General features: G+C 37.1%; 4 protein-coding genes and 1 long non-coding RNA gene across 5 annotated transcripts in view; 3 read left to right on the forward strand and 2 right to left on the reverse strand.

Annotated features, from left to right (window-relative positions):
- Nucleotides 1-26,936: 26,936 nt before the first annotated feature.
- antxr2a (ANTXR cell adhesion molecule 2a) lies at nucleotides 26,937-71,571 on the reverse strand. Its single transcript, XM_084113924.1, has 17 exons — nucleotides 71,068-71,571; nucleotides 69,384-69,455; nucleotides 67,350-67,421; nucleotides 67,034-67,115; nucleotides 66,576-66,680; nucleotides 66,425-66,493; nucleotides 66,074-66,154; nucleotides 62,298-62,358; nucleotides 62,071-62,166; nucleotides 60,850-60,919; nucleotides 56,990-57,068; nucleotides 56,739-56,834; nucleotides 53,693-53,743; nucleotides 52,317-52,412; nucleotides 50,811-50,984; nucleotides 50,596-50,676; nucleotides 26,937-27,344 (listed from the first exon to the last, which is right to left on the reverse strand). The coding sequence occupies exons 1-17, from the start codon at nucleotides 71,193-71,195 to the stop codon at nucleotides 27,285-27,287; spliced, it is 1,473 nt and encodes a 490-aa protein (XP_083970050.1). The 5' UTR covers nucleotides 71,196-71,571; the 3' UTR covers nucleotides 26,937-27,284.
- A 13,441-nt stretch (nucleotides 71,572-85,012) lies between these two features.
- LOC311083587 lies at nucleotides 85,013-92,873 on the reverse strand. Its single transcript, XR_014606324.1, has 2 exons — nucleotides 92,565-92,873; nucleotides 85,013-85,327 (listed from the first exon to the last, which is right to left on the reverse strand). It is a non-coding gene; the product is annotated as an uncharacterized lncRNA (long non-coding RNA).
- A 1,168-nt stretch (nucleotides 92,874-94,041) lies between these two features.
- On the forward strand, nucleotides 94,042-99,018 carry prdm8b (PR domain containing 8b). The gene is made up of 4 exons (XM_084114267.1): nucleotides 94,042-94,227; nucleotides 96,180-96,404; nucleotides 96,640-96,871; nucleotides 97,146-99,018. Exons 1-4 carry the CDS (start codon nucleotides 94,225-94,227, stop codon nucleotides 98,396-98,398), a joined length of 1,713 nt encoding a protein of 570 aa, XP_083970393.1. The 5' UTR covers nucleotides 94,042-94,224; the 3' UTR covers nucleotides 98,399-99,018.
- An 11,253-nt stretch (nucleotides 99,019-110,271) lies between these two features.
- Nucleotides 110,272-120,210, forward strand: fgf5 (fibroblast growth factor 5; the record flags this gene model as incomplete). The annotated part of the gene is made up of 3 exons (XM_084115705.1): nucleotides 110,272-110,488; nucleotides 112,219-112,322; nucleotides 119,725-120,210. 3 exons carry the CDS (start codon nucleotides 110,272-110,274, stop codon nucleotides 120,085-120,087), a joined length of 684 nt encoding a protein of 227 aa, XP_083971831.1. The 3' UTR covers nucleotides 120,088-120,210.
- A 2,280-nt stretch (nucleotides 120,211-122,490) lies between these two features.
- cfap299 (cilia and flagella associated protein 299) overlaps nucleotides 122,491-144,179 on the forward strand; it is a 71,550-nt gene continuing 49,861 nt past the window's right edge. The window contains exons 1-2 of the mRNA XM_084115199.1: nucleotides 122,491-122,608; nucleotides 126,932-127,056. Of these exons, the coding sequence (XP_083971325.1) occupies nucleotides 122,501-122,608; nucleotides 126,932-127,056 (233 nt within the window). The 5' untranslated portion in view covers nucleotides 122,491-122,500. The remainder of the gene's footprint in view (nucleotides 122,609-126,931; nucleotides 127,057-144,179) is intronic.

Here is a 144,179-nt window from a genome sequence, read left to right on the forward strand (position 1 = left end):
TGGTCCAGAGCAGGGGAACAGAGAGGAGACACAAAAGGAGGTCATCTTTGGCAGTGTTGGCAAGCAGCCTACACCCAAGCACCGTTACAGCGGCCATCGCTCCGGCCCATGATAAATTTTCCCCTTGAACATGATGTCAATATGTTGATGTGCCTGCCTTTATTAAGACACCATCCAACTGATAACAAGTCCTGCTGCGTGTTACCAACATAAATAATTAGTGCAGAGACCAAGGAACGGCAGGTGGCTTTTGGCACAAAGAAATAATCATACTTGATGTGGAAAATAAAGTAAAAGGAGCCATCTGTTCCCAGCAGGGGTACAGGGAGAAAAAAACACGTTAACATATTGTCTCTAACGTTATGAAATACACAGTTAATAATTCAGTCATGCTTCCGACTCTGGCCACTTGTTTAAAGAATATGAAATGAGTGAAGGTGCCCATCTTGATGCCTGAATTAACCTCAGTGTTCAGTGCTACTGGCTCTTCCGGCTATTTTATTACTTAGCTAAACAGATGTAGGGAGGTCATGCCTGGTAAATATTATGATGTAAACAGCAGATCTGATAGCAGCAGCATGTGAAAAAAAAAACATTGAAATGGACTAGGAAGTTAGTAGTAGTTCAGGCAATGGATGGGAAGTGACTCAGGTCATGTCACATGATGCAACCTGGGGTCAACTTTTATCACCTGCATGTGAAGAAGTTGCATCTGGATTGCGAACCATGTCTTTATTTGTTTGCTTGCAAATGAAAACTTTCTTACTCCACATGACAATGCAACAGTCAATATGGCGTTTTTGATTGAGGCATCCCTGGTTATTGCATTAGCTGGACCAATACTTTTTTTTGTGTGTGGTTTGTCATTTCTGAAACATAGTTTGTCAAACAGTACTTGCATCATGCATAAAGAATAGTGTTACCTAGTTGGCCATTACGTGAACTGACTTTTGTCTTCATACTGTATTGAGAAATAGTTAATAGAATTGAGTTTTGCTCACTAAATGAAGTGCTGACTTTACATTTCCATTGATGAAATGCAGCTATATGTTGTCAGACATTAAAATGTAGCTGCATTTTTCCTATAATTACTTAATTCCTTGTGACAAGTAATTCATTCAGCCCACATAATTAGCCCTATTTTTGAAGGCAGCAATCCATTCGACATCCTCCATTCACTCAAATGACAATCCAGTACTGTGTTTTACTGAAGTTCAAGACAGAATGGTTGATTTTGGTGCAGAAAACAGCAGGGACATCTTTCCTAACAATGCTGTGACATATCGCAGGTCCTCTGAGGCGTCTTGGAAACCAAAAGGAAACACTCCTTTGCCCAGGAGTAAAAAAGCCATTACAGCATGTAGTTGAAGATTTAATAGGTGTCATAATTTATCACGTAAATCCGAAAACTGTTTCTTAATTAAGTACGTGCGTTAATGAATTTTTTAATTTGCTCCCTGTAAGTACTTTGCTATGCTAATTGCAATATTATTCACATTAGTTATCGGCTGTTGCCCTTGGCTATTTGCTGTAGTAGGAGAGGGACCTTTTTCGTCCTCCTATCTAAAGTTCATTAACTCATCAAACCTGAACAATTTTAATTTCAGGACAACGGTCTCTTCTGGAATATTCTGCTCCTGAAGATTAAATTTCTTACAGTAGGATAAAGAACAGTACAGCTACATGCAGGATTCACTTTGGACCAGTCATTTTTATAGATTAAAATTGGACAAAGGTTGAATGTTTCAAATTGCAGTATGGGTGTTAGTGTGAATAACTATCATAATCCTCCAAGTAACCCATATTCAAGTCTTTAATGTAGTGACCGACTAATATCGCAACTGTGCTTCCGTGTCAAATCCTCCTAAAGTAACGTATTACAGTAAATAAGGCTTTGTCCTCAACATAGTGTGTTTCATCCACTGACACAGCTTGCACTGGAAAGCCCTATATGTTTTCTGTCATGGCTTCACACACAAGTGCATCACTCAGCGAGAAAACCTGCCCCACTAATGCTGATACCAAGATGCTCCAACCACATGGCAGTATTAGGAATGGAAAAAAAAATCTGTGAACATTACCCGATAATGTCGTAGAACCATCTGCAGAGAAATGTATTTAATATTCAGTGGGGATCCTACTCACTGACATTAGGAGACCCATAATCCCTTGTAGATTAAATTAAATGTAAGCTCTGAGTATTTATCTCAAGCTATTGTTTTCATCAGCACTAAAGATATTGTTCCCCGCCTCATAATACCGAACGAGTCTGTTGTCATCCACAGCCTCTCGCTGAAACGCAGTTTTATTCCAGCTTTAATCTCTCAACAACATGTTAGTATTATGATTTTTAACTACACTTCACTTAATGGTGGAAAATAATATGCATTTTTGGTATTAAAATAAAGCTTCTGTTACATTAATCTAAAAGCAGAAGGAACATTACACATAACACATAACAGCAATTTGTCAGCTCTCAGTATGATAATGGAATAACTTTTATTTATTACTATGACTAAGACTCTTGTGTTAAATTGCAGTTGCTTTTATTTAAAAGTAATGCCGTTGTTTTAATTTCACAAAATGCATTTCTGACATCTGCAAACATCACTCAGTGTGAGGAAGATAATAGTTGCCATTAGAATTTTTCATTCATCAAGATTATGCCTCTAACTATTAAGATGAAAGTAAACTTTTGGTTATGTTTTACTGATTAAATGTATTAATTCAGAACATGACCTTACTTGGCCCATAGTCTATTTCATATAATACAATGTATTGTACTATAAAACCTGCAAAAGTGTCATTCTATGAAAGTACAGTTCCAAGAACTTCTAAAATAAAATAAAAAAATAAAAATAAAAAAAACACCTAAATGTAACCCTGGACGTAGATAGCACAAGGGTTGAACAGCATAACTTTACATTATAAAAATCATCCACAGTGCTTGAAGTATCATTTGGTGTGTGTGTGTTTCATCACTGCTGCTCTATTGCTTCTCAAATCGTCTCTCAGTGAAGCCCAGTGTGGCTGATCAAGCCGTTCTAACAACTGGAAGACATCACAAGTTAAACACTCATTATTTTAATTTGATGCTAATCATGTGTTAATGAGACTAATCCTTGCAATGATTCAGGTAATTTGCTTAATGGCTGCCCAGAGTACAGATTACGGTAATCAGTCACGTTTGATAAGACGTCTGTTGCAGAGAGGGGAAATTCTCAGGTATGAATGTTATTCAACTGTGATAAGATATATTTCTTACTGAATTCAAACAGATATTGTAAATGACAGAAAACTTATTATGTTCCTTCTGTCAGTTGAAGCTTGACCATCACCATTGTCACTTCACTATGCAACCACAACTGTATGATGTCAACAAAATGAGACAATGATTTTGATAAATATAGTGCACATTTACATAGATAATGCCTCTTTGCATAGTTAAACAACCTTACAGAAAACTTACAATTCAAATGTACTGTGATTAATCAACCGTGGAGGAATGGTGATACCTATTCATTAATATGTACCTGTGGTGTCATCATGTAAGTGTCATATTTCCTTACCATTTGTTACCATTTACTATTTCAACTCTGATATAAGGTGTTAAGGATCAAACTTTAATTTCCAGATTTTTTTGAGACTTGGCGATTCATAAGGAGGCCAAAGACAAGTGCTTAAGCAGAATAGATGGTTGTTCATAATGGAGACCCTGTTGTAGTGAGCATTGCCTCTCTGGAGATCCCGAGGAGTAAACACCCCCGTGCTGACAAATGACAGCAGCATAATGACCCATAAGCACTAACAAATATAAATAGGTGCTGCTTACATTTAACTGTCATCAAAACAAATGCTTGTTAGGCGTTTATGACTTCCCATTTGAATGATAAATATCTTAATTATCTCATCACAGTTGCAAATCTGAATATTTTCCAGACTTCAGTTTTATCTATTTTGCAGGATTTTGTTTTCTTCGTTTTGATGACAAAACTGATACAGAACAGGAGAAATTAGTCTATTTTGTACAAAACTGATTAAACACATTTTACAAAATATGTATTTTATACATCTTCTAATTAATAACTGTTATATTATATAACGTAATGGATGATGCACATGACAATTTTAATTGCTCCCATTACAAGACATTTGTGAGAACAAGGGCATATGCAAATTTGTCCCCAAACAAACAAACATAGAAACAAAAGGGTTTTGTAATAGTATTTTAACCATCTACATAGAGCATACATAATACTTATAAAAGGTGACAATGAACAGCATTTGTCACATAAATTGAGGGATAACCTACATTTCCCTTTTTAATCCTGCCTCAAATGTGTAAATACCCATATAGGGTCTTAAGGATCCTCTTCAACCCGATATCTCACTGTAATGCTAGTCTATTGTGCCGGCCTGAGGCTTACACTTCTTAGCATGCTGAGTGACAATGGACTTATGTGGCATTCAGATCTGGCAAAGAAGCTTTGGTGTCACAGATTGCCACGCAGCTCTAATATCTCACTGTGGCCGATACGCTTTGAAGCCTTACATGCTTTCAGCGGCGCTCTAGCATGAACCGTGTCCAAGCTGCCCACTCTGATAATGGAAACAGCACCAATATCCTCTCATTGACTAACAGAGCAAACACTAACACTTGCTATTATGGAGATTACAAAAGTGAACCCTAAGCCTGTAGTTTTAATTCACATTATTGTTAGACAGCTAGATCTCTACTTAGAGGTGCATGTAGATTATAAAAGAGCTATATCCATTAAGTGGATCAGTACAATTTGTAATATTACACTCTAAAAAATGCTGGGTTAAAAACGACCATTGCAGGGTTATTTGGCAATTCAGTGATGCAGGGGTAAATATTAGACAGAACACATGCTGGGTTATTTGCATTTGCAACGCTATCTCACGACCAATTCGTATGTATTTTACGAGGTGGCTAATCCCGTACGAATTCCGATTTGTCTAAAAACCCCAGTGAAGGGTAGGTTTAGGGGCGGGGTCAGGCATAGGTCATCCGTATGAATTCCTACAAATTGGTCAACTCGTAAAATACGTAAGATTGTGCAAAAATCATTCGTAAGAGTGAGGTCATACGAATTAGCCACCTCATAAAATACGTACGTGAAATCGGGTTGCTTATTTTCACTGAACTTAATATTGGGTTGGGTTGTTTTTTGACATAGTGCTGGGTCAAACAACCTGATAGTGGTTATTAATTTAAATAATAATAATCAAAAACATTTAGAAATCGTTCTAGGAAGAGGCAATAGCCTCTGTGAATCTGTGGGAAGAAAACTTGTATCAGTAGGCTGTATGTCTGTTCCAGTTCATTAAATGACAATCTCATGAGTCATGCTTATGTTTTTATGCAATATTCAAGTTACATCAAAAACAGCTTTACTTTGTGTCATCTCGTAGCCTATAGGGGACATTTAGCCTAAATTTCACCTCATTAAATGAATAGCGCGACCGCAGCTGCGAGGTTACCATTTTCTCTGCAAAAGTAAAGTAGAAAATGTAAGTTATCTTTCCACTGATATTTGTAGCATTTGTAAATTTATTGAGGTTGTGTGGACATTTGAATAGGCTATGTGAAAATGTAAGTATGATTTACTGAAATAACAGTCTTGCCATTTGGTCCTTGTTGCTCCAGAGAAAATGAATAACTGAAATTGAGACTTGTGTTAGTGGGCAACAGCTTTAACTACACAGAGTGCACAAAATGAGATACATACACATAGTGTTACAGTATATCTAAGTCTTCCAGTATTCATAAGTTTATATTTATATGCAAATGCTGTGTTTTTCCAAGCTAAAACACATTTATATGTAAAATATGGATTTAGATGAAAGTTTAATGTATTTATATGAAAAATAAGGATTATATGCACGAAATGAAACATCTTTTGAGTGCATGCTGTGAGGAGGAACTTGAGTACATTGTTTTGGATGAAACATCTAGGAAATGAGAAATAACTCCATATAACGCATTAGCCATCCCCTGATGAACCTAAATGTGCATGTAAACATTTTAACAAGCAGAAAATCTGAGAACTGTGGGCTGAGAAAATGCTGAATAACAATGTGACATGCTAGTTAGTTTGTTTTCTGATGATTAAACGGCCACCATAACAATGCTAATCTGTGAGAGGGTTAAATTCAGATTTAAAGGTCCCGTATTATGCCCCTTTTCACAAGATGTGAAATAAGTCTCTGATGTCCCCAGAGTGTGTATGTGAAGTTTCAGCTCAAAATACCCAACAGATCATTTTTTACAGCATGTTTAAATTGTCATTTTTTGGGGCTCAGAAAAACGCGCTGTTTTAGTGTGTGCCCTTTAAATGCAAATAAGCTGCTGCTGGACGACCCAGGGGGCGGAGCTTCATGAGCTCACGCTCAGTCTCTCAGGACAATTTCATCTCACAGAATAATGATAATATCAGAAACTCTCAGTAACGATGTTCATTTCGAGTCGGACAATAATGCCTACAGAGTCAGAGTGCTGTATAGAGATGAAACAGGTATAGTTTAGTAGTTTAATTACGGTTATTATAACGTATTTGTCATCTGCTTGTATGTAGGCTATCCATTATTTATTAATAGCCTACAAGTCTGCTGTCTGAATGATGATCAAACATATACTGATGAGTTTAATAAAGTTTATTGTACATCACACAAAAGATGAAGCGTCAGTTTTACTTCAGAAAATCACCGTAAGAGCTGAGTAAACACAGTTATAAGAAGTGCGCAAGTACATAAACGAATTTCGGTAGAGTTGAGGGAGCATTCCTGTGGGCGGAGGTTAGTCAAAAAACTGTTTTACTGACGTCATTAAAGAAGGAAGTAGAGGGATGTAGTCCAAACGGGCAGTTCGATGTAGGCGACTTCTGTTAAATAAAATATCTCGCTTGGCATTGAACTTTGAGCTTTATAATTTTACAGATATTATTTATGCTCTAACAGCAACATTACACACTAACTAAAGTTTGAAACATGGGATCACGAAGAACGGGACCTTTAACAGAACATATTTGGGTTCTGTAAAATTATAGGTTAAGCTATGACATTAGCACAAGGCGACATTTAATTGTGTTTTCTGTCACAAACAAAACATATCATTTTTGTCAGTGTTTAGGCTAGGCTGTTTTAGCTATTGTGGTAAAGAAAAAAGAAACAGAATACAGCAAAGCATGTTAAATGTTGCTCTTTTGAATAACTTGAATTGATCTTGATATCTTGTAATGTCAGTGTCTTATCCTAGATTGACATTATGTCTACAAGGGAAATATTCAGCATGACAGAGAGTTTAGACTGTCAACAAAGGCAGTACATTTATCATATTCACTGTGCCAACTGTGTGAATGCATCCACGCCGGCCCTTCCATTGAATGACTCGCAGTGGTAGTGCCTCCCTCTCAGACTGCAGTAGTTTATGAAGCCATCTACTGAATGGAGTTGGTATTACACCAGCATTTTTTGTATCCATTTGACTCTGCCCTGTGTTGTTCTCTGCCCTGTGTAGTGCACTTGTATTAACAAGAGCTCTTGGAATAACATGCATCATATTAATCTGCAACATATTCCCTTCATAATCTAAAAAAAAAAAACACCTAAAGAGGATGAATATGAACCTCTTCTTTAAGCTGCTTTCATTCAGGCAGCTGAATGAAAATGGAACAATTACTATATTGAGGTCATGATGGTAAGAAGTGGATCATATTCCTTTGAGAGGCCTATCTTTAAATATAGGGACACAGGAAAATTGCGGACTTAATGTTTTGAATGATTATTAAAAAAATACTCTGAAAACCATTGCCGTGTTTAGAAGATGTGAGGCCAGTGGCATTTTAATACATTTAGAACATGTGTATGTTTCAAGAACTACTACTACTACTACTAAATATATAGTAACGATATATATATATATAGGCCTAATGATTATATTTATATAATTCTATATTTAATGAATAAAAAATGAACAATGAAATAAGCATTTAAAAAAAGTTTTCTTACATGTTAGACAGAAACAATTTGTAGTTAGGAGGACTGTAGTATTAGGAGTAACACAGGTAACTTGTACTTTTTCTTTCAAATAAAGGTTTAATAAAACATGGCAATCACAACACACAAACTGATTCTTTTTTTGAACATGTCAATTTCCTTCACAGCATTAATTTGAGAATTAAAATAATGTTCATTCTCAATCAACACGTTTTATGTAAACCTGTTATGAAATTTAGTTTTATAGGTAGGATTCATTAAAAGTAATAGTAAAATGTCTGCAAATGTGGTGCATCATCATGACTTTTCAAACAAATGCCACAGCAACTTGTGAATCTTATCCATCATCCTTGTACCCATAAAGATTCTAGCTCACGTAACTCAGAGTTGAATGGATGTCTTACTTTGTCCTGTATTGCGCAATCAGAGTTGAAACTCTATGGACTGCATGCTCTTAACAGGGCTTCAGTACTCCTCTGAGTCTGCTCAAGAAATATTGCTGTGCATCAGAGTAGTGAAGGCTGGAAGAGAAAAGCCTTGAGGGGAAACGGGAGTCTGTTTGTCAGAGAAAGTACCAGAGCCTCAACCTGCGTCACTTTGGATTCCTCCACACGCTACATGATCCTCCCCATTCCCCGCTAGCCTGGAGACAAAAATCCGGGTGGAGAGGCCCGCAACAACACATAGACGTGACAAATGATTGATTCCTTCCTAATTCTCTCAAATAAGATGTGTGGGGATGAGAAGAACGATAAAGGGCAGGGAGAAGCGGAGAACGGGCTGAAGTGGAGAGTGATTAGTAATGCCACCCTGTGTCAGGTAAACTCCCTGCTTGTAGCTAACTGGACATGTCAGGCAAGCTAAATGTTATGCTGTCAGCCTATGACAATGGGGTTAAAGATGTGGCCTAGAAATGTTGGGCTTGGATGGGATGAGGGGGAACAAGTCATTGTTCTGTGAAACATCATGCTAATTGTCGGAAGGGAAGATCCTAGTCGTGAACACGAGGAAGGATAGGCTAGAACTTTGAAACAAAGTAAGAAACAAGAGCACTGGCCCCTTGTTTTCCCACAATCTGAATTAGTGAAGGAGCTGAACTGGTTAGCAGCAAGAGCTAGTTTTTACTGTTACATTGGTATAGAATGTAATTTTAGGCACTATTTGTCAAATAAGAAGATTTAGCTAATCATATTAGGCCATAATCCCCATAATTATTTAACACTGATAATACGAGGATTTTAACTGAGTTGTTATCAAATATTACCTATCATTATCATACCTTTAGGCCTTAAAAAGAATTGCATCAGGACGTCAGCAAGCTACCCACAGTTGAGTGTGAATCCCAGGACGGGTTGCCTTATTCTGGTACGAAGTGCAAAATCGCTGATAACAGCCATCCCACACAACACTTGACCAGTCCAAACATGTCTGCTAAGATGCTTATTTAAGTGTTTTTTATAGAGTCTGACAAAGGAGTATACATTTCCCCAAGGGTTTTGAGCCATTGGGTCATTCAATTCAAATTTATATATGTTTTTAACAGATCAAATCATACCAAACGAGCTTCGGTGCTTTAAAATCCACAGCAAGCAAGTCAAAGGTGACAGTGGCAAAAAGAAGAAAAACTTCTTAACCAGAAGGCCGAGGTACACTACAGGCATTTATTATTTAAAATCATATTCGTAGTAGTCATATTAAAATATTCTTAATTACCTAGTTCTGGCATGAAACTCTAGATGGCGCAGGCTGATAGGTCTAACTCATTTGATAGCGATCCCGTCATTATGGCACAGCTGATTGGTTGTTGTTGCATCAGTTGCGGCTCAACATTCAAACAAACAACAATAGTGTTGTTGTTAGCAGTCTGCAGCGTGCTTTCAGAAACCCTGCACCTTCCCCAGCTCCACCTGTATAGATCTGCTATGAGGGTTATTTCATTTGTTACATGTGCAGCAGCAGCAGTATGTCTTACATGCTCACAGCAGCATGTCTGTGAATGTATTGACAGTAGCAAGTCTCAGTACTTGCTCTGCAGTAGCAGCAGATATGTTCCGCAAAGACCAAAACATTCACATTGCCATATCCATTACCATGCCAATCTATCTATATTACCATACCAATCTCCCGAGAGTTGTCATGACAGAACTGTAGTAGAATGCTTGCAATATTACGGAGCCCTAAAGGGACATGGTGGCAAAAATATGAGTTGGAAGGAAAAACAATAAGTCACAAATGTTTTGCGTTCCCCCGAGAAACTTTGCGTTCGCTCACAAAATGTTTGCAAGAAAACATTGACAAATAATTTTTCCTCCCATCTCATATTTTTTTCCTTCACCATGGCCCTTTTTAGGGGCTCCGTACAATATATAAATACAAATATATATATGTATACTTCTGCACTTTGTGGAAATATACTTTGTACAATACTGTATTTGATTTAGTCTGTTTAATCTGTAGACTGCTGTACTCCTTTTACTCTCCATCTTGAATAAGATGCACCTTATAATGGACAAAAAAACTTGAGACCTTTTTCATTATCTGTTTGCAGTGTCAGACATTGTTATGACATTATGTCAGACATTATGTTTGTGTTCACATTTTAAAGGGACTGACATATAAAACTAAAGCTTTGCCTGCTCAAAACTGAAACATCAGGTTTCCAGTCCTTTTTAACATATCCAGAGAGAGAGAGAGGGAAAGAAAGATGCATATATTACTTAATTACTTAATTGTATATTTTTAATGTTTGGTCCAGCTGTATTTCATAACAATGTCTAATTTGACAATACATTGATTGTAATCGTATAAGCTCACAAATAACTAATATAGTCAACTTGTATTCACTCCAGCTCTCACAGAAGCCACTTGGGTTCCAGTGTCTTCTTGGCTTATAATAGTGGTGTTAGGTAGGTCAGGTGTTTGAAAAACACAACAAAACATTACACTTTAATGGAATGTCGTTAAATCAAATAATCAAAAATGCATACTTTTCTTTGAAAATGCAACTTCAATATATATCTAAATTGTGAAGGCAGCGTGAGACCTAAAGCTTTTTAACCTTCACCTAACAAGTGTCTCCACTGGTAAACCACAGTCAGTGTTTACAAATTAACATAATTTAGGTGATGCCAAGTTCAATTCTTTGTTTGCGGCACTATTTCTGAATCGTTTAAATATCCAGTCATTCGAGCGAGCTGGAGAGAAGGAGTGAACTAATAGTTCATTTCTGGAGTCTTTTAGCGGCGGCCATTGGCTGGGCAAACAGCAGATGTGATGGACTGGTTTCAAATTGCAGATGATAGATGCAAATTGCTGCCTTTGACCACTTTCCAGTGTCCAATCTGACTGCGAGAGAGGTCTTGATTTCCTCTCTTAGCATTGGAAGGGCTCATACTGCACAGAATGCAACGACGTTGAAACTTTTCAACAAGTCACGTGATTGACCCTTCTGGTGATGAAGTTGTTGTTTGTGGGATACTTATGCAACATTTAGTGAAAAGATTGAAATTGCAAGATGACCTATCATGGGCATCTAGATTGAGGTTGATTTATTTGAAATGCTGTATACATTATCACAACGCATTCTCATCCCCAAATCGTCACTTTCCGTCACTTTCAGACATTCTTCAATATCCGACGCACAAAGCACCCTTTAGCGTCCATATGAGACGCTTCGGTTATGGGTAGGTTTAGGTCTGTGGTAGGGTTATGCGTCTCATATGGACGCTAAAGGGTGCTTTGTGCGTCAGATATTGAAGAAATTTTGAAAGCGTCAGTATATGACGACTTGGGATGAGAACGGGCTGATTATCATAGTTGATGCTCAATTATTTGAGGGTCCTTATAAACTGAATGTACTGATTTTTAACAACAAAACTCCTGGAACAAAAGAAGCAAGCAGGTCAAAGCCTGATTGAGGAAATTGTCAATCATAATATGTAAAGACTTATTAATATGTTCTGAAGGCTTTGTTAAATCCAGCTAGTAGCCACGAAAATAAAAGCTATTGTATGTGGTCTAACCGTCATTTGTTGGCGATCCCCTTCACTGAATCCCATTCTGATGAATCCCTCTATATCCATTTTAAGCCTGACTCCTCTGATTAAACTCCTTTACATGATGAGTGTGTGGGGGTGTGCAGGGGAGGTGATTTTATAAAATGGTGATAAGTGTAATTACTCCTGTTGCTAATTGTTCTTGTAAAATTGATGCACTCCCCATCATTAGCAAGTCGCTGCGCTACCGCTTCCGCTAGCCCCCACCTGATCAATTATTCAGGCCCATTTGCCTTTGAATCTGTCACTGACACTTTACATTGTGGGCGCTAGCTTGTAGCAGCACTTGGATACATGGTAGACAGGGGCGGCCCCCCTGAGAGAGCTACTTTCTAGAAGCCTATTTCCTGTACAGCGCTACTTTTGACATGTCACTTAAAATCAGGAGGAACCTCTTCAGCGAGTCCATGTTCCCTTGTCTTAAATAAATAAACGCATATCTGTTGAAATCATATTACACCCACAGGTCTTTTAAAATACAACTTTGTCTGACTGCAGGCGGCATGTGAAATACAAAAGCAGTTTGGAGACAGATTATATAGTGACACTCTATAGCTGAGACTCAATAGAAACAGAAAGTTCAATGTTTTTTAAGCATTCCATCTGACTACATTCGGGCAGTTTATATCTCTTTTTTTCTAAATAAAACCAGATCATGATATTTTTGGGTCATTAGCATAAAAAAGAAAAGCTCTGGTTTAATCACCATAAACTTAGAAACAGATCTGGACATTGGTCAAAGTGCTTCAATAATGTTTCTTGCCAATGCCTTTTCTGTACCTTCTGCAGTTTTATTTATTTTTGTGCCATAATGGGTTGAAAAGGAACTGGGTGAATATTTAAATGCTACTGATCCTGATCTGAATTCTGACTTGTGATGCAGCCTGAATCATAATCACACCGTGTTTGTTCTTTGGCCAGAGGAGAACTGCCCCCCCCCGACTGAGTTTGGTTTCTCCCAAGGTTTTTTTTTTCTCCATTCTGTCACCTGATGGAGTTTGAGTTTCTTGCAACTGTCGCCTCTGGCTAGGGGGACATTTAATATTCAACAGTGTTATTGATCTGACTGTACTGATGTTGTTGTATGATAACTGAACTGAGCTGGACGATGACATCAGTTTTTTGCAGAACTGCTTTATAGATGAAATGAACTAATTTAATAACGGATACAACGGAACTGAATCAACACTAAACTGACTTCAGCTGAACAACAGCCGAAATCCATCATTTCCTGTTATCACTGTAAAGCTGCTTAAAAACAATCTGTATTGTATAAAGCTATATAAAGGTGATGACTTATTCATTAAAACTAAAACCATAAAAAAATGTGTGACTTGAAATAAACATTAAGTGAAAAAATAAAACATAAAAAACTGAAAATATAAAAATCAAATCTAATTCAAAATATTAACAAAAACTATAAAAGTATATAAATGATACTAAAATATAACAAAGTGAAGATATGCCATAAAACATATCTCCACCGAATGCACTTTTATTATATGCCATCTCTCAGATTTAAACGCCATGCCGTCGTAGACCTTTCTGCAGAGTCAGAGGGTATTACCGGAACCTTCTAGACCTTTCAGTATTCTCGACTGTGACACTGACCTTTTCCAATTCAGCTTTCTAAGAGAGCTTGGTCCAGTGTGTGTGTTTGTGTCTGTTTGTGTATGCGTGTGTGTTTTCGATCTGCACTAACAGACAGTGCAAGCTGGCAGGACGGCAGTGGATCCATGGCAGCTGTTTTGTTCAATGTTTCATGCTCTCAGCCACAGCTGCTCCAAATGAGAGTTAATATTGCAGGGGGCCCTTCCACTCCGGACTGGCCTTGTCACATACACTGAGTGTCAGCCCCTCTCCCTATGACACTGGCTGAGAGGACACTTCTCTCCCTCTCTTTCCCTCCATCTCTGGGAGACAGTCAAGGAGTCTGTCTGTCCTCTCCGATCTGGTCTAGGAGACAGAGTGAGTGTGAACGTTGTCCTCCAGAGGAAGAAAAAGAATAGGCCCGGAAAATATGCAGACTGCTGACATAGGCTTCTTTGCATCTACTGGTCAGCTTCAGTGTTTGTGTGAAGTGAAAATATGCCTTCTGGCTGATGGGCCGCACAACAAACAGCTGTGCCGCAATGGTGCTTGGTAAAAGTACTGTATGCAGTAGACACTATTAGAGGCAGTTCTAGAGATCATTTTAATGTGTTTGCACGCAGTGAACCTTGCTGGTCTATTGGACAACAATTAAACCAGTTCTGATTGCACATGCTCATCGATATGAAAGCGAAACATACCATTTAAATGTTTAGAATTGACATTTTGGTATCTAAAAAAATTCCAAGCGTGCTCTCTTTTGTTTTACTTTACTTTACTTTACTTTACTTTACTTTACTTTACTTTACTTTACTTTACTTTACTTTACTTTACACACACACACACACACACACACACACACACACACACACACACACACACACACAGACACAGTCTAAATGGGTAAATACTATAGACTTAAATTGTTTTTATATACAGTTAATAATACTGTATAGATGGAGCAAACTGGTTATGCTCACCAAATGCAGTAAAAATATTTTGAAATAATATTATAATTTAAAATAGCCATTTTCTCTTTTTATATAAAATGTAATTTATTCCTGTAATGGCAAGGCTGAATTTTCAGCATCATCACTAGTTTCAGTGTCACAAGATCCTTCAGAAATCATCCTAATATGGTCCGATTTGGTGCTCAAGAAACATTTCTTATTATTATTAATAATGTTGAAAAGAGTTGTGCTGCTTAATATTTCTGTGGAAACAATGATACATTTATCTTTTCAGGATTCTTTGATGAATAGACAGTGCAAAAAAAACAAAACAAAAAACAGCATTTATTTGAAATATAATTTTTTGTAACAATATGTGAAGTTATTAACGTAAATTCCTGTGTAATAGGGGGCAATCGGAGCTTGAGTAGAATATCCTCTCTTAGCCCCTCTATAGCAGACAGCAAGGCAAATCCGTTTACTACTTGCGCTAAGATTATATGGGCACACAAACTCGTGAACAAAAGTCTATACGGTCAAGTTTGATCAATTTAATGCATCTTTACTCAATAAAAGCATTATTTAAAATAAAAATAAAAAACTAAATATTACTAACTCAGTTTTGGATGGTAGTGTATATTATATATATACAAAAAATTGTTTAATTTTATATTTCTATTTCTTCTTTTTATGTTTGATGTATTTTATGATGTTTAGTCTCACCACACAAACATACACACAGTGAGTGGGTGTGTATAAATGGAAGTGTTCCATCCACGTCGGTGCAGCTGCATAAGAAAAACAGATGCTGAACTCTCCCAAACACCCAGTGTGTCTCATGCTATCTATCAGGGGGAAAGAGAGTAGCCATCTCAGCCTGTAGAGTCACCACAGCAATGCTTTGACAAAGACATCTGTAAGATGGCACGGACACACAACGCCATCGCACACACACTGCTGTGGCCGTTGCCAGGCATCAGAAGCTGTTGTGTTTGTCGTTCAGATGTTGTGATGAGAAATACAGGATGTTTGTTTGTCAGGATAAATATTGCTTTGAATTTCTACAGATGTGTTATGATAAAAAAGAAGATAAAAGACTAAATTGACTAAATAAGGGACATTTTTATAGGGAATCTTGTCAATATTGTTACAAATAATACTCACCTCTCACTCCTTGCAACTCATATTCTATATGACCACCTAAAACACTCACAAATCAATGTATATCATCTCAGTCTCTAAAAGTCCAAACCAAATGTCATGGAACATTCATTTGAAGCAATGATTTTCTACCACTAACACAATGGATTTCTATTAAAGAGGACTTCAAGCAGCTCATACAATGAGCTCTGTGGTTTCACCGTGCATAAATTATTGCTTTTCACTTTTTTTTTTTTTTTTTTTTTTGCAAAGCCAGACGGTCGTTGTGTTTCAGAGAACAATTTGTCTTGTGTGGGAATGTCTTCCCGCCGCATGCCCCATATGGCCAATCTCAAGGAGAAACATTTCTTTCACTGCTAGTTTCCTGTCCGGCAACGTCAAGCACTCATTTATTCTTCTTTCAGCAGCATGTCAAAAGTGTAAAAAAATTTAGGCAAAAGGCATTTTTAGAACCTAAAATAAATGTCAGCAGATCATATATATCTAATAATGTAAGGAGAAGCATTGTAAATGACAGCATAATTTTTTGGTTAATATTAGTTATTTTTTAATTAAGAAATCATTTGAACATGGTGCGTCAAAAAGAATTAAAAAAAATATTAATACTTGTCATTTAAGCAGATAGTATTAACGCAATATGTTTTCAGCAAAATATGAATGCGTTTAATCATACAGGTTTATTCTAAATTTTGTAATTTTGTAAAAAGTGATCAGTTGACTTAACTTAAAAAAGTTGAGGAAACCCGTTGCCTTAAAATAATAAGTAAATAAGCTTCATGCTTAATCGAAAAAAATAAGTAATGTGGAATTGTCAAGTTCACATAACTAAATTTTTTTCAATTAAGCATTACGTTTATTTACTTAACTTACAATTTTACAAGTTTACAATTTTTTTAAAGTAAGTGAACTGAACACTTTTTACAGTATTGAGTTTTGCAGATTCAGTTCAGCAATGTAAAATAATTTACTACACAATTTACAGCATTTTAGTAAGTAGTTTAAGTATTTAGTAGGATGATTCCTAAATATCTAAAAACATAATCCTGTCCTACAATCTTTTTTTTTTTATTCATTGCCTATATCATGTTTTGCTTATATAACAAATGAAAAAGCTTGTATGCAGATATAAGGACAGTACATAAAATCTGAGAAAAATATTTATTAGCGGTGTAAATTGTTGTGTGTATATTTTAACAGTAAAAAGATGTTTTTTTTTACAGTGTTTCTACAGTAGATGCTAATCAGGCATCTAATTATAGGTTGACTATTTAAAATGCAGCTAATGTAATCATATTTGTAATGAAAAAAAATAATTACAAAAAATATAAAAAGAAATACTGATTGATTTTAAATACTGAGATTGGTTAAGCTTACTGTATATACACATAAAACTATCTAAAAATATATCTTCAAATTTGTACATCGTAGAAGTGTATGGCGTGGAGATTTATAATACCCTTGATTCTACACATTTCACAAGTATGAATATATCTACTGAAGCCTTCTTTTGCAGTATATGTAAGCCCTGCATTTGTTTTTACTGCTAATTCTGAGCATCTGTTTGCAGAGATCCACGCTGCGCCTGCAGTGAGTCGTGACCCAACGCGGATCTGGTGGATGGATGCGTTTTATGGCCTGAGAGACACAAGGATGAAATATACATGCTGAGGCAGAAAAGAGCATATTCAAAATTATGACTCTAAATTATGCATCACATAGTGGTTGCCAATAAAACAATCATTGCCAGTAAACACTGAATTGGGCAGTCTGTGTTATGGGCAGTCTGTAAATATATGCCTTGTTATTTCGGAACTTGTAAAAGTGGATAATGTAAAATACAGCTGTTGATTTTTCTAAAACATGAACCTGTAACTTGTGTAGTTCTGTCTTCTAAAAGCAGGATAAATACTTGAAGTGTATCACACAATCTGGGGAGTTTCTGATATTGTTGGTCATCATGCAAATCATATGCAGCATATACACACCTAAAAACACAGTGTACGGTGCTGACATATGACTTCACTGGTGGCAGTAGTGAACAGTGATAGTGCTTCAGTCAATAACAGCGCTCTTGTTCTAAATGCAGTATGTAGACAGTTAATTAAGCAGCCTTTGGTTTTAGAGTTAATTAATTGTCACAGTGCATCAATTAGAATGTAATTAGGTTACATGCCTAGATCCTGAGGAGCAGTCACTGAAGAATAAAGATACCACTGTCCTCTTTAGTTTATGATGTACAGACCCTGCATGTTGCCCTCATTTATAGTTTACATTGGATGTTTGAGCATGCGACAGTGCTCAAATGCATGATGTTTGAGTTTGTTTATGTCATTTAGTTGAAAAAATGGGAAAAAGTTCACATTTCATTCCTTTTCATAAACACAATTTCTTTCCTTTTTTTTTAACGACTTGTAGAAAAAATATACAAAAATGATGATCAACACAATAATATTGGCATCATGTAATTCTCTTTTGGTTTCCTGACTGCTGTTTACTCCTCTTGACCATCAAATGGGGTCCAGCAGATTGGTTGGGACAGACTTTAACATGTCACTGGGTTTTCGTCGTATGAAAAAGGATGACCTTCAAATAATGAGATGTGCCTGCAGGGCCCTCTCGCCTGCCTGTAAAGCACTCCACAGCTGTGTGTCTCTCTTTCTCCCCTTTTCACTCTCTCTTTCTCTCCACCTCTCACCTGGTGTGCCCTGGGGTAGAGGGTGAGAGCGACCGTCAGTGATCTCTACCCCCAACCTCCAGGCTCCAGCCCCTGTCTATCTTCAACAGCAAACAACAGAGTGCATAAAAAACACAACATACTGGACACGGCCCTATATAAGAACAGACAGCTTGAAACTACAGGTATCAAGGGATTCTCTCTGCTTCATATAAAGTATGTAGGATATTATTGCTGATATAATCTCATTGTACATATCTGAGGATTTAAAAATATATATATTTTTCCTAATCTTGGCTTATGTTATGAGTGCAATCTCAGGATAATCAAAAAATGTAATATTACTTTACAGTATCTCTATCTATCTATCTATCTATCTATCTATCTATCTATCTATCTATCTATCTATCTATCTATCTATCTATCTATCTATATATCTATCTATCTATCTATCTATCTATCTATCTATCTATCTGATTGATTGTTTTTCATAATAAAATTTAGGGAAAATATAATTGTGGTTTAATTATGATTTGTTTGGTTTTACAGCTTTTGATTAATATTGAATCATAGAAGATAATATGGATAGGCTTAGACTAGATTAATAAATAACAGATTATTTGATTCTGACAAAAATAGGATCTAAATGCAAAACACAAAAGGATTTATTAAATGAATTATCACATGAGATGAAGGTGACATTGAAAACAACAGGTGTGCTTTATTTTTGAGAAGCTGACACTATAAACAGGTTTAGTAAAAATAAATGTAGTGGTCTAAAATGATATAGTGACAAATAGAGCTGCTAAAAGCGGTCTGTCCAGTTTTTAATTTAATTTTCCTGATGCAGCCGTAGATCAGCACATAGCTGGCTTTACTAATGAACTTTTAGAAGAGATGTGGTTCATAAAACTGAAATTCATGGCTTGATCACTTCTATTCAGGGCTTGGAGTCTGTGAACCTACAGTATGTAATATTGATTGATGAAGAAATCTATCACATTGATCGTGAACATTTTCCACAATGAAAATGATTGAATTACAGCGGTTCAGCCTTTAATGGATCTTTGGCTCGTAAAAGGTAAGACATAAAGTCTGCTTCAGACCTGCTCAATTAAAACTGGGAGGGTAGTGGTCAGCCTTCTGCCGCTTGGGACATGAGTTATGGATGCCAGTGCAGCTTTGTGGAGCTAAGGAGTTGAAGTAGTTCAGGAAACCAGATCAATGAAGGCAACAAGTTCTTTGAGCTTGTTACAAACATGTTACATAATAATAGTCATTATAACATATATCTAAATAATACTATATAGCCTATAGTGGAGTGCTGCTTTAACAAATTCAAGTTAGATAAAGAAAAACATACCAAAGAAGGAGATCTGTGATACTGTAGCTATATAGACCTTATGTAGCCCCGCCCCTTTTCAGCGCTGCGCTCGTTGTCTTTTGACTTCCGGTCTGTATTTTCACAGCAATTTTGCGTGTTTATTAATGAACGGCTCGTTTTAAAATCTTCCCGGTCGACTGACATTTGTTTAGTCATCTGCTTTAAACATTACAGTCCTCATGGTAACTTTCGTTAACTTTACATTAAGTAAATCCACTTCAAAAGCTAATTACTCCTGGACAGCAATGCCATAGAAATAGGTAGGCCTATACAGAGCGACCACAAAACGGAAGTTAAAATACAATAATATTCTAAAGATGGCGGCGCTCTCGTTTCTCTGGCGCATAAGGTCTATACTGTATACGTTGTACAGCAAGCTTATCTCGCCTAGTTTGGAGAAACACTGACCACCTGGGGTATGACTAATCCACACACACACACACACACACACACACACACACACACACACACACACACACACACACACACACACAAACAAACAAACAGTTTGCTGGTGCGGCTGCTTCAAAGGCTGTTTTTGTGAACATCATAATCACATAACACATTGCAGCTGTTGGCTGTTAAGGATTATGGCGAAGGTGACGTTAGCCGGGGGATTAGTGTATTTTCATTTCGCCAGCATTTTGTCATAATAAATGAAACAGATTTGTAGGGTAAATAAATGATTGTTAGGTTTTTACAGTTGTTCAGGATTTCTTCAGTAGTGCTTGTGACTAACAATAGATAAGGGTTAATGAATTACTTTTGAAAATATTTCTACAGTAGGCTAATGGGTCATTTCTTCATAGCCTACTGCTCTTTTACATACAATAAAAGTGAATGGTGACATGAGGCTGTCAAGCCCCAAAAAGGAACAAAAACACCATAAAATTTGTCCATATGACTCAGTCTTCTGAAGCAATTTGACAGCTTTGTTTAAAAAAAACTTGTATGCTTCAGAAACTGGAATACAGAGCAAGGCTGCATGTGTCATTGCTGTTACTGTACTTTCGGTTGCACTTACTTTTACAGTATGTGTACTTACAGTGTACTTAAGAAAATACTGGGTAATATAAGGTAACTAAAGGGGTTACGTTTAGCATTAGGTGTAGGTACATGGTCTTCTTACCAATTATTGTAATTACTGTAATAAGTACATAGTATGTAGAAATTATATACTTTCATAGTGCCTTTTGTCTTTTTTGGACATTCACATTCAAAAACTTGGGGTCTGTTAGATTTTTAAACGTTTGCTGGATGAATAGACATTTCAAAAGAATAGCATTTATTTAAAATCATTATTTTTTTTACTATTTAATGCACCCTTGATGAATAATCATAATTTCATACTATTAAGCATATATGCAGATCACGCCTATAGTGTAGGCCTATATTAAAATTTAATTACTGAAAAAAGAAATCATAATTCAGATTATTCTTTTATTTGTTTGTTTGTCCTAAAGCTTTGACATTGAACGAAGGTGATAAACATGTGATCACTGAACCGTTTGTTTGTTTTCATTTCTGCTGTTTTGAGGATTAACCAAAGTAAAGGTAGCAGGTTGATACTGCTATATCTTTGCTTTTTTCCGCCCGCTGCTCACTGACCCAATTCATTAGATAAGATGGCTCGCGTTCACCCCACCTTGTGCCTCTACCATTCACTGAGGATCAGGCATTTATAATCCCTGGATTTTATATCCACCAAAACAGCTTGGTCCCATCAGCAAATTGCGATGGCATATGGTATAGGTTTATGATTCATCTGGCACTTGCATAGCAATGAGGCCCCATCATCCGTCAAAAAAACACAGGGAAAATATCGTAATGTTAAATGATGCCAGCGACTGGGAGAGGTGCTGCTGGGAGCGTGGGCGGCCCGTGTTTGTGCTTGGAGAACTTGGAGCATCTGAGGTAGTAAAGCGCCTCCTCTCAGTGCATCTCTGTGGTGGGCAGGCTGGATTATGGGCGGTGTTGGCTGAGCTGGGCCCAACTAGAATGGTCTGCGTTCTTCCAACGGCCCTAATAAATGACAATTAGAGCATTGTCCGACATGTGTCGCTGACCGCTTTACAGCTGATTTGACAGCGAATCACCTTTTGATCCCTAACACACTGCTAATGTTTAGTAACATCCTGCAAATGGGAAATAAAAGGAAATCTTTAACTACTCTAGCATTTTTCTGTTGCAGCCTGAAATATTATTGCAAATTGCTCGAACATCTGCTGTAAAATTTGAAAAGCTGTTCTGGGCTTCAGATGACACAAAGGTTCTGAAAACAGCAGAAAAATCACCTCCGGTCATTGTTTCATTCCATGTCCATTAACTGAACTTTTCTGACCAGTGGCAAGGTGACTTCTGTTAGCTGCTGCAGGCTCCGCCCTCATTCGTTTGTTTCTCGTTTTGGATTGGGTAAAAGACATGCCAGTCATTTCTTGTAGCAAGCTGTGCAGAGAGCAATATTTTCGCTCTCATGCTGGAGTCAAAAGTGAAGTGACACTCGTATGTTGGTTTTTAGCATTAACAGACGGAGCGATTCGCCCACCCCTAACCCTCCCAGCACTGAGGTGAGTGTGCAGGCGTCAGTGTCAGCAAATGCCTCATGGTTGGTTTGCTTTGCTTTTTTGAGCTACGCTGCATAACATCATTTATAAGGGGGGGAAAAAATCACTAAAACTCCATGTAATTGTTTTAAGTATGTAATTTTTTTAACATTGAGTAAAATACCATAACACACTAATCCCCCACCTGCACTTTCCACATGTTGCATTGTGCAGTTCAACTCTTCACTGCATGAGCAGGATTTGGTTTTATTCCCTTTGAAATGCATTGCATAAAATCGAGTGTCAAGTCTAACAAGACTGTCTTAAAAGAAACCAGCTGATTCCAGCGGCCTCTCTTTGAAAGGTTAGTATTTCTGCAGGGTTTAATTACCGTAACCCACAATTCTTTGATAACTGTGAAAACTGGTATAACCTGTAAGCTCAGACCAGCTTAAACAGAGAACAGCTGCATTAATCTGCTCTTTTCCATGGGGAAAAAAATCGAGGAAGTGAGGATTCTGTTTTATGGCCATCGTTAGGTGAGAAAATGCTGATGTCTGATTTTGTTCACAAAGCACATCCTGCTTAGAATAGAACAATATAAACATTATATTTCTGTGTTTGACAACACAAACATTTTCCAGAAAATGTAATAATATAACAAGTTTTATAATATAACAAGAGTGCATAAAATAACCAAACACCAAATTATCTGGCCCAAAAAAAAAAAGATTCATACAATCCCTTTAAATGGTTAGTTCACCCAAAAATGTCATTTTGTCAACAACATGAAGGTAAATAATTAATGACAGAATTTTCATTTTGAACTATCCCTTTAATTCAAATTCCAACAAGTCGTTGAAGGAAGTTTGAAGTTACACTTCATCAAACTTGGAAGATGAATTAAAAAATGTATAATTCAGCATTTACAGCCCATAAAACATCTTTCAGACAGTGTGAACCTGTGATAATGAGCCATGCCACTCAACTCAAAGTGGAACATCTCCTTTTGAGACCTAATGTTGTGTTAAAGGCACAAGTTTGGACTCTTAAAGAAGTGGTTTTATGGTCATAACCAGGTGCATGAAACGTCTCTTACGACTCATTTCAAGGGGAAATTATGAGCAGCACTGAACACTATAAAGCTTTTGGTCACGCATTACTGGGGTATGAGGCACAGCTTGAGAGCAGGGTTAGGTGGGAATCCTGTAGGTTTAATGACGGTTGAGTGTATGCTACTAACACTTTCTCTACTATTCTATTCTGTTCTATAATAAAAATAAATAAAATAAATTTAACATTTACTGCGTTAAACTGAGAAGGGTCATAGCACTTGCATATTGTTGTCCTACTGTAAGTTTAACTGCTTCTATTGTTCTCATTTGTAAGTCGCTTTTGATAAAAGTGTCTGCTAAATGAATAAATGTAAATGTATGCTTAACAAGGGCCTTGTGCGACTAGCAGGATTGAGAACCATGAGTTAAAAGTGTAACCTATCACAGCCTAAAATTAAGATATAGACCTATATGAGAGCATGTGTAATGAACCAAACTAAGTAAACTGTGTATTCAAAATAATGTTAGCTACAGAAGAGATGTGTATTTAAAAGAGTTCAACACATCAAGTCAGTCCGCTAATAGTCAGATAAGACAGATAAGCAGATGTTTTGGTTTAGAGCAGTTTATCATATGAAAATATGGCTTTTAATAATTCACTATTACTGAGTGTAAGCTGTGCAGAATCATTTACAGTAATCTGCTTAAGTGTGATGCCTGATGAATCATTAAAGTGCTTAGAATGGACACAGGATCATTTAAAAACAACGTGCCATTTATTTGATACAAAAAGCAAATACAAAAATGTTTGAAACTTCAATAATGGCTGAATAAGGAAAATGAGAACATGAGATGTGCTAAATGCTTTCGTGTGTATGGTGTGTATTACTTCAGCGCAAGACAACAACTGCAGAAAAACAGATGACTAACATTGTGAACATGGTCTAATTGTTTATGGTGAATCTGAGTGTCTCCAGCTTTCTGCAATGGATCAAACTATTTTTAGTAGCATTTTATGTGGGGAAGAAACAAATCCACAAGTCAATGTGAATTTTGTTTAAAAAAAATATGTAAAATGCAGTGTGTAGAGTGTGCTGCCAATTGTGAGGGCAAATTTTCTGCCCACTTCTTTTCCTTGTCTGTTTCTTTTTATTTCTGTACATTTTACTCAAATTATTTCTGTACACTACTACTGTTTTAAAAGTAGTTTTTAACCAGTGCACTAGTGAAGTTTATATCTGCAGACCCATTGTTTTCAGGGAAAAAAGAAACATGAAATATTACATTGTCAAAAAAAAAAAAAAAGGATCTCAAACAAAACCACAATGATAATTAGCCTTGTGTATACTAGGGGAAAAAAATAGGTTACTATTGAAATTACATTCATTGGCCGGACTGCAGTGGGACATGAGGCACTATATTCACAAGGGCTGCAAGTACTAATATAAAAAAACCTGACCTGGTTTTCAGTTCAAATAAAAAATGATCATTACTAATACATTGTTTCTTTACAAAAAAAAAATAGTGCACAGTTGTCATCACTGAGTTGCTTAAAAACAATTTTTTTAAATCAATTAAAAAAAAAAAAAAACACCTAAAACAGGAGTAATTATCCTATTTTAAATTATTCCTATTTTTTAAGTTATTAATAATAATAATAATAATAATATATATATATATATATATATATATATATATATATATATATATATATATAATATTTTTTGCTGGAGCTTAATTCAACATTTAAAATAATAAATCCAATTTGCCACGCAAATACAAAAGGTTTACAATCAGTTTCTCTTTCCACAGGCATTAATGGGTCCCAAAATGTATATATATAATAAAAAAAATATAAAAAATACACACACAGGAACCACAATCAATATGAAAATATAAATATAACAATGTAAAATGCATAAAAGAAGACGTAAAAGTAAAAGGTAAATAAAACAAAAACAACAAATAAGAGAAAACAAAGCAGAAGCTCTGGTGAGGCTGAAGTGGAAAAATAGCATGTAAGGAGCCGGTAAACATATCAAGCCATGTTGCAACTAGTATGTAAATACCTAACCAAATTTTTGACATTGACATTCTGTGATCTGTGACATATAAAAAGAAATAAAAGCTGAATTACACTCACCTATCTATCCATGAAGTGCATTAGCTAAACTTGTACAGTAAGTGCCTCTGAGAATGATTCCAAATGTTTTCTGTATTTATTCTGCTGTTTCTTTTTTTTTTTTTTGGAGGGGGTGGAGGGGAACAATAATGAACGTCCCTACAATTATGACGATAGAAACAAAGAAATAATTAAACGAGGGCTTTTTCCCCCAATGGTCCTGCCATCTTGCACACTTGCATGCCCACCGAATGTGAGCGACTGCGCCCCATTCTGTTCCCCCCTCAAACTTGATGGTTGTTGAACTTATTTTTAGTGTCATTTGATAAGCTTCCCTGCTTGCACTGAGACATCCCACTGACCCAGCCACTGGTCATTGTCTATACCACTTCCCGTCAAAGCCGGCACGCTTTGTCAGATTTCGACTCGAATATCCATTTTGCATCTGAAGTAGCGTATCGAAAGTGACTGGATCGTTCGAGCCTTTTTCTTCAGCTGCCGCCCCCTTCCTCCCCCACAGTGTTTCCACTGACACTGACATCATTCACGATCGTCGTCATGACAGCGCGTTAAAGAAATCTAAAATAAATATATATTGCTCGCTTTTCTGTGTGCAAGTGGAGGGGGGAGTGCGACGTGGATAATTTCTGGAAATGAACAATACTTATCCGTCCGTCGCCCCTTTCGGTTTGATCTTCCGAGTATATTGGATAAGGGTGTCATGTTAGCACAGCTAAGGAACTCCTTAATTTTACAAAAAAAAAAAAAATCTAGAGTGGTCAGACCTCATACAAAAGATAAATCTCTAAAGTTGCCTATACATTAATCAAAGTTTGATATTCCTGTCCCAAGAGAACTTGAGCACAAATTTTTTGGAGATCGGATGGATGGACAGTTGTATTGATGCTTTAAACCCTTTAACTGAGGGGCATGTTTCTGAATTGTGACGGTCTATGCATTAGTGAGCACAGAACAGACTGCCAAATAAGTGGGGAGGAAGCACCAACCACCAGAGTTAAATCTGTCCCTCAAAACCTTGCCGGAGAGCTTTGGTCACAGGGTGTCTTGCGGTGCAATAACGCTCTATTAATTTCTCTGTGCTGTCCTCGCATTGATAGAAAGGTGTCTTCACAAACTAAAGGGCAAAGTCTTACTGCGTCCAATACCTTAGGGCATTCTGTCTACAATTTGTCATGCGTGTGCACTTCTCAGTGTTAAAATGACAAGATCTCCAGTCAAAGAAGCCCCGCTAGGCATCCGACGATAGTGGGCTTGGAGAGATTTTTGTGAAGAGACATTGCCAAGAGGCAAAGTACTTCTGCACTCCATGAGCCTACTGGGATTAGTTCTACTTCCCAGCCAACGGCAAAGAGCCTCATCTCATTCTGTTTTTTTTTTTTTTTTTTTTTTTTTTTGAAATAGCCTCCGTCTGTGTCCATAAGATTAGTTTTTTTCCTCAGAAGGCACAATATGGTCAGAACATGAAAAAGCCTTTGCTGTGCATTAAAGCTAACCAGATCGGCTGCAAAATCAGACACTTTTTTTGGGGTTAATCTATTTAGTCATCTGCTTGCCAGTAGCTTGAAAGATACCAGAATTATAAGTTTTTGAAAGCCAATACACAAGCATTGAACCAAGATACTCTAAAGTGGCCAAAGAAGCTATGTCATCTCGAGGAAATTATGCTTTTTTTCTGTTGTCTCATCTGATATACTTGGAAGTCAAAGTATTTCAGGGACTGGAGACTGTCGTCTGTTGATGCTGCATCCGATTGAAATTTATACAGCGTCCCTAGAAGAAAAAGAAAAGGTCAGGAGAAGATTTAATTAATTAATTTACTGATTAATTCATGTATTCACAATAATTGTTATTAACATATGTTTTTGTGCCTATTTAAGACATCATGTCAGGGTGGTAAAATTATAAATATAAAATATAAAATAAAATATATAATATAAAACATAAAATGTGAATATCTATCTATCTATCTATCTATCTATCTATCTATCTATCTATATAAATTCTTAATAAAATAACTGGATTCATGAGTGAGATCAGGGAATTGAGAAAGCTGGAACTTGGAAAGTATTCCAATTCCTTCTCAGGACCATCTTATACTATGGAATGAAAAGTTTCTTTATTACCCCCCAAATATAATATAACAATACATGTATTGTTACAACAATACATATATGTACAACAATATATAACAATATATACCCCCCAAAGTATAACACTATGTACAGCCATGAATCATCATGGCTTTTTTCTTCTTCTTTTTTTTCAAAATGGCCCTCATATTACTTTTCCATATATATATATATATGATTCCCTTAAAAAAAGTACTTTTTAATAACTGGAATATTTATCCAAGTTGTCAGCAGGCATTAGATTTTAGGTACTACTATAAACTAAACTACTAAACTACTATAATACATAAATAATAAAAAATGTAAATGTATATGTATATGTATATCATATTAAATTATTTAAATAATAACACATCAAGATTGGAAACAAAAATATAAAAATAATTTTCTTAATAAAATTACTAATGAATTTTTCCTTACAAATAACAAGTGAATCACACCCTGTACCCAGACACAAACAAATATAAAAACAACAGACTTCAGAATAAAAAGTTCTCTTTTTTTACTTTCCAAAAGTATACATCTTGAGTATTTCTGTTCAGTGATTAAATGTTGTGTGTTTGCTCCTGTTTTCACTATAGCACAAAGTGTCAGTGTATCTGCTCTATAGTTTGTGTTTCATCAGCTAGAGAAACTGGGTGCAATGGCACCAAGAGGGAGCTCTCGCATAGGGTATAACCACCATACACACTCCCAAGCACTCACTCCCACACACACACACAACTATGTGAGGTGCAGGATTTATTAATGCTCTACTCATACTGAACCCAGGCACTTTTATCATTGAGAGTTAATATATTTTCCCCATCATGTATGATTGATAACTAGTGTGTAACAACCAACAATGAAAAACTAACATCACAGTCGCCTGCCCTAGTTTCAAGTCGCAATTGGCATTAGATATTGGAAGAAACCCAGCGTCTTCATAGACTAACCACGAATAAAGGGCTTTACGTTGTCCCTGCATTGTAAGCCATGTGAGGCGCACCCTCTGCGATAGATCTCACTCCGTCAACAAATAAGGCGCATCAGATGCTGTTTTGGCCACAGCCGATTGTGTGGCTAAGTTTACTGGATTTTGCAGGCTTTGAAGCAGGAACTCTGAAAAGCTGTCCGCCTCCACCACAATAGCTGTGAAGGGGCTCTGCTGTAAGATTCGACCAGGTGCAGAGCAATACGGTCATATCCAAACCCACGGTCAGACCCATTTTAACTCCATCGCTCCCGGGCAAGAGCACTTGGGGTTGGATATACTGTATGTAAGCAATGCCACACTGAGACATACAGAGCCCACCTGTGCCATGAGAACAGAAGGACCATGGGCTAGATATTAAGGTGATATTATTGGATAGGGTGTTGTGGGTAAAAGAGTATGCTGAAGAGACATTTTTACGTGTTTTTCTCACTCGAGACATGCAAAATGTCATATTAAAATGTAACATTCCTCTTGTGTTTGATATTTTTATATTGTATAAATAATATTGTGTTTTATACAAATCACTGTGAATTTTGGTTTATCTTTACTAAATGATCCTGACTCCAAGCTTCCGAGTCTCCGTGTGTAGTCTTTGTGCTAAATTGGTCAATTATGCAGCTCAATTATCACGAATGATACCATGAAGAGACAAATATCAAACAAGTTCAGCTGAAAGTTGTTGAATGCATAAAAGCAGAAATAATTACACCACTCAGTGTTTATTAAAAACTGGAAAGACACTTGATTGGACTGATCAGAGATTTCTCATGGTTTCATGCCATCTTTAAGAGATCACACAAGGCTCAGTTCATCAAGAGCTTCACCTCTGTGACCCCACACATATGCTACACCTATACAGATCAGTCAAACACAGCCAGCCTGTTGGGGGGCCATCATTACCCCTCCATCTCTGCTCTTTGGAGCGCTCTCCGAGCCGCACCATTCTGACGGCCACCAGACTTTACAGAAAGATGTCTACTGCTCTGATTAGCCGTGTGCTTGGGCACCTGTCCAAAAGAGTCTGCATGTGTTTTTGCATCTCATCTTCTGCTAGCCACTGTCTGGAACAGCTTGATTCCCCCAACCCTGGAACTCCCAGAGGAGACGTCTTGCACTTTCTGTTCTTTGAAGGAGTGAGATCCAGGAATCGAGAAAGGTGGAACTTGGAAAGTAGCCCATGTCCTTCTCAGGACCGTACCATTTCATCCCATATTCCTCCCAAAAGCATAATACTACATACAGACGTGAATCATTGTGGCTGTTTGTCAAAATGGCCTTTTCGTTACTAGTTCACATAGCCGATTCCCTTAAAAAGTAAAAGCAAAATTATATTACAAAAAACGAATAAATATATATAATTTAAATAATGTACATACATACAGTACTGTATGAATGAACTGTTTTATTAAGCAAGAATGCGTTAATTAATCAAAGGTTACACTAAAACTTGTTAAATTATATATAATGCAAATGTATAATTTAAATAATATACATACATACTTTTATTAAGCAAGAATGCGTTAAATTAATCAAAGGTAACACTAAAACTTGTTAAAAATATATATTTCAAATAAATGCTGCTCTTTTGAACTTTCTATTCATCAAAGAATCCTGAAAAACTAAAATATTAAGCAGCACAACAGTTTTTTTCCGTTTTGTTGATAATAAAGAAAAAAAAGTTTCTTAAGCAGCAAATCAGTATATCAGAATATCTGAAGGATCATGTGACACTGAAGACTGGAGTAATGATGCTGAGAATTCAGCTTTGCCACCACAGGAGTAAATTACATTTGAAAATATATATTCAAATACAAAACAGTTCTTTTAAAATGTAATAATATTTCACAATATCACTGCATTTTAAAGGGTTTGCAAAAACATTTCTATTTTCTTTTTCAAATCTTTTTCTGTCAATTACGCCTTATTTGTAAAAATGACTGTGACATTACACAGATTAAGCTCTGTCTTCTAAACCCTATCTGCATATTGAAAATTTTAGAAGATCAAAATGGGACAGGAAGTGCAGCTGCAAACAGGCCTGGGAAATGCCAGAATGTGAGCAATCCTGCACTCTAGAGCTGGCCCCCACTATTTCCACACCCATGGTCCACATACGGCCCACATAGCACCGCCATCTGGTCTGGTGGAGATTCAGAACCAAGCCAAGAGAGCCTAAAATCTAATGCCTGCTGACAACTTGGATAAATATTCCAGTTATTAAAAAGTGATATAGGCACTGAAACAGTGAATACATTAAAAGCCAAAAAAAGTGATACAGAAAAAAGTGAAGAAGCTCTCAATTTTACGGTTCTGAAACTGTAGCTGTCATGGGTGAATCAAAACGGATCCTCTGACAAGCATTAAATTTAGAAAAAATCATGTCAGCATGACTCTCGTGAGGCTCTGGAGGGCCTAATAATGCTCTACCCGCAGCTTGCTTTGAAAGTGAGAGTTGACAGCATGATGGTGATCCCTGTAATTTAAGTCCACAGCCACAATGTCTTTTGGAAGCACACAGACACCATAAATTACAAGGGTATAAAATACCCTCTCCTGCTGACAATATTTACAGCAAGTCCTGCTGGCTCAGATCAAGTCTTCTGGGTAAATAAAGTGGCATATGATCAGCAATCAAGAGCTGATGACTACCGGATTGACCCACGAGACAGAAGGAGAATGATGGTTTTTAATCTCGAGACACCGGTAAAAAACCCAACACTGACATTAGGTGTCATGATGTTTACAAATTGGTCATTACTGGCTCACATTTTTAGCATAACATTAGAGGCAAAGTTGATGGTAAAAAATAAAACAAAAATATAAAAAAAAAATACCTCCAAGCCATTAACCTCTACTATCTACCTCAGGACAGTCTTTACATTTACAGTTCCAGAAAATCCTTGCAGGCTTTGAAATCCTTCAAGTCCTATATGGTTGTGAGGTGGAGCTGCAGTGGATCGGACTTGTTGGTTCAGCACATCCTACAGATGCTCAATCAGATTGAGAACTTGGAGGCCAGGGCAACACCGTGATCTCATGATCCTCAAACCATTTCTGAACAATGTTTGCAGTGTGGCAGGCCACTTCCACCAGGGAACACCATTGTCATGAAGGGTTGTACCTGGTCTTCAACAATGTTTAGGTAGGTAGCACCGTAGCACGTGTCAAATTTACGTCAACATGAATAGCCAGACCCAGGGTTTCCCAAGCAAGGGTATTGCCCAGAGCATCACACTCTCTCCACCAGCTTGTCGTCGTCCCATAGTGCATTCTGGTGCCATCACTTGCCCAGGTAAATGGCGCACACGTACACGGCCGTCCATGTGATGCCTTCATTGCTCTTGTGCATCGATGAGCCTTGGATACCCAACACCCTTTTGCCAGTTTGTGGTTTGTTCCTCCTGGACCACTGTTGGTAAATTCACACCAAGCCTGGCCTTTTCAGAGATACTCTGACCCAGGAGTCTGTAAAATTTTGCCCTTGTCAAAGTTGCTCAGACTTTAATTCCTGCCCATCTCTTCTGCATCCAACATGTTGATTATGAACACTGATTGTTTGTTTACCATGTAATCTACCCAGACCTTAATACATAGCCTTGTTAGGAGATGATCAACGATATTCGCTTCACCTGTGACTGGTCATTATGTTTTGGCTCATCAGTGTATACTGCTGTATAGTAGTATATAGTATATAGTATATTAAACATGGCTGAATCTAGTCATGTTTACTTATGTTCACTGTAGGCCTATTTACAGAGCTGGCTCTATACAATAACATTATAAAGACAAATGTTAGTAGAGTGTTTGCCTTTGTTGTCAGTCGCAAAATGGAACAACACAATAAAAATGCTAGCAAAAATTATTTATTAAAAAAAAAAATAGAAAAACAATCAGGGTGGCTAGAACAGTGGTTTTGTGCACCTAATCAGTTGACCCACAGACTACATTACATCCGTAGAGTGATACCTAAATAGGTCAGGACTTAGCAATCACTATTTAGTTGTTATTAAATATTGTTGATGGTTCAACCAAAAATAAAATTGTGTGCCACCCCTTGTGTTGTTGCAAACCTGAATTTCTTTCCTTCTTTTGCAGGACACAAAAGAATTTTGAGCACTGTCTTAGTGTTTTATTTTTTGTCTGTACAATAGAAGTCACCAAAATTTGTTGGTTTGATAGCCAACATTATTCAAAATCTGTTTTGTGTTCCACAAAAGAAAGTCATTCAGGTTTTAAATGAGACGGGCTGAGTAAATTTTTTTCTAACTATCCCTTTATGTGACACATAGAATCTAAATATTTACAGCAATTGTCTCATTCAGAGATGCAGACAAAATAAAAGACACACTATACAAGCAGGTGGATTGTATCTTTAATCTAGGGATGGGAAATCTAATGATTCAGTTTTGACTAATCAATTAGTTCAATAAATTCTGTCATCATTTACCCTAATTTTGTTCCAAACCTGTATGACTTTATTTCTTGTGTAGACCTCCAAAGATATTTAGAATTTTATTAAACAGCATTAATAAATGATGACAGAACTTTTCTAATAAAGAACAAATTTCTGTCAAATGTGCATCTTTCGAAAATTTGTTTTCGATTCACAAACCTACTTAAATCCAATGTAAATTCGGTACCAATGAAGACTTATTGCAAAGGTTGCTGATTATCTGATATCTGGTGATGACTTGCTCTGAGGAACCAGTGTGTTGGAAGAGCTCAAGTTTACAAAGCTTGGTTTAACTGCGTGGTCACCAGAAAAGTCTTTCCCTGTGAAAGTAGCTTAAGCAAAGCTGCACTACATGTGCAGATGTTTTCTGCTCCCCATCCTGTCTTTCTTTTCCCGGGTTTGTCAGAAAAAGTGCACATCATTGCCAGCTCGCAGCTCTGGGCACCATCCCCTGGTTGTTTGAGAGAAAATGCCAGTCATTTTGGCGGAGCGCAGGCGCTCACAGACGGCACAGGCGGGCACAGATGGCACTAATGGACAAGCAGAATCCAACAGAGGGAGCAGGAACGAGCCACCGAGGAGAGCTATTCCAAATAGCAGCAGTGAAAGCCAGGCCCTGATCAGCTTTAGCAAGGTTACCACTGCAGCGTTTCATCATAAAGAATTTAAAGTGATAAAATAATCATAAGGGTGCAGAAATCTGTTTGGCTGGATGCCAGTGGATCAGATGGGAGGAGATTGTTCCTAGTTAATTACATGTTCCAGTGTAGCAAAACTTGAGACAGCAGGTATATGCTTCAGCTTGCCAGTTGATGAGTAGGAATTGTTTTTTGTGAATGTTTTATGCTTCCAAGGTTGCACGCTTAAAATGATGTTCATTTTAGTGATTCATTTACTGTTCATGATCATTTTTTTTTAGGCAAGAATAAAGATGTTTACTGCATGGCATTAGAATCACTTTGCTTAGGAATTTCATTAAAAATAAAATAAAATATAAATAGGTTATATATTAGAAACTAAAACGCTTCCCTCTCTGTGAAAGTACTTTTTCCTCTAACAGTTGTTTTGAAAGTTTATGCCGCAAAGTACATTTTTTAACTGTATTTTACAAAAGAGACAGATGCAAATTGTGAGAGCTGTAATGCGCTTGTAGTTCTTGTGTTTAATCACTGAAACCCCTCAAGCCACTTAAAACTCCACTTTCTCACTTCCATGCTTGTATGCGACTATTTCCCTTCTTCCCCTCCTCAGAGAAATCTCACGACACTGCAAATGAGCATCCAAACAAAGCTGTTGGGCTCATCTGTACTTTTTCATTTCTGGCCTGTCTCTGCAGCTTCAACTGGCCTGCAGTCAGGCCCCTAGACACGATAAACATTCAGCTGCACAAAAACCATAAGCTTGCATACAAGCTCACAGTCCAAGAGAAAACACACTAACTACAATTTAAAAGTAGGGCTGTTAAAATTAGCATGTTAACGCATGCGATTAAATATGTGTTAAAAAGTGAATATGTTGAAAAATTCTGTTAATTCGTATCTTCAATCTGACACTATGACTTGCTTTTTGTTAACCATAAACTCAGCTTATATATAGGGGTGAATTGGGACTTTTGAGATGACTAGGAAAAAATGTCCCAAGTATCCTGAATTAACCCTACATTTATACAGTATATATAGGATAAAACTATATATATAGACTAAAACTAAATATAGGCTAAAATTACTTCTGTCAACAGAAACGGTAATATTACCAATATTCTGCAAATATAAATGTAAAAACAAAGCCTTATTAAAAAACATGGTTCTTTATAAACATTTAATCAATATTTTAGTTCACGTTACGCCTTTAAAAAATAAAAAAATGTTTTTGTTAAATCTACTAAATGTTAATGCATTAAATCTAAGTTAATGCATTAACTTCAAAAGATTTTAATGGATTTACAACCCTACCACAGAAAAAGAAAATAAACCCCACAGAGTAGTTGCTGAGAAGAGGAATGTGCAAAAAGCAGAAGTATCTGAGTGTATGTTTGTGTGAGCCTCCCTTTCCCCTTGGACTCCTCTGTCTCCCCTTTCGCTTCCACCAGCGTGGCAGCGGGCGGGGTCACATGCGATCTGGGCCAGAGAGAGATGGGAGGTATGCGACAGGAGTGGCGGTAATTGGAGGGAGCTGTCAGGATGGAGCAGTGTTGCGTCCATGTGAGATTCCTGCCATTTGGATAGGACCACACACACGTGCCAGGGCGCCTACCATCCCGTGGGGTGGCATGCATTAAAGCTAGTGATGAGGCTAATGTGTGTGGAATCGCTTTTGGCACCCAGCCCACAAAGGGGTCAATGGGTGACCTGTTAGAGAAACTGCAATGAAAAGGAACATATACAACAATTTAAAATACTACATTTTAAGGGGTCTTGGACTCTTACAATCTGGCTAACTCTAAATGCAGCTTGTTATTTTTTTATGTTTTTATTTTTTTTGTCTTGCCAGTGATAAAAAAGATCAATGACTATTTATATGTTTATAATAATCATATATCTCTATACACTATTCCTTTGAATAAGGAGAAAACATAACTAAACTGATAAACAGTTGTTGTTGTTGTTTTTTTAAAATACATCTATTTTAATTAAAATAGTCTTCAGATAGTCTTTCTACATCATGTGGGTTAAGATATGAAATTAAATCAATAATATTAAAATAAAATAAAAGTTTTCATATACAATTTTTTTTGTATACAGTTAATCATTTACTCAAAAAAGTTTCCAAAGAGTTGAGTCTGCACATATTCTCTTTTATCTTGATTTATGACCTCATGATGCTTTTACGAGCAAGTTCCCCTCATTATTTAACGCAAAAAATTCAGCTTTAAATTACAGTAGAGAAAAGGTTTATTTATGTGGTGCTATAAAGCACAGGAGTGTAAATACACACTGGATGCACACCCTGCTATATTCAGTAGTAACCCTGGTGATAAACCATCTTGTTATGTCTACTGGGGAAAATATGCTTATCAAGCCACATGGTAATGTAAGCAGTAAATAACTTGATCATTTCACAGCAACAGTGGAAATCTAACAGCATGAAGCAGCTTCAGGCCACACTACATTACTAAGGAGAGCTGAATGTGTGCGTGTTTTTTCCCTTCTAGACCATAACTGTGAGAACTAGGTTAATGTGACCTGAGTTGGTCAGACAACAACTGGTCAAGAGGAGAACACACACACACACACACACACACACACACACACACACACACACACACACACACACACACACACACACACACACACACTCACACACACACACTCACACACACACACACACACACACAAAAAAACACAACACTAGTACTTTAACAGAAGATAATTTTTCAATGTATACATACTATCTGAAAGATTCCACTTATCCAAAGACAAGACAATTGCAGTACAGGTGTAACACAATGATTCAAGCCAATAATCACAATGAATAGCTAGACTTAATCCCATTGCGTCAGCCTCTTGATCACTATTGTTCACGACTCCACACAAGACAACCCGTGACCTTTACTCTAGCGTCTGCCCCAGCCTCCCATGGAGACCAGACACCAATCACTACGTCACACCTTGCATTTACTTCACTTCAGACATTTTGTTCATCTCCTCTTCAGGTTCCATTAACTCACAGCTGCATTTCTATAGCAGATTCTTCAATTTCAATATAGTTTACTGTGATCAGCAGGGAATGGCCAATAAACACATCTTTTAAAAATGTACTAAACTGGCAAGAAAACAATCACCGCAAAATCTCTGATAATACTCACTGACCAATAAGCTCAAGAATTTTTGTTTTTAAATGTAATTATTTTGAATTCACTATTCAGTGACTATAACAAATCAGGCCCCTATGAATTGTGCACGCGCAGATTTCCAGCATTAATTACACTGTAATATGTTGAAACCTATTCCATAATTATTATATATATTTTTTTTAAAATCTGCAGATTTAAAAGGCCTGCCAATGGGATATTTTACAAAGGAAATGTTATGGAGTGCTGTGTAGTAACTGATTACATGTAATCTGGATTACATAATCAGATTCCAAAAAAATAAGTACTTGTAATAAAATTATATTACGTTTTAAAATACTTGTAATCAGACTATTGATCATTTTTATTGATTACATGCTATTCTCACAATGAGAGTTAGTAATTCATAATTCATTGAATCTAGTACGACTTTTTAAAGAGATCAATACTTTTATTTAGCAAGGATGCATTAAATTGATCAAAAGTGACAGTAAAGACAATTATGTAAAAAAAGATTTCTATTTAAAATAAATGCTGTTCTTTTGAAGTTTCTATTCATCAAAGAATACTATCCTTTTATCAATGTTGCAAACATCTCTAGCTCATCTTGTTTAAATTACTAAACAAAATTTCCCATGTTCTGTCATCTATTATTCAATTACTTTTCCTGCTGTTTCAAATTTTTGCTGTGGTATTGGTATCTGTATTGATATTTATTGTGGTACCAGGTCAGAGATATTTTAGTCGGGTATCGTATCAAAATCAAGATTGTTGTCTGTACAGATCCAAAATGGATCAGGTATCATGACAAATCATATCAATATCTTATCAAATCATAACCAACAAGTGAGATTCAGGAAGAAAAGGTCTTGTGCCCTGAGAGAAAGAGGCTGTACCACAGCTCTGTTCCCACTGTTTTAGGAGGAGTCTCTTTTCAACTATGCAGATGTCATGATAATGAGATGCATGCTCAGGCTGGACGTATTGTGACTGTATGCCTCTATCTGTGTGCAAGAGCATGTTTTTCTCCCACTAAAACCAAACATGTCTTGGGCAGTGGCGTCAGCCGGTTTCCCAGTCATTCTCTTTAAATGAAGTTTGTAAATACTATTGAATTGCCTAAAAGCAAAAGACAAGGGGTTGGGGGGAGTGTGTGCGCTCTTCACTTTGATGGTCCAACCAGTGACAGCATTTAAGGCTGAGTATGTGTGTTAGGCCCTGTGGATGAGTGTGGGTATATTTGGACGGGGGGGGGGGTGGGACTGGCTATTAAATGGAGGATGACAGGGAGTAATTATTCTAATGCGCTACTTTGCAGTGTGGCTGGGTTAAGGTGTCAGCTGCGAGTCATTAGGCCTGACATGCGCTGGATAGCGACGAGACAGCTGTCTCCCTCCCAGGTGGGCTGACCCACACCGCTGCCGCCGCGCTAACCGGCCACCATCAGGGTGCCTCTAGAACCGGTTAGTCAAGTCCTGGTAGCAGCCATGTTGTACCCTGGCTAATGAACACAACCTCTTCAATTGTACTGCCCTAACACTCGTTAACTTTCTGTCTCTTCAGAGGGGGAAAACATTAGTAGAAAGAATTTCAATTCCTAGCAGGTCAAAAAGATAAAGAGAAAAGTCTGTAAAATAAAATTATTATTCATTTTTGTTGTTTTGACAAATGAACCTGGAATAAGTCATCCCATATCCCAGAGCAGAACAAAACAGTTTTATGCTACATTGAAACCCCCCAAAATGTAAGTCAAAGAAAACTAATAAGGAAATTCACCAAAAATGATAGCAGCGTTCATTTGCACACGCTGTCTTTTACGGCTGTTTCAATCCGGTAGCGGTACAAATACACCCAAAAAAGCAATTTGCACAGTGCTTTTCCCCAGTTTGCAGACCAAGTACTAGGTTAAGGGGTAAGGACAGCATATCTGGATAGAAGTCTGATTATAACACTCTTCTCTGTCATTGGATCATATGATAAATCACTGCCATCATTTGACTTAATATAAATACTTAAAATGCAGTGCTATTTCAGTGCATTTAGCACTTGTTTAATATAATCTAATATAATGAGCGTTGCCTGCTCGCCACACCGGTCTCGAGTCCCACGGAGGAGTTTAGTAAGGATAAAAGGAGGAGTGACGACAGTGAAGGACGAGAGAGGACCAGGCCTGGACTTTATGTTGTGTTTATATGCAGCAGTCTTCCGTAAGGGGCTGCCGTTTTACTTTCATTTTGTTGTTTGTTTATTTTGTCATTAAAAGTTATGTTTAAATTTATGCTTAATGTTTTGCTGGAATAATATAATATAATGTAATTTTATTATAATATAATATGATTTTATTATAATATATTATAATTTGTAAAAATGGTATTTCAAAAAGGCAATAAAATGCTTTTTTTTTTTCAGTTATTGCTGTAAATGAGGCAATAAAAGCTGCCAGCATAATAATTTAAAAACACTGAATCAAAATGCTGTTTAAAATTGTTTTAGACATAGCATAGCATCTCACACCACAGGAAGTCAATTTTCCAAAAGTATTTCATGTCAACTATCTTACAGTAAGAAAAGATCAAATCTATCGTGGTCTCATATGAAACAATGTTAACAATGAAAAAATCAATACTCTTTTTTTTTTTTGTCTTCATTAAAATTTTTAAGCGAAAACCTAGGTATTAGACAAAATAAAGATCCAGTCTGTGACAACACACGTAACTCTGTGTACAGTATAAATATATATAAATATGATTTATTTGCATATGTTCTGATTCTGGAGAGTCAGTGCCCCCGAGCCAAGCCTTGGATGGCAAAGACAGAATTAGTGCTAATATATGCAACCATAACAAAGAGCAGAACTTTCCATATCCTTATGTTACAGAGGATCATATCAACCCATACCCGATGGCCTTACTTATGAAAAGTCATGAGTCTGTGCATATGTACCTTAGAGCAAAGTTCACAGAAAAGACCTACGAAGGCAAAACAGTGTTAAACTAACCAAAATGAGACCGCAACATCCCACCGACAGAGACGAAAACAGAAAATGAAATGTTCACAGAAAATGTTAATGCTTCTGCTCTTCTCCATATTCTTTAAATTTGAACTTATCAATGTAAAGCAACATGTTTATGAAAGAAGGATCTGCGTAGTATATTTTTGCATGATTTTTAACTGTTTTATTTTCAAACCATTTTGTGTTAGAAAAATCCTCAAAAATCTTTCACCTTAATCCTGAATTTCTGTTCTGTTTTCAGTTTTCAGAGTCAGATGCAGATCTTCTCAGCTGGTGGGTTGTGACCCAAAAAAAAGGCCACAGGCCAGCTCTAACAGAATTGTAGCAGGGAAAATCAATGCTAAAAGCAAATAATGAAATGCATACAATCATAACCATAATATAGTGCAAAGTTAGAATATCAAAATATTGGCCTATCAGGAGTGCAGATTCATTGTTGACATTGTTTTTTGTTTTATTTGTTGACGTCAAATCCTGTAACGCCAATCAATCTCTACAGGTCCCAACAAGAATACATTAAATGAAATGCAAATGCTTTATTTTAAGGATATTTTTGCTTACTTTTATACATTACACAAGTCTGCTTCTTGTTGGGTCACCACTTGTTTTGTCCAAAAAATCTGAATACTGAAGCAAAACCAGTTGAGAACCACTTCACATAAATTCACCAACAAATAATACTTAGATCAAACATAAAGTCAGACGTCCTGCATGAATCAGAGTTGTTTCACAATGTATTATTAAACATTACAGGAAAATCCCTCAGTCCTTAAATGTCGTAAGACAAATGTGTCAATATGAGACAATGACGTTATTACTCGCATGCAGTGGCGTAACTTTGTTTTAAAAAGTGGGTGGGACAGGTGGGGGGAGGGGGGGTAACTCAATGCTAAATCATAAAACAGATGTATGTACAATAACATTACATTACGATGTCCAGCAATCGATTTAAATAGTACAGTGATTGGGTTTAATTAGTCGTTTAATGAGGCCTATTATATGTTGATCCGACTATTTTAAGCGTGTAATTAAATGGTCCAGGGGTAGAATATTCGCCCAGCGTGTCAGAGGTTCTCGGTTCTAATCGCACTCATATAGTTTTTTTTTTTTTTTTTCTCGATTATGTTTTTCAGTGGTTGTATATCAGGCATGGACACGTTTGTGTGCATTTTGTTTTGTAATTTAACCGGAACGAATAGAGAGTCTCTCCACAACGGATTGAAGCGCGCGTCCGAGTGAAGACTGTGCGCGAGCCACAAACAAACACAGTATCCGCGCCACTGATCGCAGCGGCAACGAGCACTTTGATCACTTGATTTCAAAAACAACACATTTCAGCGCTAGATCGCCTCTTATTTGACAAACGAATGAAATTAATGCTCTGGTAGTTAACTGGAGATGTTTTGTTTATTTGTATTGGTACATTCGTGCCGCGAGATGTTTCAAAAGTGGTGGGGACAATATCGACCTTAGCAAAAAGTGGTGGGGACATGTCCCACCCGCCCCACCCGCAAATTACACCTATGCTCGCATGCATGCCAAAGTGAACATCCATTATACCAAAAAAATGCTCCATGAATGCCCCATGATTCCACTGGGTCCAAAACTAGAAACACACAAGACCTTCTGCTTCTAATCAGGATGACCAGTGGAGGCCAAACACACATGTCGGGTTTTCATGTTTTATGAGGACTTTTCATAGACATAATGATTTTTATACTGTACAAAATGCATATTCTATCACCTAATCCTAAATCTACCCCTAAACCTACCCATCACAGAAAACTTTCTGCCTTTTTACATTTTCAAAAAACATCACTTAGTATGATTCATAATCATAAGCTGTTTTCCTCATGGGGACCAAAATATTTACCCACACTGACAAGGATCTAGGATATTGCAACCCCCCATGTGTAGCCAAACATGTTTTGGCTGATTTATAAGCCTTTTTAACTTGTGAGCATCAATAAAATGTCCTCACTAGCTGGTTGTCATAATATTTCACAATACAAGTAAGGAAATTAGACCCTCACAAGCATAGCCAAATATGCACACACACACACACACACACACACACACACACACACACACACACACACACACACACACACACACACACACACACTTCATCCTGAATCCCTGCCTTTCATTAGATCTTCACATCAGACCTCTAGAGATCATCACATGTCATCAGTGGCATGATAGTTCCTGATAGTATAGAATATAAATATATGAAGAGTTCAGAAGCAAAAGCCAGTGCCATTTGAAGTTTTCTTCTAGAATGATCATTTTTATCAAGCTCATATATTTAAGTTCAGTAATTTCACTTAAATGGCAATGAAAATTACCTATTAATTGTCATTTAAGTGAAATTATTGAACTTAAATATACAAGCTTGATAAAAATTATCATTCTAGAAGAAAATTTCAGATGGCACTTAGAGGCTTTTGCATCTGAACTCTTCATATAGAATTAAGAATTGATATAAGTATATAAAATTGTATGCATTGGAACAAAATGAGCAGCATTCTGAGATTTATACTGTGTAAAGCATTCTTGTTGGATAGATGGGTAAAATATGCAAAACTTCTTGGGGTAGGAAATTTATGCGACTGCCACTTCGGAAGGGTTTGGGCCATCTGATGGGTTAAAACTATTAAGACCACAAGAGCAGTTCTGCATCTGTGCACACAAAAATCAGGATTCAGAACTACTTAAATGCATTTGTTTTGAGACCCACAGATACATATCCAGATTATTGTGATCAAAACAAAGTAAACAAGCCATTTCTCATAGATCTGCTCTCTTTATGTCAAAATCTCTCTGCTGCAACAAACCCAGAGACCTTCGTTTCTACTTGATTTGATGATATATGATGTATGGGACAGAATGACCTATAACTCATTAAGGTTGACATCATCATTAAAGTTACTATGTTAGATTATAAACTATTATGATGATCTATTATGGTGATGAATGTCATATGGATTGTGATTCACATTTCTTTAATTTTGATAAACCGTGAGATCGGCGAACAGAAGTTTTGGAGTGACTCTAGAGAACAGAAGCATGACTTTTTGATTTCCTTTATTGAGGGCACTAGCTTCCTCCTCTGAGAGAATGTTTGACTGACAGGACGGAACAAATACATAAATGAATAAACCAATTTTTTCAACAGCTGCACTATAATTGTCACATCTGTGTCCTTTCTTCCAATCAATAATGAACCACAAGTTCTAATTTATTTATGGACAATTCAGGCTCTAGTGATGAAATGTTAAAGACACTCCAAACACAAAGTGATATAGGGATGCCAAACTTGCCATCTTAAAAAATACATCTGCTCAAAATTACATGCTGCATTGCATCAGACCTGTAAGAAAGTGACTTTTTGCCCAAATTGAGGGACCATGAGTCTTATCTATAATATGATGTGATACAAGGTCTAGGGGGAGATCCCGGGGTGCTGTTTCACAGTGTCTAGCCAAACACTGAGTTTCAGTGGTAACAAAAATCAAGCCATAGCATTAAAAGTCCTGCGTTTTAACACTATTAAAGTCATGCTTTTATGAGCACAATTAATTACTGTCTAATAAAGATTAGAACTGCATTTAATATTGCTTGGGCCAACGGTTTAAAATAAAGAGGGCTCCCACATTTGCATATTAAAACTAATTAGCATAATCAAGCCGTTGAAATCCCATGCATGGTATTCAGAGAGCTGAAAATGTGCAGCACAAGCTTAAATGGTCCATTATGTATTACAAGCCTTAAATATACAGTTTATAAAATATACAGGATTGGTACTGCTGGTATACCTTTAAAATCTAAATATTTAATTTATTTCAATATTAAATTAAATGAATTTAAATTTGTGTAAACATTTTATAAGTGTCTCTTTTTCATTTTAATTAGTGGATATATTGAATTACACATTTGAATGCCACCGTTCTCAATTACTCTTCTATTATCATACCGTATTTTAATATGACCATAGTTGCAAAATGTGCATATTTAAAAACAAACCACTAAAACAAATGTCCACAAATTGCCTTTCAAACAGTCATGCACTGTATTCATCACTTTAAATATTCAAATTGATCAGACGAGGGAAGGAGTGAATTACAATACATTACCGATTCCCTGTATGATTTCCATAGGTCTGTCACACTTATGGAGAAAAATCAATGCGACAAAGCAGCCCAGGGAATGTCTGACACTAACAGTAATGCTGCTTAATTAAAGCCAAGATTCCAGCTCTCATTGCAACGAGGCTTTGATTTTAATAGACGATGAAGAAATGGGCCCCGCACATTGACGCGAGCACATTTGTAGCCAGTCTGGCCAAGGGAAAAAGAACACACACACACACACACACACACACACACAGACAAACGCGGCAGGACATCAGCTCGGATAGAATCGGGGTTAAGGGGAAGTACACAGAAGCTTGCGCCTGTGTTAAACAGTCTGCTAAAGGGGGCAGGTACCAGCCCACCCAGCTAATCAGCAGAATGTGCTCCGATACAGGAGGAAAGGGATTTCTGAGCACATGCCTCTGTCACATACATCACTAATATAAAAACCTCTGTAGGCTAAAACGCTTGACCTCAATATGGAAATAAATTACAATGCAAACAAAAAGGATGGAAAAAAAAATAAATTGTAATGGATTGCATTTTGTTTTACTCGGATCAAGCCTTCAATCCAGAAAGAAAGTTTTAAGTCAAATTAAGCCATGCTGATAAGATTATAAAAAAGGATTGAAAGCATATAGAGAAATCATAACAATGACAAAAAAAGGTTACATTTTTTGTTAAATGTTTTTTTTTTTTTTTTTTTTATTTAAACCATGTTAAAAAAACATTTTAATTTTGCATAAATTTACATTTTCCAGTTCAAACCGTTTTTTATTTTTTAGATATTTTGAAGTGAATGGAAATTTATTTGCACTGCTGAGGATTGAAAGATTACACTAATGGCAATTTAATAGTGCTTAATGTACTGGAGACAATGGCTAGAGGCTCATCAAAAAAGGAAAACGCTATTTATCTACATTTGTGGACATGTTAGTTCCTCTCCAAACCCATCTAGTGCATACACTACTCCAACCCAAACGCTCTGTCATGATTTTTGGCACTCCCCACCCCCACTTTCTAGTTCCCAGTGCCACCCTCCAAACCAGCTCATTGGGGTCCCCAATCTAATCCTGTTACCAGGAGGACTGGCTGTTTGAGGAGGCTCATAGATTAACACGGCAGACATTGTCGAATTTACAACCAGCCACGTGGACATCTGCCCTACTTTCTGCATTACACATACCCCCCCATCCAAAAAAAAAGAAAAAAAAAAAAAGCGAGAGACCTGGTTCAAAGAGCAAGGGGCCATTTCATGAAATCGGCAAGCCAGTCATTGTTAAGGCTGTCATTTCTCCTCTGGGGCCGGTGCGCTTTAACTGAACTGTCAGCCTTCTACTTAATGCTTGTTAAGGGTAACAGGCCAGTCTGCTGATAGCACTAATGAGGACCAGAAAAAAGACACAAGCATGTTTAAAGGATGCACACCGATTGTCATAACAAACACAATGGTGTCGTAATGGCTACAAAAATCAGCTACTCAAGGAAAATTATGAAGATGTGAAGATTTACAGCAGATGGTGAAAGACTCATACTTCTATAAATATGATAATGTTTTGTTACACGGTCAGCTCTCCGCTTCCATAAACAAGTGCTTTCCTCTGCTTTATTATTTGTGACGCTTTGATTTAATTCCAATTACACCATTAATTAGAAATCTTGTGCCCTCTGATCTAGGGTATGTTTCAACTTAATAACATTTGCCAGGTTTTATTTGTTCATGGAAACCGGCGCTTGCTTGTATCTGTTCACAGAACAGAGAGTGTTGTTTTTTTCCTAGAGCCAAAAAAAAAAATCTGTATTTGTCACATAACATCATGTGATAACACAATCAGAGAGAGATTAAATCATTAAATACTATTAAGCACTCTTATCTCCTGTAATTTTTCTTGAGATGTGAGTACACAATTTGTGTTCTTGTTTAATCAGCACATTGATTATACGAAATCTGCATATCAATGGGATTCATGACAAAAGGATTTTTTTGGCGAGAAATTAAGTCATTTAAATGCAACCAAAAACAATAGTGCCTTAAAGCTGAAGTGATTCATGTCTGCACACAGCATCACTAACTGGAATTGCAGTAATAATTGTTAAATCAGATTAAACAGATTCCCCTGCCTCAAACTAACACACTGGTTGAGTCAATGTTGTTATGAGCCTGTCGAGATGCTTAAAAAACATAATAATCACTGGAAAATAAAAATCAGTGCAATCACTGCAAAAATAACAAATAAAAATCTGTATTTTCAGTATCTTAGTCTTGTTATCAAGTAAAAATATAAGAATATCCCCTAAAAAGACACTTTTTCTGAGATGTAAAATTTGTTTCTAAGATGTAAAAATGTTTCATTTTGAATTAAGTTTTTCTCCCCTCATTCTTGTCTTTCTTTTTTAAGCATAAACCTCGCTAAATGTCGTTTGATGTATGCTTAAAACACAAAAACAACCATTTGGAAATGGGGTATTAATTCAAGATATATTCTTTGAAAACATCTGGAAGAATATTTAGATATTAATTTTTAAAAAAGACGGCAAAAAAAATAACAAAATGCTTTTTTTGCAGTGACATTTTGATAACCAAAGAGCAACAGTGTTTACACATTTTAGGGAAATCAGCCTAGAAATGGCTTAGTCTCTAGAATAGGAGAAAGTATTTTAACATTGCAAAAAATCTCATAAAGGAACATGAAAGGCAACACATATTGCATATCTAAATGAGGCTGCTTCTACCTAGTGCCAAGCAAACCACATTTTCTGACAGTTGTTGCATCGCTGATTTGTTCAGCGCAGCTCAGTTCTGCTCATTAGGCAGTTGTCCCTCACTACAGCAGCCAGACCCACTTCATACTGGCCTTGCTAGTTCATTAGGACACTGTTCACTCTCTTGGCTCCCGGGGTAAAACACAAACAGTTCGCGGTCTGCCGCTCTGCGCCCTAATCCAGTCATGAGACTGGGCTCTTAAACACTATTGCGGCTAAGCCTGGCCATGTGTGCCTCCGACCTGAGGGACCCGGCCCGCCAGCCTAGAGCCTTAATTTTCCCCCGTTCTCTCTCTTGTTCTCACTCTCTCCTTCGTCCTCTACCCCGTCGCTGTTTCTCCATGCCAGCGTTTCCTCCCTCTCTTCCTCTCTCCTGCTTCTATAATGGCATTCTTCAAGAGCTGGCCCCGCCGTGCCGCCCGCTTGCAGTCTCTTAATTAAAATGCTCCCACCGCTCTGTTTATGTGACCGATGACTGTTAAATTAAGATGCTGTCACACTGGGCCGCAACAGTACATTTTTATTTATTTATTTTTGCCGGGGAAAGTTCCGCCACGAGCACCATGCCTCGGGACTGCGAGCTGACATGTTTTCTTTGTCTGAGGTCGGAATTTACACCATTTAAAAATACACTCCACCTCATTACAGCACTGCCCTAAGGAGGCAAGCAGTCGGCATGGGCTAATAAGGTATGTGTTATACAGAGGATGATTTTAATAGGGTTTAATGTATGCAGAGGCAATGCTAAAGTGACATTATGCGTCTTGAACAATGCTTTCTGGGGGTGTGGGGGCTGCAATCTGCAAATCTTGTGTGTGCACCATGTCTGTATTACACATTGAGCTTGCCTTGGCTTCAAAACATCTGACAATATCGGCTCAGCCTGAGTAAGAGAGTGTGGGAGTTGAAACCAGAGAGAAAATGAGGATTGATTTCCTCAAAAAATAAAAAATCCTGCGGAACGACGTCTTGAAAATGAATATTGTAAAATCACCCCATCTATAATCACCATCAGTTATCATCATTACTCCCATACCACCCCCAAAAAATGCAATGAAAAAGAAATTCTGTCATCATTTACTCTCTCATGGCGTTCTTTTGAGAAACACAATTTTAACTGCTTTTGTCCATATAATGTAAGTCAATGAAGTACAAATCAACACTGTACCCCACCTGACTTTCACTGTAAGGAGACATTTTTTAAACTATCTTCTTATGTGTTCCACAAAACAAAGTCATAGAGGTTTGGAATGACATAAGCAAATGATCATAGAACTGTCACTTTTGGGTGAACTATCATTTAATTTTAAAACAACCCCAGACAAAATGGTGCCCTATTTTGGAAGATAAAAAGATAAATCATAGTGTGCACGTAAACAGCATGGACATGTGAAGTCTATTTACTTTAGGGCTAATTTTTGTAGGATGATACACTTGACTAAAGTTCACTTCATGTTTACCCATACAGTTCAAAAGTGTGGAGTCAATAAGTTTTTTTTTGTTTGTTTTTTAAAGAAATTAATACTTCAACAAGGATGCAATTAATTGACCAAAGTGACATTTATAATGATAAAAATAAGATTGTATTTCAAATAAATACGGTTCTTTTTAACTTTCTATTCAACAAACAATCCTGGGGAAAAAAATTATCAATGACTGCTGAAAATTTAGTTTTGCCATCACATTAATACATTACATAGGAATGTATTTTTATTGTATTTTTGATCAAACAAAAAATGCAGCCTTGGTGGACATAAGAGACTGTTTTCAAACACATAAAAAAATCTTACTGTCCCCAAACGTTTGAATGGTAGAGTAAATGATGACAATATTGTAATTTTTGAGTGAACAATCCTTTTAAGACCCACAGCAGCAGGAGAAACAAAAGCCTTTTCTGCGGGTCCCATGTCGAATTTGCCTTTGTGTGGCAGCTCTCTGGGGTTAATGTATGTTAATGTATCATTTATAAAGGTGCTTATTAGTGTGTTTTGCAGACTGCTGCTTTGTAAAACAATACCGAGCCCTGCCGAGACTGTTAGTTAGAGGTGGGAGCGAGAAAGAGAGAGAAACACAGGGGCGGGCGGGCGGGCGTGCGTTCAAAAGAGCCCCCGCCAGTAATAGGCCAGCCCTTGACGCGCTGCCACCTTCTCTACCTGCTGTCCCCTGCCGCTCTTTCCGGAAACTTGACGGCAGATGTTGCAGCGCTAAGCTGGCTCTGAAGTGCCTCTCTGGCTCCCCGGTCTCCCTAACAACACAGTCAAACCACATTAGATCTCTTTATTTGTGCCCCAGGCAAGTTCGGCAGTGCAGCTGTGTCCACCCTCCGCTCTACCTTTGGTGTTGGAGCCCCTCAGGCGGTAAATGGGAGAGCAGAAAGTGTTCAGGCTGTCTTGAAAAAACTACATCTGCTGACAATCCAGCAGTCTGTCTGTGGGCGGAGTGGGGGGAGGGGCCGGGAGGGGTCTCCGAGCTGAACAGATGTCTGCGACAACCTGCTTCCTTACACCTGTATGAGTCCTCGTAACCCCACGGATCCAACGCTGAAAAATTCATGACCCCCGAGGGTTCCTGTCGGGCATCAAAGCCCCCCTCTCTCTAGCTGAGAGTACGCGGCCCACCTTGGCTCTGACGAGGGACTCCTCGGGCTTTGATAGCTCATGCCTGCACCCAGTGCACTTGATCAAGGGCTTGAAAGTCTGCACGATCGAGCTGTGGCCTCACTGAAGTGTGCCAGGGTCCCGCTCGGAGGCTCCAGACCCTCATCTCAGATGTATTGAGTAACAAAGGTTGTAACGGTTCTTTTGAAGAAAGTAAAACAGAACAAGTGGCTCAAGCGTGACTGGGATATTTCAGCTAATGGGAGCACTAGCACCGCAGATGCGGTGAGGACTTTTTCAGGATGAAACAAACCCAAACAAATGCTTCAAACTACTTTAATTCAAATGCTGTGCACTACTTTGGAATTATTATTTTTTCAACTGTAGTGCACACGTAGTCAGCACAGACTACTTCAGTGCTAATTTTCTCTTGTCTCACAAGAGGATGATACACTTGAAGTTTACTTCATATTTAATATACACTATACCGTTCAAAGTCAATTCATACTTTTATTCACCAAGGATGCATTAAATTGATTAAAAGTAAACAGTAAAGACATGTATAATGTCGCATAAGATTTCCATTTCCAATCAATTCTAGTCTTTTGAAAGTCTTTTTATTTATCAAAATATCCAGAAAAATATTCCTCAGAAAAATATTAAACAGTGCTACTACTACTACTACATCAGCTGAAAAAAGCTGAAAATTCAGCTTTACCATCACAGAAATACATTATAAATTATATAAATTATTAAATAGAGAAGTTATTTGTAATTGTAATAAAACTTCTATGGTGGAGTAATCTATACAACAATGAAAACAAAACAGCACATTCTGTTCTTAAATTGAATGCCTCTGAATGTTGTTTTTGCACATTCATATGACTTTTTGTGCACATTTATTATTGTATTACAAAAGTTCAAAAAGAGGAAGTATCTGCAGCACAAGTTCATGACAGTCACATCCTGTTGTGAGTCTTTGCAGCTGAGGTTTGTGAAACTTGCACGCATTTAATACCCACACAAACTCACACACTCATAAATATCCCCTGAACAGTTACACCACACACTGACACCCATGCTTTATGTACAACAATTGATTGCCTCTGCTTTGTAGTATGCAATTTTTCCATTTTGTATTGGGGTAAACCATCTGTGGCTTACCTTATCTGCGGTCGTTGGGCGCATGAGTGAAACTCGGTCATACTGCCGCCGCAGAAGAGCCCAAAGTGCCTCAAGGCGGCCCTATGATGAAACGCAATACCAATATGTGGCTTAGCTTGGCTTAACTTTCAGGAGGACTTAGACAAACTCAAAATAAGGAAAGGGAGGAGACAGAAAGATGGTTATGGCCTCAACTGCAACAGGAAGTGACTCACCCTGATTGGAGTATACCACTTGGATTCAGGTTGATGGTATGTGGGTGGGTATGTGGGTGCAGTTGGCTTTTTGATCATGGGTTCATCGGCCTCCTCTTGTATTGATATCACTGCATTCTTGGCTTTCTCTAGCCGTGCGCCCTCCTCTGTGGACCCTTTCTCTCCCCAACGGACCTACACAGATATTTGAAAAAGAAAAGGTATTATTATATTATATTATATTGTATAACTAAAAAGTATACATAAAAAATTTCTTAGTTCGCGGCTTGTCCCTCACTGAAAAGGGCTTAATTAAAACTGCACTTCTCAAGCTGTAGATTAAGTCACATCAATATAGAACAGCTTTTCAATAGAATCCCTGGACATACCAATCTGCAACAACTCTCAATTAATAAAACATTCTTTGCATCCCATGTTTCCCTCTTCACACGTCAGCATGTGTTTTAAGTAAAGAGGAAGTAGGCATACTAAGGTAAACCTCCTCCCCAGGTCCAGAGATAGCTTCAGAAATGGAGATAGGTTGTCTGGATGAATGAAAGCTTTCGAAACATTAAAAGATAGCTGTGCCTCAGTAAGCCCTGAGCCCATTCCCTTGCACACTCATGGGAAAGGTTAGTAGAAATGGTTTCCAAAGCTTTCAGAAGGAACTTCAGTGATGTCTTCTTTACATGGGAGACTGGAGGAGGGGTGGCTGAGCATGAAACAAATATTCCTTTTAAAACCAGCTTTGAGATGGATACAGTGCCAAGTAGCACATTTCAGCTGAACAAAAGTTGAATGACAGAATGGAAGTAAGCAAGAGGAATTAATCTCGTCACAGCAGTTCTCAATCCTTTAGCGTCAACATGACTTAAGACAGCGGGACATCATTGAGGCAGAACTGGCAGGACCCTGTCACGTCAAAACCATCAGTCAGGGGCTGTGCTACATTCTATCAGAAACTTTGAGGTGTGCTGAGCTTGACATCACAGACACAATGGCTTTCATACAGGACAGAAGAACAAGTGCTCTTGTGTGGATCAAAAGACAACAATATGCTTTCTTAGTTAGTTCAATTTTTGTTTCTACAACAATATATCCAAGTAATGCAAAGACTGGAACAGAGCAGGTGACTAGGGATGTACCGATATTTATTTTCATGTTATATCCGATAACCCATGAATGGCTTATATTAAAATGACAGAAATCTCTAATGTCAGCCAATAACTGATATGGTTTCAATATATTGTGCATGTGACCCCAATCAAAGCACTTTAAAATTACTCCGCACAAAGTCCACTCCAGATTTTCAATTTCCAGCTCAACTCTCAGTTCACGGTCACTGGTAAGAGACAGCCATAGAAAACAAGAATGGTCCAAGTTTCCTAAAACCCACTTGCTTGAAGAGTCATGAACACTCTGAGAGAGAGAAAGTGGTGGTGGTAGACAACTGGAAAATGCTTAAAACCTTTTCTGTCATCAGGGGGCTGCACATCATTATAGGCGTCATTAAAATGTAACGTTCACCTCCATGCGTTTGATTCCACCAGCTCCTCTTCCTCCATAGTAAGATGCATCCACAGTTGGCCACTTCTTCTTGGGTAGTGGGTCTGGCTCTGGTATCTGAAAAAATAAATATGGACAGAAAATAAATAAAATTGAGACTTAAATCCTCAAAGAAATATGTGCATTGCAAATACAAGAGCAGATACGTAATTGCAATCTTTATGTATACTTCCTTTCAAAAGTTTGGGGTCAGTAAGATTTTTTATGTTATTAAAAGAAGTCACTTTTGCTCACCAAGGCTGCAATAGAGTGGTGCAGTTATGACATTACTTTGTAGGCCAAAACGTGGAAGCGAGTTAGCATTTTAGCACTTCCGGTTCCATCGTCCCGGAGTCAATGGGTTTTTGAATGGAGTTTTGGTTAAATGGCTGAAATAAGGTCTGTGGTGAACACAAGCTCAATACACTTTCACGTTTTATTTTACAACATAATATACATCAGTATTACCCAATTTGTAATTTTTTTTAAGCTGTTTGCTAAATGGGACTACAGAGGCTGTCGAGGAGATTAAACGTCATCACGCCGAACAGGTTCAGTCCGCTTTTACAGCCTTGTTATGTTTATAATTGTGATCTTATAAACTATCTAACTCAAACGTTCTGGAAAAATGTTTCTAGATAAAAAGAGTTGTCGGAAGGTTAGTGATGGTGATGTTGAATTAGTGGGACCGTGGTGTAGTTCGTTTGTAGCCTACCTTTAGCTTTTTACTTCAGGCGACTACATTTAGGCTTCAAAATTCATAAAAGTTGTGTTCATCTGTGATAATTATCTTGATGGACAAAACGCGCAAGTATCATAAACTTTTGTTGAACTTTTGTTGCACAGAGCTTGTTTTAAGCGATAATCCAAAAGCCTATGGGAAAATCCTATTGGGTTTTTGTCAAGGGAAAGGTTACCCTACCGGTTAGCCTACTAAGTGACGTCACACCTGCACCACTCTATTGATAAAAAATACATTAAAAACAGTAATACTGTCAAATATTAATTCAAATTTATATATTTTAAAATGTATTTTTTTCCAGTGATGGCCAAGCTGAATTTTCAGCATCATTACTCCAGTCTGCAGTGTCACATGATCTTCCAGAAATCATTCTAATATGCTGATTTTTTCAGGATTCCTTGATGAATTAAAAAAGTACTGACCCAAAACTTTTGAACTTTCATGTATATTTTAAATATTTTAAAAATAATATCTTCAAATGAACAGTAAATAAACATTGTATGTATTCTATAAAATAATTATATGTATTTTATATCAAAAGTATATACATTCAAAAAACACTGATTAATTTTTTTTATTAAAAAATATTTATATTTCATAGAAAAAATAATCTTACAGGTGGAGGTGGAGATCTACGGGTTATTTTAGGGGGTGGGTCTTTAATAACCTGAGAAGAGAGAGGAAAAAATGCAAAGTTAATTAAGCAAAGTTAGTTATCGCTGTCTAAGGATGTGATTCACAATTGAACAACTGAAGCCTGAGACCACCACAATTGATTACAGGGTCTGCTTGTAAACTAACGCTGTAGGCCCCTGGTGCAAAATATAGAAGGCCCAAAAATCAACTTGTTGACAGGGGAGTCTTTGGGGTGAGCATGGTGGTCCGTTTATCTCTTAATTAATTGGATGAGGTTCAATCCCCTGCATTCCCCCAATCATAAAGTCCTGAGGAATTAATTAGCTGCAATGAAATGCAGAAGGGAAACTTGGGCTTCACTCCAGGTCAATCCCCAGTGCAAAGGAGAGGAGCATTAACAGGATGAAATGTCTTCCTGTAGCACTTTCTGTGACAGCTTATCTGTCATGAGAAACACTACGCTGGATTCAGCAGGTGACTTCTCTCACAGACAAGATGTCTTCCTCACTGGGAATGTCTTTGGCATCCTCTGACTCTGGTGTTGTCAGAGTAGTGACTGCTCAGCAAACTGCTTATCAACTGACCTGACACATCTAACCACTCTTGGATGTGATGGGTAAATGTGTTAATAGACAAAAGTGAGTTTGGGTCATGTTAAAAGGGCATCATGTTAAAATACTGCAATGTAATGGCTACATATGCAATTTGAAAACTTGAGCCTCTGTAACAGAATAGACTCCAACAATCTAGATAAAACGCCTTGGATGTGACCATGTTTCACTTGTCAACCATGTAACACCTTCCATTGCAGCTGCTTTCCAAAATGGAAGCAAGCCTTGTCTCATTAAACATGAAAGATGCATACAGTGCCATTGCAGGTTAAGCATTTACTAAATTAGTTTTCAGGAAAAAATGCCTTTTAATCATCACATATCATGGGCAGAACAGCTGTTTCATTCACATTAAAGTGCACTGATACCATTTCGCCATTGTTACCATTATAATGATGGAAAATGATCAATTAGAGTTAATTAATTGCTCTTTGACTCATAACTGACTGTTGGAAAATCCAGTCCTATCCGTCCGTGGGGCCCCAGTGTGTTATGATTAACATAACTTTGGACAGAACCTTGTGCTAAAGGATTAGCTTTTTTTTTTTTTTTTTTTTTTTTACAGAGTAATTAAAGAGCAGATTTATATTTGCCAGCCATATTGTGGGATAAATAAGGCATTACACAAATGACATGCTGGGCTGTTAGGTTCTCAAACTACCTGACGGACAGATGTGAAGCCGGGACAACCCTTTAAATGTGGTTCGGGCGATGAAGAGCTGATAATTAAATCCAAAATGTCAGTGTACTTAGCCATCTGACACTCGCACGAGGGGCTAAGAACTAGTGGCACAGCTGTGGAATCAACCAATCACAGTCCAGCGGTGCAACATCCCCATATGGCTTTTGGGATAATTGTCCAATTGGAGTTTATAATCTGTCCATTTCACCCCTCTGAACACACTGTTGTGTCAAGCTGTTTTCCAGGCTTAACATGATCATGGACAAGTAGCAGGTAGCATATTTGCAAATTAAAATGGTGCATTTTCATTAGCATAAAATTAACCTGTTTGCAGTAAAACAACAAATTAATGACCTAAGAATGTATTATCAAAACATAATTAAACAGATGCCTTTATCCAACAGTAATGATTTTTTTATATTATATATTATGTACTGCACATACTATATATATATATATATATATTACGGCACTTAAATTATAAATTATATATATAAAGAGTTGTGTGATATACAGGTGCAAAAACACATAGATTCATACTTGACCCTCGACTTTCTTATGGCCAAAATGAATTCCAAACGTCCGCATTTAATATGACTCATATTTTGTATATTTTAATTTGACTCATATTTGGTATATCTGCGGAGGACATGCTGGTGTGCATGCTTGGGGGGTGAGGTGAGGTGCTTCTGTATTTCTCTGATTGCTGAAAACTGGCAAGGCTGAGTTTAAATATTAACAAAGCACACATGGCCCTTCTCTTGTGCCGGGGTCCCTGATGGAGAGGAACAGCAGCTCCTCCACCAAGACAAACAGGGCCGAGTCCAGACATGCTGCGGGGGGTTTACATTTTAATGCCTTTGTTGGTTTTCCAAAATATGCTTCCATCTCATCCTGGAATGGCTCCCACCAGGTTCTCAAAGAGAGGTGGCGCATATCATTTGGTTGTGCAGAGTGATGCTGACTGCCATAGTGATACTCGCCAGCTTCACAAATTCTAGATCTTATCTCTAGAGCTTCTAGTGCATCTATATATACAGTACAAGTGCATGAGATCTTGAGAAGTGTTGCTGCTTTTTAATTATTAGTATAGGGGAGTGAACTTTTTATTTTTAGTCTGCAGCCAAACAAAAAAATTCTTTTTCACAAAGTAGGAAAATAACTTCTGTTTTTTTGTTGTTGCACATTTTAAATACTATATTTGTATAGTCAGGATGTGGTATGGTCTGTTTATATGCACTGTGCTTCCTTAGAAGGCTGTCTTTAAAAAATACTGCTCAGACAAGGATATTACAGCAATTGATACTTTGCAGTCACGTGATATCTGGCGGGCAACAAACGCGGTTAGAGCATCCAATCGCACAACAACTATCTGACATGTCGTGTACACCTCAAAACACCAACTTTTGTATAAAACTGGCAACGTCCTGGCAAGATCCTTGATTTGTTTACTGGTTTTCGTTGCTAGAGAATGACGTTCTTGCCCGCCAGCCAGTACAACTGACGTCACGTGCAAAGTATCAATAGAGCTCCTACTACTGATTTCTTATTTTACTGTAACCAGATTATGTAAACCAAAAGAGAATTTACAGTGAAAATGTTATATAGGAAATTATAAATATGGAAGATAAACATGTTAATCTTAATTCCAGTATCCACCCAATCAATCCAGATTCTGTGAGAAAAGGGACAAAATCTTGAGATCTGAGAGCAGGAAGACATGTGACACTTACGACAGTGCAGCAGAGAGGCCAGAACCACCACATCAGAGCCAAAGCCAACAGGACAAGGAGCACCAAGAACACAATAACCACCACTGTGCCGTCCGACTAATGAGAGAGAGTGAATATTTACAATTACTGCATGTAAAATAAATTATATTCCAAAGACTTTACTTATACTCCAAATTTTTTAGTTCTAAATTATTTTATAGGATGAAGAGACATTTATGGATGTTTTCTTTCCAATCTCATGTTTGACTTACACATGTGGAGGCAGTTATGGTGTAAGGCGTGGCGAGGTACGATGTGCCACTGTTCAAACTGATCAGGACCTCCATTTGTCTGTAGGAAGAGAACATAAACACAATGGGATGGTGTGTTTAGGGTCATATTGAGTCACACTGGCTTTGAATAAATGGTGAAAATAAAACAAGAGTAAATTCAGCTATATATGAAGAGATCTGTCCATGAATATGGCAGCGTGATGATAGTTACAGCAGAAAAGAGGAAGCTAAAATAGGGAAGAGTCTAGTTAGGGATTATTTGGAGTATAATTTCTGATAAAACAAGTGTCAAAATAGGCAGTGTTGGATAATTGTTATGCAAAAAAGGGAAGAAAACTAAAAATCTATACCGAAACTAAACAAAAATACTTACTTCCAAAAAAACAGAAATTAAAATAAATTCATGCAAAATTAAAACTAACAGAAGTTAAACTGAATTGGGGAAAAAACATACTAGTGATGCTCACTGGTGTCATGAGAATTATTTGAAGTTTAATTCCTACAGAATTTGTTGGAAATTCTCTCTTATTTACTGTGGAGGGAGTTGAAGGTGGCTCGCAATTAAAGCACTAATGATGAACGGCATTGTAATTTCCATATGTCTATTATGCAGGAGACAATTACCATGGGGCTAATGAGAATCCTCAAGCAGGAAATCGACTGACTGAACGCCTGAGATCCCTCCCAAAATGAGAGAATATGTAAAAAAGACAGGCTACTGTCTGCAGAGCCGATGATGATGCAGTAGAGACACAGAAGAGAAAGAGTTACCAACAGCAAACATCGAAGATTCCACTAACGTTTGGGTCTTGCGCAAAGCTAAGGTTCCTTCACAAACACCACCAACTGCAGAACTAACTTTCTAAAAGGTGTTTCCTGTTACAGCGCAAACCACAATCTCTTACTGCACTGTAATGTAGTTTTTTTGGTCTCTTGAGGACTTTTAGATTATATTAGCTTGAACTGTCATTACCTTTAGAAATACCTAGTCTTGAGGCAGGAGGAAGCTTGTAAAGGGTTTTTTGCATGTTAACTAGGTCCGTGTGCTGAATGGATGAAAAGAGAGGCTAATTCAGCTGACATACTCAATACATGCAAATGGCAGGCAGGTTGTTAATCAAGCTGGATATATGTATGTTTGGTGAAGGATGAAAAGTGATCTAAGACTAAATTATTTTATTTCCTTGCACTTGACTGGATGGTCTAAAATTCCTCAGATCACTTTTGTGCAGTTTGTAGTGGACACAAAGCATTTCTGGAGGAATATTTATGTGATGCTTTGTGAGACTTGACAACATTCAATCTGAAACCACAATGCGTGACAGAACATCGCATATCAAAGGAGGAAACTTGGTGGTACACTCTAAAAGGTATTCCCAAAAGCCTCCAGATTACATTTATATTGAAAACAGGTGAATCCTGTGCTAAACATACAAAGCTGTTCCTGAAACTGATTGCCTCATTGAATGGTTTTCTTTTGTCTAGAAATGCAGAGAAGAAAATGTGACAGAAGTTCAGCAGAATAACTAAAGCACATGGACACAAGTGCTCTTGCCATCACAGAAGGCCCCTCATGGCACCACAAGAGACTGAGAGTGGTGTGCGAGTTCGATTCCTTGTCACAAAGCACATGCTGATGGAAAGTGAACGTGACGTAGCTAGCTGAATGGGATGACACGGGTGTCACTAAGAGCTTTCTAACTTCCCTTTCAAATAAAAGCGAACAACCTGCATTATTGAAGGCCTAACATATGCATCAGCACCGATGACACGCATGTCTGACTTAACTTTCCAAAGTTACATCTGTTAGATTCAGTTTTAAATCCGTCTGTGTGCGATATACTGTACTACAATTTCTGCTACTACTTTTCATTTCATTTTCTAATTGTTTTTGTGTCAGATTAAAACTGCTCTGATTAGAAAAATAAATTATATTAACTGATATCAGTTACAATAATTAAAAACATTTTGCCGCTTCAATTTGGCAAGCCATTTGTTAGTAGCTTGTAGCATGCACTACCAATCAAAAGTTTGGGGTGAGTAAGACTTTCTAAAATAAATTAATACTTTTATTTAGAAATAATGCATTAAATTGATCAAAAATTACAGTAAATACATTTATAATGCTAGGAATATTTTCCATTTCAAACTAAAGCTGCTCTTTTGAACTTTATATTCATCAAATAATACTGAAACAAAAGTATCGACAAAAAATATTAAGCAGCACCAAATCAGCATTTCTGTATTTCTGAAGGATCATTTGACACTGAAGACTGGAGTAATGGCTGCTGAAAATTCAGCTTTTAATTTTAAATTATATACAAATAGCACATTGTAAACAGCAATTTTTTTTTAAAAATTGATCAAATAAATGCAGCCTTGGAGAGCAAAAGAGACTTCTTTGAAAAACATTACAAAATCTTACCGACCCCAAACTTTGAATGGTAGTAGAACTACTTTTCCAAAAGAATGGACTGAATCTAGATTAGCTAATTCGAATTATGATTGGTTTGTAGCTTGGCAAGTAGCTTCCAAGCACTAGTGAAAAATCCAATGTGACATATCCACATATGAAAACATCACACTTTGATTCAAAAATAAATAAACCAATTCAGTACAACATTGCCTTTCATTTTGGAAAGAGTAACCATCTTTTAATCATCTAGCAGAGTGAGAGTAGGAGCTCCTGTGGAGGCAGCGCTGCCATGTTAACTGGCTGCATCTCCCACCCCCTACACAGATGGAACTAAAATGGCGGCCTGACAGATCAGATTGACTATTGATGAGGCACGTTCCACCACTCGCGCTGCAGGCAGGTGTCAGGTCTGTCCCTCAGTTATTTCTCTCACTCCACTGTTGTTGTGAAAACGCAGGTGAGGACATGCTGCTGCCAGACAAAAGTTCCTCACCCCCTCCAGCCAATGACTCGAAGGGACGGGGCCGGCCAGCGCTAATGGGCAGGCTGACAGATGCCCTTGATCCTGGTTTGACGAACCAACAGCTGTCGCTGCAGATGAGACCCTGATATCTGGCGATACGTCACTGAATCACAAAGACCCTTTGAATCCCAAAATGCCTCAGAAAAGACACTTTCTGATATTCCCTAGTGGTCTGTTCCAGGAAGGATTGTTCAGGACAACTCATATACAGTTTGTCTGAAAATATGATATAAATGGCATTAACAACTGTTTTTCTAGGTAGCATTCCTCGAAATGCTAGAAATTGGCAGTTTTCTCTATGCAAACTGGACAGATAGGTAAAAAGAGAGTGGAAGAAAAAGACAGAGAGAGAAATTTCTAGCACTCAGACATGATGCAGGTGTTATGTGGTTGCCTATTGTCAATGCATCGTGAATTATTTAAATGGGAGCATGGAAAAGGGAATCAGTGCATCTGTCGCACATCCTTTTAAAGCCCTCCACCAGATGTGTTTACTAGCCGTTCATAGCAGCAAACTACTTAATGGGTCACAATTGCCAGCCAAGAGTTAATTAAGCAAGCCTTTTGAACGGCGACCACGTATAGGGGATCAAACGTCCCGGGTAAGTCGGACCATAATTTCACACAAGCTGCTCACAGTTAATCCCAGATCTACACAGGGTGCTGCGTCTCAGTCAATTCAATAACATAATGCTGTAACATGACATTTTAGGCTGGCATATCACATGATAATTTAATGGGTCATAATGTTGCAGCTCAAAGTATGCACGATAGGCTGTAACAGTCTGGTCAAGTGGGGTTGAAATTATGCAAGATACATTTAACTGATTTCAATGCATGCTTTCTGTACATTTGGAGATCTTAATGACACATGCTTCTTTATGAAACATAAATACTCACTGTTCCACTGAATACAGCACTGGAGCAGGACACAGGACATAGTTATCCTGCACCTTGCTTGGCTTTTCCTCTGCAAAATGAATAGAAAGTTGATTTTGTTATGATCCGTTGCCAAACTAGGTTTTTTTCATCCCACTTGAAAATTATTCCTTTGCCGCATCACTGCTGAAGGCACCCAGAATTAAACGTTTATGTATTTCCTGTCTGGTTACAATAGCAGTGAGCAAACATGTGGATCCCATATGGGGATCTGTCGTCTAATGGTTTTGCACTCTTAAAGGAAACACCATTCCGTGTCTGATAGGGACAGCACTAAAGAGCAGAGTATAGTGAACTTATAGCATATGACTGCTCATGAAAAACCATATATATGACTGTTGTACACATTTAAAGGAACAATTCACACACACAAAAAAGATAATTTACTCACCCTTGTGTCGTTCCAAACCTGTATGACTTTCTTTATTCTGTGAAACACAAATGAAGATGTATTGAAAAATGTCTTGATACAATGAAAGTCAGTGGTGTCAAATATAGTTTTGGACCCCCTTGGCTTTCACTGTATGGACAACAAATAAAGCAAAGCAAATCTTCATTTGTGTTTCATAGAATAAAGAAAGTCATACAGGTTTGGAACAACGTTAAATGAGTAAATGACAGAATTTTAAAATTTTGGGGAAAAATTTTCAATCCCTTTGAGAAAATTTAGCACGAAAATATTGTTGCTTTAGATGAGAGGTTCTCAACATTTTTGATATATAATATAAAAATTATAATATTTTAACTGAAACTGGGAGTGTCAATGATTTTGTCTTTCCATCATAAACAGAGCATTTTAGTTAAGTTAGATTGTTTGAATGTATTAATAATAGCAATTATATTAATATTAATTTAAATAATTTTATGTCATCCTGCAGCTCTTTTGGAAGTTTGCTAAGGTCCCCAGTGGACCCCTGGTTAAGAACCACTGATTTAAATATTTGTTGGTCTAGTTGAGTATCTTATTCTGTCTTTAGTAACCTGAAGTGACAGTTAAGCCACAAAACGTCTTGCAACTTAGGTGCATTGCATCCTAGGTGTGACCAGCGTGTCAGTTTCTGTATGATACAACTGACTCTCAGACACAACATCTCTCTTTTATCAGTTGGCTTTATCTATGCAATGTCATATCAAGCTTGAGGGTAAGACTAAGGGCAATATATGTGGCATAATCATACTTACTGTAAGTAACCCCATCCACTATGAAACTGCAGACAACTCCTCCTGGTTGTCTTCCCAGTGTGAACCCGTTCCCTCTTAAAACAATGTCAAAGGACTCTGTGGTATGTAAACCAGATGAGGACATAATGAGAAGCACTCCTGGGCGTTCACCCAAATCAACGACCACATACACACACACACAGGCAATTTCATCCACCCTGAGCTGTAAAAGCCCTTGAAATGCTTACGGTTCACGCAGACGCTGGATGGCTCCACTGTTAGGATCTCTGTGCATGATTGCTTGAGGATCTGAATGATAAAAAAATATTTATTCAAATCAGTACTTGTCACTGCTGAATCACTATATCAGCTATCACAGTGTCCGGGTCTTTAGCATTCACGCCGGAGATGTTTGCTATGCCAAATCAAGCTCAATGAGACGAGCATCACATACAGTGCGGTGTGGGATAGACCCGTGTCAGCCGTTATGGGGAAATTATGCGGTGCCATTTTCCCTCTTCAGCTCTATTAGAGATTGCAGGCTGACATTATCATATAAACAGGCCTGTGAGAGGCCACCATCGCCTCTCCCATCATCCACATAAATCAACAGAGGACAAACTATGCAAATCTCTGTACACAATAGGCAAAAAGACAACATTAACAGAAAGATATGGTCCTCCGAATCACCTGCAGCGGAGATGAGGCTTCAGACTGAAGTGGAGGACACGTATAAAACAGGCTGATTGAATATGACACCTGATAAACTCTGCTATCATTAAAGGGGAGAAGGAACACTGAATAAACGTCAAGGCTGAAAAATACTCAGGATGGTCTTTATGGCTCTTTAATGAGTTATGAGACGGCATGATACAAGGAAGGTTCATCGCAAGACGTTTCAACTTATTTTCTCTGACAGGTATCTATACACAGGAATAGACTTAAAGCATCAGAGCATCCATCCAACCAACCATCTATCTATCTATTTGGATAGACAGATAGATTTAAAGCATTAGAGCATCCATCTATCTATCCATCCATCCATCCATCTATATAGACTTAAAGCATCAGAGTATTCATCTATCCATCCATCCATCCATCTAGATAGACAAATCTATCTATCTATCTATCTATCTATCTATCTATCATCTATTTATATAGCTAGATAGACAAATAGATTTAAAGCATTAGAGCACCAATCCATCCATCCATCCATCCATCCATCCATCCATCCATATAGAGATTTGAAGCAATAGAGCATCCATCTATCTATCTATCCATCCATCATCCATCCATCACATTCTTGCAGTGCCACAAATTCTCTAATGGACTGACCTTTTTTCACTTGGACTTGTGTTTGTATCACCATCCTGCTGAAAGAGTTTTTTTTTCTCCAAGCTTCAGTATTCTCCAGTGTTTTGCTTTGACATTCTTCTCTAACGGCACCACTGCATGATACTGTCATGACTTCACTGTATGATGTATAGGAGCCGAGGTGTCAGTGGTGTGAGAATTAGCACTACAAATTTGGCTGAAAATATTCTTGACCTCATCTGACCGCAAAATCTTTCCCTTTCACATCACCATTGGGTCAACATTATGTATTTTACTGAGAAAAACATGCTTAGTTCTTTCTGTCTCTTTGAGCAATAGTAAATTTCTGTAAAAAAAAAAAATTCTTACTGACCCCAAATGTTTGAACAGTAGAGTAGATATGCACCAGTCAACCATATCATGCAAATATTATGATATGGCCACAAAATATATAAAAAAACTACCATCAATCAAAACATTCTTGGAATATTGAAATAGGCCTGAATAAATCTATTCTTTAGGCTTTTGCTTTTTGCAAAATCTCTGTTAAGTCTACTTTAGCCCCGGACTGCAAAGCTGCACAGATGATCTCAAATCCTGGAAATCTGAGCAGAGAGCAACATGAGGCCAACTAGCCCAGCCTCCAAGATTACTAATCACTAGAGAATGCCTATGTTTTGCTGGGCCTGAAACTCCATTTGGCCAAACAAGCTAACTAAGTAACGAGACGATAGGCCTTTTTCAATATCTCTTTTCTGAACAAAACAATAAATTAGAAGGAGGTCCAGTCTTTTGTCTTGCATGACTAAACCTGAAAAATATCCCAGAAACTGATTCCTGTGGTCACAAAACAACACACCCATGTTCAACAACACTGACCTCAGCTGTTGATGGTTTACTGATGGCAGATGATGTTCAGTCTTCGAACCATGTTTACAATGTTAAACCGCATCATCGGTAAATGCCATGACAAGGAACACTTCAAAGCATCATGAAGCAAATGGAAAGTATCACAAATGAATTGTCAACAGACTTGTGTAAGATGAATCCGCTTCACAAACACATTATTGCACAGAGTCCTTTATAACCAACAATATACAACCTAGTGCTAGAGCTTTCAAAAGCTATATTTTATAAAGTTGCTTTGCAAAACAGCATTTTTAAAAACTTTACTTTAGTCAAAAAACAAATCTGGACTGCTTTAGCATCATGCATCTGTCTGAAGCCAATTTTTAACTGCAAAAATATGTCCATATCAAAGAACACAAGATATAGACAAAATGGTCTATTTTAGTTCAGTACTGGGGTGGCTTAAGGGTTAAAACATGGGCTTGTTGTAGTTTCTCTCAGCATTTTTCCCTTGAGTAAGGCACTTAACCCCTTTTTGCTCCAAGGGGCTGTTCACATGATAAGTCTAGTGCAAGTCTCTTTAAAGAAATTGTCGGCTAAATGATTGCTTAAGAATGGATCTGTCTTAGTCGACTAAAACAGGGGCTCTCAAACTTTTTGGGGCCAGGGACCCCTTAGACGGGAGAACATTTTCCAAAGACCCCCTCATAATTATAACAGTGATTTTAATACAAATTTACTGTCAAAAAGGCAATAATGAAATGAAGGCTAATATTTCAAAGATTTAATCTTTTAAAAATGTAATCAAATGAAAAAGTAATATTTCATTTTATATTGTGGCAAAGTGCCGCATTTCTTAAATTAAATTATATTAAAACATGGACGAAAAATTGTGATTATTCCTTAATTTTTATTTATTATTACTGTGAGAAGTACATTATACGGTGCAATAACAATATATTTCTGATATCATTTCTTCAAGTTAAACCGAACCTTTATTTTGACGGGTTGTCGTGAATACCTTTGAGTTTCTGTGTGCATATGATATGACGATAGTTTTATGAAATGAAATGCGGAAGTGACTCTCAAAACAGCTCTGGAAATGAAGTACATGTGTTCATGTCCTTATATAGTGAGACGGCAGACGCTAAAAACACCAAGAGCATCTTGCGTGCTTGAGTATGTGAAAATGCTTGCCTGTGGCGCTCATTCACACAGAGAACATGAACTAGACGTGCAGAACAGAGCAGAACAGAACATGCAGACTTCATATTTAAATAGCAGTCTTTTTGAGCTTTAATATTCACAGACGCTAATGCATATCACAATTTAATTAAAGGGTTAGTTCAACAAAAATGAAAATTCTGTCATCATTTGATTACCCTCATGGCGTTCCAAACCCGTAATACTTTTGTTCATCTTTGTCACACAAATGAAGATCTTTTTGATGAAATGCTTTCTGTCCCTCCATTGACAGCTATGCAACTACCACTTTGACGCTTCAAAAAGTTCATAAAGAGATTGTAAAACTAATTTATATGAATTGAGCTGTTTAGTCAAAACTTTCTGATGAGACAAAATCGCTTTATACGCAGAACAGATCTTACGGGTTTGGAATGACATGAGGGTGAGTAATTAATGACAGAATTTTCCTTTTTGGGTGAACTAACCCTTTAAGTGTACATTTGATGTATTAATCCAAAATTTGCCAAATTATGTGACATTCCGCATTATACATTTCTGCATTGTGGAAATCATAGGGACCTACATTTTTTTGCCCACTTTGAGAACTCCTGGACTAAAACCACAGAGGCATTTATCACACCTTTTGGGATGGGAGCACCTGGCATGGAGAACTTACCGAATTAACGATGCCTTTGAGAGCATGAAAGCCTCCTTTGACTGGGAACACTTGCTCCTTATTATCAGCCACATCGGCGAGCTGTTGGCAGGCAAATAGAAAGATAATAATAACAGGGCTGATAGCCAAGCAAGAAAAAAAAAATGAGCTGACATTTCCTCTCCTTTAACTCAGTTTGTCATTGCTACAGAAACAGGAAAAGAGCAGCAGTCCTGCAATTACAGGCAACTCTGCAAAACCCCTGCACTTGGTGGAGCTTTAGAGAGCATTTGAAGTGTTATTTGCAAATAGATTCTGTGCATGCATGTAGTATGCACATTATTTTAAAATCTGCTGGAATGCCAACATTACCTGTTCTTCATCAAAGTCCTTTACGCCAACACAGTACACACGAGCTCCATGATTCCTTGCTATAACAGCCTATAAACACAACATACAGTCATAACAATCATTTGTTGCTATAAAAGTATAAAAATATGTAAAGTGTTAGATAACAGCTCACCTCATCCTTAGTGAGTTTATAGATATATGGATCAAGCTTTCCATCAGTTAAGGCCACAATGATACTAGAGGACTTTTTAAGTTGTTCTTTCATTTGTTCATTTGCCTGGAAAGAAGAAGGGGTTATAAAGTTGTATTGGTAGAAACTTAATTTTCTCAAAAACTGCAGGGATAAAAATGCACAGTAATTTATATAAATATATAAAAATATATAATGTATCTATCATTGTAATAAAGACTTGAGCCCAGATTCAGGACACTGAATGTGGTGTGTTTATTTAGATAGATGTAATTATGCCTTATCATGGTCACGAGGGGAACCAATCAGTTTACAGTTTTATTTTGTTTATTCTAGTAAAAGACTGAAGTACAGGAAATACATCTTTTTTAGATAAATTAATTGTAAAAATGCACATTTCATTCCACTGTTCATATATTTGAGTCTGTTCATATATTTACCAATTTCATTCCTTCATGCATATAGGTTTCTCCTGCTGGATTGACCTCATTTAAAATCTTCAGGCCCTCATTAATTTTTCCCCTGATAATGAAAAGCAAGAAATATTCTGATGAGTGTGAGTGTATGTGTATGTGCATGCAATATGATGTCATGGTCATGTTAAAGAGTCATTGAACCCCATCTACAAATGAAGGAAACCTTTAAACTATAAATATGTACTCGTCTTTAATGTACTATACAACACAAACACATGGCGTGTTACTAGCTTTCTTACACTAGGGACTGCAAATAATTCATGCAAGCCTGATTCCATACCTGTCTCCAGTGAGCCGTAACAGAAACTCTGCTTTTGATGAAAACACTATGAAGGACACTCGCATATTTGGACTGGAATGAAAAAATATGAGAAAAATGGAAAAACGCTGTAGATGAGTGACAAATGGAAAATCAAGTACAGCTGCACATTCTAGTTATACACATCTCTTTTTTGTACCACAGTAAAAAAGCTCTTCAGAAGTGACTTATATATGTATACTTTAATAATAAAGCTAAATACAAGCATTGGTGCAAATGATTATATCAGAGAAATCCTGTGATGTTGAAAGTCTTGCTGTCCTCATGTTCCTTTCACAATCATCAGTTTGTTTATGAGTAAGATAGCCAATGTGACAAGCTAATAAAAGCTTGTGACTGGGAAAAAACCCTCTTCTGCTTGGACCAAGGAAGTGATTAATTGATATATAGACAGGAAACAGGTTGTCATGTGTGATTCATGCATACATCCTGTTGGTGATTATATTTATACCTGTCGCTTCCTATATTTATTCCTCCTACCTTTCGCAATACGAATAGGACAAACATGCAGCCACACGATATTTCTGGAAAACAGTGATGCAATTTTCAAAAAGTACAATAACGACATTAATTATGATATGTTTCTTTGTTCATGCGATTCAAAATGTATTCCATTTTTGAAATTGCTTTTATTTTTTATTTTTGTATTTGTTTGTTTTTCTATTTATCTTTTTTTTCAGCTTTAGCTTTAGTCATTTTAACAATTCAACTTAAGCATTTCATTTCAGTTAGTTGCCAAAGCAACATTTTATTTTATTTCAGTTATTTCAATAGTTTTAGTTTTAGTTAACAATAACAACACTAATGCTATCATGCATTTACAAAACTGCTGGTTTACAAAAAACAGGGATTTTGTTTCTTAATGATATTGGAATAACATTTTTTTTTTTTCTCAGAGGGAACTGATACATAATCTGACAAAAAAATGTATAGCTGATAATGACAAGTACATTTCAATGAAGCAGTTGGTCTTTTTCACAACATTCTGTCATGAAATCTGATACAGCATAGGAACATGTTGGGTTTCTCTACACATTTGAAGTCAGGTCTCAGGACTAAGCATAAGGAGAGGTGCTGCTTTTTCTCACTCAGAATGACATCCAATCCACAACCATCCCCCACATGAGATACTCAGGGAGAACATCCAAATGTGTTCAAGCAGCCCCATTTTGGTAACAAAAAACAAATGAAGAACAGGCAGGAGGACTGAACATTTCACAGGCTGATTGAGTGATAAATATAACAATGAATCGCCAAATGGTATTACGATGCCCTGCGTGAACAAATAATTGCCCTGAAAAGGAACTGACCTTGAATGTTCCTGAAGACATAAAGACGTGTTGTAAACTACTTGTGTCATCTTTCGGGTTGGTCCCTTATTACACCATTAAACAACACGGGAACCCTTTGCACAGCTTTTCGAGATATTTTTCTTAAAGATATTATACACCAGGTCCATTCAACGCTTAAAAACAGACCACATGGCACAACAGAAGACCATCAAAGTCTATGGCAGACTGCACTGGTCTTCCTGCACTCATGACTTAAAGTACATTGGCTGCGTCTTCTCCTTTCATGTGTGAGGGATAAGTGTGCTGTTGGATGGTTGCAGTGCAAATGGCCATTCTCACAGCCCAGAAGACTGAGCCTCCTTGCCACCCACTCCCACCTGCTCCCTTTGCTATTTTCTCAAGCAGACTGCTTTCTTCTGGCTAGGTCGCTACCGTCTGTACTGGCACATACATTGAGTCAACGTTACATAAGTTCACATTCATCTGGCGATTTTTTTTTTTTTTTATACATTTAGTCCCCCCACTGTAGGGCCATCTCAGAACCAGATGTGTAGATGTTGTGTGGCCAAATTAGCATTTAGCTTTGATTCAAGTTGTTATGGCTGACTTCCTTTGATGTGGTGGATTGGGAGTTACATTCAGAATCATTACTGTACAACTGACTTGACAAAACAATAAAAGAAAATAAAGCAATAATATTTACCTCACAAATCTCTCTGTAAGATTTTTGACGAAGCCATAGATCTGACCCCAGTGTTCCCCCACGCTTGAAGATCTGTAACAAAGCATGAAAAACAGTGTCAGCATTAAAAAAAAAAAAAAAAAAAAATGCTTTGAGGCAATTATACTTAAATCAAGTCAAATGTCTTCATGTGGTTACTGCAAGAGTTGTGCTGTTGATTACACTGTGGCAAAGAGGCTGAGTCAGCTACACTTCAGTGTTAATTCTTGTGTATCTCAGAGAAATTATGGAGTCTGTCTACATCCAACACACAACACAAACTGAGTCACGGCACTTTATTACAACTGCTAACCACTTCAGTTCCCAGCAGCACTCCAACACCAAACATCAAGCTACCAGTCAGTGGCCGATGTCCATGCTAACATATTTGCTATTATATAAGTCTATTATGCTCACCAAGGCTACATTTATTTTATGAAAAATACAGTAATATTGTGAAATATTTTCAATATTTAAAAAAATATTTACACACAACTTTTGCCAAGCTAGGACTCAAAAGCCAGAGCAAATACAGTGGCACCACACAAATCAACATAAAATCAAGCAGAGCTATCAATGAACGCATAGCCAAAATGCAACTGTAGCTTTCATAATAATTTCTCAATAATTATTGAGAAATCTGTACATTTCACAACATAAAATCCATGAAAGTGGACTTCTGCGACATTAACTTCAACGCAATGCAGTGTCTTGAATGAAAAAAGGTGTGTAAAATGTGCCCTTGATGTAATAGCTACAAGGTAATGAACTAATAATTATAGTCCACTCTGCATGTGCTGAGAACATAAAACACAAGCGATAGGTAATTAGAAAATAATTTTTTATGCATTGTCTTCTTCTTTGTATATCAAGCCAAGGTCAGAGAATCTATACGCTTTAGTGGGACCATCAGAGAACATCAAACCACATTTAATATAAGGAATGATCTGGAGGTGTGAAGGCAAGTTTCATTCCGGGCACAGAAACTGAAGGCCGGATCTGCTAGTCTTTGACTGGTCATTCATTATGCCTGCCTATTTCTGTGCTGCTCTCAGTTCTTTAAAAAGAGCAAAGAGCATATCAGTGCCATCATCCTGTGGACTGCACAGAGGCCAACAACTATTCTCAAAAGGGTGTAACTGTAATTTAATATGAAACATTACAGATAAAGATGACAGGCAGACAGACAAGCAGATAGCCAGTTAGTCTTTTTGAACTTGTGTACATTAAACATACAGATAGATAGATAGATAGATAGATAGATAGATAGATAGATAGATAGATAGATAGATAGATAGATAGACTTATTGAACTAGTGTAGGCCTACATCTCTTACAGAAAGACATAAATGAATAGTCACAATCAAGAAACAGAAGATGACAGCGTTTCTCCTCTGCACACAATCAAAACTGTGTAAGCCAAGTGTCTTGCTGTGTGGCCCCTGGATGGTGCTGGTCGCCAGTAGTGACTGACACACATGTAAAATTAGGTCAAACTGTGAAATAGCTGACACGGACAGTTATTGGACATTATTCACACCTTTACCAACAAATACGAGTCTATGTATCGTGTAAACAATATGCAACCCTATATAAACAGTAAGTCTGAGCACCATAAGTAGATTTTGTCTTGAAATACATTTCAATTTCCGAGTAACGTTACTTACCGATCTAAAACAAAGTAAAGGTCGTAGGCACCGTGGCAAGAAGGGATGTCTGCTTTAAAAGATGAAAAACATAAACAGAAGAAAAGCGTCGCCGTGGTTGCCACGGTCTCGAGGGTTGCCTTTGTCATGGTGAGTTACATCCGCAGGATAAAAATCATAAAAATGGTCCTAAACCCGACTTGAATGACGTTTTCTTATATAAAGAGGCATAAAAGCAATGTAAGTTTCAAAACAAAAGCGCTGTGTCCGCCGGTCTGGAGCAACATGCTCCACTTTATAGCGTTGCAGAAAAGTTCAACTTCTTCCTGTGAAATAGCATATGCAACGTCACTACATCTGATTTCTTCACTTATCCGTTTTACGCCACCCCTAAACTGACTGGCTGCTGTCACCTTTTTATAACAGGAAAAAGGCAGAGCAACATAATTGTTTGAAAAGTTGCTTGCGAGTTCGAGTTCTTCACCTAATTTTAGATGCGCATGCGCGTCCGCCCAGATGTTCAACAGTGTTTTGAGGTCAAAATGCTGTTTTGCAGCTGTGATCTTCAAACAGGATGTGTATTTGAATAGGACTATAAAAGGCACATTGCTTTCTTTTCTGTGGGATACTGATTGTATTGACTGTTGACTCCTGAAGGCCTATGTGGCAAGATATGAGCGGCCTTGAGTCATGTTTTGTGTAATCTGCGTGGGGAAATTTTTATGTTAATAAAATAAGCCCTGAAGATAATGTATTCACACCAAATCTGGTAAATTATCAAAAGAGGTTGTGATTGAAGAAACCAAGCAGATATAAGCTAACAGATTCGATACCATACTGAAATAGAAAACCACTTCTATAAAAACCACTTCCTGGTTTATAACATTTGTAACTCTACCAGGTTTTTTTTTTTTTTTTTTTTGCTTCACAACATCTGTGGCTTTACGTAAAATTAGCCTTGTATGAAGAAAATTTAAATTATTACGTTTTATTATTAAATTATTAATTAATTTAAATTTAATGTATTCAACGTTTCTCTATAATTAGGCTAACTAATTATTATCTATTATTAACATAGATTTGCTAAGAAAAGTCTCCAGGTCATAAAAGCTTCTTTTTTTCTTCTTTTTTTTCCTAATTATTATTATTATTATTATTATTATTATAATTAATAATAATAATTCTTTGGATTATCTATTTATGAATTCCTCGTTTCCAAACTGCTCTGAATGAAAGTGTCTGCTAAATCAGTAAATGTAATAATAATAATAATAATAATAATATAGGCTTCTGAGAAAATTTATTTGGAGGTCTGTTAGTGGGGTAGAGAACTGTTTTACAAGTCTGCTTTTCCACTGTGCCATGACAGGAGTTTCATTCACTTTTTTAAATGCCATAATTACCAGCGTCGATGGATTTTTTATTTGCATTTACTTTGTTTTCAAGATTACAACTCTTGAAAACAAATGTAATTTAATGACGGAGTTATGCAAAGTGCAATACATATCATGCTTTGAGTTGCAGAAACCATCATAAACCATGAATTTTTAATAAGGCCATGAATCAAACACAGTCAAATCTTCATAATTAACTTGGATTATATCGATAATTGTAATATATCCAGATGATGGATCTAAAGTGGTATGGTAGTGTAAACACTGTTTGTGTTTTACATGCTTGATTATGGTGATGTACTGACAATTTCATAAAAGTTCTATTCCGTTGGTTTGTCATGGACATTTTAGTGGTAAGAATAATTGGAAATGACAGGGAAAACAATTCAACTAATTGTGAAATGCACTGAGGTGTTGAAACTCATTATCAGAGCAGTCCATAACAAAAAAACAACGGTATCCATAATTTCAGGCAACATTTTCTTCTCCCGTGAAACAGTAAACAACAGCCAAAAACAATAGGTATATAGATTCACACACACACACACACACAAAAGAAACATCTTTTTGGTATGAAACCCTCTGTTTCTTTGCTATGTGCATGATGGATTTGTGCACATGTTAATATTTAGTCATTTAAATGTAATTTAAAATTTTGAAAGAGTAGTGCAATGTATGGTGCAATATGATCATATAAGTCTAAATAATTCATAATTAGGAATTTTCAATAAATAGGTATGAGAGCAAATTTTAATTGATTAATTTGACCCGTACAGTATGGGACTGTACTGATGGGCTCTTTATCTTGCCTTCTTTAAAATCTATAATTTGTACTTTGTATATAATTTGTTTTGACAACACATAAGTTGAATGGACCACCAGGAAGTCCCAGTGCACCCTATGAGTCAGTTCATCCCAGAAACGGGATATCCTGTTGGATTTGCTGCAGACAGACCTCCATCAGTGTCATTCATACCATCAGTACCTCAGATAATCTATCCCCGAGTGAGGCTAACACTCAGCTAAGTCTGACCTGCATGTCTCCTCTCATCTCTTCTCTGCACCCTGAAAAGAGGGATGAATTGTGGCTGAATGGAGTTAATTGTTGCCATGGTTGGGCCTGTCATCTTAATGAGAGGATTCTGCAGAGTGCCTGCTCGTCCTTCCTCTTCTACGTGGAGCAGGCGTCCGTGAACATGCCCAAGTAGGACTGAACAGGAGGAAATCAAAGCAGACAGGGCTGGGTTCATGAGGATTGACCTGTAAGAAAGACTCAATCAGAGCAGGTAAAAGATGTCGGAAGAGGAGAGCGCTCGGACGTGCATGACAAGAGTGAGATACCACAACACATCCTGATCTGGCTATAGCATTTTATTGATTTTCTCTGTTAAAAGGCTGGATAAATTGCAGTGTCAAACAAATTATTTATATAATGTGGTAGACCGGTGCAAATTGTCACATACACTACCGTTCAAAATTTTTTTCGAATTCGAATTTTTGTACGTTTTTGAAAGAAGTCTAAGCTCACCAAGGCTTTATTTATTTGATAAAAAATACAGTAATACTGTAAAATATTATGACATTTAACACAACTGTTTTCTATTTTTTAATAGACCTATATATTTTAAAATGTAATTTATTCTGGTCATGTTGGCAAAGCTAAATTTTGCCATTACTTCATTCTAATCATTCTAATATGCTGATTTGCTGCTCAAGAAACATTTCCGTGATAGGCCTACATTTTTTTCAGGATTCTTTGATGAATGGAAAGCATTTATTTGAAATGTTTTGATATTTTGAAATCTTTTGTAACATTATAAATGTCTTTACTGTTGTTAAATGTAAAATTTTCTCTCTGAAAAAAAATATTTCTTTCAAAAAATTTGTAAAAGTTTAATATTTTTTACTTTCATTTTTTATTTAAATATAATTTCAATCCATACTTGTTTTACTGCTTATATGTAATTTAAAAAAGTCTACAATAGGCTTTTAATGGCAGCTTCCGCATAGTGCGATCAATAATTAGCCTTTATTTTCATTGCATCGGGATACAACGGAATATTAAAGACTGTTCAGCAGTGCTACAATACACATGTAATCAACACAATAACATTCAATTTATAAACTTAAGTGCAGCAGGTAAGACACAAAAGTGCAAGTTAAAGGTTTCAAACATATTGCACATACCGCAGTAAGTGTTCATATACTGTATAAATAGTGCAAGATAGCCCATAGTTTAGGGACTGGATGGCTTTTGGATAAAAACTGTTCAAGTATCTGGCAGTGCGCATTTGACTTGCCCTGTATCGCCTTCTTGAGGGCAGGAGGGTAAACAGGTGGTGACCGAGGTGAGTTCCTTAATAATGTTTTTTTGCTCTGGATAGGTAGCGGGTGTTGTTTACAATGTCCTCTAGTAATGGGATAGAGCAGCAAATGATATTTTGCGCTGTGTCTATGACTCTATGTAGAGCTTTTTTGTCAGTTCCTGAGCAGCCCCCACTGTGAGGCAGTATGTTAAGACACTCTCTATGGAAGAGCGGTAGAAGGCCACCAGTAGCTTTGAACACAGATGTTTTTTCTTTAGGACTCGCAGGAAGTGCAGACGCTGCTGTGCCTTTTTAACAGCAGCTGTTGTGTTTGTGGACCAGTAGAGACTAGATAAATGGATTCCCAGCAATTTAAAACTGCATACTCTTTCCACACAGTCTCCATTTATAAAGATGGAGGGAGGGGGGATTAGCTTTGCACTTCCTGAAGTCCAAGATGAGTTATCTAGTTTTCTTTGTGTTTAAAGACAGGTTGTTTTCAGAGCACCACAACGTCAGTTTTCGGACCACGTCATGATACGCAGACTCATCGCCTCCAGAAATGAGTCCAATCGCTTATCTGTGAATTTTATAATGTGATTGGAGGAGTGTGTGGGGATACAGTCGTATAGAGGCAGTAGAGTGGACTCAGCACACATCCCTGTGGGGAACCGGTGCTGAGAGTGAGGGTGGAGGAGAGTTGGAGACAGTGAGAAAATCCATAATCCAGGTGCAGAGGTGAGCGGAGAGGCCCAGGTGGAGGAGTTTCCTGATGAGTATGCCCAGTATGGTATTGAACGCAGAACTATAAACAATGAAGAGTATGTGGACATATGTCCCTCTGTGTTCCAGGTGATCCAGAGCCTTGTGGAGAGCTGTGGCAATGGCATCCTCTGTAGACCTGTTGGCCCTGTAAGCAAATTGATGGAGGTCAAAAGTGGGAGGGAGGCCAGCTTTAATATGTCTCAATACTAGTCTATCTAGACAATTTGAGACAATAGAAGTGAGGGGAATTGGTCTGTAGTCTTAACCTGTCTATAACAGGCTTCTTCGGGACCGGGATGATAATGGCTAATTTAAGGCAGGATGGAACGATGGCTTGTGACAGGGACAGATTAAAAATGTTTGTAAAGACAGCAGCAGGTTCGTAAGCACAAGCCCTGAGTACCTTTCCATGCACTCCATCAGGGCCTGCAGCCTTCCTCGGACTCACTAACTTGAACACCTGTGGAGACTTTGTTTCAAAATGAACAAAGAAACAGTTTAACTCCTCTGTCAGTGATGCGCTGGTGTTACAGCCAGTGGTGGCGTTGCATATTTGTAATATGCTGCACTTCCTGCCACATCCGCCTTTGTGTTGTATCCAGTAAAGTGTTCCTCTATCTTCCTCTTGTAAGCCAGCTTATTATCTTTGATGCCTCTTTTTAGGATTGCTCTCATGGTACTGTAAAGAGCCTTGTCACCTGATTTGAAGGCCATATCACAAACTCCGAAGAGAGTATAGAATTCTGACGTCATCAGGGTTTCTGGTTTGGAAAGACCCGGAGACAAAGCCTTAATGAAAACCTAGTCCGGAGCTTTGAGAACCTCAGACAGGGCAGAAGGTTCACCTTCCAGCAGGACAATGACCCTATAAGCGCACAGCTAAGACAATGCAAGAGTGGCTTATGAACAAGTGGCTTTGAATGTCCTTGAGTGGCCCAGCCAGAGCCCGAACTTGAACCCAATCAAACATCTAAGAAGCAAAAAAAAATGAAAAGTTGTCACAAATCAGTTTTTTGCTTTGTCGTTTTGGAGTGTAGATTGATGTGTGTGTGTGTGTGTGGGGGGGGGGGGGGGGGTAATTTAAAGTTGTTTAACATAAGGCAGCACCATGAAGGGGTATGAATACTTTCACAAGGCACTGTATATTTGCACTTTACAAAGTTACACAAATCCATTTCAGCTCCTAGTAAATAATTTGGTGAACCACACCAGCACCAGATCTGCCCAGTGAACAGCATTTGAAAGGAGTCAGAGAACAAGCAAATTAAAATCTGTCTCTCAGCACAATTTGAATATGTCATTTCTTCTCTCTCTGTCTCTCTCTCTATTTACTCTCTTGACAAGCAGCCTGTGCTGGCAGCTTTGTCCATCACATGACACCTGCTTCTCCTGATTGTTTGTTCAACTTTTTGTTTGTTTGTGCCCCTTATTTCAATTTTCTGTGGATACATGTACCATTCCCACTATCTGGAAGACATCAGTTGTCATTCCGTTGCCCAAAAAACCATGCCCACAGCAAAATGATGACTATAGACCAGTGGCGCTGACTTCTATAGTGATGAAGTCATTAGAACGTATAATGGTTGGTAAATTAAGGAGTGAGGTACAGCATCTCTTGGACCCGTACCAATTTGCCTATAATAATGGCAGGGGTACTGATGATGCTTTAATTACAACTGTACACTCCATCTTAAAGCATTTGGAAAAACCATCAGGTTATGTTCGCTTATTATTTATGGATTTTAGTTCTGCATTTAATTGTATTCTTCCGCAGACAATGTTAAGTAAACTACATCAGATGGAAGTGAACCCCTTCATTATTAAATGGTATGGTTCTTTCCTGACAGGAAGGAAGCAGCAGGTGAGAGTTAACTCCACTCTTTCTGATATGATTAACATAAGTACAGGTGCCCCTCAGGGCTGTGTAAGCTCGCCCTTACTTTTTATATTATATACAAATGAATGCAGAAATATCGATAGGAATAATTTTATTATTAAATTTTCAGATGATACGGCCATACTTAGTTTACTCTACAACAATTCAGACATTGGTATTTACACACAGGAGATAGAGGAAATGGTGAAGTGGTGCAATAAGCATAACTTGCTCCTTAATGTTAATAAAACCAAATAAATGATTTTTGACCCTAGGTCTATAGGCGATCAAAGCTAATTGAAGGAGTACCAATTGAACAAGTAACAACATATAAATATTTAGGAATTCAATTAGATAAACATTTACAGTGGTCACATCAAGTAGAGTATGTTTCCTCAAAAATATGTCAGCGTCTATATTTTTTAAGAAGACTAAGAGTTCATGGCGTTGACAAAGATATTATGCTATTGTTTTATAAGGCAGCTATTGAGTCTATTGTCCGATATGGTATTGTAGCTTGGTTTGGTAACCTGTCAGTTAAACTAAAAACACAGCTCCAAACATTGATTAAAAGGGCGGGAAAAATAATTGGACAAGTGCCACCGACTACTCTTAATGAGCTTTTTGAGGAGGCGGTGAGGAAACAGAGATTAAAAATTACTAACGATCCAAATCATGTCCTTTACAGTGAGTATGAGATGATGCCCTCGGGCAGAAGGTACAGGTTACCAAACTGCAGAATGAATAGGTTTAAATTTTCATTTGTACCACTCTCTATAAAAATATTGAACAACAATAGGGTGTGTGGGTTAGCTGCAATGAGATAAAGAGGCTACTGACTACAGCATGTGTTAATAGAAAGTGCTAGGAATGTGGGATGTGGTGGGGGTGGGGGGTGGGGGGGAATGTGGTGTGTAGGTAAATTATGGTAAATTATGTGTAGGTAAATCATGTTATGTGTTATGTATATTGTGTTGCATCTGTTATCTCGAATGCCCAAGATGAATTTCTCCGTCAGGAGACAATAAAGGCTAATCAAATCAAATCAAATCAAACTTCCTGTCTGAAGCTCTGTAGATAAAAGTCAGTGTTCTACTCCAGCTGTCTTTACTTTTTTCATCTCCATCACATCACAACATGTCTCCAAGACACTAGTGGATAAACAACAGCAATAAAAACAACACATAAAATGAACTCACATTTCCTTCACAAGGCACTTGAAAGTAATTATGTGTTCTTGTAAAAATATAGCCTTCATGATTAAATATGTAACACTATGTTCTTAAGCAGATGTGGATGCCCAATCAATAAACAATAAATAAAATCCAATTAATAATACAGCTTCAGTCACACCAATAAGTCATTTGAAGGGGGTTACAACAAGTGAAAAAGAGAATTCTCACAGTCACACAGTAAGTAAATGTTGCAATATATTGAAATGTCCCTTTGTGGAAATACACTTGCAAAGAAATAAGAAATAACAGACTAGCTGACGCAATACAAAAATATTGAGAAATCAACATTGAACCAATCATATTGATAGAAGTTGACATGTTAAGTCATGAGTTAGTCACGATGATCTTATTGTTGTGTCTGTCTTTATCCTATAAAACCTGATGTATTCTTCTTTTTGGGTGTGACTCCGGCCGTGATTAAAGCATATTCTAAGGCATTATCTGAAGTCTGTCGGTTATTATTGCTGCGCAGCAAGTTAGGGTTAGGGAACTCAAAGCCAGTTGTCGACTGTAGACGCGCTAGACTAGAGTATAAAGATTATTAAGTGTCGACTAGACGCTTGGGTGTCGATTGGAGACCAGGGTTCCAGGTACATAGGAAAAATCTACCACAGTACACAGTGAGACACTTTTGTCACTAATTCAACTCCATTCATTTGTGAGTTCTACAGGGCATCTGAACTTCTATGTATAATACACATACACAAATATATAACCGTATATAAATGCAATTTTAAAAACACTGCAAAATAATGCAAACAAAGATTCCCTTAACAGTACAAACTGGAAAAGAAAATCCTCCCTTGCAAATGCAATTACTTAGGTGGTCACACATGAGTTCACATGTTGGGGAAATATCTCCTTAATAAATATGACAAGCTTGCCACCACGCATCTCCTCTGAACTCCTTGAGGTTTCTACTGCAATGTGACAAAGTCTTCAGACAGCAAGGGCCTGCGCTAGTTCCTCTCCCTGTCAGCTTGCCTTGACAGCTGCCATTTTCAGTGGCCCAGCGTTACTCCCACCGCCTGCACAATCACGCTCTGCGTTTGTTATTTTTTCCACCTCATCCTTCTCAGGAGTACGGAACAGAGATTACAACAGCCAGAAAAACAGCAGCGTCACTTTCGATTAGTGGAAAGTAGAAAGAGAGTTTCTGAAAGCCGCATCTAACTTTATGACACGGTTGAGAAGGTACATTTTGTGTTGTGCATGTTGGGACCTCCCAGTCGGATCACAGGGAAGGCCTTCTTTATCTTTGTTTAAGCTCATCTCTCTGAAGATTCGTGGATGAAAAAAATGAAAGCTTTTTGTTTTAGCTTTACGCTTATGGATATTAGGAAATAAAGACAGGCAAACAAAATGTTCTGCTTTCATTTAGCACATCAAGACAACCTGAGTGATTCTGAACCAGCATGAGCAACTCATCACCTGCCATTATGGCTCGGTGTGAGGCTCTCTCATTCTCTCATTCATTGGAGAGAGCTGTCTGCCATGTCAGTGCACATCGCAGATGATTATATCAGTCATTTCAGCCAAGCAGAACACAAATGGCCAAAACGAGTGAGAGGCAGTCGCAGCTGCAATGGTCTTTTCTAGCACATCCTTCTATGTGGAGTCTGGACTGACACCCAGTGCAGCACATTTTCAGACAGATGGACATGCACACCTTTTTGTTTTCCCTTTTTTGAAATGCCAATGATATACTGGATATATTTGTATGCACAAGCGACCTCGTGCGCTCCATCAATACACAAGGAAGGCATTAAAACACAAACAATTGTTGCCTTGCCAGATGTGCATGTAGAAACATGAGGCTGAGGGAGGAATGCACTGCAAAAACCATAATATTCTGAAAAACAATTTAAATTGTCTGAATATTATAAAAATTATTTGAATATTATAAAATATTTCTGTAATGGCAAAGCTGAATTTTCAGCAGCCATACTCCAGTCTTCAGTGTTACATTATCATTCAGAAATCATTCTAATATGTTGATTTGACGCTCAAGAATTTTTTATTATTTTTATCAGTTAAAAATGGTTGTGGAATGGTGATACATAGTTTTTGTGGTAACTGTGATTTTTTTTTTTTTTTTTTATGAATAGAAAGTTCAAAAGTACAGAATTTATTTAAGGGTTTTTGTAATAATATACAAGTCTCAACTGTCTTACTTAAAGACAGCAAAGTTTTACTGACCCCAAACTTTTAAATAGTGTATATGTATACAAAATGTGATTAAACTGCATGACAGCCTACAATTATCAAATTCTGGCTTCTTTCATGTCTTTAAGTCATCTCAGTCATCCTATGTTTATGGCAGAGCACCAATAAGAGAGGTTGTAATTGCTTTAAAATTATTTCATAAAGAACCAAAAAACAAAATCAGAACCTCTAAATTCCAAAGCAAGCAGAGATGGACTATCTGATTGTCTAGCAATGTCTATCTAATTTTCTCCCAGCTTTTTAACAGCCCACTTAGAGCACGTGTCTCCCTTCTATGAGGTCACTTATCATTCATTAAATGACTCTGACACTAATAGACACCACGGATGTGTGTTCCAGAGTACCTAAACAAGATTAAATATGAACACTTATGATACCAGTAAGCTCAGGCCAATCTCTGCAATATTTAGCAGGACATTGAGCTGCACAGCCTCAACCCAAATTAACCTAATATAAAGCGCCACACTCTCTTCCGCTCTCTCATGGATGGTAGAATGGATGTCATGCTTCAGTTGAACTTTTATAAGGCTCAGGACTAATCAATGACAAACACTGCGGTCAGTTACAGCTCGAGGAGTGTGGCAAGACTGTTCCCCATTCTTGTTAAATCATGTTTCTTCTTTCAGGCTAAATTTAGGAATTATTATTAAAGGTTGAGAGTTGGGTCTGCAATTGATTCTTTTACTTTGCAGTTAGTAATACATTGGGTCTGCAATTGATTCTAGCCAGTACATGTTCTGGCCCTTAAAGCTAGAATAAAAATCGTTTTTATAATATATATATTTTTTACTTTGCAATTACTAATACACTTTAGTTTTTACCAGTGTGCAAACTATTCTGTGACTTTGATCGAGGTGTGTATCCACAGACCCCTCACATATCCTCTGCTCATTGATATTTCGCCAGTTTGATGAACTTTTTTTCCTCAGTGCCACAATCTACTCCCAGAGCTGGGAAACAGAAATACTGAACACTGCCTCTGTGCCGTAAAACTCCCTCATAAACACTGGTGATCTGGGGGCCAGCCCGCAGAGTCCCACCATTCCGTGGGTTTGCTGACGGTCTTTGATTCACTCTGCCACGGTCGGCTCAGGCCACCAGGGTTTCAGAGGTAACCGGCTGTGCTGACAGCTTCTCCTCAAGGCATTTGCCATCAACTTACCATCTCACCCCTCTTCTGCAACATCAAACACACCTCCCTAAAACACACACACACACACACACACAACAACAACATCAAATGTCAATACTCCTGAGTGTGCTGCTGTTATCATGGCAGAGTTTCATTTATGGAGAACAACAGCTGCATTCCAACCTTTAGTAGGCTCATAGGAAAATAGAAAACCAGTCCAAAATCACATAGCAATTAAGTAATATCACATGAGCTAGAGTGCTGTTGTTTCATATGCCTCCTCAAAAATCTCTTCGATATAGGAACATGCACACCGATAGTATATATAGGCCCATACGAGTGTCTGTGTGTATGTATGGATGGATGGATGTCACACACACACACACACACACACACACACACACACACACACACACACACACCTTTAAAGGTTTGGAATGATTATTTTAGTTATTGCTGTGGAAAATTCAGCTTTGCCAAGAATAAATTACATTTTAAAATATATGACAATAGAAAACAGTTATTTAAAATTGTAATAATATTTCACAATAAAAAAAAAATTGTTTTTTTAGTCCATTTTTCTTTCTTTCATCCTTTCATTCTTTCTTTCATTCTTTCAGCACCTCTCATTACTAAAGTGACCAATCAGAATGAATACAATGGAATGGAATGGATCCAAATGACACAACGTTGTTTGCTTTTTTACAGAATGAGGGTACACACACACACACACACACACACTATATATATATATATATATATATATATACAATTGTGGTCAGAATTATTGGCACCCCTGGTGATCAAAGATGGCTGTAAAAATAAATCTGCATTGCTTATTCTTTTGATCTTTCATTAAAAAAAACTGCAAAAATGTAACCTTTCATTGAAGTAAAAGAATTGAAAGATGGGGGGGATGGGGATGGGGGGGGGGGTGGATCACATTATGAAATAAATATTTTTCTCCAAAACACATTGGCCACTATTATTGCAACTATTATTGCTATTATTTTTAAGTAAAATATCTCTGAAGTATATTCCCATTAATATTTACCTTTTTTAGTACAGCTGGGTGACTAAATACAAATGAAATTGTCTAGCTATGACTTCTTGTTTCACGGCAGTATAAATATGAGGAAACACAAAGGCCAAATTCCCTTAAATCATCCATCACAATGAGTAAAACCAAAGAACATAGTTCTGATGTGCAGTAAAAGATTGTTGAACTTCACAAAATAGAAAGTGGCTGTAAGAAAATGTATCTAAAGAATTGATAATCCCCATTTGGACCATCAGGGCAATAATTAAGAAGTTATAATCAACTAAAGATGTTACGAATCGGCATGGAAGAGGAGGTGTCTATATTGTCTTAATGCAAGTTGAGGAGGAAAGTTTGAGTGGCCAAAGACTCTCCAAGGATCACAGATGGAGAATTGCAGAGATTAGTTGAGACTTGGGGTCAGAAAGCCTAAAAAAATAAACTAAAAAAAAAACACCTACATCACCACATGTTGTTTAGGAGGGTTTCAAGAAAAATCATCATCGCTCATCCAAAAACAAACTCCAGCATATTGTGATGGATTTTTTAATGAATAAAAATAGTATCTATTTTCTATAAAAACTATCTTTTAAACTAACCATGTTTCTAACATCTAAACCTTACTTCCCCTTTTAGGCCTAACAGTCCAACACTTCCTGTTCTTTGCCTATTGTGTTATTCTGAAGTGCTGACGATGACAATATCAAAAATATGCATTAAGTCATGAATTAGTCATGATGATCTTATTTGCTGTGTCTGTCTTTATCCTATTAAACCTGATGTATTATTCATTTTGGGTGAGATTTTCTGAGGAAATGCTCGAGAACTCTCCCAGCCACGGTTAAATATACTGCTTGATCTTTAATGTCGTGGATCTATTTTTTTGTTGGAGGTCCTGGTTTTCTTGTTCAGATACATGGTATCATGGATTCTAGCAAATACCAACAGATAAAAAATCAAAACCTGACAGCCTCTGCTAGAAATCTTATAAAGGGTTGTGGGTGGATCTTCCATCTGTACACTGATCCAAATCAAACATCACAATCAACACAAAAATGTGTCACTGAGAATTGTAGCTTCTGCCATATAGCCGTCCCAGTTCCCTGACCTGATGAGTTGAGTGAACTCAAAAGAAGAAGCACCAAAATGGATCTGGGAATCTGAAGGATCTGGAGAGATTCTGTATGGAGGAATGGTCTCTGATCTTGTGTCAGGTGATTTCCAAACTCATCAGGCATAATAGGAGAAAACTCAGAGCTGTTATCTTGGCAAAAGGTATTTAATAAAAGGGTGCCAATAATTATGGCCAGCGTGTTTTGGAGAAAAACATTTATTTCATGATGCAATTTCTCTTCACCAACAATCTTTTATTGGTTCTATTAATATTAGCTTACATATCAGACTCACCATTACACTGTAAAAAGTTTAACTATTATTTACTCAATTTTTTTGGTGAAACATTTTTACACTCAAAAAAATTGAGTAAATTTTAAAGCTGTGAAATCAATGAAATATCGTCCCCTTGGAATTATAAGGTTCTATCTGCGTTCTGCAGTTTTGAGATATTGAGCTTTAAAGTTTTTGCATTCCATTCGACAGTGTAGAAAGAACCTTTTTATTATCTAAATAAAAAGTTCCAAAATGTACACAACTTAAAAAACAACATCACATAATGTAAAGAAGTGGTCACAGAATAAGAATATGTGAATAACTAAATTTTGACAAAAATTTCAGATTGAACCTTATAATTCCAAGGGGACGATATAGGCTACTGTATGAATTGAGTAAATGCAAGTAAAACAATTAAGTAAATCTGAGTAAATGGATCTGGTACATTAACAAATAAAATTGAGTAGAAATAATTTAACATTTAAAGAATATTTATGAGTAATATTAACTGTTTTTATTTATGAGTAATATTAACTTTTTTTTATTTCCTCTAAACCTTTGTTAAATAGTAGCCTATTCCATACAACAACCAGTATACATTACATGACATACATTGGCCTTTATTGTCGATAAGTACAGTCAGCAATACAGCACATTTTACACTGTTTTTAACACATACAATATTGCCAACATTTAAACTCATTTAACAAACATTTTAGAAGTAAAAATAAAACATTTAAACATTCAGGTAGCCTAATTCAAGTGTAATCAATCGGTCTGTTATCCTATATCCACCGGATCAGCGCTGGTTCTCGTGCCGGAGACGGACTCGCGCTCTGCGGGTGAACTTCGAACTTCATACCGCCGTCCTGCATTTCACTCATAGCCGAAAGATACTGCGAGCGACTGACTCCATAACCTGCCAATAAACAAACAGTGACAGTTCTGAGGACATTTTATCATCCAAATTAATTATATTCATTATCATTAGGAATAAAGTCATGTGTTTATGCAAGGCGTTTCAATCACGCGAAAAGACAGGCGCGATCTCTCCTTTAGGTGTCGAATTACGCCTCTGTATGAGGGTGGGGGAGGGGTGCATTGTTTTAATTGAGTAAACTTACTCAATTTCTTAAGAGTGTGTTAAATATATTAATAATATTGATTTGAATTAAGTAATATTTTTGTTTCTTGAAACAGATCAGTTTAATTCAACATTCTCAAATATTTTGATAGAAATTTCACAAATATATTAAGTGTATTATAAAGAAATAATTGGTTAGTCAAATACTAAATCATTTTATTGAAAAATTTTATTGAAAAAAACTTAAATATAAGTTTAAATAATAATATCTGTAAATTTTAGATAAAATTAACTGTTGGATTTTTACTCAATTATTTTGGTATGTTTAACTCAAACAATCAAGTAAACGATATTCAGAGATTTTATTAAGTAAATAAAGTTAAATATTTCTGTAATATTTACTAAGCCACAGAATTATTTTTTACAGTGTAATAAACAAGTTAATATTGAGTTACTTACATTTTCACCCATTACTATATTTATGTTTTTCTCCGCAAAGAGTTCCACACAAAGCCACAACAGTGTAGTTCCTGAATGAATCAGTGTATTTGAATTAATTGTGTGACTGAATGATTCAATAACTAACTCAAGAAGTCACTTTTCTCCACATATTGGCATATCAATGTAACTTGCGGAAAGAATCACACTGAAAAAAATGTTATGTTGACTTTACTTAATTTTATTATGTCAAGGGGTTGCACGAAATAAATGTATCTAAATCCAGATATATTTTTTAATTTGAGTGTACTTATATTTTTTAAATTGGTTGTACTTATATTTTATAAGTAATTTCAGATTAATTATATTCATAATTATAGCTAAACTATTTTGAGTTGAATTTACTAAATTTTTTCAAGAATCAGCCTATGAATCTCAACAATGGTGACAATTATAAAGCATGTTGCAGTGCATTCTGGGTGCCACCAATCAAAACTCATTCATGGCTCCCATCATGCATTGCTGCATGAATAAATAATGAGCTCATGATCAGAGGTGATCATCACCATTGCTGAGATTCATACGCGAATTCTTGATGTCTGTGTGTGCCTACATAAAAACATTTTTTTAATTTTTTTTTTTTAATTGATTTGATCATATGAATTTCATTGAAAAGGCTAAAAAATATTATGCTGTACAAGGACAGTGCTGCTATAATTAATAAAGTAAACCTAACTCAGAAATTGGGCTCTATATGAATTCAATGATTCAGGTCAAATGATTGTGAAATAATGATAATGTTAAATCACAACCAACACCATCAGATAATCTGATAATCACCTTTTCTCATTGTTCATCTGGCTGTTATAACTTAGGTACAGCAGCCAAACAAAATCTAAAGTTAACGGTTTAAGGGTAAAGAGACCAACTAAAACACACACTGATCCCCATGATGGGGTTTTACGGTTTTAACATTGCGGTTTTCTCCTTCAATGATTCTGCGGAAATTAAAGGCACAATATGTAATTTTTTGCTTTAAAAATAGCAAAAATCACTATATCTATGTTATATATTTTTTTTAGTTGTGTACTTACATTATCCCGACTGTTTCCAACAACTTTCAAACCAGGAGAAATTTTAATTTAATTCGAAGACACGGCACGTTTCTTTATTTCCGTTTTGTCGCAGTCAATGGCGTCATATCCGCGTTGTCCCTGGTTTCCGCTCGTGCTGCCATGGTAACCAGAGTTATGAACCAGAGCCGTCTGATAGTAACCAAGATGACAGACGTGGACCACTGTAGTTCGCAATGTCTATTTGCACGCTGTTGTTGTTTCGTTCAAACATTATGGACCATGGCAAGCAGACTTTGGATAAAAAAGGAGAACTAAAACGAGAATCAATATCAGCGCTGTGTTTTTGAGATGCCGAGAGATGCCGCTCCACGTCCGAGACTTCGACCGCTCCTACATGTACTTTATTAAACAGGTGAGCACATTTACATAAAACTAATCAATGTTATATAGTTCAGCAATGATAAAATGTCAGAATATGATCTGTATGTTATTCTAATGTTGATCTAGTTTACTGCTAGTCTCATACAGACAGACTAACACATACATTTCAACACATTCAAATGCAGTTTAGTGTGCTAGTGTAATGTTAGACCAGGTGAAACAGCGCTGCGTTACCTCACAAGTTTAATTTGTCTAATAAACTGACCTGTGAGTAGTAATTCTGCGTGTAGTTCGGTAGAATGAAATGTCCATATTCCTTTTATATCCGCGGGACTCGCGTCACGTTTGGAGCTGATAGCTGTCTCTTAGCAATCCCGAACTGCTTCATATCACAGTCATGATAAAAGCATCGATGTATTCAGTCATCCATAAACATTATTAGATCGGTCGGCTTGACGTTGACGACAAGATCCATAATTCTTAGCAAATGTTGCGTCATCAAACTACGCCTTTGTTATTGTAAATAGGTTAGCGACCCCTAGTGGAGAAAAAATCCCATACTGTACGTTTAAATTAAACTTATTTTTTTCTAATTACTTTTAATTTAATGAAATTAACTTGTTTTAAACAAGGGCAGTGAATTTGAAAATTAATAATAATAAATAAGTAGGATTAAATAACACATTAAAATCAGTGAAATTAACCAGATAAAAACATGTAACATTTACAGGGGGTCAAAATCATTTTTTTCAGTGCATTAACTGCTGACACACGAGTAAAACAATGAAAAAGTATGTTTGGACTGTATGTCAGAACTCTTGGACAGAACACAATGTGCTAGTAAAATTTTAGGGGAATACTATATATGTGAAATAACAAATAACAGTCAAGACTTTAGGACATGATGTACTGTATAGCATCACTCTGTTATCCTGTCCATGATGGAGTGGCATGTGAAAGGTCTGTGTAAGAGAGAATCTGAAGGACTGCTGGGGCCAGGGCCAGGCCCAGTCCTTCGCCGCCAGACGTGAGCTTTCCTCTTAGCGAAGGGAGGGTGAGCATATGCCCTGGGGCCGTCCAAAACCTGGAACATTAAAACTTGCCATGGTGGCTCAGCTCAGCCATGAACCCTGAGCTAGTCTGGCAGCTTGGCTGCAAGGAAGGATCTGAAGCCTGGACGACTGGGCCTGCAGTCAGAGCCAGGGCTGGACTCACTGTCTTCTTGCACTATGAACAGGTATCATCGATTACAAACAGAATGTCCAAATCTCCATGAATTCTGGAGTGGCTAGACAGAGGTTTTTAACAGGGGCCATGGTGCAGATGATTTCAGCGTGGGAACACACACATTAGAGGGACATTATCGAAAACTAACTTCCTGACGTTCAACATTAGATTTTTTTTTTTAAATTGGGAAAATCAAAAAAAAAAATTAAGAATATTAAAAATATGAATATAAAAATATACAAATTATCGATGTCAAACTTCCATGTTCAATTGTGCATGCTCATTTTCATTATTTTTATAAATAGATTTCCTGTATCAGCATCATCATAACAGTAACTCAAAGATACATTTTAAAAACACTCATTTTAATAATAGTTAAATGTAATCTTTAGTAGATCTTTAAAAAAATAAGTATCCATTTTTCAAACTGTACAATATAACATTGTGATGCATAAATGCACTTGTAGCATATTCGATTTTAGTATAGTGTTTTATTGTCAATTTATCTTGACAAAAGAACGAACTAAAAAAAAGTATTATCTGCCGTGCCATTTATCAGTTAACATATAAATAAATATTGGTTTATCAATATCTGAAAGTATTTAATTGTCAGTGAATCCTTATATGTAATTGAAACAATTCCAAAACTTTCTGTACATGGAAAAGCAAAACTTCATAATTTATATGCACATTACTCCTTTGGTTATCAGAGCAAAACAGTCTCACGAAAAGACATAAAAAGTCATTGATTTTGCCATCTCATACAAATTATTACAAGTTGTAATGAGAGTGTGGGACTACATACTATAACAAATGTCATGCTCCGAATGCCAAAGCAATGTTTTCCCCTCAATTTCTCCTCCACTTCACAGCGAAGCTGAATGAACACAAAGGCTGAAGGGTCTAAACATTGAAAGGGAGGGTGAGTAAAATATGATTCCCCAGCACCAGTTTCTCCTCTTGCCCAAATCTTCTCTCCTCTAACACTTGCTAACTCACTCTTGATTGTGCTGTGGGAGATGCAGGAGGACATCAGTGCACTTGTCTGAGGAAATGAAGTCCCCCCTCCCCTCCCCCCTCTTCATCTCGCTCTCTCTGCACAGCCCTCGCTGTGTTTTTGGCAGTCACAACTGACCATCATGAGCCGTGGTGCCAATTTCAGTGAAAACTGGCACATATGGCAGCTGAAGTGCCATATGCCATAACAGAATATTTTTGGCGGTTTCCTCCATTTGTATAATCACTGGATCCGATATAAAAGTGGCTCATTATTAATTATTCCTTTTACCATTTTGTACCCCTTTAAAAGAACCATTTTATGCAAGTGCAGCTCTGAGAGTTCATATAAATTGGAGTATTTGGTCATTTACAAAGAGATTAAAGGAGATGGATTTGGGATTCTACCTGTGAGTCTTCTGTAAGCCCTGGAAAAGCACCTGTGTGCGCATGATGAGAAAGAGACAGGCAGAAAATGCTCAAATCTTCTTTCCCTCTGCTCTTAACACTCACATACCAAGACCATTGTTTTGTCTTCCTCTTTGCAGGGTTCAGACTCCTTCCTTTTCCTCTTCTGCCCTCCATTGGAAAGACCATGTTAAGTCTTCTGCTCAGTGCACTGGCCCAATAAACTTTCTTTATATCTACTTACCTACCCATCTATGTTTCGATCTATGTATGCATCGAACTATGTATGTATCTATGTATGTATCTATGCATCTATTTATGTATGTATGTATGTATGTATGTATGTATCTATCTATCTATCTATCTATCTATCTATCTATCTATCTATCTATCTATCTATCTATCTATCTATCTATCTATCTATCTATCTATCTATTTGTCTGTCCATCCATCCATCCATCCATCCATCCATCCATTTTAATCTCTTGGTTTTACATTTAAGTAACAAACTTTATAAATATTTGCATTATTTTTGATAACGTATACCTGCATTAAACGTACTTTCACTGACAGTAGAAATGAACAGTCGGGAGCTTTGTATTTATATTGTAAAATATTGTAAGTAATATAGTTTAAATCTGTGTTCTCTTGCCCATATGATAATGTCACTGGATAAATATGAGTCTTGTCCCTCCATCAGCTGATTCCTATTGTTATCATGATGCGTGCAGTATATGTTGTCATCCTTAAGCTCCTGCAAGAAAAGCAGCACAACAGCTGAATTGCTAAATAAAAAAAACAGACCCCTGTAAATTTTAATTATGCTCTGACTTACATCTGTTTGTAGTATGTTAATATTTCTCCTTCTAATAAAATCATATCATTCTAGGTTAGTGCACGGCTTGTCTGAATGTCCAGAATAGAGTTGTTCTTAATCCCTCAGCAGCTTATAGTTCAAGACCACAATCTTCCCTTTCTCCTTCTTAAACACTGGATTATTTTCTTATAATCAGATAGACTGTTAATACAAAAGAATATCTTAAACTCTTTCAAGTCCCTGTTAATATTTAATAAAACGTCTTTGTGACAAAAACCTCATTTAACATCAGGGTCATGTTGCGCTGACAAATGGCATCAAAGTGCTACAATTAGCCTCCGTACACCACAGAGAAATCCGCTCCGCGTTGCCACAGAGAAATCTGCTCCGCGTTGTACTTATACTGAGACGGTAAAGCAAGTAAAGCAATGCTATTAACAGGGGCTATATGTTTTAGGACAATAAAGGAGGAGAAGGGGAGATTAATTCTGTCCACCGAACAGCCTCTGCCAGCCACCATGAACCTGCAGTTCATGAGCTAAGCAGATGGCTACTGATTGAGCAAGCTTTCAGAACACTCTATGGGAAAAAAAAGTCCTTATCATGCTTGGCTGGACAAGTGTTTGGGGCAAGAACAGATTTAAGGTTAATACTGTGTAAATCTCTATATGTCAAAGGCCTCAGCATAAAATAAAAATTGCACAGGGAAGGGTGGGACAAGTCCCATCATTTGAAATGTATAATGTAAATTGCACTAAATATTTAATCTATGGTAAAGAGCCTGGAAAAGAATTATATATGTGAAAGAAATACAAAGAAAGTAATTATTATAAAAAAAAAAAAAAAAACATTTTACAAGAAAAACTGTGCTTTGTGTAATGCAAAAACAATTTACCATATCAATCTGAATTGGATACACTTGATGCACTGTTGATATTTGAGTTATTCTTTTGTAATTTGCCATGAAGATCTCTAAATTGGGAGAGAATGGTGTTACAATAACATTTTATTTCCGTTTAGTCCTCTCTTTATCAGTGTAAAGGACAACATATGTTAAAATAGCCTAATAATAATAATAAAAATTCACTCAGTTGTAAATTGCATAATGGAGATTTATTTGAAAGAACTTACTTGTTCTTTCAAGTAAACAAAACAATACTTGTTGATGGCCAAAAACAGATAGACATCTTCAGTTAAAGAAAATGTTACATGCTAGAAATGCATTGAGATGATTTAAAGCTCCAGCCTTCTGGACCCAGAACAAGCTGGAGAGTCAGTTAAATCAGTTATACTTTTCTGTCATGCACTTGACCAGGTTACCTGCCCAAAACTGAAAGATTGTATGTATTCATTATTAGTAATTGCACTTGGGTGGTTATTTGCCATTGTATTTCACAAAGACCTCCAAAAAGGTCTTCATATGGCAGCAACACATGCATTTATCTTCTGATAAAAGAGATTAGAGGTACAAACCACAAGAATGATGAATAAGTCAGCAGAAGTAGTTTAAATCTGTCTTATGTGACAATTTATTAATTCTCTCAATCAAGGTTTTGAGCTGGACGCCATCCAATGTCAAACATACGACAAATTTATTGATTTGTTGAGCTTATTAAATCTTCAGACTGATTAATGTTATGTCGCCATATCGGTTAAAAACCTATAGCATACCGGCTCAATATGTTGACAGAAACTCGAGTGTGTGCATTTGGCTGGCTGAAATACTCACTGCTGTCTCCCACAGATGATAATACAGACATCAGAATAGAAAGTCGTGCTGAGGTCAGGTTGAGCACGCGGAGCTCTCGCGCTGTTCTCCTTGAGATGGAGCGCCACAGCAGGTGAGCACGCGACAAGCCTCCGCGCTCATGAGCAGCATCTCCACACATGCCGATAAGTATCAATCGAGTATTTTGCTAACTGTCAGTAGGCGAACCATCACTGAGAAAAGTAATAGTAGTTAGCCTAATACAACGACATAATTTAGAGCTGGATCTCGTTTCAAGTGGCGACAAGTTGCATGGCTCTATTTAAACGTCCAGCGAAGACAGCAGTCCCTGCATATTAAGGAAGCTGTGTGACAAAACGACTCAATGAACATCAACAGCAACTCAGAGTTACACGGAGAAACTTTTTCTTGGTCATTTTGGTAGTGGCACGTTCATGAAATCAGCAGGCCTGTAGGTAAAGCAGAGCAAACGAAATTAGGCTAAACCTTCTTAAAAAGTAGCTATTGAAAAAAAGGCTACATAAAGTGTGTTAATCGGATAAGTTAACTTATAATGTTTTAAAAGAAATACATGCTTTTTTTTACTTTGCTTTTTTTTTGACAATATAAATATAAATAAAAGACATAGGCTACATGTACAATAACATGTAGGGCTAATGTTACTGTAAAATACAATTGTATTTTGCTTAGGAGACAAATTATATTTATTAAAGCAAAGCATATATTTTTACAGTAAAATGTTGTTAAAACTGTGTCTTACAATTTACGGAAAGTGCTCGAACCACAACATTTGTTTTGGATTTTATTTTAAAAGTTACTGGAGTTGAAGCGTTTTATGTGTTGTTTAGTTCATCTTTACTGCTTTATTTTACCCTGATGATGTTTGTGTGGGTAGCCTACTGGGCTCTGTCTTTGTTATTATTGGCCACAGTAGAAGTCATCATGTGACCTTCCTTTGTGTTATTATCAGTAGCCTACATGTAACAGTAACAGAAAGATGGCCCGTTTGTAGCCTACATCATGTCATTTAACGACTTATAGGCTAGCTACTGATGACTGTAAGCTTAATTACAATCATCAAAATGCTATCCCGCGTAATGCATAACATCGCTACTGTACTTTTACAGGAAAGGTCTGCAACAACAATTTCCATTTTTGACCATAAATGTAACAACATTTTACAATGTACATGTAAAAACAGCATAATAAGCATTATCTATTGAATATTATTCAAACATTAAAATGCATTTAAAAAATATGTGAGTGTTCTTTGAAAATATAACAGAATAATGAAATATTCAGCAAATTTGCATCTGACAGCAGTGCACTTGACAACGTTTCAGCATAAGCACTCTGCATCTACTAACTGTCGGCGACCGAAGAGTTAAAGGGAGGAGACGAAGCGTGTCACGCCTCATTGGGCAGATTATGTGCAGCAAACAAAAAGTGTGTATGTGGGTGCCACTCAGTCAGTCTATCGGCCCCATCTGCACGCCTCTCTGCGCTCGCGAATCATAAGACGGTCGGCAGCAACACTGTCACTTTCAACCGACGGGGAAATGTACTGACTGCACGGACTTCACTGGACACGCTGAATAGCCTACTTGAAGATATATTGACGGCAATTTCAAAACCTTGTGGATTATTTTACCCTAGAACCATGGTGAGTAATGACAATTTTGCAATAAAAACAACCGGAGGCTAGTAGCCTAATACATGGGGGCTATGCAGAGCCCAAACAGCATCCTCGCAACCGAAAGCTCGCAGATGGTCATTGAATCAGGGAAACTGGTTACACATCATAAAGTCGTAAAGTTGGAATAACAACAAGACCGTAGATAAAAAGCGCAATAAATTTCAGCCTGAAACATGAGGTCAATGGGTTCCGTCTCCTCTATTTTAGAAATGCGCATATATTCGTGGGTCTATTATAGTATTTAGTTGAAATGCATATTCAGTGGATCCTTTGTGTGATTCTCAGGAGTGAGAGTGGGACCTCACAGCTACAAAAGGAGAGAATCGTGAAAGGAAGGGCAAAATTCACACTAAGGCTTTTTATGGATGAAGGGAACTTTTAGCATTTGTGTCCTGATAATAGCCTATAACCAAGAGCCGGACGTGACTGTTTGAAATAGCATCTTCATAGTAAATAAAAATGGTAATTTAAACTTTTTTCAGAAATATAGCCTATAGGCTACGACATATTTCATATAGGCTATAACGTTTTTATACTATTTTCGTATTACGCGCGCCAGTGTCGGCGCAATAGCCTAAATGTAGCCTATGTGAAATAAACAATAAAATAAAAAAAAGAAACCGGTCTTTTTTTATAACAGCACCCTGCACCTCTCATCTGAAAATCTGTAAACGAATTTGTAAATTGTGAATTGTAAAGATGTTTTTTAATAAACGTTAAAACGAAACGAAAAGAGTTGCAATATTTAACACATTTCGTGCTCACAGTAGGCTAGTTTAGTTTTACCTTCAGCTTTTCTGCAGTAGCAACATTTTCCCTCACTCTTGTCGTTATAAAGAATTTTTCATTGTATTTTAAAAATATATATTTTTAACCTCATTAAAAAGCTGATGAATCATGGAAAATCACAGAAATATGCCGTAGGCTACTGTTAAAATTATAATAAACGATTTAAAAAGACACGAACAATATGGAAATGGAATATAGACAAATAGAATATTTAGCCTACACACTTTTAAAATAAATACTACTAAAACCCCTCTTGTGTACAAGTTACAAGAGTAGCCTAAACTGCAATTCACGAGTAAAATACTGTACTACAGATTTACCTCATTTGTAAGTGCATTAAGGGTTTGGAGAAGAAAAATAATTAACTCCGCGTGCTGCCTTAATTAAAGTCTCAGAAGGAAAGTGGTGGATTATGGTAATGAGACATACGTTCATTCTTGTAAAAAAGAGCTAAAGGTTAGCTGACACGAAAACAGTGATTTTGACAGTGCTGAATCCATTCGATATGGTCACCGATTGTAAATAGACCAACCGGTCTCATAAGGCCAGATTTTCCTTGTTAAAGCCATGTAAAATATTTTAGAATACGCATTGAGAGTTATTAATGTAGGCTAATACGGTCACAGTCATGCGTTTGAATCGAATTAATGCATTGTAAGAAATATACATCCTCCCCCTTTTCTTGGATTAGCTACTTTTATTTTCTGTCTTCTTTTACAGAATTAGTTAAAAACTCCTTTAATTCTACATGCTTACATTTTATTAAATGCATTAGGCTAAATAACATACAATGTATTAGGCTACATCATATCAACAAAATATAGGCCTACTTTAAGCTTCTTCTTTTTTTCAGACACATAGGTCCATATCAGTACATTTATATTTATTTATAAATCGAATAGAATTAACTTTAAAAAAGAAAGAAAGAAAAAAGACACTGGCCTAAATGTAAAGTAAAGCCAACTGCGTGTTGAAAGGTTTTGTTATTCACTTTCTGTTTGGATTCACTTGGGACTCCAAATCAGAAATGGAAAATAAAATATTTAAAACAATTCACAAACCTTATATAATACAAATATAATATCTGTTGTATTTGTTCCCATTTAATTCACTGACATTTTGTCTTACAGCAAATGATGGAGGAATCCAGTTCGCACAGACTGGCCTGGGATGGAGACGCGAAAGCGATGCAGCAGTGTTTAACGGATATATTTACCAGCGTCTACACAACCTGTGACATTCCGGAAAATGCCATTTTTGGCCCATGTGTTCTGAGTCACACTTCACTGTATGACAGCATCGCCTTTATCGCTCTGAAGTCCACAGACAAACGAACGGCGCCTTACATCTTCAGGGTATAGTCACTGTTTATTTCAATTCCAACAAGTCGAGTGTTTGAAATGTACATTTATTTAAGCCATATAGGCTTAATAGTTTGCTAACTTTCGCTACACCAATTACTACTACAATATTTATTTCGCCTTTACTAAATTGGGTTAGAGGAATTGTATTCTTTGCAATTAATTACTGATTGGCTATATTTGAACGATTGGTCCGATGTTCTAAGCGCTTTACTGGTACCGGACACAGGTGGACACGTCAGCTGCCAACAGCTCCTCAGAAGGCCTGATGTGGCTGAGGCTGGTCCAGTCGGCGAGAGACAGAGATGAACAGAACCTAGAGGCCTATGTGAAGAACGGCCAACTATTCTACAGGTCACTGAGGAGAATAGAGAAAGACGAAGAGCTGCTGGTGTGGTATGGCAAGGATCTCATTGAGCTGCTGCTCCTGAGCTCAGGCAGAAATCAAGTGAAAAATAAAGGTACATTTTGAAGATTAATTGTGCTATATTTTGGTCAAAAATAGAAGTTGGTTGTGTTTGGATAATTAATATAGAGTTATGAAAGGTTTTTAAAAATGTATAGCCTACTTGTCAATCATTTATAAATATATATATTTTTTTTTTCTAAATTATGTCTTAATAAAATTATGCATTACAAAATTCATATCACCATTATGTACCTGTTTAAGGACACTTTTTCTAAAAAATGTCTCTTTTCTTTTTCTCTTCTCCTCCCACCAATTATGTGTTTCAGGAACGTCACCTTTTTTGTGCCCAGACTGTAGCCAGCGTTTCCAGTTCGAATTTCCCTTTTTGGCTCATCTGAGATTCCGCTGCACTAAGAGACTACAAGGAATGGCCAGCCCAGAAGAGGAGGCCAAGGATGCCAGTGACCAGGCTAGTCTACCCCCTGCCAGATCCAGTCCCAAACTAGGCCGATCTGATGGCTTCTCAAATCCACAGGACGGAAAGCCATCCACAGACTTCCATAATCTGGCCAGGGATATGGAGAAAAACAGAACCAGTCCGCCGAGCGACAAAGAGGCCGAGATCCTGAGTGAGAACTCTGGAAAGCGCAAGTTCTCTGACATGGAGGACAGCAGGAAAAGTGGATTATCTCAGCCTCTCAAATCCAAAGAGGAGTTGGCCAACTCGGCTCAGCAGTACCGTGGAGCGTACGGTCTGGACGAGAGCAGGCGGGCTTTTTCTCCCTCTGTTTCAGAGTCGACGGAAACCAAGAGGAGCGCCTTTACAGAGGTCAAGAAGTCACCTCAGGGCTTGAAGCACAACGGCAAAAACTCCAGCTCCAACTCAGAGAACAAGGAGGTTGGCCGGCCCAGCAGCAACCCGGCTGAAAAGCACCTGAACATCAGACAGGTTCTCAGCGAGACTCAGCCCCCGCAGTCCCGAATGGAGACCTCGTCAATTGGCAGTGCTTTCACTTCGGTGCCCCAGCAGGGTGGTGGAGGCTCGGAGAGAAAGAGTGCCTTTAGCCAGCCGTCTCGCACCTTCTCGCAGATATCACCCCTTGTCATGGCACCCAAGCTTCTGCCGGCGGTGGACTGCCATCCTGTAGTGGGCGACACCGTCTCCTCCAGTAGACTCTACCAGGCGGACCACCTTGCCGCGAAGCTCCATGGCTCAGAACTAGGCAGCAACTGCCCCGTGCCGGGTGGCATTGCAAAACAGAACCCTTTCCTGTACACCACAGCTTTCTGGCCCAAGACCTCAGGCCCCATCCAGCTGCAAATGCCCTCTGCTCTCACACTCCTGCCCCCTTCATTCACTTCCCTTTGTCTGCCTGCCCAGAACTGGTGTGCCAAATGCAATGCCTCCTTCCGCATGACCTCTGACCTGGTCTACCACATGCGCTCGCACCACAAAAAGGAGTTTGCCATGGAACCTCTTATTAAAAGAAGGAGAGAAGAAAAGTTAAAGTGTCCAATCTGTAATGAGTCTTTCAGGGAGCGGCACCACCTTTCCCGGCACATGACCTCTCACAACTGAATTTTTGAGGATTTATTTTTTTCTTTCTTATACTTTCCTCCTTTATTTATTTTTTCCTTGCAACTTTTAAATCAAAATGGAATATGGTTAATCTGGAGGAGTAATGCCAACACGTTTGCTCTCATTTTAAAAAAGACATTACTGTTTTGATTTCTCCAAATGTCATGTTTTTGTGTATGACGATGCATTTTCACTTAAAAACCTAAAATCTATTTATTATATGAAGCACTTATTATTTGAAAAAAAGGGACAGTAATAATGTAAGTGTACTTTGAATTTTGTATATATTTAATGTATAATGTATATAAATTAATTAAGATGCAGATCATTTCATTGAGAGTTATTCAATGACATGTTATGTCTATATGCATAAGGATATTGAACATTGGGAACATGATGTTGAAGTGTATTTAAGAGTGCATGTAAATTATAGTTATTGGTATAAGATGCAGTCTATTCGAAACAATGTAAATACTTGTTTTGTTTGAATACAAAGTGTAATATTTTGTGTCTGTGAGGAATAGATTCAGTGTTTCTTCCTTTTGCTGAAATTTACTATTTGATAGTTTATCTAATCATGTTGAATGCTTTGACAATAAAATAGCTTTATTTTCACCTGACTATGTGATCAATTCTGCCTGTCTGTAAAATGACAGAAAAATCATACGTTAAACATTGCAAATACATAAAAGAGTAGGCTGACCCTCTAAAAAAGAGGAGTGCAGAGGGATGCTGTTTACAGTTCTGGGTAGTTTCCTTTCAAACGAGCCATAATTCACACACACTAGCCTATACTATCGCGCATACGCACATGTCCTGGTTAGGCTTCTACTGTTTCGACACTCATCCTGAAAGTAAGTTTGTTTGTTTGTTTTTCACAAAGAACTGGTCTTGGATAAATTAGCAACTTTGTAGAATAAGCGGCATTCTAACGCGTAGGCTATATCGTGGGCCTATAATCACCTGTAATAGCCAACGTAGCCTACTCTAAAGGAATTAGTGTAGCCTAGTCTGATTCGACACTCAAAATATTTGTGGGGAAATCCACAAAAAAAGAACAAAATACAAATAAAAAAAAGCTAAATAAAAACATAAAATACATTAAAAAAAAAAATACATTTGTCTAAAAAATTTCTAAGAAATATAAAGTGACACTGCGAGTAGCCTATATAAGGTAAACCAAACTTTGATATAGTTTATTATAATAACAATACCAGCAACAATAGTGATGATGATGATAATGATGATGATAATGATGATAATAATAATAACAATAATGTGCATAATAATAATAATAATAATAATAATTTAAATCAAGTAATATTTTTACTAAAACTATGCATTGAATTCAAATCTAAAATAGCGTGACACCTCCGAGAAACCCGATCTTCATGGTATTTTAATTCTTATACAATAGGCTACATAGCAAACTAAATAAATAAATAAACAAACGAAAAACGGCTGCTATGTTAAACAAGCGCGCTGTTTGTTTTCAAACGACTTGCGGTTTGTGACCACGACAATAGCATAAATTAAAAGTGTTAATTGTTTCGCTTAATTCACTGTTTGTGCTCATCATTCTGTAAAGTGTGCGCTTCAGAAAATTAAGATAAGAGTATAGGCTAAACAGTATAGCCTACTAATTCCATTAGCTCATATTAAAAGGACTATAATCTTAAGAAACTACAGAAATGGACTCAGTTCAACAAATAGCCTACAATGAAACAAGAGCCTCGAATGTAATTTTACATAGGCCTAATGTATAAAAGAAAAAATACAAACGCGCTCTAATGAAACCATATAATCTCGATTTAGAAATGTATTACATATCTATCAAATGGGCAACAAGTATGACAATATAAAACATAAGGATTACAAAGCAATGGCAATTTATAGTCTACCTGTTACAATCAACTTGATTTGCAAATATTATTTTTCCTTAATAGACAATAAAACACCATATGATTGTTTCTTAGATTTATATGTATATTTATATGTCTTTGTCAAATATATATTAATATTAGAACTTGTATTGTGGGGCTTGAAACCAAGGAGCTAATAGGGAGATACAAGCTGTTAAAATAGCTCAACAGTGACACCAAGCTCTTATAATGAACATTTCAACCAAATCAGGATTTTTTTACAAATGAATTGTGCATTGCAGAGTCTTAGTCTGCCACCTAATGGTCGACAGAGTTCAATCATGTCCAAATCAATGTTATTTTAAAATAACTATAATATAATTAGAATAAAATAATAAAATAAAATAATGTATATAAAGTGGCCTTCAGATAAAAAAATAAAACACACACACACACACACACACACACACAAAATAAACAACTATTAGCAGGCGCTGAACTTTGATTCAGTGTGATTGCAATTTAATAGTTGGACCTAAAAAAAAAAAACCTTTCCCAATCATAAAACATCAAAGAATAAAGTCCAGAAAATTAGGGAATGGCCTGGGAGATGATGATAGTCACTTAGCCTATATTTGGTGAAGATATTTATTGCCTGACCCATGTTTTGTGACTGGAGTCATCCGTTACGTCATAATCTCCAGTTACATTTGTCATGGTATCACTCAGCACCTCTCGGTCAGGCTCAGTTTATACCCCTCTCACATGTGGCCAATGTGGTCACCCTTGGCTAACCTAGCTTCTCATACTTGACATGTGATTGTGTCCTATGCTGAATTGCTCTTCTCTGCATCTGTCCCTTCCCTTCATCTTCCTGTTGTTCTGTAATATCTTAGCAAAGGGGCCCTTGCATCAAAATAGATATGTGTGAAACACACCAATCTCAAACAGTATGCGAGTGATGTTTTTATAGATTATTCACACTAACGATGCAGTGATATCCGAGATCATGACGAGAAAGCAAAATGCATGATTTATAACTGCTGATTTCCTGTTTGCATTCCTCCAAAGAATAACCGATAGGCCACCCTGTGTAATTTTGCAAATCTTACCAAATAAATATCTTTTTATATAAAATTATCTTGCTGCAAAAAATATTAGTGTACAAAATAATCGGCCTAACAACAAGAACACTGCAACAATATTAAAGTCACCATGAAATATTTTTTTTTATGGAATATTACAGCGTTGAAAAATGGTGTAGAAACAATTGCTAGTAAATTTCACAAATAATTACAGAGAAATACCAAATAACTCATTAAATTAACCTTGAAAAGTAGAAAGACTGAAACACTATTTTACAATCCAATTATCTTTATTTTATTTACAATTTTTTTTTTTTTTTTTTTTACAATGAAAGTTTATTAGAAGTTCCCAATCTCGTCCTATATTTTTTTCTTGTCCGAGAAGCTGTTTTACTCGAATATATAGGCCACAATAGGGAAGAAAAGTTGATTGCATTATTTGTTTCATGCAGACTTTAATACTTTCATAAATGAGTCAGTGGTTTGACACGAGAAGTGTGAAAGTTCACGAGTGATCTGATACTCAATGTTGCCATAGAAGACGGCGAATATTGGGAAATATTAGACCGCTGAATGCTACGATCGAGTAAGAGTCAAATATTCCATAATGTGGTGCAATATATATATATATATATATTTGTTTGTTTGAACATCTAATTTGTCTTTAACTGTTTATTCTATTTTAAAAAGCCTGTTTAGTCCATGGATTGTGTCATAGGCCTATACCATTGGTTGAATCTATCTAAATGAACAAGCACTACACAACAGCCTGCTTAAGTTATTTTGAAGCAGCACACATTCAATCTTCCTCCGCGCTGACATGGACAAATTTACACTTAGCGTTCACTTCAAAGATGAACAGATTCACTTTATAGACATGCTTTTGCACTTAGCATGATCTCTGTCCTCCTCAACTGTTTGTACCTGTCTTCTGTGTGTCTGCCTTACAAATTCTAAGCATTGCTGAGAGTAATAGAAAATCTGAGAGCAGGCGAGTATTTAAACTGCACCTGTCTCTCCTCTTCAATCTTCTGTCCTTCATGGGTCATACACTAAATTTACTAGTAAAGAGAAATAGATTATCAATTGATTTAAGGCATCTCGAGATCTTCTGCGGATTCTTTTTTCTTGCTTATATAGCTACCTTAAATATTTAGTTTTAGGGTATTTTAACCAACAATCGTATAATATCAAACACAGTTTTTGATATTAATGGATGATTCACTCACAAATATATTTCATGAAAAAATCATTGTAATACTTTTCAATAAAGCTCCCTTAGTTAACGTTAGTTCATGCATTAACTAGGATTAGGACAAGTTAATTTAATTTGTCACACTTTAGATTAGTGTCCGATTCTCACTATTAACTATGACTTTTGCCTCAAACTCCTAATTACTGCTTATTAATAGTTAGTAAGGTAGTTGTTAAGTTTAGGTAATGGGTAGGATTAAGGGATGTAGATATGGTCATGCAGAAAAAGGCATTATTATGCGTTTTATAAGTACTAATAAACAGCCAATATCCTAGTAATATACATGCTAATAAGCAACTTTATTAGTGAGAATTGGACCCTAATCTAAAGTGTTACCCATTTTTTGTCTTACACAGAGAAAGAAAGTCAGGTCAACAACATGACTAAACAATGATAGAATTTTCATTTTGGGGCAAACTATTTCTTTAAGTGCATTGCTTATGTCTTTGACGCTTATGGGCCAAAAAACTTTTTTTAGAAGTAGATTTTGCATGCATGAAATCAAAGCAAACCACTCTTGTTCACATTCCATAGTTACAGTTATACTGAGCACACAGGTGTCAGTAGCTCAGTCGCTAACAATGTCAGACACAGCTGTTGTTCACTCTGCTAAGGCTACGGGGTGAACCGCAATCAAACATAAATTATGCAACTGGTCAAAAGATGTACCAGTCATTCATGCACTGTTAATGCAGCACCAGCATCACGTTGTCGTTGTTGGGTCATGCCAGGTCATTAACTGGAACAAGCTGTATGCTTTACTAAAGCAGTGTACAGGTCACACATTTTATCTTGACTACCACCAGGTTTGTTGTTGTTTCTTGCTCTGGACCATTTGTCACAGTGAGTGCACATGGGTGCTGTTCTCAGAGAGAGGCCGCTTTAAGCACGGAGGTAAAATATAGGCCTTCGGAAAGCCACTGTAAACCTATACGGAACTAATCTTTCAATGCTGTGCAGACATTTTGAGTGTCCAGCTCTGATTACTGTGCCTTGAGCCAGAGCAGTCAGGTAGGCCCGAAGGTGGATTGATGCCACGGGAAGTGCACAGGAAACTCCATGTTGATTGGTGAGAGGGAGAAAATGGTAACTGTTTGTTGGTTTTAAGAACGAGAGAGGGAAAAGAAGGGGGAGTATGCATGGGAAGACTTCAAAAGATGCATTTCTCTAGTCCACAAGAGGGATATGAGACTACATCAGAGAGTCCAGCAATTTCCGTAGCCCCAACTATGACCTGGAGGAATGGAGGCTGGAGCAAAAGCCTGGCACTCAAAGGAAGACGCAGAGTCCAGAGAGAGAAGCAGATTGTTTGTATAATAGTTGTAATAATGTGTTGTAAAAGGGCTGTTGTTGAACATTTTAGGTTTTTCAGAGACTACACAGTTGGTGGTAAATAAGAGACAAGCTCAAAGATGAGGTGAAGTATGTATTAGCTCACATCAGTGCATACGTGTTGCTAAAAACTAAATTGGTATTTTTGTTAAAAAAGACAAATAGAATGTGATCCATTCATGTTATACTGTTAACATTTTCTGACCTCCAGATAAAAAGGATAAATTATGTTTTTGTTTTTTTTTCTTGTGCGAAAAAGTTATACACTCACCGGTAACTTTATTAGGTACTAGTACCAGGTTGGACCTCCTTTGCCTTCAGAACTGCCTTAATTCTCTGAGGCATAGATTCAACAAGGTGCTGGAAACATTCCACAGAGATTTGATCCATTTTGACATGCATCAAGCAGTCGCTGTAGGTTTGTCAGCTGCACATCCATAATGTGAATCTACCGTTTTTTTTTTTTTTTTAGATCTGGTGACTGTGGAGGACATTTGAGTATAGTGAACTCATTGTCATGTTCAAACAATTAGTTTGATGATGATTGAGCCTTGTGACATGGCGCATTATCCTGCTGGAAGTAGCCATCAGAAGATGGACATGGTCAGCAACAATACTCAGTTAGGCTGTGGAGTTTAAACAATGCTCAGTTGGTACTAAGAGACCAAAGAAAATATCCCCCACACCATTACACCAACACCAGCCTGAACCGTTGATACAGGGCAGGATGGATTCATGTTTTCATGTTGTTTACGGCAAATTCTGACCCTGCCATCTGAATGTTGCAGCAGAAATCGAGACACATCATACCAGGCAGCGTTTTTCCAATCTTCTAAAAAAACCGGAGAAATTGTTCAAAATATCTTCTTTTGTGATTCATAGGACAATAGAAGATTGGAAAAACTAACAATATTTTGGTGAGCCTGCGCCTCATTTCCCCGTTCATAGCTAACAGGAGTTGCACCTGGTGTGGTCTTCTGCTGCTGTAGCCCATGTGTGCGTTCAGAGATGCTCTTCTGCATACCTCTGTTGTAACACATGGTTATTTGAGCTACTGTTGCTTTTCTATCAGCTCGAACCAGTCTGGACATTCTCCAGATACATTTTTTAAGGACAAAATTTATTGTGTGTAAGTAAAGTATATAAATAATGTATATAAAATGTCTAAGCACTTGAATTATTTTATATATTTTATATATATATATATATATAAATGCAAATCCATTTCCAGAAAAGTTGGGACATTTTGTAAAATGCAATAAAATCCATAATCTGTGATTTGTTAATTCTCTTGAACCTTTGTTTAACTGACAAAAGAACAAAGAAAAGTTTTCTAATGTTTTCACTGACCAACATAATTGTAGTTTTTAAATATAAACAAATTTTGAATTTGATGGCTGCAACACATCAAAAAAGTTGGGACAGAGGCAAAGTAAAAGTTAAAAGATTATATAATAACCAAGTTAAACTGTTTTTTAAACAGTCCACAATTTGCAGGTGAATTGGTAATAGGTGAGGGTATTGTGCTTGGTGTAAAAGGAGCTTCTCTGTCTTTCAAATTTCTCAATGCAAGATTGCAAAGAATGTATGTCTTTCACAATCTACCATACATAATATTGTGAAAAGATGAATGGAATGGCAAGTTCAGGAGTATGGCAAGGCAGGAGACCTCCATTGAATGCGTGTCACCTTTGAGCCCTCAGATGGCACTGCATGAGAAACCAACATGCTACTTTGTGAAATATAGCCACATGTGCTCAGGAGTATACTGTGGAAAACTGTTTTCACTTAACACAGTCTGATGCTGCATCAAGAAATGCAACTTGAATCTGTTACTCAAGGAGAAAGCTATAATTCAGTTCTATGCAGAGATGCTGCCGAGTTCTCTGTGCCCGAGATCATCTCAGATGGTCTAAAAGACAGTGGAAATGTCTGCTGTGGTCAGATGAGTCCATGGTTCAGCTTGTTTTTGGGAAAAACAGACATTGGAGTTCTCAGTCCCAAAGACGAAAGGGACCATCCTGACTTTTATCTGCGACAGGTGCAAAAGCAAACATCTGTCCTGGTATTGCAGTGCATCAGAGCAAACGGCATGGGTGACTTGCATATTTGTAAAGGTGCCATCGATGTGGAGGCATATATTGGGATTCTACAGAGAGAGACATATACTGACATCAAGATGATCTTTTCTGGGAAGCAAGACAATGCCAGGCTTCATTCTGCACATGCTACAAGGTTTCTCTACACCAGAGTGGTAAACATGCCTCTGTCCTAACTTTTTTGCAGTGTGTTACATTAAATAAAGGTTCAAGAGAATTAACAAATCACATCATATTTATATATATTTATATATTTTAATATTAATGATCCATAATCAGATGCTGCAGTAACAGATCAAACATAAAGGTAAACTTCACTGATGATACTCACTGACACTTTTTAAACGTATATTGGTTTAATTTACCTCTGACTGGTGTTTCTAGATGGGGCTTACCCTGCTCGCTTTTATCTTGCCAAATCTGTCAGTAGGTACTGATCGCTCTCCACTGACAGCGTCACGTCAGCGATTTCAGTGCACTGACAGGCAGCTCTGTCTGTAACAAGTGAACAGGTGCTTCTTTGTTCCACACCAAATGCCCTCGGACACTTTGCAAAAACACAGCGCTGGCTTTATCATAAATGGATGAGGGCCTACTTTGTCCAAAGCAAATGTTTAGATCTATTACAGATTAAATGCTTGGCTGATCTGTGGGCTGTTTTGAAAGGACGTGTTTGAAATGTGTGGCCATTTTCACGTCGCCTCATGCTCCAACTCTCAGGAATGGGAGGAGGGAATAGGGTGAAAATCTTTGACCCTTAGAGTACAGCTTAAAGATACGTCTTTGGTTTGAGGAAAGACGGAGAGTAAAAACCTTCTCTCCTGTTCCGCCTTGCTGCGGTGGAATGTTTCAGCAGACTGTGGGCACGTTTGCAAAGGACTAAGGTTGAGAAAGTGGTTCTGGGGTCACAACACATACTCAACTTGATTGTTATTTCAATAGGAAATCTACATAAATCATCAGAGAAACACCCTCAAGCAAATGGAAATTCCCTTGTCACATTGTGACTTAAAAATAATAGTGATTCCCAAATCAGCGGGCTGTAAAAGAGCTTGTAAAACAACACAAAGCACACGTAGCAGGAAATTAGGAAACAACTTTCTATTTTAGTGAAGTTTTCATCTCTTAACTGTTAATACTGTTAATGCATTATAAAAAAGTTGTTCCCTATTTGCACATATTATAGCTTCCACATTATATGATAAAATACAGCAAGTCATAGAATGAATTTAATATTTGACTGCTTATAAACAAAGTTACATTTACTGTAAATTTAATACATAAACCATGTGAGCTAACCACCATCAGCCAACAGACAAAATCATTGAGTAGCAATCTTTAAATGGGTCAGACAGTCTTAATACTGTCCAGACGCTATCATTTGTGGCAGTATACCTCTTGTATCTCCTCTTGTTACTCAAAAGCTTAATTCACAGATAATGATCACTTGTGCCAAAACAATAACAAATGACTCTTCCCCAGGAGAGAAAAACCTGCATGATACTACAAAGTTGTTAAAAGCCAGGATAATTGATGAATCAATCAGGATCATTGGTGTTTATACTCATCTGGAGTAATTCCTCATTGCAGTTACTGGAGGGTCCAACATAAACAAATGGCCTTTACAATTTGGGAGGTAAACAGTTCTGCACTGTTTACATTAAAGTGATCAATCCATGTTGTGTAGCAAGTGAAACAAAGAGGAGACTACATTACAGACCTCCATGTCTCAGTCATTTATCTAGTGATTAAGTTTGTAATGTTTTCAGAACACATTCCTTTCAAATTACTGAAGGCTGCCATCACATCTTAAAGGTAACTTAAGATTCATGTGAGCAAAATCTACAAATGCTAGAGCATTTGTAGATTTTGCTCACATGAATCTTAAGTTGCCTAGGAAATTCATGCATATAAGAGAACAGGAGCATATACCATGCATATTTATATGAGCCTTGTTGTCTATGCAACAAATTGCTCGACTAGTTCAGAACCAAATGCAAGTAATCTAAATATTAATATGATATTAATAAAAAATGCTAAATTGTACCATATAACATATTTAAGTGAGTATTTATATACCTTAAAACCTCAGTGATCTTGTATTTAGATGGTCTGCTCTCACTTTTCAAATAGGCATACAGGGCCACATTTTGAATTGTGCTATTTATAGTGTTCCATTAAAGGTGCAAACATTTTTGGAATGTGAATCTTGGAATTATACTAATACCTACCGGCAGAAATTAAGCATCATGCAAAAAGCTATGTTTTTGGTTACTGATAAAACTGCAAAGACGAACTTTCCAGGTTTTGAACAGGCATGTCTATGTATGTTGAAATTAAGCTCATGTTTAACTATCCAACACAGTATTGTGTACAGATGATTAAAATTCATGTTTCAGACATGAACAGTGAAATTCCCACTGTGCGGTACTTTAAGCAGAAAATGTGTAGTGCTGCTTTTCTCTCAGCAGCTGTATTAAAACAACTGGCCTCGACATCACTATTGTTTAATTATTAGAGGGCCAATGAAAAGAAACTGAGAGGCTTTCAAAGGCTCCAATGAAATTGTAACATACTGTTCATTTAAATAATACATTTTGATTAATTCTGTGTTGTCATTAACATGTGCTACATGAAATTAATCCATGTAACAGCTTGGCATTGTGCCAATTACCAAAGAGTACAAACATACCATTTACCTTTTCAAAGAGATTCTTGAAAAATTCACATAGAATTTTAAGAGATGCTGACAACTTTACCTGCCACTCATTTTTTAAATATCAATATTTTCACTTTGAAAACTAATTGTCCACGTTTACAATGACAGGCCTGAGGGTCCTCTTTACATATTTCACCTGCTATTTCAACTGCAGTTCATACATATAGGCTACAACATGAATTTTATAGTTTTATATTTTAAGTTTTGTTGCTTCCAGTAATAACGTGTGTGACATGTCTGTGTGACAGACATGTTCACGAGGCTTGTGTGCAAAACTACAGAGCTGCCTGTAAGCATTCTGGATAGACAGCTTTGAGAATTGCTTCTCATCCAGTAATAAATGATTTTACCCAATGGTATACATGTTCCCTTGTTCTTAAAATGCAGAAAGAGTAGACTATGTATGTGGGTCATTCAGGTGAAGTGACGCAGAAATACATAAAGCCTATACAAATTCCAATTCATACAGGCTATAACCGACTTCTTATATAAACATGTTTGCAAAATTAAAAATCATTTAGATTTTATGTGGGGTAACTATATGCAAATTCTATCAGTCTAATATTCAGTCACAAAGTACTTGATTAATATTATAAAATATTATTTTAAAAAAAATAGCAATTGAGAGATTTTGAAAACATGTGTACACCAAATCAAAATCAACACGCATGAGGCCACCCTTTAACACTGAATGTCAAGGTCATTAAGTTTATATATATATATATATATATATATATATATAGGCTATATATATATATATATATATATATATATATATATATATATATATATTTAATACATATTATTTCATACATATTATATAAATGGAAAAATGAAGAAACCAAAACAATTGTAAAAAAAGAAAAAGAAAAAAAGAGTATTTGTTTAAATTCTTACCTTGAAAAAATATGTGCAAAAGCTAACTTGAAAAGTTATGTACACTCATGTGTATATTCTGTATTTCGCAGGCTACCTTTTATTTCATGGTTACACTATAGGTTACTTGACATTAAATACATTTATGTGGCTCTACTGATATAAACGTAGGCCTATTTCAAAATCATAAACGATTACAAAACACGAACACACAACACATTTCTTAAAAACTTGTCACGTGTTTTAAACTAGATTTCTAAAATAACTATGTTTTTTATTATCGCGAATAAATTTCATTTTCATTGAAGTACTAATTAAAGTATGTATTTCTATATGTTTATTCCTGTTCCTGGTCACAGACATCATTAAGGTTGGATCTCTCCAACAATGTATAGATTTCAGGGCGGTTTGAATGTTTCGTCCGATATAAATTGAGGATGAGAGAGAGCGTCCCGCACATCTCAGGCACGCATCAAGCAGTGAGATCATTTGTGATATAAATATCTCTTTGCCAGCAGATCTGCTCCAGCTCCTGCAGCCGAGGGTAATGCCCACCAGTGAAACGGCGAGTTACCTCAGAGCGCTGGAACAACAGCAAAATGCTGGAAGTGGCCTAGCACTCGCACAGACAGCTCTCTGGAAAGAATGAACGTTCCTCTCCTGCTTTTACTCCTCTTTCAGTTGCCTCGCTCTGCAGTGCTGACTGGATCTGAACGCGCGTATTTGGAGCACCAACTTGTCGAGGAAGGGCGCGTATCAGGGCGCAGGACTGGCAGACTGTACTGTAGAGTTGGAATAGGTTTCCACCTTCAGATTCACCTCGATGGAAGAGTCAACGGGAGTCACGAACCTAATCCGTTAAGTATGTTATCATTTACCATATCTTTATAGACTTACAGACGTTTGGTTATATGGAGAGCGAAGTTCAAATTAGTGACTGATTTATTTATTTCTGATATACATAAACTTACCAATACTCAATGCGAATGACACTCTGCTAATTTACATCCAAAACACTGATAAATGATTACAATGACCCAATGTAATTATAGGCTTGCAATGTTAAAACAGTTTTGCATACAAGAGAAGCTCCATACAGACAGAATCATAGCAGGTTATTTTGACGAGCTGTTCAAAAATACTTTTTAGGCACATCAGGACACAAGTACATTAACTGTTATTGCAGATTGTCCTGGCTGAATGAATGATAAACTGTAGTGCTTCCTCTTTGGAGTCTGTTGTTTTGGAGCGGCTTGTTTATTTACAGGTATGGGGAACAGGTGCAGTGGCTGAGATCAGAATGCTAGTGAGTTGAAAGCTGGAGTGAGTGGCATCATTAACATGCCATGCACTAGATTTCTGTTAATGGTTGAATAGCTTGCTGCACATGCCGTAGTATGGTCTATTTAGAGGGTCTACTGTAAAACAGATGATGAAAATTAGATTAAAGCAAAAAGGATTGTTATAAGTTTGGCTGTGGGTGTTAAGCCCATATGGCAGACAGAATATTTCGAAAGCAAAAATCATTGACCTGAAACATCTCTCTGAAAGAATACAGCCTAGCCTAGACTGGCACAAGGAAGTCACATTATTTGGGTGCTTGTTTTTATGATGTCAGTGTGTTTTACAGTATGTGTTGTTGGGTATTCTCTATTCTTTATACTCTATAAAGACATCTAATATCCTGTCAAAAGAAAAATACAAAAACACTTGACAAATAGCTTATCTTTAATGAATTAACATGGAACTGACTTGAGCTGAATAATGACACTATTATCTTGCTAACAGTTGCTTTAAAGCAGAATTTGAATTTGTCTTATATTTAACGTAGTTCGCATTATTAATTCTGTTACTTTCCTGTTTATTATTGTGAAGCATTAGTGAAGAATTTCCATTGTAAAGGGCTATAAAAGTAAATGTGACTTGATCTCACACAATCAGTGTTTGGAATTAAATGAATTTACTAACAGATGTGACTCAAATTGTTGAGTACATTCAGCAGCAGACAGGAGTGTATAGAACAATGTCTGTGTATGAACAGGTACTCAATCCTCTTCTTTAACCTGTGATAGCCTTGAATGATGACAGAATATAATATAAACATTTCATATTGTCTTTAAGAATTTTTAACTATTCTCATACTTTAATCTTGCCAGATATACAGCTACAAACTGCAGTTAATTTTTTTCTTTCTTCTCTGGCCAAAAACTTATCAAGACTTAACTTTGCCATTTTTATTGCATGAGAGAGGTTGATAGACCTAACGTTAGTGATGACAGCATATAATAACAGTGCTCGCCTTATGCCATTCATTGACACAACAACCTGCACATATCACATGAACTCGCTTTCAAAATGCGGTTATGGCACTTGAGAATTGAAGGGAGGCACTTTGGTTATAGAATGCGTTTGTCACTCTCTTTCATAATTATAACCAAACTGTGCATGAACGGAGCAGTATGTATCACTCCAAACAGGAATTACAACTGTATTCTCCTGCTGTGTGAACATTGCTATTGTTTGACCTTTGACTTTTAGGACATAAAGGTCATCAGTCATCACTGCAATCAATGTGTTTTTCTCAATCTGTAGGTGTGCTGGAGCTTTTTGCCGTGTCTCAAGGAGTTATAGGAATCCGAGGGGTTTTCAGCAACCGATTTCTAGCCATGAACAAGAGGGGGAGGCTTCATGCAACTGTGAGTCTGATCCAACTAACACAATATAAACTCATACATCCACAAAAAGAAATAAAGTGGATGTAAACCAACCCAAATGTGCTGAACAAACTCCCCATACACACTTTTGAGGGAAATCTCGGCTTACTGTTTGTGTGCCTCTGCAAATTCTGTCTACAAAGACTTGTGTAGCACAAAGCAGTGGATAGAGACACTGCAGTTTCAGAGCAATCTGGCTTTGCAGGGGTCTGGGCTGTCTGATAGAAGGCAGAGCTTATTAGCATGTGTTAATGGGAAGAGCAGATTAAAACGAGTCTGGGGTAGTTGATAATCTTGCAAGAAAGAGGAAGGGAATCAATATGTGTGTAAACAAAGTTGGGCAAAGTAAAACACTTTGTATGCACACAGCAAGAATAAGGATTTATGCATACAAAAAAACAGTATATGAAATTATATATATTCCTTCTTAGCTTTAAAACTCTTGCATAATAGGAACTGCCTTTTTTTTTTTTTCTTGAATTTCAGAGAGAGAAAAAAATCATCATAAAGGATCGGTCTAGGGGACACTACAAACCCTAAACTCAATCTATCCCATCTATTCAACCAATCTATCATTATCATTATTCAGCTTTCACCTTCACATGTTATATATTTTTTTATTAGCAGTAATACTTGGTCAGTTGGTAAGAAAGTACACAACTACACAAAATTATACATATAGCCCACGCTGCCGTTCAAAACCTTGGGCTCAGTAAGATTTTTTTGAATGTTTTTGAAAGTCTCATCAAAAACACAGTTAAACAGTAATATTGTACAATGGTATTACAATTTAAAATAGCCTAACTGTTTTCTATTTTAAAGGCACAATATGTAAGATTTTTTTAATTAAAATATCCAAAAAACAGTAGAACAGTGGTATATAGTTTTTTGACTTGTGTACTTACATTATCCCAGACGTTTCCAAGAATGTTTAAATCCAGAGAACTAATCGTTATATAGCTCAACACTCGATTTTCCACGAGTACCATGTTTTTTTTACCTTGCCTCAGAGAAAAACACTATTTTGTCAAATGGCTAACATAAAATCAGATGCAGCTTAATTTTAGTAACAGTAATGCAGCATTTTCTCCATCATTCAATATGTTTTAAAATTAATTGCATGCCATTTAGCAATACAAGCCATCCTGAAGAAGCGGCATCTGCAGCATAATAAAAGTTCCGCTGCTCTCGTCTCTCATTAGAAATCGCTCCTGCTCTGCTTCATACTACAGTAATGTTAATAATCTCATCCATGAATATTATTTCTGCCCGAGTGCCGTCGGATTCTTTTCCACCGGCTGTGAGGTGAAGACAACAACTCCCATGATTCCGCGCTCAATCTTGACGTCATCAAGCTACGCCTTTGTTTTGAATAGGCGACCTCTAGTGGCGAAAATCAACATATTGTGCCTTTAATATATTTTAAAATGTATAATTTATTCTTGTGATGGCAAAGCTGAATTTTCAGCATCATTACTCCATTCTTCAGTGTCACATGATCCTTCAGAAGTCATTATAATATGCTGATTTGGTGCTTAAGAAATATTTCTTATCATGACGGTTGAAAACTGATTAATATTTTTGTGGAAACCGTGATCTTTTTTTGTATTCTGTGATGAACCGACAGTTTAAAAGAATAATATTTATTAGAAATCTTTTGTAACATTATAAATGTCTTTACTGTCAAAAAAAGAATTGAATGAATCCTTGCTGAATAAAAGAATTAAGTTATTTTTGCTCTGTATTTATGTGTACCCTACTTCAAATAAATGTTTTACAATTTTAGAAAAACCGTAAGGGATGGATAATAAAGTAGTCTTATAAATCTGAGGATTAGCCTCCAAACTGCTGCAGACATCATCTGTAATTAAAGCAGCTGCAGCGGCTCCGTCAGACTTGAATTGGGTTTCATTTCCTCAGACCAGCTACAGTTGCACAGGCTTATTTAATAGCTGTCAGCTTGGGTTTTAAACCCCAAGCACTTCACTCCGTAGACAAGTCGGCCTAACCAAAGGAGTATCAAATGACTTAGCGTCTGATTTTTGTTGCACTGTCTGTCATATTTAATATTTTGATGTTTTCATAGTGGCAATTTATTGCTGTGATAATGGCAAGGAAGACAGATGTACATTATGCCGTGTGACCTACCCAGCAAGCCATTACTAACATAATCTTTGCAAAGCTTAAGAGGTCACTGCATTCATTGAGAAAACAAGAGGGAAACGGAGATGCAAACGTCTCCCATTCCATGAAAATCAATTGCTTAAGAACGAGAGGGGTGTCTCAAATTTGATTTTGCTCACATGCTCTAAAGGTAAAAAAAAAAAAAACCTCTGAATAATACAACAACAATTATGAATGGGATTAAATCTGCCAAGATTTAATGACTTGTGTCTGTGTCTACAAAAATATAACACTGCTGTATGGGAAATCTTGAGAGAGGATTGTTTGTGGATAATATTCGGAAAGAAAGCTGTCAGAAAACAGACACAGGTCAAGCAGCTGTAAAGTTCATGACTTGATAATAAAATGTCTTCTGCTCTCAGATACCGAACAACAGACATATGGGATGTCTTGTATCTCCTGAAACATAGATTGAAATTTCCCCCATAAAAAAAAAATGTCATAAAAGGATGTATCCTCAACAGCTGGCTGCTGTTTAAAATGAAGGTCATAAGGCACTTCCAGAAGACAAAAACCATGTACCCTAATCAAACAAACGTTCAGATGTTTTGGGGCAAATTACCACATTTAGGGGAGAGAGCCTCTGTGAAGCTATGGTGGGTCAAGTTATGACTGGCATGTTTAGAAAATATTGTAATGGCACCATTTTCTGCTTTGCTGCACTCTTCAGCAAACCAGAACAGTTTTATTATTTCAGAGTTTGGGAATTATGCAAGACCTCTTACTTGGGACTGACCCTCATTAAAGTCATGATATAGTTTCCCACAACATTTATTTTTAGAGAGTGAGGCCACAATTCTTAATATTGGTGGTTGTGTACAGTTGTTGGGATAAGCTGCTGTTTACAAAATACTTAACAGTGTCCCCAAAAAATTATTTGGACACTTAGTTCAAACTATGAAACGTATGAAATTCATTGATTAACCCCCAGGGGTCGGGCGTAAAATATAAAAACCAAGTGGCATCTGAAATCAAATGATGCTACAGCTTAAAGGGATAGTTCACCCAAAAATGAAAATTAGCCCATGATTTACTCACCCCGAAGCCTTCCTAGGTGTATATGACATTCTTCTTTCAGACGAACACAATCGGAGTTATATAAAAAAAATTATTGTATATTTAAAAAAAAAAACATGAACTTGACGCACAACGTAAAGACGGCAATTGACGCCTCTCACGGTTCAAACAAATAGGGCTGGGCAACCGCGTTCCTCATTACGTTGTGCGTCAAGTTCAAGGGTTACTCTTTTTGCGTAAATCGATACGGCCGTCTGCCGGAAGCTAGTTATTTTAGTCGATAAAGTTTTAAATATGGATATTTTTCTAACACGAACGCATCGCTTCACTTCAGAGGCCTTTATTAACCCCTGGAGATGCGTGGAGCACTTTAATATAGAATAGATGTGCTTTGATGGACTTCCAAAGACATACAGCCATTCTCTGCCATTATGAAGCTTGGAAGAGCCAGGACATTTTTTTTTATGTAACTCAGATTGTATTCGTCTGAAAGAGGAATGTCATATACACCTAGGATGACTTAAGGGTGAGTAAATCATGGGCTAATTTTCATTTTTGGGTGAACTGTCCCTTTAAGAAATGCTTTCAATGATTTATTTATTTATTTATTTATTTTTTGGATACAAAGTCATGTAGTTTCCCTTACATTTAAAGGTGTCCTAGCAAAATAACTAATGGTGTCGTTCATCACAATAACTACAAATATACACTCACCTAAAGGATTATTAGGAACACCATACTAATACTGTGTTTGACCCCCTTTCGCCTTCAGAACTGCCTTAATTCTACGTGGCATTGATTCACCAAGGTGCTGAAAGCATTCTTTAGAAATGTTGGCCCATATTGATAGGATAGCATCTTGCAGTTGATGGAGATTTGTGGGATGCACATCCAGGGCACGAAGATCCCGTTCCACCACATCCCAAAGATGCTCTATTGGGTTGAGATCTGGTGACTGTGGGGGCCATTTTAGTACAGTGAACTCATTGTCATGTTCAAGAAACCAATTTGAAATGATTCGAGCTTTGTGACATGGTGCATTATCCTGCTGGAAGTAGCCATCAGAGGATTGGTACATGGTGGTCATAAAGGGATGGACATGGTCAGAAACAATGCTCAGGTAGGCCGTGGCATTTAAACGATGCCCAATTGGCACTAAGGGGCCTAAAGTGTGCCAAGAAAACATCCCCCACACCATTACACCACCACCACCAGCCTGCACAGTGGTAACAAGGCATGATGGATCCATGTTCTCATTCTGTTTTCGACAAATTCTGACTCTACCATCTGAATGTCTCAACAGAAATCGAGACTCATCAGACCAGGCAACTTTTTTCCAGTCTTCAACTGTCCAATTTTGATGAGCTCGTGCAAATTGTAGCCTCTTTTTCCTATTTGTAGTGGAGATGAGTGGTACCCGGTGGGGTCTTCTGCTGTTGTAGCCCATCCGCCTCAAGGTTGTGCGTGTTGTGGCTTCACAAATGCTTTGCTGCATACCTCGGTTGTAACAAGTGGTTATTTCAGTCAAAGTTGCTCTTCTATCAGCTTGAATCAGTCGGCCCATTCTCTTCCGACCTCTAGCATCAACAAGGCATTTTCGCCCACAGGACTGCCGCATACTGGATGTTTTTCCCTTTTCACACCATTCTTTGTAAACCCTAGAAATGGTTGTGCGTGAAAATCCCAGTAACTGAGCAGATTGTGAAATACTCAGACCGGCCCGTCTGGCACCAACAACCATGCCACGCTCAAAATTGCTTAAATCACCTTTCTTTCCCATTCTGACATTCAGTTTGGAGTTCAGGAGTTTGTCTTGACCAGGACCACACCCCTAAATGCATTGAAGCAACTGCCATGTGATTGGTTGATTAGATAATTGCATTAATGAGAAATTGAACAGGTGTTCCTAATAATCCTTTAGGTGAGTGTATATGATCAACAAACACTGATAACCAGAAAGTGACCAAATTCTATGTCTTGATTTTGAACAATATTTCTAACAATATGCTTAACAAATTTCCTTTTGTGAAATGTTGTTCTTGAAACGTGTTTGTGTCAATAAATGCCGTTTGATTTAATATAATGCAAACACGTTCACACAATTTTAGGTAAGGCCTATGTGTCCTAATACTTTTCGGCACACACAAGTATAGGTATTCAGTGTGACAGACCAGAACAAAGTCATGTCCGAGTCAAGTTCAAGTCCTTAAATGAGCTGGTCTCAACGACAACGCTGGGTATCAGATATACCTACAGAGAAGTCTAAAGTCACATTCGACAAAGAGCCATCACCTTGAAGGAACAGTTACAGACAAAAGCTCAGATAGTTCAAAAACATTTAGAGATTTAATGGATGTCTGGTCATGTCAGACTATGGCTGCATTTCTGAAACCCTACCCAAGTTTGCACAGTATACATAACCATACATTGCCTACGAAAAAGTATGTGTCCTGCTTTCCTCTGCCTTGGAAGGATAAAGTTATTTCATAGCCTAATGAGTTTTCAGCCCACACAAACAAAGCTCTGCTTCTGTCAGTCACCACAGTGTTTGATTGGAAAGTCGGTTTTGATGACTTTGAGCTGGGAGATAAAAGCAAGACTTGCAATTATTCTGTAACCCCCTCAATGCTTCTTTCTGGGGCTCAGTGTCTATAATCTGCTTGCTGCTTTTCATTAGCTCTCTTTATGAGGGGCTAACTCAATCAGGCCACAAAGTGTTCTCTCTCCAGCAGCTGCTAATGTGGCATCCTACAAAGTGTGTGCTCAGTAATTACTTATTGTGTGCCCAAAGTGTTAAAGCTTTATTGATGTGCTCTGGCTCTGTCTATTAAAATTGAAGCATGATAAGTAAGCTGATCACTTACATATATATATATAGGCTATACAGTCTGATAAGTGTATATCCCCTTTGCTGAATCTGTTCAATATTTGTCATTAATAACCATAATAGTACTGCCTTGATGAAGCTAAAGTATTTGAGATAACTGATATTAACATATATTCAACAAGACAGCATAATGCATGAATTTGGCTGTTGTCTCCACAAACATCAATGACTGTTTGTTGCCTGTTGTGATAGCTGTGCGTTAGTCTCTGGTCCTGCAATTTATTTGATTTCCCAGCATTCTCTGCACACATATGTTTTTCCCACAATGTCTACAGTATTGTATATGATGTTGACATTCAGCTTGCACTCAGGACAATAGGGGGATCATACACAAATACATAAGATGTAATTAATGCTCAATGAGGATATATTAATTAATTAAATACATTTCTTAACAGGATAATTTTGTAAATTATTACATCAAATATTTTTGTGGGATATTTGAAAGAAAGAAAAAACCTCTTGTGCAGCCTCTTCAGCAGGGTAATAAAATATGATCTTATTTTTAAGATTTTTTAAATGATTTGTTCAATAATAAATATTCTGCAAAGGGTATGTAAACTTTTGAGCACAGCGGTAACGGTTCAGCTTGCTTATTTGTTTTAGCTTGGACTGTATATTTAAAACAGTATACAGTATGAACATGGTACATTTGGTACGTTATTTTATTTTATTTTTTTAGAGGTGTCGATACCATCTCTATCCTTGCAATACAGAAAACCAAAGCCCAAACCAGTACAGAATCCATACAAATATTAAATATTAGAATAGGCATTTTTTCTGTTTCTCAGTCTGTGCAATTATCTCAGAACTGATGATGACAGTCAAGATGGAGAAGAAATATGCCTGGTACACTGAACATGTCCTCTGGTGTTTTGTGGTATCTACTATAATACAAACTGCTAGTCTGAATTAAGAAGAGTGATTTATTTCCATGGTGAATTATGCAATCATACTTGATTTTATTTTATCTGTTTGCACACACTCAAAAATATACTGGATAGCTTACAGGAAAGGTAGTATAAGTGTAAAAGTTATCTAATTTGAAAGTAAGATCTACACATATTAGAGGAAACTTTACACTAAATAAACACCATTGCAGCTGGACTCCAGCTGAAGAACAAACAAAGATCATCGGAGGGATCTAGTATCACTCACTGTCTATGTTAAATGCCAAGATTCAAGATAAATTCACATGACCATTAACATGCACAGGCGTATCAGTGTCAGGCTGAACAACTTGTTGATTTTCTATCTTTGTATCATTTTCCCCCCTTTTCCTGTCCTTTTCCCCAGGAGAGCTTTACAGATGACTGTAAGTTCAGGGAGCGGTTTCAGGAGAACAGCTACAACACGTACGCCTCAGTGATCCACAGGAACCATCGCACTGGCAGAGAGTGGTTTGTGGCACTTAATAAGAGAGGTAAAGCAAAAATGGGGTCCAGTCCGAGAGTGAAGTCACAACACATGTCTACACATTTTCTGCCGAGGATGAACCTAAATGAAAAGACTGAACAAGGATTCTCAATAACAGACAAAGAGCAGGAAAAACAACCACCTCCACATCCATCAAAGCCCTCTATACCAAAAGTCGCAGTCAACACTGGAAAGATGAATCGACCAATAGTCAAGTACTGGCCGAAGTTTCGATTCGGATAGACCAGTACTGTCTTAAACATGGACTAATCTTGCAAAAAAGACAAGCTGGGAAAAAGCTGGTTTGCTGAAATAACAAGTTTTCTCTTTGACTTTGATGAGCATTCCAGTCATCATGTACATCACATGGGCTGAATGAGCCAATCACAAGACATTTTCAGGACAAGTCTGAAGTCTGGTGTGGATTTCATAAAGATATTTGTACTAAAAATGCTTCACAAAAGGATTTGCATAGTTATCCTCAGTGATTTTACAAAATCGCAAAAAAAATTATATTATACCTCACAGTATTTATACAACATATTTATGTGTCTATGTACAAGCTTTTTTTGCACAAACAGTTATCTAGCTCCTAAGATTATGATGTTTGTGATGGTAATTTGCAAATATATTTTTTAAAAAGGTGAACAACAATGCAAGCAAAAGAATGAATAGTTTGAATGCTTCTGGATTTAGTTATGCACATCCATATTTCTATACTTTGAACAACTAGATGTCTGTCCATCAAAACTCTCAGTCTAACTGCTGACTGTCATGGAAATGATATCCTTTAATGACCAGTGCATTCCACAGAGGAGCGATGTCTCACAAGGATAAACATGTCTTGAGACTGTTCTGTGTTTTATGAGCTCTGCTCATAGGTGTATCAAATGGCAGACAGTCGTGGTATGACCCTTAACAAAATATCCCAATAACTGTCAAGCAGGACACACTGAAACGGTGTGGAACTCATCTTTGGTGTTTACAGGTGGAAGCAACCGTTATTAATTAATTTCTACAAACATTTCACAATAATTCATTTCTAATAAACATTTCACCATAGTGTCATTAAAAACATCCTGTTTACAAGTCTCACATTTATTCTGAGGCCATTGTTTGTTTCACAAAAAAAAAAAAAAAAATGTATTTGTGTTTTTTATGTGGAATGGGAAATTTATTTGGATATTGCAAAATAATAGAAATCCCAAAGAACTTATTATTTCAAGAGTTATTTCTGCATTAGATGCTCCTGAAATCAACAATGTGGCCAAAACCCATATTGCGTATGCAAGGTGGTGGTAGTGGATGTCTAAGTCTGAAAACGTACCCATTACAATTGACATAACAGCTGTCTTGTGCCACTATCCTGTTGGGCTGATCCGAGGGGTAAAGCCAGGGTTTGGTGGAGGTCAGACATTCCACTGGAAAATGGTTTACAACAGTGTCTCATTAAATAGATTGAAATACAGGGGTCAAGACATCAAGGAATCCACATCAAATGGTGTCTGCAATGCATAAGCCATAATCCTGAACAGTGCTATGAAGGTTTCTTCATACTACTTGAATATATGCCAAGACTATGAACATTGTCTGGGGATACAATCTTTGCCATTCAAATTCCTTAAGACAATGATGGCAAAATGCACAGAACATTTCCACACTGAGAATGGTTTGATAAAAGTTTAATGAGCTCTGCCACCTAGTGGTTCAGGATGAATAACTTCTTGTTGATAAAGTTCATAAACATATTGGTATTTTTTTCTACATTTGAATTACATCTTACACAACCTTTCAAATAAATGTATTTATTGGATCATTAGATGTATCAGTTTAAAAAAGCAGAGTAGATTGTATTGGGGAAAGAAATACCCCCCAAATACTATTAAAGGACAAGAAAAAAAGCTCTTCCCTAGAAAAAAGATAACAGATTACGTAAAGTAACTCTTAAAAAAATTTATAATTTATGTTTGCTGTTAATAATGAATCAGTCACACTGTCTCTACACAACAATGACTCAAGATGAATTTGCATGAAAAATCGAAATGTAACAAAGTGATGTGGTTTCTCTAAATAACAACAATTATAATAATATTCAAACTATATGATATTGTATTAGATTACGTTTAGCTATAAAGCTAAGCTACTACGACTGCAAGAAATCATTACGTTATACCTAAATGTTATAGTAGCCTACAAATGATAGACCGATTTAAATAATTGTAATTTATATAGATCAGTGTATGAGAGGTTAGGCCTACATCAGCTGATACAACAAGGAAGTAGGCTAACATAAACATGCATTCACCTGCCATTTGAAATGTTTTCACATAAGTTAAATAATTTGAATACAGCAGTTTGCATAGTCTACTAATCAACCTCTCTGCTGCTCTCATCCTAGCGGAATTTAGAAGTTTGTTATTGTTTGGTGCAGCTTGGAGCTCTGAGAAACAGCAAATGTAGACAATGTAGACAAACTTTAACAAACTTACACTGATGATAAGTTGTTGTGGCTTGAAGCGATTGTTTGATTGGGCGGAGCTTGCAAATTTTCATTGGTTCATGATTGGTTTAACGTTACTACCGGAAAACACCATAACAGCTACTATCCCAGTACCAGCTCGATCAGTTACCATGGGAATATTTCAAGGTAAACAACATGGAGGACGACAACGGCGGCTTTGCTGGTGAACCCGTAGAGATGTTTCGCACCTATGAGGACTTCTTAGATTCTCAGATAAAACCTTTGGATCTATTTTACCTTAAGGTGACGTATTAAAATTCACGCTGTTCGGTACCAGGGCGCAAATTAATTTTTTTTTTAATTTTTCGACTGTAAGTTAAACCGTATGAGCCGTGATGTTGTGAAACTCACAAACACTGTGGGATCGGAAGCATCTAGAAAACAACTGCCTTTTGTTCAACTTCTAATTTAACTTTTTAATGAATCAATAGGAATAGTCTGGCAGCGTAACGTTATCCCAGTCATTTCTCAGTATGGCCTGTGAAATTTTAGCAGTGTAACGATAGATGGCGACATGGTATTTCTGTCCTGCATCATGCCAGGTGTTTTTGTGCAATGAATTACATTTATGTCGTCTTTCCAAACTTAATTAACTGTATTATGGTCTTCAAAAATAGTGCACTTAGCCATTTAAAGGAGAACTTGGTAACTTTTTTAACTTAATAAAACTGTCTAGAAATCATTTGGATGGTTAAATAACCTGTTCTGGTGATATTGGTGACTTCCCCCGCTCCCCCCAGCGTTCCCAGGCGGAAAACCAACCTTGCAACTTGGGGACTACCGTCCCGGCAAGATAGAACGAGAACGAGCGCGAAACACAAATTGCTTTACGGCAATTCGACAAAAACACACACGCATGTATGATGTATTACCAGATTACCCACCTCGGTAGACATAGCTCCACACGATACAGTTGGCTTGCTCCGATCAAAACAAACGCACATGAGCAGCGGTAGAGAGGGGGAGGAGGCCGCCGCAAGTGAGTTTTTTACGACTGTGTTGTGAAATTTACGCCCCCCCCACAGCTGTAGGGGGAGCTCGTGGGGAAAACATGCGACAACAAAAGGGAAAATCAGCGAAGAAGTGACTAGAGTTCGCTAGAGTTGCAGAGTTCTCCTTTAAGTAAAGTCATTGTAGTTGATTGATTCATATTAACTCAATTATAATCATCATTAGTATATTGTAATTTAAGTCTGATTTAGTCAGTTTAAAAAAAGAGCTCCTCAATATTTAAGTAACGTTATGCACTGTGGGCTAAACACACTGATGTGGCACTTCAACACACAGTTTAGCATGGTTGATCAGATCAAAGATGAAATGTGATATTTTATAATTGATTACTTTGGGTTGTTGTTACATTCATTTCAATTTCTTGATTTTTTTCCCCAGCCAAATCAAGTAATGTAGAGATACAGTATTTGGCTTACAGAACATGATATGTAAAATAATGTTAATAATTAGGACAGCTTAATTGTTTTTAATTAACATTTGGGCCTTAAAATGTGATCAACATTTTTTAGACTATTTTTAGAACTTTGGATATAATTAAACAAATAATGGATTTGGTAATAAGATAGTGTTATTTAGAGTGAGGTAAAGTAAATGAATACTACATATTTGACACTGTAAGCTCACAGAAACCGACTTTGACCCCACATGGACTGAAGTTAACATTTTTCCATCTGATTTACTTGATTTAAAGTGCTTGGTAGATGATGTTTAGAAATAATTCAAACTTGAGAACTGTGGGAACTGTCAGTAACAGTCTATAAATGCCAATGTGTGGTTTTCTTAGCAATGAGGACTCTAGGGATAGATTCAGAAACATAATGGCCTGGTTTCACGGACAGGTCTTAGATTAAGACAGGATAGGCCTTAGTTGAATTTGTACATTTAAGTAGCCTTCATAAATATGCTTTAGAAAAAAACATTATTGGTGTGCATCTTCAGACAAAACAATGGCACTGACATATTTTAAGATGTCAAAACAGCTTCAACATGCATTTTAGTCTAGGACTAGGTTTAAGCCTTGTCTGTGAAACTGGGGGAATATGGATTTGTTTCATATGCGTGTAAGCAAACGGTTTGCAGCAATAATCGCACGGCTCAGGAAATGCAGCAAAAACAGTCTTTATTAATTAATAAATCCAAATGGAGAAGGAGATATAATACAAAACCTCATTAAACGCAAATGACACGGAACAATGAACAGACAGAACTAAGGGTTTAAATGGCTATGAGCTTTGCCATCACAGGAATAAATTACAATTTTAAATCTAAAATAGAATATTATATATATATATATATATATATATATATATATATATATATATATATATATATATATATATATATATATATATATACTGTATATATTAGGGTGGCCCTTATTTTTGGACTTATAAAATCTTCTGCTCTCCAATCAACTCTCCTTTCATGAGAAATGGAAACAAACCAAGTTTTGCTGAGATTGGACTACGTTTAGGGTGTGCTCAACGAAATTTAAATTCCGTCTTAATGTTGCATAGAAACAGTTATATTTAGAACAGTATATTCCTGAAGAACCCTTTATATGCTGTAATGGTTCTTCCTGTTAAGAGTTTAGGGTTCTTTATTCCCGCCTTTTTGTTTTTCAAATCTGTAACTGTCAAGGCCTCCTCATACTGATTTTCTGGAGCTCAGCTATACAACTACACTGACTGTCAACATACTCTCAACAGGTAAATGATTTCTTTCTTAAAATGTCTATACATTATAACTTTAAAAATTGTAACTGGTTTCCTACCAATCATGTCTCTTTCTCTTTTTAGCTTAACAGAACATGCAATTGAGTAGCTCTGTTCAGTTAAGGATATTCATCTTCTCTTCTCCACAAAGTAAGTAACAGAGGTATTGAATTTATTATCCATATTGTTCAAAAAAAAAAATTATTTTTTTTATTTTTTTTTAAACTCAATTGTGTATTTTTTCAGATCAATTTCAGATGCTTTCATGTACCATAACCTCATCATCTGCAGAGACAAACTGCCACTAAGAATACACACATAATGAAGGACATAAAGAAGATTGTGAAGATATTTCACTGGAGCTTGGTCTTCATTACATCTATATAAAGTTCTAATGTAAATTGTTATTTATTAATGTATTCAGCTAACAACTGTTGTTAGAGCACTGTAATTTTGCTACAATTTGCCATGTAAATAAAAAATAAAAGTACCTAATTGGCACCACATGCTGTTTTGTTTGTTTGTTGATGTAAAACCCAAATAGAGGTAACAAGATACATGACAGGCAGATAAAGATTATCTAAAATAAATTAAAAAAGACACACAAAAAAAACAATATTAATATATAATATTAATTATATAAATATACTAATATTAATGAAAATAAACTATTATTTAAAAGGTTATTTATAACACCATTATGGCCCTATAACACTTTAAATGCATGTTCTTTATGGAACCTAATAAAAAGAGTTCTATTGAGCAGCAAAAAGGGTTCTGCTATTTTTACAACCCAAAGAACCCTAATTTGGTACTGTTTAGAACTGTTGATAAAAAGATACATTGAGCATACCCTAAATTACAAATCTGGATGGTATTATCTGGATGGTATTTTGCATACATTACGTACTTCTATAGTGGAGAAACAAATGAGGGGGTGAGAGGTTAACATTCCAATAAAAAAAAAAAAAATGCCCCCCAATAAGGGCCACCCTTATATATATATATATATATATATATATATATATATATATATATATATATATATATATATCGCAAAATATGTTACTTTATTTTTGATTAAATAAATGCAAAGTAAACCTCAAACTTTTAAATGATAGTGTATACAATGTTACATGATTAAGTATAATATGTTTCTATTATCTGTCTTTGGTCTTTGTTTTAAATTGTAATTTAGACTTAGATTCTTTGTTTTTTTCTTAAAATTTCATGTTACAAAAATATATATCTTTGTTTGGCGCATTAAGCAAACCCATGGTGTCCGTTTCAACCTTACAGGAAAAAAAATTAATATTTTTTTTAACCTATTTTTACTTGATATTTTTATTTTTAGAGTATTGTATAAATGCATTCATTTTAACAGCGAGTTCAACCCTTCACAAATGGATTTTGCCAGATTTCCAGGTTTTTCCTTGGCAGCAGCTCTCTACAATCTCAATGCCCTATAACCACATGAAAGCCGCTCCTCCTTTTGAGGGTATTAGGAATTTCACTAAATCATATTTAATACTTAATAAATCATATTTCATACTGCCCACTTTTAACTAGGCTGCAGTGACATGTGGCAAAAATCCTTGATCCTGGCAGCTATGAAACTGTCAGCACAGCTCATGTAATTTTGTCACATAAATATCATGTATACTAAAATTAGATTGATATAAATAGCACTCGAGCACAAAACTAGCACAAATGTGTCATAAATACACTGGCCTCAGCAGATTGGTGAATTGCATGATTTTAATTTGATTTTTCTCTCATATTAATCAGTCAGCTTCATCCATCCCCAGCTCAGCAGATCTGTGTTTTTGCTCCTCTATAGGATCAGGAACTGGCCCGCCAGCTGGTGGAGCTGGGCCACAAGGATAGCAGTTTGGAAAGGGAGGAATTTGAGACAAGGAAAGCAGCTGCCGAGGCCTCCAGGCTTGCTTCAGGGAGCCAACAGAAGTAAGGTTTTTGTGTAGTGACCATGAAAAGGGGACAGATTTCACACCAGTATGTGACCTCGATGAAAATATATTTTCCAGTAAATGTATTGGGCTTCATTCATGAAACACAAGCAGAATGAATTTCTGACCATTTGTTAAACCATTCTGACGTAAATTGTCACATTCAATTTAATGTTGCATTCTACGTACGAATGGTTTTACGAACAATCTATACAGTGATTCATTCTGCTCAAGTTTCATGAATGAGGCCCATTGACTTTGAAGAATTAATTAATTAATGACGCACATTCATTGTAAATATCAAAGTCATCAAATGACAGTAAGATGGTAACAAATAATCTTGGATTATAGGATCTAAAAGTCCAAGGACACAACAGCCTCTTTTTAGAGCAATTTTGGCTAAAAGCACTTTGGACTGACGTGAATGCTCTTTATAGATGCACCTGACGGCTCATGTGTTTCTTAAACGCAGATCTTTCATCCCTTCACTGTAAGAGAGGCAAAAGTTGTGTTTATGTATGTTTGTGGGAGTTTTTGGGATGCTGTAAACTCAGACTCTGACTTGGACGAGGATTGCATAGTTGGTGTGGTGAGGCTTCAGGAAACATTTTTGGAGAACTATATTTGTGTTTTCTCTGGCTGCTTGTGGCAGACGTGTCTTTGTGGCATTCAGTGCTTGTCAAAATGCTCCGAAATTCTGCGTCTCAGTTCAAGTAAAATAATATGTCAAAAGAAAGAAACGTCTATTTCAGATGAAATTGCAGTCAAATAAGAAAATAACTCTATAGGCATATAATTTGATACAGCCTTTTGCAATGTAAAGCACTAGCAGAGGCTATTGTGTTTACTTGAAGCCAATAAACTTTCTCAGCAAGAAGCTCATATAGCCAGTGACAACAGGCCTCAAAGATTTAAAATATTAATTGACTCAGTAGTTCTCAACATAACATAACCGCAATACTAAATACATGAAAACAGTCAAATAGTGTATATTTGATTGGGTGCAGTTAACTGTGGCTCTTGGTTAGCAAGATGCTAGTAAAGAGTAATGTTAATGTGGTTGACATTAACATTTCTCACTGCCTATGTCCTCCACACGAGGGCCCCATCACTTCAGTTACTAGGTTAAGCTTACCATATCTATGCCTATCAAGTCCAGCTCTCTTTAAGTTTAGTTGTATGCTGCAAAGTTACTTTACTTGAATTCTGAATAGTCTTCTGTCATTTAGATATGGTTAGAATTGAGGTTGTATTAGTGACTAGGATCACAATGCACATGACCCATTACTCTGATTGGGAAGAAAAATCAACCACTTGTAATGAAAGACCAAATGGCATTTTTGCACCCTTGAAGGGTACTGTGGGGAGGGGACGTGACTTTGTCAAATGAAAGCAAGCAATAGAATTATCTTCCACTGTGTTGTTAGTGTACAGACAATAGTCTTTTAAGGAAATAATTTAACTGTTTTGATCGCATGATCCTGGATAGCAGTTAGCTAATACGCCATGATCAGGTGTTTTGCCTCAAGGTTAGGCATCATGAAAAGATAAATGACTATATAATGGCTGAAATAAGTGTTGACAGATTATTATTATTATTATTATTATTATTAACATTTAGTTGTCATTGCATTTAGTTTTTGGTACCGATATGTTGATATAGATATCAACTGTATCTTGTTGATACAGTATAGTTGATATAGAAGGATTTTTCTCACTTTTATACTATATATGTTTTTTTTGGGTTTTTTTTGCACTAAAAGTGAGAAAAATCCAGTCAAAAGTTTGGGGATGGTACAATTTTTTTATGTTTATGATGAAAGAAAAAAGCTTTGTGTTCAGTCAAAACAGTAATATTATTAAGATTTAAAATATTTTTTTTAATATATTTTCAAATGTAATTTATTCCTGTGATGGTACAGCTGAATTTTCATGGTCCTTCGGAAATCATTCTAATATGCTGATTTTGTGCTCAAGAAAAATTTTGTAAATTTTTGCTGGTTAATGCTTTTGTAAATGCTTTTGTAATGCTTTTGCTCTAATGAATAGAAAGTTCAAAAGAACAGCATTTATTTGAAATAGAAATATTTTGTAACATGCACTATTACCTATGATCAATTTACTGCATCCTTGCTGAATAAAACAATCAATTTCTTTTTAACGGTAATGTTACATACATAAGCAAATGATAAGTGAATACATTTTTTTATTATTAAAATTTGATTGTTGTTACCTGTAACTAAAAAAAACGTTATCCTTTAGTGACCCCTTCTCAATTGCAACCTTCCAGTGTGCGTTTTCTCTCTCTCTTCCTTCCACTCTTTCTAACTGCCTTTTCAGGCCTCTTTTTGCTCTTGGAGACCTTTAGTGCCTGCAGGTGTATAAATAGAGATGTTTTCAATTAAGACGTGCTTTTTGCCTGTAGCGTGCATCTGATCAATGAATGCCCCTGCACCTGTGGTAATAAAATACTAAAGGACGAGGGAGACTGTGCTATGAATGCTAATCAGATGTTGCCCTTTTGTTGCTCTGTTATAGGCTAGTACATAACATGCTTCATTTGACAGATAGGCATTGTGGTATCCTGCCAACAAATCACAATTGAACAAACGAAGGGATTTCACCCTGAGAAACTCAATACTTGACGCAATGGGAAAAGCTTGAATGGAAGAGATGGTTGACTGAAAGATGGCTATTGGTGAAAAGGTTGCACAATAGCTTATGACTGCATTGAAATAATGGACAACAGTAAACGCTAGTCTCTTTATGTGATTAAAAGTAGACAAGGGGTTGACTGAATGCCTTACTCCTTCATCACCGTCTCTCATGCTCTTTCTTTCTCTCTGCATCTGTGACTTCTTCAAGATGAATGTGAATTAAGCAGATGAGTGAAAGCATTACTTTTTTCCACTAATAAATCAGGTCCATACAGAGGGAATGGGAGCGATTGTGAGTTTGGCTCAGATCTGAGCAAATGGATCATGCAAAAAAACACAAAAAAACCCCACCATAGTCGCGTAATCCTTTTCTCCTGTACTGGCATTTAGCGCAGAGACCATGTTGAAAACCAGCTCATGCCCTCTCAGCAAGTTTACAATTCACAGTGTCCTCATAAATGCTGCACCACTAGGTCTGGATCAAAAGCATAAGGTCACGCAGGTTCCGAGCATTCTGGTGCGAGTTTCAGAGGCGAGGGAGCATGGTGGTTTTACGCAGGCCTGATATGAGGCCCTGGCAGGAGCCCTGAAACCTGCAGCCTGGCCCGGGCCCAGCAGTAAATGTCAGCAGATGTCCTGACCTCGCGTGCTCATGACAGGCTGTGGAGACTCGAGCTCGAACCCTCCCCCCAAACCCCCAGCACAACCACAGCCATGCTCTTTGTCCATTGTTTGGCTTCTTCGAAAAAATGTCACTCTACACAAATTCACCCCTTTCGAAATTGATGGTTGGAGCCATCGCTTACTAGCCAAGTAAAACCCTGCTGCGAACACAGACTGTACATATGCACCGCAGTGTTAATCCCTCACACACATAGGCTGAAATAAGACCTTCAGCCCTGTTTTTCAGGGCATGGTCAGGAGGATAGCTTGGCCTGTGCTGGTTGTCCCACAATGACCCAGCATATGAGGTGCTAAATGAAGCTGATTGGAAAGTTCTTCCATACGCGAGTCGTGCCAATCAGACACGACAGAATACAGTAAAACTGTAAGACTATAACAATACCTAAGATTTATAAATTGAGATTTGCATCAGTCAGCCTAAGCATAGTGAACATTCACTTTAAAGGAAATGGTTTACCTAGGCGTCATTTATGTTGAGATGTCAACACCACTTTTTCCCATGGTACTAACGTTTTGTAATTGTCTTTTTTTTTTCTGTTGGAAAGAGAAGAATAGCTTGCGGCAGTGATATCTAATACAGAAGAATTGTAAAGCAGATCTCTTTTCTATTCTCTGCTCTCTATTCAAGTGCTTCAATTGATTGATTGTATCCACAAACCACTATGTAAAAAGAATTTATGCTTTAATTTAAAAAGTTGATATTAGTTGAAACATATCATACGCTTTCCAAGGGCCGAGCATTCCTCGTCATTTACTAATACTCACATTATCACCTTTTGTGTTCTGTAGAAGATAGAAATGCACACAGGTCTGCAACAACATGAGGGAGAGTATGATGACAGAGATTTCATTTTTGGGAGGATACTAATAAGGTTGTTTGCAACTATTTCCTTTCTGCATCTACACAGGGTTCAACACTGCATTTATTTATACTTTGTTTCCGGCAACCTTCCTTCAGCAGTGACTTAAAACAGATGTTTATTAGGGTCTGTCTTCTCCTGGAGGACTAACCCTTTCCTAAGGTCTCTGTGGCAGTAAATGAGACTTAACAAGACACCTGATGTGCACTAACAGATGAGGCTATTCTTAGGAGGTAGTTGTAGTCCCCACTGTTCCCACATTTGCTTTATAGAAATACTTTTCAGACCACAGAAAACCTAAAAGTGATGAGCCAGCAATTTCATTTACGAAATGTTTGCTGAGTGGGAATTTGACCTGTCTGTGTTCCAGCAATCTGTCGTAGCTGATCATTCATCTACCTGAGAGTCCAAAAGAGCAACAAATAGGCCTAACTGTTAAAGGGATAGTTCACCCAAAAAAAACGGTTGACCATTAACTTCCATGGTAGGAAAAAAATTCCATGGAAGTCATTGGCTACCGTCAACTATCTGGGTACCAACATTCTTTAAAATATCTTTGTTTGTGTTCAACAGAAGAAAGAAACTCATACAGGCTTGGTACAACTTGAGGGTGATTAAGTGATGACAAAATTTTACATTACATGAATAGGCCTACATTGTATTTACTACTAGCTAACTTGTGCGATTCGTTTATGTACATTTCTGAAATACATTACTTGGACACAGTCACCTCTGATAAAAGATCACACTAAATGTTTATGTAGACATGCATTTTCTGTAAAGCTGCTTCAAAATGATATGTATTGTGAAAAGCGCTATTCACCTTATTTTTCACGCAAGAGCGGGCGCCGCCATTTTTGAAATATAATGTGTTAGATTTCCAGTAAGCCACTTCTGCTAATCGTAGTTGTATTGTGAACCCGTAGTTTTGCGTCGACTGTGTAGTTTTGACTGGCTAGCTACACGCTTTTTTATGTTAATAGTTAAGTGTATCTGTTGCATTAACCATTCAATCGCCATTTTGAGTTCTTTGCACGCACATGCTTAATGTGTGACACGATGCATTACATGTGAAACGGTGAATGTTGAATTACGTTAAGGTTCTAAATGTAGCAGTAGTTTATGTATTTCTCTCGTGTGTATTTGAGCTATACATTTGTGAGAAACCGCCAAAATTTCCGTACGTTTGCTATTTCCACTTCGTTAATTGCAGACCCATGGAAGATCATCCCTTTAATATTTGGTCACTTCTTTACGGTAGAAATGTTGAAGCCACTGTAATTTCTTGAACAATAACATGTGGACATCAAAACACGCACACTCATGAGGGTTTAAACTTTTATTTTCAAATCGCGATGAATTAAAGGTGCTCTAAGCAATGTCACACGTTTTTTAGGCCAAAACATTTTTTGTCACATACAGCAAACATCTCCTCAATATCCGCTAGCTACCTGTCCCCTGAACACACTGACAAAAAAACGCGGTCTCTGTAGACAGCCCAGGCTCCACAAACAGCAACAAAAACAAACTGGGCTAACCCGCACCACGAAACATAACAAACTGTTCCAGCCAATAACCGACAAGAAGGATTTGGGGGTGGGGTTTGGGGGGTTAGTGCACGGATGAGGAGGAGGGAAGGTCTAGCTAGCCTCCGTTTTGTTTGACAATACTTCGAACGTCAACAAGAAGTGACGTCACCCAACATCACTTAGAGCACCTTTAACAGTTTGCATATATAGAAACATATTGATGTATTCTCCTGTGTTGGCATAGGTTTATAGATTATTTACGTTACAAATCTGGTGAAATGGCGCACATTGCGTTCCCATATGAACGTCATGAGCAAGCCTAACTCACAGCATATGCAGATATGGCATTTGTTAAACGAGTTGCTGTCTACTCCGAGTCACAACATAAAATAATTGAAAATATTCTCATAAGATGTCAGGCCACTTCTTCATTTCATCCCCCCACCGCCGGTGTGATAAATATTAACCATCACGGTGTTTAATAGTGTTTTGTGTGTGCTACCATAGCATGGCTTCTTACCTACCGACTAGCGAAACGACCATAGACAGAAAAAGAAATGGACACAGCAACCCCTTACACTTCAACGGAGAAAAGTTAAGTCAATTAGAAGCACTCACTTCCTGATGGCTGAGCATACTGCGCAGCCTCAAACTGAGCTTGACGACGTAAATGTGACGTGAACAACCTGTCTGACAGTTGTAAGTCTTCTAGTAGCTGTGCCAAGAGAAATCTGAATCATTCCCTTCCGAATCTTGCAGAGACAGAGAGCAGGAGAAGAAGCTGTCCATTAGCTAGGAGCAGGAGCAACTTTATGACTTTTTATGGGCTTATCCCTTGACTTTATCGGACTTACTGCCTCCACGTCCCCCCGATTGCCTGCAAGCTTCTCCTTCTGTCTACGGTAATTTCTCTACTGTGCGAAAGGGAGTCGCGTGGTTATGACGCAATCGTTAGCCTATTTTTACAAAAACAGCTTCTACGTCAATATTCTACGTATCATAGTGTAAGATACAAGGTAATGTAGCCTTTTATACATTGTCATGTTTCTTTAGAAATAAACAATGGACAAATGGAGTCTTATATGCCTCAGATGTAAAGTTATTCGCTGTCAAAGTGATGCCAAAATGAATGGGAGTCAATTGAATGGTAACAGCAGGTGATGGCTTGTTAGCCAATGGATGCCCCCATAGAAGGTAAGCATTCGGGGTGCTGGATTACCCCCTTGGAAACGACACATTAAAAGGAAGTACGTCATCGTATTTACTTCCACGTTGCAAAATAAGGTGGTACGTCACTCGCGAGCTACCAGTAGCTCATGGCCTGATTGGAGGTAGCTCGCCAAGGGCAGTTCACAAATCGGGACTTTTGAGCACTCAGGTTCGTTATTTCAAATGTAGGCGTGAGGTAAGTGCGCTCATAATAGAAGCGATGCGCTCGTTTTTCCCATAGACTGTAAAAAAATATGGACGTAGTGTCCGTGACGTCACCCGTAGGTTTCTGAAGAGCATTTTTGAAGCCTAAAGTAGGCGGAGCCGGCCGTCGCCATCTAGGCCTTGCGTCACTCCCGGATAACAGAAAATAGGCTATCCTTTTTACAGTTATTTGTTACTCTTCTGGACTCTCCAGGGAGATGGATGAACAACATGAGGGTGAGTAAATGACCATTTTCATTTTTGGGTGAACTATCCCTTCAATGACACAATATATCTACCATCATAATTATAGGGAGAAATATAAGTTTTCTTGACATAGATAGGTTTTTGTTTCCACCATCCATTCCAAAATCTAAGCTTAGCTTAGTTGATTTTAACTTGTACTAACTGAATTTTGGGTTATATTCAAATCAACTGAGCAAATATTCTCACTCACCAGAATTAAAAGTCAACTTCCTTGCTCAGCATGTTAGCATTGAAAAGGAATGGGATTTGTCAGGAATAACAAGATCTTATTTCAGTTTCCTTTAAAGAGCTTTGCGATGGATTTATTCAATCTGGAATTAATGTTCTATTTCACTGACTTGTCACGTTACTTTTTCACATCTTTATTACTTGTCTTAAAACAGGCAAACTTTTGGATTTGCTACGGATGTTGTTTTGAGTAAAATAAGGTTTTTAAAAAATTAGTTGGGCACATGTGGAGTCAATTTAATAGTGTGGATCTTGTTACAAAGCTGGTGTTGAATTGTGCTCTGAATGATTGAGACCAGGGAAGACTATTGCACAAAATCTACAGTGCTGATATGGATTAGGACTCAGTTACAGCACTAAAAAAAGCACTAAAAAGACTTTCTTTCATTTCAAGTGTCTAGGTGGTTATTGGTTATTTTTAAAGTCCCCCAGTTGTCAATAATGTTATCCCTTAAAACTCATCTTTGATCACCAAAATTGCATATTTAAAAGTTATTTTTTTCCTGTGAAAAAACAATTCTTCATGCCTTAAAAGTGGTTGAATGTAACTCTACACCCTTGCTTTATTTAGTATACGCGGTTACATGAATATGCAAATGAGCCCCGCCTCCACTCACTCATACAGGCTCGTCTACAAGTTGATGTATCAGAATGGTAATGCGTTTTATGTATCGCCCTCTACAACGTCGAGCACATAACTAATTAATATGATTCACCTTTGGCTTGACTACGTTATCAAACAGCTAATAATGTGTTGTTAATGTTACACAAACCATGCTCCTGTTCGCCATCTCAGTCTGCTTTCTAAAAATCAGCATCCTTACAAATGCTTTGAACAACTTAGAATGTCAGTGGAGAAAGGCATATAGTTCATCATAATATCGTAATATACATCATACATAATTCACCCGCTTTATTGCTAAATGTACCCAATTTTTCATATCAACAGAAAAATATAGTGGGATAACCTGGCTTCTCTTGAGACTCCCCTGATTCAGAGCATATTAGATTTAATATCATTAACTACCCCCCCCCCCCCCCCAAACCCATTTTCAAGTCTTTTTTTCACTGCAGTTTTAAGGAGAAAATACTCAGCAGTGGTGTTGAATTATGAATTTTCTCACGGTTTGTCTTAAAGCATAATCAAAACACTACATAGACACATAAATAACAATCACCTTTGAGTGTAAACTAAATGAGCCAATGTACATTGGCGTGCAAGATTTGCATCACGCACCCCACCACGAATGGAAGTGCACTTGCATTGCACATTCAGGTTTTCGCTGAGGTGCCGAGGCGGTGACCTGTCCGCTCAGTGGTGGTACAGTAATTGTGGCGACGGGACGTAACGTCTCTGTTTCCTCCTTCAGGGAACGAGGGTTACATACATAACCGAGACGTTCCCTATCAGTCAGTCACTTTCGACGTTACGTCAGATGTGATCTGATGAATTGGGATCCCTACCAAAGTGCCACTATTGCTGCCTCTTCCAGCCCTCCGCGTAAGCCACCTGATCCCCCCGCACTTACTGGGGCGGAAGATGGGACAGGGCTTTACGCCAAGACAGTCGATCACTGCTGTTCCGCATGACCCATACAGTGAGATTATTGGATAATACTGGGAAAGGGGGAAAGGGGTGCTACAGAATCCACATCCTACCTGTAGTGAGGTTTCGTGTGGAAATTACACATATGGACTGGCCATTAGGGCAGTGCAACATATGGAATGTCCCTGAGGTAGCTCCAGCCTAGTTAAGGGGGAGTCAACACTGGCAGGGACCACAGAGCGGACTTGCCAAGGGAAAGACACGGGATCACCGACAGGGGAATCATACCATAGAAGAATACACATATGGGATCACAGTAAGGATCAGAACATATGGCACCTAGCCTAGCACAGGGGTCAACTATTGGTCGTACTATATTTACGAGTGTTATAGGTCTGGCTTTTGACGCTCTGCCACGTCTGACTGCTGAGGGTGGTGGAGGAACTCAACAGGGTTCGTCAGCTGGGGAACTCAACTGAGGAGCAAGCTAAGCGCACGTATCCGGTCCATAGGAGGGGAATGGCGCAACGAGACACCGAGTGGGATTCAATTCGAATTCTAGGCATCATGCCTGATCCCTGATCACACTCTTGATAGAAGCCAGCACAGTCAGGAGCACTGTCTTTATTGACAGAATTTTCAGCTCAATTGACTGCAGCGGTTTGAAGGGGGCTCTCTGTAATGCCGTAAGCACCAATGAGAGATCCCAAGAGAGTACGGGGTGAGGGCGAGGAGATATAATTAAATAGAATAGAAAATTTGCCGACATCTCACACCTCTGCAAGGTTTAGCTAGGGGGTGCTTTTGGACCACCAAGGTGGACATCTTCTGGCCGAGGGCCTGCGCTGTGACTTTCATCACGGTCAGTCACCATGAACAGTTCCTTCATCAACCCCGGCTCAGAAATACCCCTGTGCATTATGAGTACTTTGGCCTCATAGACTTGCAGGGTGGCCATCGCATGCAGGGCAGAGGCGGCCTGTCCAGCAGCACTGTAAGCCCCAGCTGCTGTTGTCTCACAGGTGCTGGATGGGTTTGCGGATGACCCCACCAGGTGGCAGCACTCTGCAGCACAGCAACCGCACACTCCATCTGGGGAATCCCTATGAACCCCTGACCCCTCCCCACCATCGAAGGTAGCGAGAGGAAAAATATTTTATGCAGATTTTGGCATTTTTGGCGTTCCATATTGGCGCCAATATGCTTCCATACTGACAAAGTTCTTCATGCACATCCAGGAAGAAAGTGAGAACATGCGCACCGGGGAAATGGCCATAGCTTGCAGGAACTAGTGCAACCTGCGGTGTGCAGGAATGCTCTTTTAGGCTGCTATTGAAACAGCAGGAAATGCTCTTTGAAGATCGTGACCACCGCTGCAGTGCTGTCACACCAACACTGGTAAGCAGAGCTTCTCCCTGACTCGTAGTAAATCACTTGAACAGATGATTGCAACGGGACAACACAAGTGCTCTGCTCCGAAACGAAAAGCTGAATGTGCGATGCAAGCGCACTTCCATTCAAATGCACTTTGCGGGGTGGGGTGCGCAATGCAAATCTCACACATCAATGTGCATTGGCTTGTTTAGTTTACAGTCAAAGGTGATTGGGCTCTCAGGCGAGATCCCAATTCGCAGATCATGTCTGACATAACGTCAAACGTGACTGATAGGGAACTCAGTTTGTTACTTGCACGCTTTTTTCTGCTCTGCACACACATCCAAAGTGCGTGCACAGAAAGACGCCTCTCATATACTGTGCTAATACTGAATTGAGTTCTCTTTCACGCCTTCTTACACTTGAACGGACAAATTCACACAAAATTATATCTGAATATCCTCGTAAACATAGTCGATTTTGTCTTACATAAACATATACAGTTGAGAAAGAAAACGCATGTGTATCAGACAGTACATATAGTATTTTCAGAGTTATGTATTGTTTCAGAGTTATGTATATGTATTCCCTGTTTTTTTTCATTCCTTTTTCAGTTCTCGCTTCAGATAATGTTGTTTACGTTTTCTCCTGTTTAGCTGTTTAGATATCTCCTGAGTGTTTATTATTCTAATTAAAGGATTATTCTAATTATGTTTTTTATTCTTTGTTTGTGGAACTCCTTTGTTGTGTGATTTCTGTAAACCATAGCGTTACAATTATATTGTGTATCAGTATATCAGTGTATCAGTACATAGGATATTGAGTCCATTTGGTCTTAAAGTGACAGCAGCCTAATATAACTTCTGTGTCTGTCATTAATGTTAATCAAAGCAGAGCTGGCGCCAGCGGAGCACTGCAGAAGGGGTGTCTGAAGTAACGAAAGGGGGCAATGATGTAACGCAAACTATCCCCAGCTAGAAAAACATGTGGCCCATTCAAGTATTTGTCGGACCATAAATAAACCTGTTGCTACTACAACTAATAAACTAAAAGCTACTGAGCAAATACAGATGGCAGAGCATTGATTAATATTACTGCATAAAACAAAGGATTGCCTAGGCCAGTATATTCGAAAATGTGACTAATATCCTTGAAATAACACGTTTTAGTCCACCAGATATAAATAAGTCTGAGAGACACAATTTCAGTGAATTTGTCATGAATATAGACAGACACTCATTGCAACCCGTTTAACAGATGCATCATTTTATGGTAAATTAGAACAGCCTTAACTCCAAAATTGTGCTGTAAAATAACAGTAATCTACTGGCAGCTGTGGTTGCCAGCAATGTACTGTTAATTTACAACCCTTTACCGTTAATACAGCTCTCCTTTTTTACAGTATGTTACCGTAGAAATACCATGGAAGGTAACTCGTATAATTTGGGAAACCGATTGCTTCAAACAGTTCAAGTTCAAAAACTAGTATTTATACTGAAAGTACTGTGAACTGACTTCATTTGAGTCCACTGAAAATTAATATCTCTTAATATAAAACTGCAAACACCTAATGTGTAATAGTGAATTCATTAAAAACATGACTTTAACTCAAATCTTTGCAGTTCGTATTTAGCGAACAATAGCATGCATGCATGTGCTAAAGTACTTAGCAAGGAGATTGTCACTGCATCAGCAACTACACAGTTACTGCTTTTAAATAGCAACCGGCAGCATAACATCAGTATTTCTCTGCTCATCTTTGACTGAAGCACAGGCTCTACTCTCCAGCACAGTGGTGACCCACAAAACTAATTAAAGGTTGTATCAGCGATTTTAGGCCCAAAAAAGGCCCAAACATAAATGATCACGTTCATCTAATCTTTCCTAACGACCTGCTAGCTGCCCGCCCCATAAGCAGGCCGTCAAAAAACGCGTCTCTGTAGGCAGCCTAGGCTCTGAGATCTGCACACAAAAACAACTAGTTTCACCAACCACTCAAAACCAAAATAAATAGTGTTCCAACCAATCACCGACAGGGGGTGGGTGTTGTGAGGTATTGCGCTCGTGCACGGCTGCACGCTAAGTCGGAGAACAGGAGTGCAAAACCTCACAACACCTTTTTTGGGCCTGAAATCGCTGATACAACCTTTAAGTAAACTAACAGATCTCTCCTATATCATCTTTTGCAAAAACACATAAAACACTTCAGTTCAATATTTACTCTCCTTATCAGTTATTGACTTTGCATAACTTTTTTCTATGAACTTTTACTAATATTTCAGTGAAATTAACTTCTTTCGTTTAATAAATGACTGTTACATTTTACAGTATATTACTGTTTTTCTTTATTACTTTATTTTACGGTAATCTACTGGTTGCTGGGTTGCTAGTAAATTGCTGTTTTTCTACAGTTTTAGGCCGTAAATTACGTAATTATTTACAGTTGATTACTGTTAAATTACGCTTCACTCTGTTTTTTTATTTATTTAACACTTTTAATCCTTTTAACCCCACTGCAAAATCTTTAGAAAAAAATTAACTCTACAATCTAAAATCCAAATCTAAATGTTTGCTATCAGTCTCTTCTCGCCTATGTATGATATTTAATATAGCCTACATGAGCAGCAGTATATTTTGAGTGGGCAGGCAACACTGTAAAGATAGAAACCAAGTGTCCAATAAAAATGTAGTGCAGCTTAATTGTTGCAGTGGCTGTTTGGCCAAAAACTTTGACTTAACATGAATGAGATACTTTCCCTGGCTTGTTGCTTGCTTTATCACACAGCATCTTGTTGTATGGCACGATGGTAATCTAACTGAATTTTTTTAATTACTGCAAATGTTAGGTTTGGTCATGCAATCACTAATGTTTATACTCTTGTGATTATTCTCACCACCACATGTTACGACTGTGTGGTCAAACCTTAAGTAGATACGCATGAATTGGATGATTTAGTCTTCTTTGTATCTGATTTATATTGATATCAGTAGCAAATTAAACGATTTGTCAGAGTTACAGTCACCAGATATTTCCGGATAATCAACAACAGTGGAATATCAAATAAATCTTTGTTTACAGGGCTCAGTTTTGGTCTTAATGAAACCATTGTTTTGTTATGTTCTACTTTTAGCCATTTCCTCTCTGTATGATGTTTCTCATGCAAGTAGCATTTTTAGTCGAGAGGTGTTCTTTGTTCAGTCTGGCTCTGTTCTTCTTTGAAAAACACTTTTATTATGAGCTGTTACAGTGGTTAGTGACTTTGTGGAGGTACGTATGAGTTCACCTTTTCCCCCTACATCCTTTACCTTGGGCTCTAAGGCCTGTGATGTTTCATGTCTCGTGATGTGGCTTCCAGTATCCCAGTGCAGGGGTGGAAGTGTTTTTCACATTAAATAGCCTTTTGCCATAAAGATACTAGACAATCATCTGCTTTGTAGTTTGGCCTCCTCACAAATGCCGGATGTATATGATGGATTCTGCAGTGACTTGGAGGTATTATGTTAAACACATGTTAATAGCTTTGTCAGTGCAGAGACATTGAACAGGACCAACTTTTAATGTGTAGAGGATTTACCAAAATACTCCCAAATTAGTGGTGGAACAAGATGGGAACAGATGAGAAATGACTTCTGCATTATACTGAAAACAAAATCAAGGTACATTACAGATTTGTGAAAATAATCTCAATTTCAACGTTTGATACTGGTCTATGTTTGGCAACTGCAAAACAAAAAGTATTAAGATTTGTAACTGCAGTACAAAGACTGTGGACAATTACACACTGCATCAAAAGACATAAGGAAGACAGCTTAGTTCCACTGGTCAGAACACTTTGTAATGTACAGTCCTTATGTTTTCTTAGTCTGTCTGTGGTTAATAGCCACTTCAACTTGCTGTATGATTAGAAGGTCTTGCAGACTGATGAGGTTAGAACCACAAGCCTTACATGTGCAAAGCAGATTAATCTAATAGACCACAGTGCTTGTGATGGAGGAATCCTGCTCAATGTCAGAGTAAGATGAAACAACTCATTCCATGCAGCACAAACATATTTAAATGTTATTGAATTACCTTTTCCTACATTTTGTACGTAATTTTGGGCATTTAAAAGTTTTAACAAAAATTGCTTTACTTGATTAAACTTGGTAAACTTGGGTAAAAGATAAGTTCATAAATTTCATATGATAAGTTTATGTCTAATCAATTTATTGTTCGATGTCTTGACAGAAACCCAATCATATTAAATATTTCCTGAGTATAATTTAATGACCCAGCATGTTTCATTTACAGACCTTGCTCTACCACAAACGTCAATGGTTAACAATGAGAGGCCTCTTTAAAATAAAGAGTATAGTATGTGTAACGGATACATTTGACTCAATATAATCAGAGGTGACAGAGAATTTCTTTTTAAAAAAGGAGTTAAGTAAATTGTCAAGCTGGGTGGAATTTCCCTTGACGTTCAACAGCCCAAAATAATATTTTCCATAAGATTCTTTTTCTCCAAGTGCCCGCAGGAAAATATTTCACGAACTGTACCTGCTGATTTTTAGAAATCACTGTACTATTGAAAGCTGCCATCTGCCAGGCCAGTAAGAATATAATGTTTCTTTTTTTCTTCTTTTTCAAGAAAAAAATTAAGCAACCGAAGGACACAACATCTGTTGTTCTTAGATATATTAAAAAAATTGTCAGGGATCCTTTTGAGGATAATTCGGCCAGTTGCTGAGTTTGTAAAATGTGAGTTAGGCCAAGAAGGTTTTGATAAAATTCCATCAATTACCATTAAAAGTTATTTTACAAAACTTCAGCCATTTGATAATTAGAACTTGGTACAGATCAGATTTATCTGGCATAGAATGGCCAGAGGTTAGAGCTCATGGCAGTGTTTGGTATTGAATTTCTTTTATTATAATCCAAGCGTTAAAGCCTGCCTCTCCTGTCAGCTGTACAAACAGATAGTAAAATTGAGCTTGAGAGCAGCAAGAAGATAAATCATTATTCGTAGTGTTGGTCAGTGCATAGCAGAAAGAGCACCACTGGGAACACTTTGTGTCCTGTGGTTGATAAAAAGCTTCTTATTTTGCTAGTCCCAGAGATCTTTAGTGTATGAGTATGGTTAGCCCATCTTTTTGGACATCACATTTAGTAATATTAAGCCTAAAATGTGTTTTAATATCACTATTAGTAAGGATAGTATGATCACTGTATAATATAGGCCTAAGTCTGTAAATGCAAGATATTTAAAGTGTTGCTAAAGTAGGCTATATTTGCAATAGTTCCACTTTAGCACAATCAAATATACTTAAGTATATCTCTAGTTGGACCTCAGCATATTTCCGGAAAACTATAGTGCATTAAGTACAAAATTAGTTGTTCCAATTTAGTATTGAAGTATTTAGTACTTTAAGTATACAAATTTAGTAAACCAAAAGTACAATTGCAGGGTATTTATATTAAGTACATAAATATGTAAATGTATTTGTAGTATACTTGGCATAAAATAAATGTATTTCAAATACATTTTAATTTTTTACTAGGGCAAAGCAAGCAGCTCCCTCTGAATATTGTTTACCTTGTGCTTTCATGCAAGAGCGAGAGAGAAAAAGAGAGAGATATGACCAAGAATGAACTGCACATCAGTGGATATATTTGAATCAATCTCTCCAAGACACAAAAAGTAAAATCTTTGTGCTTGCTGCTGTAATTTTTTCAGCTGTTATGGAAAATTATAAAATTCATTATATTTATTTAAGTAAATATTTTTTTGTAAACAAAACTTGAGGGAAAAAAACATGACACATATTTTAATGTATTTAAACAAATATAATATGTATTACAGTCGTGGTCAAAATTGATGGCACCCCTGATAAATATGATAAACAATGGCTGTAAAAAATAAATCTGCATTGTTTAACCTTTTGATCTTTCATTCAAAAAATTCACAAAAATCTAACCTTTCATTGAAGTAAAATAATTGAAATTGGGGGGTAAATCACATTATGAAATAAATGTTTTTCTCCAAAACACGCTGGCCATAATTGTTGGCACCCCTAGAATTTTTTATGAGAAAAATATCTCTGATATCTTCCCATTAATATTTACCTTTTTTAGCACACCAGGGGGACTAGGAACATGAAATTGTCCAGCTATGACTTCTTGTTTCACAGGAGTTTAAATATGAGGAAACACAAAGGCCAAATTCCCTCAATCATCCATCACAATGAGTAAAACCAAAGAATATAGTTCTGATGTGCAGTAAAAGATTGTTGAGCGTCACAAAATAAAGAGTGGCTGTAAGAAAATATCTAAAGAATTGAAAATCCCCATTTTGACCATCAGGGCAATAATTAAGAAGTTATAATCAACTAAAAATGTTACGAATCTGCCAGGAAGAGGACGTGTGTCTATATTATCTTAATGGATAGTGAGGAGGATGGTTTGAGTGGCCAAAGACTCTTCAATAATCACAGATGGAGAATTGCAGAGATTAGTTGAGTCTTGGGGGTCAGAAAGCCTAAAAAAAAATTATCAAACAACCCCTACATCCCCACATGTTGTT

Source organism: Abramis brama (genome assembly GCF_963993115.1).
Source record: "Abramis brama genome assembly, chromosome: 5".
Lineage (NCBI taxonomy): Eukaryota > Metazoa > Chordata > Actinopteri > Cypriniformes > Leuciscidae > Abramis > Abramis brama.

Excerpts from the sequence above, each read along its gene's own strand:
- prdm8b (XM_084114267.1), top strand. Across the intron at positions 96,405-96,639 it reads CGGCGCCTTACATCTTCAGG|GTGGACACGTCAGCTGCCAA; the intron begins GTATAGTCACTG and ends TACCGGACACAG. Across the intron at positions 96,872-97,145 it reads AAATCAAGTGAAAAATAAAG|GAACGTCACCTTTTTTGTGC; the intron begins GTACATTTTGAA and ends TATGTGTTTCAG.
- antxr2a (XM_084113924.1), bottom strand. The coding sequence starts at position 71,195 with ATGACAAAGGCAACCCTCGAGACCGTGGCAACCACGGCGACGCTTTTC. Across the intron at positions 69,456-71,067 it reads CTTTACTTTGTTTTAGATCG|ATCTTCAAGCGTGGGGGAAC; the intron begins GTAAGTAACGTT and ends GCTTTGTTACAG. Across the intron at positions 52,413-53,692 it reads GTAGATCTCCACCTCCACCT|ATACCAGAGCCAGACCCACT; the intron begins GTAAGATTATTT and ends TTATTTTTTCAG.